The sequence below is a fragment of the Schistocerca americana genome, chromosome 8, assembly GCF_021461395.2.
Source record: "Schistocerca americana isolate TAMUIC-IGC-003095 chromosome 8, iqSchAmer2.1, whole genome shotgun sequence".
Classification (NCBI taxonomy): Eukaryota; Metazoa; Arthropoda; class Insecta; order Orthoptera; family Acrididae; genus Schistocerca; species Schistocerca americana.
Window position 1 is genome coordinate 170,601,978 of NC_060126.1, and position 144,179 is coordinate 170,746,156.

General features: G+C 43.0%; 1 protein-coding gene across 1 annotated transcript; it reads left to right on the forward strand.

Annotated features, from left to right (window-relative positions):
• Positions 1–14,429: 14,429 nt before the first annotated feature.
• On the forward strand, positions 14,430–117,883 carry LOC124545653 (putative ammonium transporter sll0108). Its single transcript, XM_047124599.1, has 8 exons — positions 14,430–14,459; positions 14,693–14,825; positions 22,378–22,613; positions 44,739–44,939; positions 52,692–52,791; positions 81,527–81,711; positions 105,394–105,594; positions 117,671–117,883. The coding sequence occupies exons 1-8, from the start codon at positions 14,430–14,432 to the stop codon at positions 117,881–117,883; spliced, it is 1,299 nt and encodes a 432-aa protein (XP_046980555.1).
• Positions 117,884–144,179: the final 26,296 nt, after the last annotated feature.

The following is a 144,179-nucleotide window of genomic DNA, read 5'->3' on the forward strand; positions in this document are numbered from 1 at the left end:
ACGCCTCTTGCACCATACCGTTCAAACGTCCTCAGCAGCAACAAATGATCAGTCACATCAAAATTTGAGCTTGTTTGGTCTCTGATAACCTTGACATCAGCGGAACATTAACAATAACGTAATGTAGTAAACACAGCAGTATTAGCACGCTCACAGTCACAGCTGCATCATTCTCAAGACAAAGAAGAAAAAAGTCTTGTCTACCCGTCGACGTCGAGAACATTAGGGACGTAATGCTAACTCGGACAGGACATGAGTGGGACAAGAAACAAGTTGCGTCAATTCTCGATTTATTATCTCAGCACTCGTCATTGTTCGATTTTGACGAAATGTGGAAATTATTTCTTAAACAATTTTCATATCTGTTAAAAATAGTAGTGACCTAACAACGTAGTCAATGGTGATTCCACTATTTCGCAAGTGAGAAGAAAAATTTTATGGCATTATATTTTGCAGACTACTGTAGTTGATATGACAAGTCCTCCATCCACACAGATGATTTTCTAAATTTGTAGTATTTGTGATTGAATCACGTTTATTAAATTTTGTTGTAGATTAAAATAAAAGTAAAAATCCAGTTACGTAAATCATTGGCCTGTACCCATATTTTCATTGAAAAAATGTATGTTTGTAAATATACTGTGTTCCACATCTTAGCGAATTTTCACAAATGTGATCAACGAAACACGCGTATAATTCACTAATTAACAAAAGAAATACGGTGTCTGGACTCTCCTCAGACTTTAAAATGTCTCTAGCCAAAGCATAGGGCCAAAGGGAAGTGGCCGTATTTAAGGTAAGCGATCTTCGTGGTCTCTGGCTAGCGTTGTTGTCGCGGAATTTGAGGGTCGTGTGGTCCAGTCCCATTTCGAGCATGTTTGTATTTTAGTATGTCCTGCAAATTCATTCGAATTTAATTCTCAGAATACATTGAACTCGAATTTAACGTGTACTAAGTATACGAATACCGTTCGACAATTACATTTATTTCGAGCTTCGGTTGTTGAAGCTCGACGTCTGTATGCGAAATAATTAAACAACAAATGAAAATATTTAAATATGTTATCATACCATTATTAGCACTTGTCTTCAGGCTACTCATTATTTGAATTTCAACTAGACTGTAAAGTGTCACTTGACACAAACTTTCGTAATAGTAAAAGGTCTGTCGTGTGTTGATAGCTCTACCTCATACATGAAAATTAACAATAATTGAAACTGACGTTTCGTCCTGTGTTCCACGAGGCTCCCTACATTAAAATTTATTAATAAGAAATTAAGTGGAAATACATTTATACACATAAACTTTTATATAAATATACTGAACTGCGGTAATAAGAATGATCAGTATGATTACGAAATTTTTATAATAAAAAGGCACCAATTTTTTATGATCGAAATTTTTCGTGTTCCCATTTAATTTTCTACCTATTACGCATTCTGTTTTTAGTTCCCCAGTCTATATGTAACCATACAGCAACTTTCAGAATACAGATAGGGAAGTATCCCGCAACTTTTTCTCAAATACAGCTGCAAACATTTTGAGCAAGCATCACTTTCATGTAAGTTAACAATAATTTAAGGGACATAAGCAATGTCCGGCTGGCATTACCCTTCCCACCCCTTAAATATTAACTCTGCATCAAAAAGTCTGTTTTCAGTTTAACATCTGATACGTCCTGCAACGCAGGTCTTTTATGAAGTCGACAATAGCTCGCTGTGGAGATCCCTTCCAGTATTTGCAAGCTGAATGTTGCCCAGCCGTACCCTTGTGTCTCGTTGCCCTCTGACCTTGAATCCCACAGCAGAGTGAGGTTCCACCTTTCATTTCAGTTCAATTTATTGCAATGAATTTTACACTTGTTATCTGGAATCTCTAAACAGATACTATACATTCAACACTCATCGTTCGCATCCATTGTTTTACGTTACAACTAGCTGAGTACCCAGCGTTGCCCAGTGTGTATTGATTTCAATCTTCTATTAGCCTATATCCTGTTTCCGCCTCTCTCTGTCCACCTCCTCCTTCCCCTTCTCTATAGCCATCTGTTCCTCTTTTCCTTCCTTGTCCATCTCCTCTCTTTGTCCACCTCCACCTCTTCCCTGTCACCGTCCATCTCCTCCTCCCAAGTGTAAGTGTCAATCTGCACCTTCCCCCTGTCTGTCTGCCCCGTCCTCTTACCCCCTTCTCCCTCTACGATATCATCCCTATCCGAACAGGAGATTGCAGGTTCCTACGCCCACAGTATTTCTTTCCAGATTGTAATTAATATGCGTACCAAGTTCAGTTGAAAGCGACCAAGGGGTCTAGGTACATGCAAGTCCCACATTTATTTCTCATATAATTAACATATTTAAAACGTATTTGTAGTTCACCTTCATTCCTAGGTAATTTCATCTCATAGTTTCGTTTTCACGCAGCTCAATGTTTATAATGTCATAAGTCCCAAACTTTACGTCGTACAGGAATATCATTTTTGTAGGTACATTCAGCGGAAGATATGGAAACTGTCTGCGAAATGTGTTGCGAATGGAGTTAGTGGAAAAGAACTAATCAATTTAAACATCGTACATGATGCGACAGTTTTTCACGCATATCAGTGTTTGTGAGTCGTACTTCCTGATATGTGTGTCATACAATGATATAATTTTGTAGGTACGTTTATTGGTATATGTGAATACTGTCTGAAAATGTATCGCGAATACAATTAGTAGAGAAGTAAAAAAACGTCACACCTGATGTAGTAGTTTTATTGCTGCATGAACAGCGAAATATAGTAAGCGATATACTGCCTTTCATTTTTTTACGGGGATTGTCAGTAAGAAAAGCTTCGTGAAGGTTTGAAATTATATGAAAAGTTTGTTTCAATTCACTAATTCCTTCCATTCTCAAATACTAGATGAATAAAGTCTGGGCATTCGCGTGGCATGGACTGTACTCCTTTCTCACCCCCACCTTCACCCCTTTTTTATAGACTGGCGGATATTAGCCCCACAGTGATTCTTTCCAGGCAATAAGTCATACGTGTACAAAGTTTTGTTGAAATCGGCCAATTGGTTTAGGAGAAGGTGTAGAACATACATACAAAGATGTTTATAATATGGATATATCTATAAATTGTGTTAATAGAAGTCATTGTTGATGTCAATACAGAAATAATAATGAGTATTGGAAATACAGTGCAGTCAAAGGGTAACAAAATAAAATTAAAGGAACTGGCCGAAGTTCCATGTGAAAAATTCCCAGTTCATATTACTAGATCTGTAACCTGCAGCCTGGAAAGAACTGCAGGTTTACCAGCTAACTACAACTATACGTACTCCTAGAACTATTGCTGCAACACTTTTATACGTTGCTCAAACTGGTACGTGAATTGTATTATAAAGTTTCTCTTAATTGTATTTCTTTGTACGCATCATACTCTATAATGGAGGAAACACTTCTTGTGCTTCTGGTGATATTTTGATGTTGTTTTGATATCTTATAGACTGAGAGTTGAGCAATTGCCTATTAGACATTCGATGTGTAATCATATTAATCGCAGTCCATAAGTTTTGCTCGCTTTCAGCTCGCAGTCTAATCTTCTGCATTCTTTCTCTACTTCGAAAAGGGAGCAACAGAACACGACGTAATCAGCGGAATCTTCCTCCCCACATTCACAGATTTCTGCGTTACTGCATCCCATTCGACACTAATTATTGCGATATGGACCATGAGGTGTTAGTAGGTGTACCATATCTCGAGTACGAGCAGAGTCGCGTTATTTGAGCCTATTCCTATTGCAGGGAGATTCACTGTATATCAGCCTTGTAGTGCTTCTTGTATCTCAGTCAGACTGCCATTCATCTAACTTGCATGCTCCTAAGTGTCTTTTATCAGTAAAATGAGCCCCCGTGATGTCGCACAGATGATAATACCACTCACACACCAACCTATACGACACTACCTTGTGACGTATCAAAATGTCAATCGGACATTTCGTGATAATCACCAGTAAACTCTCCTCAAATGCACTGCCAAAGGTGCCAGCCAGCCTCAGCAGAAAGCTCCGCTGAATTCGCGCAGTATTGTTTTATAGCTCTCCAGTCGAAGGCGATGCGCCCAGTCGCTGCCAGCGAAGCCCAAACAAGCGTTTACCATAGCTTCTTGATATGACCGCACCACATGCAACGGTAATTTACAGTCAGGAGTATCATCACCGGCAGTCTCACGCACCACTTTAGACGCCTTCTGAATAACAGTTTGATATGTTCTAGAAAGTTTCTATTCTCGCCTATAAGAGTGCTTCGATACCTGCCAACAGTGCTGCGTTTATAGAGACTCCGTCAAGATTCACAGACGCATTTGTGGCGAGAGAAATTTGTTCCTTCAGAAGTGTATAGGTGGTTTTAGGAACAGCTATAGGCAGTTTGTTGACTGTGCACTACCGCTGCCCCTTAACAAACACGTAATTCGTCTTTTCCACAAGCCTTGTCCTCGGGTACACCGACACTACTACATCAATGTGATTAGCGAATGCAACAACATCTTCAACAGCATCTGCCATATCTAACAGATGCTATAGGGGCTCAGTACTAAGATTTCAGAACAGTGGACCACTTATGGAGCCTCGAGCACAACCCAAACAGTAAAACTTACGACGGGTTGTAGTAATTTTTACTGCTTATCTTGTTCTGCCCCGCAAGCCACTGGACGTTACTTCCACTACAATTATCTTGGATAGACGCTGGGAGATTATCGAATGCGCCCGCTATGTTAATCATGTGTTTCACTGCATATTACGGAGTCGAATTTTCTATCACCTGAAGAGCTCTATTAACCGCATCATCTATAGACTGCTGCCACTATTAGACACTATGTAACAGTTTTACAGATCTCGCAAGCGAGCGGTCTCTCTCTCTCTCTCCCTCTCCCTCTCTCTCTCTATTTTTTTTTTTTTTTTTTTTTTTGTTTTTTACATCTCATTAGAGCTCATGCTCAAAGGTGTTTGTAAAAATCTAACACCGTTTGGTGCAGAGGTGGTAAAGATCCTGCTCCCTGTCCCCTGTCACTACCTCGTCTTCACTTCACGGAGCTAAATTCTGACAGCAATAAATTCGTGATCTTGAAATTAATTTTTAACTGACTGCTGTACGTGTTTAATTAGTTTTGCACTACGAAACGAAACTAAAACAATCCATATTCTATGTGAACTAGCTACAAATAGTATAAGCGAGTGGCAAGGAACATGCACTGTAGGCACAATAATCTCTACATATGAAAGCCAATGACTGTCTGACTGACTGACTAACTCACTCATCGCCCAGCCCAACCCAAACCGCTAAAGATAGAAACTTGAAGTACGAAAAAGGTGTACATCTTATGCTGTAGGAGTCGTTTAAGGAGGTATGTTTTGAAATTCCACCCTAAGGCTGTGAAATAGCGGATGAAGGTCTTTTTTTGCAAAAATGTCGCTATTAAGGCAATTTTGAATCTAGGCTTACGAAAACTGGTTCTAGTGCAGAAATAAAGAAACAAGTGTTTCAGCATTTTTGGAACTTTAATCCAATTGGGGTGAATTAGTGGGTGAAACCTTTCCTTGAAAATATATCATCATTAAAGAACTAGTAAAGTATTTTTAAAGCTACACCTATCAACATCGGTATTTGACTTTTTGGTTACATTACAAATGAAAAATATGTGTTTCAGTGTTTGTGGATATTGAACCCCTAAGGGGTTGAAATAGGAGTTGAGATTTTTATGAAAATATTTTATTATGAAAGCATCTTTAAAGCTAAATCTATGAAAATTTTAATTTGGCTTCTCAATTATAAATTGAAAACTATGTGTTTCGCTGTTTTTGGAAATTCAACCCCTATGGGGGTGAAACGGGGGATGGAAGTTTTTATGGAAATATTTCATTGTGCAAGTATTTTTGAAACTAAATCTGAAAATTTCTATTAGCTTCTCTATTATAAATAAAGCATGCGCATGTCACTGCTTTTGGAAATTCAATCTCTAAGTCTACATCTACATCTACAACCATACTCCGCAAGCCACCTGACGGTGTGTGGCGGAGGGTACCCTGAGTACCTCTATCGGTTCTCCCTTCTATTCCAGTCTCGTATTGTTCGTGGAAAGAAGGATTGTCGGTATGCTTCTGTGTGGGCTCTAATCTCTCTGATTTTATCCTCATGGTCTCTTCGCTAGATATACGTAGGAGGGAGCAATATACTGCTTGACTCTTTGGTGAAGGTATGTTCTCGAAACTTTAACAAAAGCCCGTACCGAGCTACTGAGCGTCTCTCCTGCGGAGTCTTCCACTGGAGTTTATCTATCATCTCCGTAACGCTTTTCCGATTACTAAATGATCCTGTAACGAAGCGCGCTGCGCTCCGTTGGATCTTCTCTCTCTCTTCTATCAACCCTATCTGGTACGAATCCCACACTGTTGAGCAGTATTCAAGCAGTGGGCGAACAAGCGTACTGTAACCTACTTCCTTTGTTTTCGGATCGCATTTCCTTAGGATTCTTCCAATGCATCTCAGTCTGGCATCTGCTTTACCGACGATCAACTTTATATGATCATTCCATTTTAAATCACTCCTAATGCGTACTCCCAGATAATTTATGGAATTAACTGCTTCCAGTTGCTGACCCGCTATTTTGTAGCTAAATGATAAGGGAACTATCTTTCTATGTATTTGCAGCACACTACACTTGTCTACATTGATATTCAATTGCCATTCCTTGCACCATGCGTCAATTCACTGCAGATCCTCCTGCATTTCAGTACAATTTTCCATTGTTACAACCTCTCGATACACCACAGCATCATCTGCAAAAAGCCTCAGTGAACTTCCGATGCCATCCACAAGGTCATTTATGTATATTGTGAACAGCAACGGTCCTATGACACTCCCCTGCGGCACACCTGAAATCACTCTTACTTCGGAAGACTGCTCTCCATTGAGAATGATATGCTGCGTTCCGTTATCTAGGAACTCTTCAATCCAATCACACAATTGGTCTGATAGTCCATATGCTCTTACTTTGTTCATTAAACGACTGTGGGGAACTGTATCGAACGCCTTGCGGAAGTCAAGAAACACGGCATCTACCTGTGAACCCGTGTCTATGGCTCTCTGAGTCTCGTGGACGAATAGCGCGAGCTGGGTTTCACACGACCGTCTTTTTCGAAACCCATGCTGATTCCTACAGAGTAGATTTCTAGTCTCTAGAAAAGTCATTATACTCGAACGTAATACGTGTTCCAAAATTCTACAACTGACGACGTTATAGATATAGGTCTATAGTTCTGCACATCTGTTCCCTTCTTGAAAACGGGGATGACCTGTGCCCTTTTCCAATCCTTTGGAACGCTACGCTCTTCTAGAGACCTACGGTACACCGCTGCAAGAAGGGGGGCAAGTTCCTTCGCGTACTCTGTGTAAAATCGAACTGGTATCCCATCAGGTCCAGCGGCCTTTCCTCTTTTGAGCGATTTTAATTGTTTCTCTATCCCTCTGTCGTCTATTTCGATATCTACCATTTTGTCATCTGTGCGACAATCTAGAGAAGGAACTACAGTGCAGTCTTCCTCTGTGAAACAGCTTTGGAAAAAGCCATTTAGTATTTCGGCCTTTAGTCTGTCATCCTCTGTTTCAGTACCATTTTGGTCACAGAGTGTCTGGACATTTTGTTTTGATCCACCTACTGCTTTGACATAAGACCAAAGTCCAGTAATGAACCACAGGCACTGAAACCAGATCTTTTTCTGTGACGTAGAAAAAACTCTGTCGAGTTCCACGAAGACGAGAGGCGATACTATTGTAGTCATCAATAAAAGTCAGAACACCTTTAGTTAATAAAAGCCAACTCTACACCAACGCAAAGACGAAGTTTTAAATTTCGGGCTTAAGAAATCTTTCACACAAGAGGATAGTACATACATACCGTCGTCTCACAGTCGCACAGACTCCCGTATGGAGCGTAAGTTAATAATCGTCCTTGGCGTAGAGAAGCAGCTGAAAGAGAACAAATAAGTCACCAGATCACGATGAAATCTCAATTCGGTTTTACTGCGAGTAGTCTGTGGCATTGGTCCTTTACTTAGCTTGCATTTATAGCGAATCTGTCGCCCAGAACAAAGTCCCAAGGGACTGGAGAAAAGCACAGCTGACTCCTGTATGCGAGAAGGATAAAAGAACGGACCCACTAAACTTCCAGACCAATATCCTTAAAAATCACTTTGCTTCAGAATTCTTGAACATGTTCTCAGTTCGAATATAACGATTTTCCTTGAAACGGAAGAGCGTAGCCGCGCGGGATTAGCCGAGCGGTCTAGGGCACTGCAGTCATGGACTGTGCGGCTGGTCCCGGCGGAGGTTCGAGTCGTCCCAAGGGCATGGGTGTGCTTGGGTGTGTGTGTTTGTCCGTAGGATGCTTTAGGTTAAGTAGTGTATAAGCTTAGGGACTGATGACCTTAGCAGTTAAGTCCCATAACATTTCACACACATTTCAACATTTTTTGGAAGAGCGTATGTCCACGAATCAGCACGGTTTTAGAAAGCATCGCTCGTGCGAAACTCAGCTTGCCCTTTTCTCATAAGATATCCTGCGAACCATGGATGAAGGATAACAGGCTGATTCCACACTCCTAGATTTCCGAAAGTATTTGATACGGTGCCCCAATGCAGACTGTTAACGAAGGTACGAGTATATGGAGTAGGTTACCAGATATGTGAGTTGTTCGAAGAGTTCCTAAGTAATAGAACCAGTAAATTGTCTTTGACGGCGATGGTTCATCAGACGCAAGAGTACAGTTAGAAGTGCCCCAGGGAAGTGTGAGAGAACCTCTCTCATTCTTCGTGTACATACCTGACGTGGCGGACAAAGTGAGCAGCAATCTGCGGTTGTTTGGAGATGATGCTGTGTAACACGACGAGGCGTCGTCGTTGAGTGACTGTAGGAGGATACAAGACACAATTTCTAGTTGGTATAATGACTGGCAGCTAGCTCTAAATCTCGTATAATTAAAGTTAACGCTAATGAGTTGGAAAAACGAACGCCTAATATTCGAATACTGCGTTAGTAATGTATTGCTTCTCACAGTCACGTCGATGAAATGTCCAGGCTTAACGTTGCAAAGCGATATGCATGTAACGAGCTCGTAAGGACAATAGTGGGGATGGTGAAATGGTCAACTTCGGTTTATTGTGAGAATCTTAGGACAGTGTGGTTCAACTGTAAAGGAGTCCGCGTAGAGAATACTAGTGCGAGCTATTCTTGAGTGCTGCATCAGTATTTGGGATCCGTACCAGGTCGTCGGATTAAAGGAAGACATCGAGGCAGTTCAGGGACGGGGTGCTAGATTTGTTACGGAAGGTTCGGTCAACATCCAACCACTACGGAGATCCTCTGGAAACTCAAGCGGGAATCCCTAGAGGGAATGCGACGTTCTTTTCCAGGAACACTTTGCAAAATTTTGGGAATCATCATTTGAAGCTGACTGCGAAACGATTCTTCTTCCGCCAACCTATATTTCGCTCAAGGATCACAGGGATAAGAGACATTAGAGCTTGTACATAGGCATAGCGACTATGGTTTTTCTCTCGCTATATTTGCGAGCGGAATAGGAAAAGAAACGGCTAGTAGCGGTTCAGGGTACTGTCCGCCACGCACCATACGGTAGCTTGAGAAGTGTGTACGTAGATGTAGGCACAATCACTAGTGATTTTATTCCTGCAAATTCAGGTACAAAAATATATTGTGTGGTTTGTATATTTATTGTGTTTATCCTGCTGAAAACTGACAGGCGTTTGCAACATTATTCCCGACACCTGTTGTCTGTTACCTTACATGTGTATCTCTAAACAGTTCACAACTCTGTAAATAATTTATTGCTCAGAGAATTACATTGTCACATTTACAATACTTTTTCTGTATGACAAAGAGTGACAGCAAAATTGGTGGTTGTGAGTGCAGGACTTTGGATACCAAGTACAGGGTGAGCACAAAGTCTTGGGGTGATTATAAAAATTTATAACAGAAAAATCGTTTGACATAATAAGTTACATTTTGTACAGTTACATAGGTTAGCGTTACCAGTTTTTTTAAGACCACTTACGTTAGTAAACCTCAATGTGTACTCCCTTGGTAACTCGGAGAATGTCGGGGTGGTATTCCAGTTCCCGCCAGGTGTTTCGTAACATGTGTTCTGTCACAGTACCCACAGCAGCCTGTAACCTAGCCTTCAGTTTGTCGACGTCAGGAACTGATGTGACGAAGACTCTGTCCTTGATATAGCCCCAGGAAAAAAGTCAAGGAGCGTAATGTCTGGAGAGCAGGGTGGCCAGGGTGTTGGACCGTTCCTTCCAATCCACCGATCCGGACATTACGCCCCTTGACGTTTCACCAGCGTGAGTATCTGGCATTGTCAAAACTTCACCCACCATTGCTGGTGATAGACTGGAGCCGATCTCGCGGCCACAGATTAAACGAGGCTTGGAACTTCAATAGTGGCAATTGTTTATTCACAATCAATACTAAAGAGTTACATGTTTGCATCTGTTACCGTCCTTCAAAGTGAATCACCAGCGTTGTGTAGAAACCGTTGCCAGCGATATGCAAGGTGTAGTATATCGTTAGCAGAGCCTGTTCTGTTGATGGTGCGAATGGAGCAGTCGAAAGTTGTGGTGATTCTCGTGTACGATTGTGATGGTGTTATCCTAATGCATTACGTTCCTCCACGACAGACCGTCAGTGCACAGTATTACTGTTCGTTTCTGCAGCATCACCTCCGATCAGCTTTGCAAAAGAAGTGGCGACACTTTCTGCGTAACCCACCCATACAACTGAATTGGTAGGGCTTCTGTGTTGCACAGGTTCTTTTGTATGTCCGCCGAGAGAGAAGAGGCCTTAATTTACCGATTCGTATTCCGCTGCGCCGGATCTGCGGTTAGTTTTTGGTGCGTTTTCGGATCTAATGGTCCCAGATCTTCAGCTCATAATCTTCGGTCTTCCTTTCGACGGTCGCATTTCCTTTCGGCAGGCAGTACCAATACACTCTTGCATGCGTTAAGACTCTTCTTTCTTCAGGTTCAATCAGGTGCTTTTGCTAGGCGCAGTATCCTGGCTGTTTCAGTGCTTATTTCCTCGGCTCTTTCACAAGGAAGGGTCCGAACGCCCGCTTCGGTTTAACAATGATGTCCTTTATAGGCATTGTTCTCGAGATGATAGCGAAATTCCCTGCTTTCTGAAGAACATACTGATCCTCTTTGGTCAACTGTCTTTCAATGAGATTGACCACTGCACGTGACAGGTCGGAAATCGCCTTGTGAATCTGCTTCCGGCGTCTTTCAAACTTTTTCTTTTGTCGCTCGGTGCAGCGCTTGAGTTCGTTCTGCGCGCTCCTGTGAATGATGATGTTGACCTTGTCCCAGTCATCTCGATGCATTCTGCTGCTTGCTTGATAGAAAATGTCCAAAAGTTCCTCATTCGTTCTTTCCAAATACCTCCGAGTTGCATGTATTCGCTCACGAAGAACAGCTCGTTCCATTTTGCCATAGATACGATATGCTTGGGCGGCGGATCATAGGCGTTATAGGCATCGCGACAGAAAGGTAAGAGAGGACATCAGTCAAGCTTTCTACTTCCGTCGTTGGTCAAGACATCAGTACAATCCGCAAATCTCCTCCCTAACGTCGACCGCAGAACCCGAGACAGAACCCAACAAACAGTTTTTCAACAAGTGACCACGAAAGTCTCGACAATCTTGCAATAGATAATAGTTAGGAAGTGAACTATCCGTGCATCAGTTATACGTCCATGCGCCCCACGGTTTCATTATAGACATTAAAAGTTTTTGCGTAACTATTTAAATCTCATAAACGCCAATTTTCAGAACTATCTGTATGGGGCTTAGCAATCGGGGCAAGGAGAAATCTTTTATACTTTTTAGTCTGATTTAAGAAAATGTTATATTAAAAATTTACTTCATTCAAATAGTTATTTTCCTCTTTTTAGTCCTGTGTGTGTGTGTGTGTGTGTGTGTGTGTGTGTGTGTGTGAAATTTCTCAATGGATTTTCAGCTGATCGTGTCTGCAATAGAATAGTGTTGTACTTGCCTACTAATAATATGTCAATCAGTTTACTTATTTTTTCCTATAGAACTGAAACAAAAAAAAAAAACAAGCAAAATTAATTTTATACGATTCTTAAAAAGTTTTTTTTTTATTTCAATATTAAAATAAATTAATTCCATGTCCGTCTTGATTATCAATTTGAAGTCTATTAGTCACTTATGATGTTAGAAGTTTCAATTGTCTTCATTGCATCTTCATTGCACTGTGTCCTGCCAGTGAGTTTTGGACAATTGAGGTGCTCTATTTGTAATCCATCCAGTGAAGTGACATGACTTAATGCGGCATGGGCTTGTCTTTTAGCATGTAATGCAGATCCGAGTTATGCAACGACATGGTACGTTGTGTGATATTTGTCGTCGTTGCCAACCCTCCCCATTCCACCGCTATGAGAGGTAAGTGGATCCGACAGATGAGTAAGCGACCTAATATTGCACTGCTATCCAGTTCTGAGTTACTTTTAAAAGTTAAAGTCTCTAACTGATCGGGAAGTTAATGTAAAGTCAATTGCAAAATTTGTAGTAAACCCACGGACAAAAAAGCGACCTAATAAAAACTGTTAAAAAGTAAAGAGTATCGCATGACCTCAGAAATTAGAGTTACAAGGGGGGAAGACTGGTCGTATAATGGAGATAGGCACTTTTCGCTTAACATACAATGATGACTCAAAACATTATGACCACCTACTTAAAAGTGTGTTGGACCACCTCTGAAACGCAATTCAGCAGTGATTCTGGGTGACATGGGTTCGACAAGTACTTGACAGGTTTCCAAGGGTTTGTGGCACCAGATGCCTACACACAGATCACACACTTCCCGTACTTTACGAGCGGTTGGTTTGTGGTCGCGGAGCTGGCGTCCGATAGCGTTTCAGTTGCGTCTCGTCGGATTCAGATAAGCCGAATTTGATAGCCAAGACATCAACGTGGGTTCACTGTCATGCTCCTCAAACCATTCCAGCACGATTCTGGCCTTGTGACACGGACAGTTGTCCTGCTGTAAGATGACATCGCTGTTGGGGAAGACATCAAGCTTAAGGGATTACAGGTGGCCACTGATAATGCTGACGTAGTCCACAGCTGTCATGATGCCTTCGATCACTACCGCAGGTCTCATGGAAGCCCAGATGAATATCCTCCATAAAATAATAATAGTCCCATCGGTCTGCGTCATGGCACGCTGCATGTTTCAAGCAGCGGTTCGCCTGGATGACGGCGTATCTGGACACTATCATCATCGACCTGGTTTAACAATAAAAGAGATTCATGCAGCCAGGCGACGTGATTCCATTGATCCGCCGTCCAATCTGAACGATCCCGTGTCCACTGTAACAACGATTGACTATGTTGTTGGGTCAACATGGTGGCACGTAGGGGTCCTCTGCTGCGGTACACGATGTTCAACACTGTACGCTGAATGGTGTTCTCCAAAAACTTGTGCCTGCGCCAGCACTGTGTCCTGTTGTCAGATCTGCCACTGATCGCCGCCTATTCTGCTTCAGAGAGCGGGCACGCCTCCGACACCTATGCTCTGCGATGAGGTGAGGACGCCCAACTTCTTGTCGTCTATTCGTGGTTTCAGTATTCTTCAAGCACTACCCACAGATCCTGACGACAGTAGCACGCGAAAAGCCGACCGTTTCCGAGATGCTCTCTCACAGGCACTGGGCCATAGCAATCTAGCTTGCGTCAAAGTCTCTGAAGTCGACGGATTTCCTCATTTGCGTCGCTTATCGTCTTTCGTCTTTCGTCCCTGCTCAGTTCATAAACTTCTCTTACGGCGTCACGTGCCCTCAGGGACACCATGGGGCATACAACCTCGCGGTGGCCGGTGGTCATAATAATTGGCTCATCAATGTACTCAGCTTGAATGATAAAATCATGAAATATCACCCGAAGTGAAGATCCCATACACAAAGGGTTAATGAGAGGCACTTTACAAGGTCAGTTTGTAAGTAGTGGGCTATATGATGACGATGACTATGATAATGTTTGGTTTGTGGGGCGCTCAACTGCGCGGTTATCAGCGCCCATACAAATTCCCAACCTTTCCTCAGTGCAATCTTGACACGTTCATGAGGACAACACAAACACCCAGTCATCTCGAGGCAGGTGAAAATTCCAGACCCCGCTGGGAATCGACCCTGGGACCCCGTGCTCGGGAAGCGAGAACGTGGTGGGCTAGATGCTCCTGTAGAATGCGTAGACTGGAGTCCAGGTCGGAAGGCCAGCAGTGAATGAATTTTGGAGTTTGAAATACTTTGGTAGGCCTAATGCCTGGCGCAGGTGATGCCGACGAGACACGAAATGTCTGCTGTCAGAGGGGCGACAGCCGTGGTAAGAGTAACGTGCCCAGTGCACGTGCGAAACACGTAGTGAGGTGCTAGTGGTGAACAACAGCCGCCTCATTATCAGCTCATCATGTGTGGCAATGTCGGCAGTTCAGGTCGGAGTGTCAGCGCCAGCTAACATACCTGCCTTGCAAGGTGGTGTCACTTCTTCTTGTGTATGCTGCTCTGGCAAAAGTCCAAACACAGTAACCGCCGACGCAGCGGTGCTTCTGTTCACAGGCGAGCTGGGTGCCTGCGCACGACGTGCAGCACCTGATGCTGCAGAACGCGGTGGACATGTCGGCTGCCATCGCCACCTTCTGCGTGCTGGGATATACCATTGCTTTCGGGAAGGACGTGCACCATGTAATAGGTATGAGCGTGTTGTTTACTACAGCTAATTCGTTTCTCAGGAGCTGTAGATAGATGCTATTCAGCTATTCGTAATCTAAGGTAAAAGATAAACCTGTCAGAAAGTTGAAGGCTGTTTGAACACCATGGTTCTATTGACACCCTTACCTTCTTCCGACTTTTGAACTTAGATATGCAGCCATTTGTACACCCCAACAAAGAAAATGTGAACCACCCAGGACAGGACGAGGAAAAGAACTGAAATTTCACAGTTTCGAGGGTATTTATTATTATTTCAGTGGTCAAATTTGCAATGAATTTGGCAGTATGATCACACTAACCATATGACGTTGCATCCTCTCTGGCCTCGTTCAAAATGGTTCAAATGGCTCTGAGCACTAAACTGCTGAGGTCATCAGATCCCTAGAATTTAGAACTACTTAAACCTAACTAACCTAAGAACATCACACACAACCATGCCCGAGGCAGGATTCGAACCCGCGACTGTAGCGGGCGTGCGGTTCCAGACTGTAACGCCTAGAACCGCTCGGCCACTACGGCCGGCTCTGGCCTGGATGCGAGTGGTTCCGAAGGATGTCATACAGCCATTGTATTCTCTCCTAAGTAGACACACAACTGTTCTAACGGTTCTTGATATCCTGCATATCGGCACTAAGATGGATTTGACGACCGAACACGTCGCACATACATTGTATTGGGAACTGGTCTGTGGATCTTGCTGGCCACGAGCATACCTCAGCATCATGCAAGCAGTTTATAGACGCACGTGACATGTGTCAACAAGCATTGTTCTGTTGAAAAATGGCATCCATGATACTGCCACACGAGAGGTATGGCAGGATGTGCATGGCATACCATTGTGCCGTCACAGTTCCCTCAACCATACCCGGCCTTGAGTTGAAGCTAAATATAATGGCACTATGACTCCAAGGAATATCACTGCTGTGCCTCACCAAAACACTGAAGGAATGAGACAATCCCCAGGTTGCCGCCATATTCACCGACGATGGTCATCCAGGCTAATGGAGAACTGCGATTAATCGTTGAACAGAATGCGACTACATTCACCAGCACTCCGTGCTTCCTGGCCACGAAAAACTCCAGACACAGCCGTTTATGTTGTAGCGTTAACGGCATGCTACGCATGCGATGGTAGTTTCCTAGTGCAGCTGCCGCTAGTCTCTGATGAATGGTGTAGGATGACAGAGATTTTTGTGTAAGGTCTATTACTTGTTTTCTGATGGCAGATGTAGCTGTGAACGGGTTACAACGCGCTCAGCTGCACCAGTATGGCGATCATCCTTACGGCGGTCAGACGGTATGCCTGCTTTCTGGTTCCCATTCAGTCCAACGTCGTAAGACTGTCACATTTGAATGCTCCACAAACATGACCCTTTCACTTTATAGTCTGGCCAATAAACCTTCCACCCTACACCACAGCATGATATGTACATAATCGCATTTTGCTCCGCACCCTGTCCGCCAGATCATTTATGTATATAGAAAAAAACAGTCCTATCATACTTCCCTAGGTCACTCCTGAAGGTACCCTTGTATCAGGTGAACACTCGCCATCGCGGAGAACGTACTGGCTTCTGTTATTTAAGAAGTCTTCGAGCCGCTCTCTTATCTAGGAACCAGTTGCGTTTACTCGTACCTTCGTCAACAGTTTGCAGTGGGTCGCCGTGACAAACGCTTTTCGGAAGTCTAGGAGTATCGGATCTGCCTGCTGGCCTTTATCCATGGTTCGTAGGATATCATGAAAGGAAAGGACAGGCTGAGTTTCGTACGAGTGATTCTCTCTAAATCCGTGCTGATTTGTGGAGAGAAGCTTTTCCGTCTCAAGGAAATTTATTATACTCAGACTGAGTAGCCTATTTGTTCCAGAATTCTGCAACAAACCGATGTTTAGGATATTATGCAGTATGTTTGCTGGTCCGTTTTCTTTTACCCATCTCACGTGCGCTTTTTTCCAGTCGCTTGCAACTTTGCGCTAGTCGAGAGATTCGCGATATATACAAGTTAAGTAAGGGCCCATTGCCGTAGAGAACTCTGTAAGACCGCACGGGCATTCTACTCGGACTTGGCGATCCTTTCATTAGATTCTCTGTGCCAGGGACGCCTGTTGCTATATGGTGCATACGGAAGTTTGTGCGATAGTCAAACGATGGTATGTTTCTACGATACCCATGTGTGAAAGTTTTCTTGCCTTTTCGTGTCTTCTATTGCCACACCAGATTGGTCAACGAGTGATTGGATAGAAGCATTTTGCCCGGTCAGCGATTTTACGTAGGACCAGAATTTTCTCGGGATCTTGGTTCTTTTTGCTAATGCATGATGGTGATAGTTTTTGTATGCTTCAAGCATCGATCTTTTTACGTACGCACGAATTTCTACTAACTTTTGTCTATCGCCTTTTGCGCATTATTTTTTTTAACCGAGAGTGCAACACTCTCTGCTTCCTCAGCTATTTCCGAATTTTGTTATAAAACTACGGTGGGCCCCTAAACCACCTTAATTCGGCACATATTTTTGATCGAAATTACTCTACGTCCATCATACTGGAACTGAATGATGCCCATTCATTTTCTAAGTGGCATGTTAACAACTCCTGGTCTACTCTCTAGTAAAAATACGCTGCTGGCCCTCTTAAAGGTATATTAACTTCAGTAACTATCGTCGCAATGAGGACATCATAATCATTAATCGTTCTCTCTGTATCGACACCGTCGAAAGATCGGGCCAGTTTGTAGCTACAAGATCTAAAATATTTCCACTGCATGTGGGCTGTCGAAGTAACTACTGAGGACAGTTGTCGGAAGTACTTCGCAAGACTGTCTGTCAGTACCACCTGAAATGAATTCATAGACGTCCCAGTCTATATTCGGTAGGTAGCCTCCAGGTAGTACTGAATGATCTGGGTATTTCCGTGCTACTGAGCATAGACTTTCTCTAAATGGTTGTAGAATTGTCAAAGCGTAATCGGATGGCCGGTAAAAAACACCCGGTAATTAGCTAGAGTTCACCTAGACATGTTGCATGCGTCCAGATAACTCAATTTTGACCTCGATAGTCACAATATTTTTGTCGAATGCAGAAAACACTACCTCTTCTGTCGCGACTAATCCGTCTTACTGATAACGGTTCCATGCCTTGCTAAATATTTAATAGCTTTCGACTTCTCCCGGTTCCGAGAATAATTTGACCACGACAACTATCCTGGTGTGTATTAAATTCAGGGGCTTTGTTACGAATGCTTCGACAACTTAAGATTAATTTTTATTTTACTCTTTACATTGTTCGGGATGTATGAGCGTACGTCAGAAGACCTCAAAGTACAACCCAACATAAAAAAAACACGTACGCTCCGCAAGTACTCTGCTACCTTGGTAGCTGCTTCCTTTGTGTGGTGCACCCCTGCCCTATCAAGGGGAGTCCTACAATTCTCCATCCCATAACGCATAATGTAATAACAGTCAGCTCAAAAACAGCAAATAAAATGATTTGCAGTGCTGGTGATCAACATCTATATCCACACAGTGCAAACCGCTATCAATATAGTGGTGGAGAGTTCTTCCTATCCGACCACATATGACGGTTACTTCCCGGTACATTCGCGCATCGAAAGCGGGCAGGATGACATTTCAATCTTGTTTCCTTTTTCCCCAATGGAGTGCTGTGAGATATATTAAAAATTTCCTTACTTAGTTCTGTTCCTGAAACTATGGTTGTAGGCTATCGATGGAAAGGTGACGTCAAGTTTCAAGCGTCTGCCCCACGTTTATAGTCGTTCCGTGACACCAAAAAAGCCTGCAACCATTTGTACTGCCGTTTTTTTATTCTTTATATACGTTCAATATCCCTTGTTAGTACTGTTTGATATATTTTTCACACACTTATGTAATATTCTAATATGGATCACAGATTTGTTGACAAGCAATCTTCTCTGTAGACTGATTACACTTTCCTGTAGCCTACCAACTAACCGAAATTTGCCAATTGATGTTGATATTGACCCACATGATCATTCCGTTTCATATCCCCACAGACTGTTGTATTCAAATATCAGTCCGAGTTAACTAACTCCATTTCTGACTTACTGATATTGTACTCAATGTATCATAATTTTCCGTGCTTTGTAAAGTTCCCAGATTTATGTTTCTGAATATTTGAAGCAAAGTGCTAATCTTTTCACTTCAAATTTTATAAAGACCTTGCTGGATATTTGTACAGTTTTTTTTATTGTAAGAGTTGGTGTAGCACTTTTTCGGAAGTCAAGGCATAATGTTTGCCTTCTTGGCTTTCCGAAAGCCATGGGAAGAAAGAGTAAGCTGTAAGGACACTGGAAGTCACGTTGCTTGACATAGAGAAAGTCATTCTGTTCGAGTTATTATTGAGTTTCTGCTCAGAATATGTTCTGAGATTCTAGAACACATTACTATCAATTATGCTGGACGGTAGTTTAGTGGACCACTTATCCTACCTTTCTTGTAGACCGACGTGACATGTGGTTTTCTTCAACCAACAAGGGTACAGCTGTTTTGTTCGAGGATACTATGGTGCATAATAGTAATGAGAAGGAGCTAACGTATCTGCAGACAGGGATTCCATCGGTCCAAAGGGCTTTGATCAAATTTATTGACTCCAGCTGCTTCTTAAAACTATTGATTCCATAAATCCCGGGTCTTCCTTGGTAAAAGCATTTATGAAAATGCATTTCATATTTTTATTGTTGATCTTTACATATTTGTCCTAAGTTTTATGTTGCCTTGGTTTCACAAAAATAGTAACCTGACGCTCCGCACCTAACTTTGCCTCTCACTGCTGACCTACAACCTTTCCATGACTGTTAGATGGCAGTAGATCTCTTCTTTTCTTTGTGTTTTTCGCCGTAGTGTATGCTATCTGTTGCATGCAGCCTTCATAGTGCTCTAACTTTAATGGTCAATAGTACAAATAACTTTTTTTCTAAATAAGTGTAAAAAATAATGTTATTGATAAATAACAATAATTAACGAAATGAAGCTCATTTAAATTCGAATAGCGAATTGTATTATTCCCCGAATTTTTGCAGGGTGTTTACGAAAAACAGACAGTTTTCAAATGAATAGTAGTATATTAATTTTAAGCAGAACTCTTTTATCTACACATAATCAAAGGTTAACATCTTCTACTCGATTGCGATGGCTACCTACGAAAGATTATGTCATCCAAGTGGTGGCTATTCTCTCGAATACAGTTTCAACACTCTGCCAGAGGTTACTCGTAACTCGGGACACTCTTCTTTAATAACAGCTTCAGCTTCATTTAAGTTTGGGGTTTGTTAACACAGACACATTCTTTCGAATACCCTCATAAAGAAAATCAAAAGCGGACATGTCTGGTGATTTTGGTGGTCGTGGTACGTCATCTAAATGTGAAATGAAGCGTCCACGAAAAATTTTCATCACACCGTCCATGGCTGATTTCAGAGTGTGTATAGTTGTACCTTCCTGCTGAAATTAAGTATACCTTGTATGGAGCAACGTTTTTAGCATGTGTGCGGAACGTTCGAAATTCATTGTGAAATGGATTCGGGATCCACATGTTCCTAATCTTGATTGATATCAGCTGTTTTGTGAAAAATGAAAGTTTTTGACAGACCACGACTTGAACCCGGATTTCTGGCTTATCGCGGGCGGTCGACTTAAAAATTTCGGCTACCCGAGCACTCCTTCAGGACCGACCTTAACTTCCATACGTCACGGAATTCACAACACTTACGCTAACACATTTCGTGATTACAGCGCAGGGAGATATAAATATTCCATCGTCAGCTTGTAAGTAGCCTGTTAATGTGTTTGTATGTTGGCAGCACTATATAGCGCCCTGCATTAATAACTCTGACAGCACTGTGCACACTCTGTAAGAGACTCTGTGGCTAGTCGGACTAGCAGTTTGAAGTTAACAGCCAGCAGTGATGGAAGTTGGAGGTGAACAGCCAGTAGTGATGGAGGCTGGGAGTGAGTAACCAGCGGTGATGGAGGTTAGAGGTTTGAAGTGTTAGCGGGAGCAGACGATCTGGACGTGCGTCCTTCATGGAAATGTAATTTGTCAATTAGCATATACATTTTGGAACTGGATGTCATGGACGATTGTATAATTTTTGAACTGGTTACCACATTATTTAGGTAAATACATTGTTTGCTCTGCAACAAAATTTTCCTTTTCTAACCACATGCCTACCAGTAGTTGCAGCCTTCAGTAGTTAGAATCTTTTATTTAGCTGGCAGTATTGGTGGCTGCGGCATTGCTGTAGTTCGTGTAATGAAGATTTTTGTGAGATAAGTGGCTTATGTTATGTATGGGTTATTATTAGGATTTCTTCTATTTCAGGACCATTCTTTTGTATTAATTATTTGAAGTCAGGTCATCATTTTTTTGAGCAGTCAGATCGTGTTGCGCTAGAATATTGAGAGTCAGTGTTGAAATGATAGAGAATAGCAAAGAGACAGTGCATTTTATTTCACTCAGCTATATAAGCAAAAAATATAAATAAAGAAGTTTCAATTTTAGCTCGTCGAGGTAAGGTCACAATTCTGATGGGTGCAATTTCCGTGTTTATAGAGTGTCTGTATCTTCGTATTACAATGTCCTTCAGACATGCATGTCTAACTACCAATGATGTTCGGAGTTCATTATCACTACTACGCCGTTTACCTCAAAAACAAAGTTAAAAAAATTTGTGGTTACGTTGTCAATCACGTGTTGCTAAGGAAAAGGTCTATCATAAACTATGCAACGTCTTCAAGGCCCAAAAACGATGTTTCTGTTTGTTAACTCACCTATTTATGTGAAAAAGTGCCTCAATGCTCATAAACACTATTGCATTTTGAACATCTTCAGAGATCACTTGCGTGCACACATGAAGTCTTCTCGTTGTTGGAAGTCCGCTCTTTGATCTGCTGAACCACCAGTATTTCATACGAATGGAATTTTAAATCCTAACGTACATTATCCTCACAGACCCCCCGTTCATTCTTAGACAGCGCTCATATTGACGCTCGGGCCATTTCGGATTCCTGATAGTTACCTCTCTTACAAAGTCGATGTTTTCAGGTGCTCTCGCATCTTTATCAGGATTGGCGGCTTTTCCCCTGAAATCTGTAACGAACTGTAGGGTCATGATGAAACTTGGAGCTGCACGATTAAAATGACGAAATATCCGCCGTGCATCAACGACAGACTCAGCATTTAGCATAAATACATGTCACGCGAACTGACATGGTACACAGTCCCGAAGAGAAAGACGTATGTACGTATGTCTGCCACTACTTGCAGTGATGTACTAGTCAATCTAAAAACGTCTGTTTTCCGTAGGCCAGCATCTGCTTAGGTCTGTCATCCGTCGCTAACGTGGTGAGATGTGAAATCAGACGGGCTGTTCCAGGCTGGGATCCCGCAGTGATGTACTAGTCAATCTAAAAACGTCTGTTTTCCGTAGGCCAGCATCTGCTTAGGTCTGTCATCCGTCGCTAACGTGGTGAGATGTGAAATCAGACGGGCTGTTCCAGGCTGGGATCCCGCAGTGGTGCTGGAGACGCAAGAAGTGGCTACGGCGCTGCGCGGCCTGGGGGCGGTGTTGATGGTGAGCGCCATCTTCACAGCGGGGTCGGCAGGCCGACTGCCGCTGGCGGGGGCGGCTCTGGGGGCGATGTTGCTGGCGGGCGTGCTGACACCGATGCTGCTCCACTGGGTCTGGGCCCCACAGGGCTGGCTCGCCACCCACACCTTCCACTTCGTGGACCAGGTAGGCCTCCCCAGCCTGCCACTCGATGCTTTAATGCTGGGCAGTCCAAGAACGGAGAACGGAAAAATTCTAGAGTCCGACGAGTTCTTGAGAACCTTTTTTTAACAAATAAACAGAGCCCTCCACTCTCGCACGTGCGTGGATACCATCATAGAAATTTCTACTGTCACCTCTGCAAGAGTATCAACTTCGTAACTTTTTTCCACAGGGTACGGGTCCACCATCTGAGTGTAATTACCGGTTAATAACGTGACACCTAAAACTAAAACTCCATCCGAACCTTCCTCGAAAGGCCCGACGGTACCGGCTGACCGCCACGTAACTGGATGTGGATATGGAGGGGCATGTGGTCAGCACATCACTCTCCCGGCAGCTATCATCTTTCAAATCTGCTCTCATCTGGCAGAGCCGAAATACCCCCAGACTTCGAGAAGAACATAATAATCCCAATATCAAAGAAGGCACGTGCTGATAGGTGTGAATATCGCCGAACTATCAAAAAAATGTTCAAATGTGTGTGAAATCTTATGGGACTTAACTGCTAAGGTCATCAGTCCCTAAGCTTACACACAACTTAAATTATCCTAAGGACAAACACACACAACCATGCCCGAGGGAGGACGCGGGAGGATCCCCCGTTTTGTGATGCTTGTGGTGTGCACATCTCTGTCCGGCACATTTTAACAGACTGCATTTTATACCGTGATGCAAGGGCAAAAGCATAAGTTGATGGGGATCTGCCTCGTGTTTTAGCAAACGATGAGACGTGTGTGTCTAGGGTTTTAAAGTTTTGTGATGTGTCTGGACTCTGGCCTAAACTTTTAGGCTGGAGGTTGTAATGTATTGCAGAGTGGCTGACTCCTCCCTTATTTCCTTGCGGTCTGCCAGCCACTTCCATCTGCTATACTGTTTTGGCTCCTTCTATCCTTTTCTTCTTGTGCTGTCCATGCTTTACTGCTGACGACGTGCTTCGTCCCACGCTTCGGTGTGGGTAGGAACACATTTTTCAAGGCTTGTTACCTGTGTTTTATGTTCTGTTTTCTCTTACTGTTCTGCGTCCTTTCTTGACATCCGCCTCACTATGTCCCTGAGCGGGCGCTGAAGACCTTGCTGTCGTGCGCCCAAAAACCCCTCTACTACTACTACTACTACTACGAACCTCCGCCGGGACCAGCCGCACAGTCCATGACTGCAGCGCCATTAGACCGCTCGGCTAATCCCGCGCGGCACCGAATTATCAGTTTAATAAATTGTGGTTACAGAATACTGTTGCAAATTATTAACAAGGGCACGAAAAACAGAAGGACGCTGATTTCGAGGAAGATTAGTTTGGATTGTGGATGAAAGAAGGGACACGCCAAGGAATATTGTGGCTATAACTGATCTTAGAAAATCGGTTAAATAAGGACAAATCTTCGTTTATAGCATTTCTAGATTTTGAGAAAGCGTTTGATGATGTTGACGGGAAATTCTGAAGGCTACAGGTTAGAATACACGGAACGAAAGGATATGTATAACATGTGTATAAGGGACAATCAAAAAGTTTCCGTCCGAAAGCCATATAGTACAGAGTCGGTATGCCGATCAGGCAAAACGGCCGGGAGCATTGAGGCAATTATCCCACCAACGCACTGGGTTGCGGTACCCGTCTGGTAAAACACAGTGTCCTGTTGTGTGCAGAATTCCGTAACTGCCTGTTGCACATCCTCGTCCGAGAGGCCGTTTTTAGTGGACCGAGGGCATGATAATCACATGGGGAGATCCGAGGATTACAGGGTGGGTGCTGGAGTGTCTCCCACTTGAGTTGGCATAACTTCTCCGTTACGACTTTTGCGATGTCAGGACGCTCGGTGTCATGAAGCAGCAGCATCGAGCACGGAATATGACTCACCCTTCCCCTGTGGTGGTTTTCGATAGATAGACTGCTCCATACACTTTCTTCATTCTCCAATGAATATCTATCGGTGTTTTTCCTTCGGTAACCAAGAAAAGAATAACATCACGTTGGGCTTGTTCGGACGGATTTGGTAATGATATTGATTTAGTTCACGTTTCCGCGTTTACCACATGCACTTCGGAAAGACATGAATATTACACTAGTCCCTTACCTACACGTCACTTCTTGTACTTTGAGGTGACAAAAGTCAAGAGATAGCGGTGGTGGTGGTGGTTAGTGTTTAACGTCCTGTCGACAACGAGGTCATTAGAGACGGAGCGCAAGCTCGTGTTAGGGAAGGATTGGAAAGGAAATCGGCCGTGCCCTTTCAAAGGTACCATCCCGGCATTTGCCTGAAACGATTTAGGGAAATCACGGAAAACCTAAATCAGGATGGTCGGAGACGGGATTGAACCGTCGTCCTCCCGAATGCGAGTCCAGTGTTCTAACCACTGCGCCACCTCGCTCGGTATAAGAGATAGCGATATGAACATATACAGATGGCAGTAGTATCGCGTACGCAAGTTATAAAAGGCCGGTGCATTGGCGAAGCTGTCATTTGTGATTCGCGTGAAAAGGTCTCCGACGTGATTATGAGCGCATGGCGGGAATCGACACTTTAAGCGCTGAACTTAGGGCTCGACGAGTGGGACATTTCATTTAAGAAATCGTTAGGAAATCCAATATTTCGAGATCCACAGTCTCAAGGTTGTGCCGAGAATACCGAATTTCAGGCATTGCCTCTCACCATGGACAAAGCAGTGGCGTACCGCCCGCACTTAACGACTGAGGGCGGCAGCATTTGCATAGAGTCGTCAGTGCTAACGGGCAAGCAACAGTCGCAGAAACCAATGCGGGATGCATGACAAACGTGTCCGTTAGCACAGTGTGGCGAAATCTGGCGTTAATCGGCTATGGTAGCAGACGACAGACGCGAATGTCTTTATTAACAGCACAACATCGCCTGCAGCGCCTATCCTGGGCTCGTGACCATATCGCTTGGACTGTAGGTAACTGGAAAACTGTGACGTGGTGAAATGAGTCTAAATTTCAATTAGCAAGGGATGATGGTCCCTACTGTGGGGCAGACTCCACGGAGCTATGGAACCAAATTGTGAACAAGGCACTGTGCAAGCTAGTGGTGGCTTCATTATGGTGTGTACTGTGTTTACATGGAGTTGACTGTTTTCTCTAGTCCATCTCAACAGATCATTGACTGGAAATGGTTATGTTCGACTACTTGGAGACCATTTGCAGCCATTCATTGACTCCATGCTCGCAAACAAAGATGAAATTTTTATGGATAACAATACGCCATGTCACAGGGCCACAACTGTTAGCAACTGGTTCCGAGAACCTCCTGGACAATTCGAGCGAATGATTTGGCCACACCGGCCGGGGTGGCCGAGTGGTTCTAGGCGCTACAGTCTGGAACCATGCGACCGCTACGGTCGCAGGTTCGAATCCTGCCTCGGGCATGGATGTGTGTGATGTCCTTAGGTTAGTTAGGTTTAAGTAGTTCTAAGTTCTAGGGACTGATGACCTCAGAAGTTAAGTCCCATAGTGCTCAGAGCCATTTTTGATTTGGCCACCCTAGCACTACCGAACATTTATGTGGCATAATCGAGAAGTCAATTCCTGCACAAAATCCTGCACTGGCAATACTTTCGCAATTGTGGACGGCTATGGAGGCATCACGACTTTTGAGTCCATGCCAAGTCTAGTTGCAGCACTACTCCAACCAAAAGAAGGTCTGACAGGATATTAGGAAGTATCTCATGACTTCTTTAACCTCACTGTATACCCGTACCGTAGTCACGCTACTTTGCATATACGCTGCAACAATGCCCTCAAAGGAAAACTTTTTGATACTCCCTTCTAGAAACCAGACGACATTAATAACAGACGAATGATGTGAAAACGAAACAGTAGTTAAGAAGATCGTGAACCAGGGTTGTACCCGATCACCTATATTTTTCAGTCTTTACACTGAGCAAGCAAAGAAAACCAGGCGGAAAGTTGAAAAGGGAATTAAAGTTCAAGGAGAACATGTAAAAACTCTGAGATTTGCCAGTGACATCGTAATATTGTAAGTGACGCAAAGGACCGGGAGAGCAGTTGGACGTAATGGATATGTATAAAATGCGTGTCTGACCATCAGCTGCTTTCATTTTAAACCCAAATATCGACCGATTTCAGTCAGATATCATCTTCATGGTTTAGGTTTAAAACAGTTTAAGCCACAACATCACAACTGTCGTAACTTAAATAATGGCCACGTCTCATACGTAGAGCATGTCATGTATTCCAGTGTTCAACACAGGACTTTTAGAAGCAAACATGCTAATAACAAGCGCAAATAGAGCATGACATGCGCTACACATGAGACGTGGCCATTATTTAAGTTATGACAAATGCGATATTGTGGCTTAAACTGTTTTCACTCCAATCCGTGAAGATGTTCTGTGAATGAAACCAGTCGATATTTGTATTTAAAATAAAAGCAGTTGATTGTCAAATATGCATTTTATACATAACTTAACAGCTTTTGATAGTCACCTTCCAAAAATGAATAAATATTGTCTTGAAAACGGGCTACAAAATGAACGTCAACAATAATAAAACAAGGATAATGGAGTGTAACCGAGTTAAATTAAGCAATGCTGGGGAAATTAGGTTACGAAATGATACACTAAAAGTAGTAGATGAGTTTTACTACTTGGGCAGCAAAACTATGATGATAGCAGCAGTAGTGCGGATAGAAAATATAGGCTGGCTCTAGCAAGAAAAGCATATCTGAAAAAAGAGAAATGTGTTAACATCGCATATAAATTTAAGTTTTAGAAAGTGTTTTCTGAATGTAATTGAACGAGTGTAGCGTTGTATGAAAGTGAAACGTGGACAGTTAGCAGTTCAGGCAAGGAGAGAATAGAAGGTTTTGAAATGTGGTGCTTCAGACAATTTCTGAAGATTAGATGGGTCGATCGAGTAGCTAATGAGGAGGTGCTGAATCGAATAGGGGAAGAAAGCAATTTATGGCACACATTAGTAAATGAAGGGCTCTATTGTTGATATACATTATGAAGCATCAAAGAATTATCAGTTTTGCAATGGAAGGACCTGCGGGAGTTAAAAACTTAGAGGGAGACCAAGATTGGAATACAGTAAGCAGGGTCAAATGGATGTAGGTTGCAGTAGTTATGCAGAGATGAAGAAGCTTACTCAGAATGCACTGCCGTGGAGAGCTGCATCAGACTAGCCTCCAGATTTAATACCGCAACAAGAAATGAGAGAGTAGACAGAGGCTTTTGGTAGGTAGCGGCATCGAGCAGAAGGTAAAAAGTGCCTCCGTAAGGCGTGGAAAAAGGTCTGTGCCAAAGTCTATACGCGTGATATGGCTTCTAGACCAGTCCAGCGGTCTCGGTCTTGTAACATGATCAAAGTTGTCATCAGAGACGTCAGTTTAGTTATAAAATTGGCCTCTTGAGACCATGTTGTAGAATAGGTTTTGTTTGTGCTCTGCGTGTTGTCAACACTGCCGTGGCAGCCTGATCTTGGGCTGTATGAATGTAGCTGGCAGAGATAGCCAGTTTTGTTGGAATACAGGGACTCGCCAATGTCATGCTGTCTGTGGCTCAAATGGCTCTGAGCACTATGGGACTTAACATCTGTGGTCATCAGTCCCCTAGAACTTAGAACTACTTAAACCTAACTAACCGAAGGACATCACACACATCCATGCCCGAGGCAGGATTCGAACCTGCGACCGTAGCAGTCGCGCGGTTTCGGACTGAGCGCCTAGAACCGCTAGACAACCGCGGCCGGCTGCTGTCTGTGTTACATAGTCAGTTTTCCTTATGATAGACTGTTTTAGGTCTGTTGTATTTCCACCTGTGGTTGTTACTTAAGGAAATGTCTATTTCAGTCTTATAATTAAAAAGATATTTTGACCATAAAGCTTCATCTCCTTAAGAATTCATGCACTTTTTCAGATGATTCTCTTTTATATCTTTTTTTTTTTTTTTGCTGGATTATTTTGCCAGTAATTTTTTCTTTTTTAGAAACATGTATGTTTGACGATCATAATGCTCATCTTGTTTGTAATGGCTGTCAGTAGTTAAATTCATTTAAAGTCGTGTTAAATTTCGCCATTTACTTAAAGGTCTTTAAAAATGCAATTATATCATTGTAGTTATTTTCCAGTGGTCAGCTACATCTCTGTTGCTAAAATACAAGGAAAAGTTTTTCAATAATATTTAATTTCATTGTTTGCTATCACATGAGTCTTACTTGAAGATATCAGCACTGTCCCATCCGCTACATGTTAGATGAGCCCATATTCCACAAAAAGAACACCAAACCCAAAGCATTTCATACATTCCAAACTGTCTCTAGTAAAAACGGACGTCTTCCTTTTCTGCTAAGTCTTCTTTTTCACATTCCTTGTGAAAGATTAGTTCTCTCAAGTCTTGAACACGGCAACAGTCAGCAACTGTAGAATTATGGATACAATGGGAATCATGCAGCCAACCACTTACATGACGAAAGTCTGTTCAAGCCTTTACCTTGATTTCATCAGATACTGACCCTGTCTTCCTCTGAGGAGGTAATAACACTTGTTATATGTAGTGTGAAGAGAGATACGAAGTCATAAGGCTTAGTCAACAGCAAAAATAATCCGTGTATAATTGAAGGAAGACGTGCATCATACATATATAAATGGTTTGTGTTTTTCGTAGGCATGTGGCTTATTTTTACCGTTGGCTGAGCCTTATCTACATCTACATCCATACTCCGCAAGCCACCTGACGGTGTGTGGCGGAGGGTACGTTAAGTACCTCTATCGGTTCTGCCTTCTATTCCAGTCTCGTATTGTTCGTGGAAAGGAAGATTGTCGGCATGCCTCTGTGTGGGCTCTAATCTCTCTGATTTTATTCTCATGGTCTCTTCGCGAGATATACGTAAGAGGGAGCAATATACTGCTTGACTCCTCGGTGAAGGTATGTTCTCGAAACTTCAACAAAAGCCCGTACCGAGCTACTCAGCGTCTCTCTTGCAGGGTGTTCTACTGGAGTTTATCTATCATCTCCGTAACGCTTTCGCGATTACTAAATGATCCTGTAACGAAGCGCTCTGCTCTCCGTTGTGTCTTCTCTCTCTCTTCTATCAACCCTACCTGGTAGGATCCCACACCGGTGAGCAGCATTCAAGCAGTGGGCGAATGCCATAACATTTATACGAATCAATATGTAACACTTCTTCTGAAGATGACAGGTTTATATCTGTCGACACCAGGAAAAGATTTGAATAAACTTTTGACGTGCAACTGGATGGCCATATGATTCCGATTGTATCCATTCTAGTTCTCTTTCATTGGAATCGTTAGAATCTTAGTCAGACAGTTTCTTTGTCTTCTCTTTTCGGTTTTGTTACTGATTCCACTACTTTACGATTGTCTGCTTTCTTTGAATTAGCTTCTGGTTTTCCATGTTTTCTTTTTCTTTTCTTTGCTGTTTGTCAATTTTGTTTTTTCATTAGTGTCGATACTAACAGCTGTGAGTACTGCTTAGTCCTTGGCCCTTCGGAAGTTTCTTTATCTGCCCAAGTGCAGAAATCAGGTAACAGTGAAACTGCTTCTATTGGTACTGCATACGGGTGCTAAAACGATGAACTATTGCGTTAGAATGTTAACTGAGACTGCGAATTAGGTAACGTGAAAATGGTCAAGATTTGAAACAGTTGTTAATGTTTTATTACCAAGCCTATATGGGGCGTTAACAGAATCATCAGTGGTGACTGGTAGGTGTGTTGACTATTGGAACATCGTCTGCACCAAGTAATCATCGTCAGTAATTTTTTGTGGGTTGATGGGTTGGATCTCGTTCAAAACCCTAGGTACGATACACTTACAAATGATAGTGACTGTTCAGTAAACCTTGTAAAAATTTGTACTGTAACTGCCTTCATTTCCTCTTAGTTTTATCAGTAGTCCTAATGCAGTTTCTAGGAATCTGGAAAAATAGAGAAGAGATTTGTCACGTAATGGTGGCTGGAGAGAAATGTGACTGCCATTGCTCCCCCGGTTAAATGGCCACTAGTACCCACAACTACTGACATTTTCGAACATTAACACAAAGTAACGGAATAATCTACATTGGAAACAAATATAGTAGTGGAGAGGAAACATGAAAGTCCCTCCGGTTTGGCCAATCTGGACCGACCGACTGCCGTTTCATCTGTCAGCCAATGAAGTTATTTCGATGCGACATGGAGAGGCGTCGGTTCAACACACAGTTCTCCCTGCCCTTGTGGATTTTGTAGATCTTAAAGCTGCTGCTCCTCATTCACACACCTCCTCAGGTGGCATCACGAGGTTGAGTGGCCCAGTCCTACCAGCAAGTAAAAATCCCTGGCCGTGCTGGGAATTGAACATGGGTCTTGCACAAGACAGTCAGACACGTAAGCCACTCAGCTACGGAGACGTACATACTACTTGGTAATGGGAATTATCATCTCATTAAAATATAAGGACTTATGTTGTATTAAAGAAATCATAACTCATTTAAATCACACAGAAGCCTATAGAGTTCTACAAATTTTATAAATACACTACTGTTTCTAAAAAGCTAAGCACTCGGAAGCAGTGGTCTGCAACACTCCGCAATAAGAGAACATGTAGGACAGTGAAACCATAGCAGTTGATTTAAATGACACAGAGATGGTGTGCTCGGAGGCCCTCTTTTGGGTGAGTGAACGGGTCAGAGTTACGCAACGCTCAGTCGGCACGCAACCGTCATACGCGTAACCAAGGGCCGCTGTGCCTTGCCGACATCATAGGTTGTTATATCGGCATGTGAGTGTGTTTGAACGGGGTTGAATGATTGGTCTCCTGGAGGCGGGTCTCTCGTTCTGTGACACTGCGGTTCGTACAGGGTCGGCCGCTGTGGCCGAGCGGTTCTAGGCGCTTCAGTCCGGAACAAAGCGCCTGCTACGGTCGCAGGTTTGAATCCTGCCTCGTGCAAGGATGTTTGTGATGTCCTTAAGTTAGTTAGGTTTAAGTAGTTCTAAGTCTAGGGGCCTGATGACCTCAGATGTTAAGTCCCATAGTGCTCGGAGCCATTCAAACAATTGTTTTGTTCGTACAGGACACGCTGCTTCAACAGTGATCCGTATGTGGAACCAGTGCAGAGGAGAGGGTCATAAACAGTGCTGACAGAGTACTAGACAACACAATGTGACCACAGCGAGAGATGACTGCCATCATTTTCACCTGGTCTTAATGGAAAGAGCAGCATAGTTCGTGCGGCGTTCGAGCACTGCAGTGGGCGAGGGCATGTCGACGGCGACAGTCCGACGACCTCTTTTGCTGGTGGCACGCGTGCCATTGCATCGGGTTCCATTGACCAGAAAACACCAGCGCCATAGATTGCAATGGGCATATGAACACCGGTACTGGCGTACTGAGAGGCAACATTTAGTGTGCGCGTACCGATCGGTAATCCTAATCATTTGTTGGGTGTCATATTCCTAATCAGTGGAATAAATTTTGTTGTGATCACATCTCACGGTCTTGTCGCTTCACTTTTTCCATACAGCAGTGTACATTATCTTTACTGTATACGTTGCGATATAAATTGCTTCATAGTCAATCCAGTGCACGCAGTTCATAAAGATCTAGTATTACCTCAACATCTAAATGTTTCACAAGCTGCGACATAGTCGTGGATTAAACCAGTGACCCAGGAAGGGTAGAAAAAATTTCTTTTATTTCCATCAATGATCATATCAGTTTTTGATGCTTAAACCACCAGTTTTCGGTCAACTATGACCATTTTCAGATCTCCAGCAAAACATAGGAAAACAAATGAAACTAGTGGACAGTTTGCATCTTAAATAGTAAAATATGCAGAATGAAAAGTATAACTTTCATAGATGTGAAAACGTGTGCTTAAAATATGAAGTGGCATACCTATTTTATAACATGTTCTATGAGTAAAGTAATGAAGCCACACTGACATCTCCATAAATACCACATAATCAGATTAGATTCGTAGCGCATATTTAAAATGCTCTACTGGCCATTAAAATTGCTACACCAAGAAGAAATTCAGATGATAAACGGGTATTCATTGGACAAATATATTATACTAGAACTGACATGTGATTACATTTTCACGCAATTTGGGTGCATAGATCCTGAGAAATCAGTACCCAGAACAACCACCTCTGGCCGTAATAACGGTCCTAGATACGCCTGGGCATTGAGTCAAACACAGCTTGGATGGCGTGTACAGGTACAGATGCCCATGCAGCTTCAACACGATACCACTGTTCATCAAGAGTAGTGACTGGCGCATTGCGACGAGCCAGTTGCTAAGCCACCATTGACCAGACGTTTTCAATTGGTGAGAGATCTAGAGAATGTGCTGGCCAGGGCAGCAGTCGAACATTTTCTGTATCCAGAAAGGCCCGTGCATGACCTGCAACACGCGGTCGTGCATTATCCTGCTGAAATATAGGGTTTCGCAGGGATGGAATGAAGGGTAGAGCCACGGGTCGTAACACATCTGAAATATAACGTCCACTGTTCAAAGTGCCGTCAATACGAACAAGAGGTGACCGAGACGTGTAACCAATGGCACCCCATACCACCACGCCGGGTGATACGCCAGTATGGCGATGACGAATACACGCTTCCAATGTGCGTTCACCGCAGTGTGGCCAAACACCAATGCGACCACCATGATGCTGTAAACAGAACCTGGATTCATCCGAAAAAATGTTTTGCCATTCGTGCACCCAGGTTCGTCGTTGAGTACACCATCGCAGACGCTCCTGTCTGTGGTGCAGCGTCAAGGGTAACCTCATCCATGGTCTCCGAGCTGATAGTCCATGCTGCTGCAAACATCGTCGAACTGTTCGTGCAGATGGTTGTTGCCTTGCAAACGTCCCCATCTGTTGACTCAGGGATCGAGACATGGTTGCACGATCCGTTACAGCCATGCGGATAAGGTGCTTGTCATCTCGACTGCTAGTGATACGAGGCCGTTGGGATCCAGCACGGCGTTCCGTATTACCCTCCTGAACCCACCGATTCCATGTTCTCCTAACAGTCATTGGATCCCGACCAACTCGAACAGAAATGTCACGATACGATAAATCGCAATCGCCGTAGGCTACAATCCGACCTTTAAGGATCATCCTGTTAACAGAGCTCCTGTTCAAAATAAATCGAGGTACAGTAGTCGCACAACATGTTTGTGGCATAGGCACATTAGATGTCGCTACTGGCTGCTGACTCATATACGCTTATGAATGTACAAAATGCAGTCAAATCCAATAGATAAATCTATGGTTGGCTCATAAGGTGCATAAGTTATTATAGTTCTCTTCTATTTTATCATATTCTTATCTAAAATCAACGAAAAAGTATATCAGAAGCACATACTGTCTCTCTTTCTTTTCAATAATTTCAAAATTTAACATTAATCGCGTTCAAATTTTATCACTGTAATAACATACACTTCTTCTGAGCTCATTATAGATGTTTTCCGTTGTATATCTCATTATTTTTGCATTTTGTACACCCCTAAAATTAGCGACATCTAAATTGCCTGTGCCACAAACATATTTTATGGTTACTGTACTTCAGTTTATTTTGTTAAGAGCATGACTCTGCTGGCACTGTGACCTTTTGTACACCATATTTTCAATATATGTTTGTCAGCTAAGCTAATTTTCTGTGTATTTCTTGTCAAGAAATACACTGTGGCTTTATTATATTACACATAGTACATTTATAGAACAGGTATGTCTCTCCATATTTTAAGGGCATGTTGCGACATCTATGGAAGTTGTACTTTTCATTCTGGGGTTTTTATTATTTTAAGAAGGAAACTGTCCACTAGTCGTATTTGTTTTCACATGTTTTGCTGCTGATCTGAATATGGTCTTCGTTGACCGAAACCGGTATTCTAAGGACCAAAACATTTGTGATCATTGATGGATATAAAAGAAATCTATCCTACATCCAAACTTTCCACACCTTGCGCTATACGAAAATGTTAATTAAATAAGACAGTCTTTAGCTGGAAAGTAGGTTGGAATAACACAATAGTTTTTTCTAGGTTTGGTTCATACTGAAACTGATACGTTTGGATACAACTATCATTCCACAGATTCTTAGTAGAGTGATCGCAAGGGAAGTGAAATAAGTAAAAAATGCTTAAACATTTTCATTTAGAAATTAATTAAATCATTTCATAAACATTTAGGTTATAGATAAGAAAATGACAAAAATATGGTCTCCAAACATAAAAGTAAATAGTTTACGAAGTTATTATATGTGATCATAATTAATACTTTTCCGGGCATAGAACTCAAAAGTATTATCACCAATATTATATGAAAATATTAATAACGTGCCAGATGTCAGAATTAAAAGTTATAGGATGTCGTTCCTCTGGTCTTTCTAAAGGTATTTCCAATTTTTTCTTGTTTTGTGTTTGTGGCGAGTAAATGGAGTAATCCATGATAGAAAGTGCTCCTGAGACGTTCCGTACTACGTCCAACAACAATGAGAAACTTTGCTTTAGTTCACAGTACAAACAGACAAAATGTTTTCTAAATTGTAGTTTTATTTCCGCAATCAATAGAGATTTTTCAACTTGAATTGAAAGATATATATTTATGGTAACAATAGAATGCAAAGAATAATCAATGTTTTCAGGAACGATTGAGTATGTGTGCTGTGCCACCCAAACAATTACATTCGCAAACAGCTGTAGCAAATCATTGCTTCGTGTTTCTCTTGCACAGTCAGTACATATCCTCGCACCAGGCCAACCTGGTATTGTTCCATTGACTGGGCATCAAGAATTATTCTTTATACTACATTTTATTTCCAATGAGGACAAAGAAACATTTTCCATTTTATGAAGAATCTTATTAGCAGTACGTTTTGGGATGGCTCCATCTACACATCACAAAAATAAAACTGAAAGTATCTTCAGAAACATCAGATAAAAGACATCTGATTAACCATCGGACGAACACCAGATACGCTGTGTGATCAAAAGTACCCGGATACCCCCAAAATCATGCGTTTTTCATATTAGGTGCATTGTGCTACCACCTACTGCCAGTACATATCAGCGACCTCAGTAGTCATTAGACATCGTGAGAGAGCAGAATGGGGCGCTCCGCGGAACTCACGGACTTAGAACGTGATCAGGTGATTTTGTGTCTCTTGTGTCATACGTCTGTAAGCGAGATTTCCACAATCCCAATCCACTGTTTCCGATGTGATAGTGAAGTGGAAACGTGAAGGGACACGTACAACGGAAAAGCGTACAGGCGACATCGTCTGTTGACTGACAGAGACCGAGACAGTTGAAGAGGGACGTATTGTGCAATAGGCAGACATCTAACCAGTTAGGCGGGAGGTGAGAAAGCTTGGTCAAGCGGCTGCTCGTAAGTCACACATCACGGCGGTAAAAGCCAAACGACGCCTTGCTTGGTGTAAGGAGCGTAAACATTGGACGATTGAACAGTGAGAAAACGTTGTGTGAAGGGACTAATCACGATACACAATGTGGCGATCCGGTGAATTCTCGGTGAAAGTCATCTGCCAGCGTGTGTAGTGCCAAAAGCAAAATTCGGAGGAGGTGGTGTTATGGTGTGGTCGTGTTTTTCATGGAGTGGGCTTGCATCCGTTGTTGTTTTGCGTGACACTATCACAGCACAGGCCTACATTGCTGTTTTAAGCACCTTCTTGCTTCCCACTGCTGAAGAGCAATTGGGGGATGGCGATTGCATCTTTCAACACGATCGATCACCTGTTCATAATGCAAGGCCTGTGACGGAGTGGTTACACGACAATAACATCCCTGTAATGGACTGGCCTGCACAGAGTCCTGACCTGAATCCTATAGAAGACCTTTAGGATATTTTGGAACGCCGACTTCGTGCCATGCGTCACCGACCGACATCGATACCTCTCCTCAGTGCAGCACTCCGTGAACAATGGGCTGCCATTCCCCAAGGAACCTTCCAGCACCTGATTGAACGTATGCCTGTGAGAGTGGAGGCTGTAATCAAGGCTAAGGGTGGGCCAACACCGTATTGAATTCCAGAATTACCGATGGAGGGAGCCACGAACTTGTAAGTCCTTTTCAGCCAGGAGTCCGGATACTTTTGATGACACAGTGTACGTGCAGCGTATAATACAGCCAACAATTTCGTCGATTTGGTAGTTGTAGTTGGCGTTTACTAAAACCCTCAGGCTTCCCTTAAACTGTAGTTTCTTAATAGCTAAACTGTTTAAAGGTTGCTCCCCAATTATTTATATTTTGTGTTCCTCAGTAATTAACTCCTTTTTGAATCAAAGTAAGCGCTCCCTCTAAATTTTTGTTATAGTGTTCTTATCGAATAGTAGGGAGCGAAGAGTGGGACTAGAAGCGCCAGGCGACTAACTAAACATCATTCACGTAAGACTGAAAAATTGCACTTACTTAGGACTGCGCTGATTTATTGAACAACCAAATAACACAGATTACTCAAAAATATACAACAGCACAAAGGTGGTGAAAGAACCAGCCAGCTCCTTTAAAATAACCAAGAAGCCGGCGCCAGTTTCAGTACTGGAAATGGCTCTCTACATAACTTCCGTCTAAATTCACGCAGCCACTGATCATAATACAACGTCTAGAAAGGCGCTCATTAGATTAGATTTTTCGTGAGAACCAGACCTGTTTTAAGAAAATAATAATCGCCAGAAACACTAGAGGAACTTTACAATATAACAATTAAACCAGTAAAAAGAAGGAATTGAGCTTAAATCAGGTTAAGAAAAAGAAATAGAACAGGGTTGGAGGGATCAGATAGTGGTACCGAAAGTACCCTCCTCCACACACCATTAGGTGGATTGCGGAGTATGATGTAAATGTAGATATAGATGTAGATGCAGATGTAGATGTTATCTCCTGTTTAAAAAGGTCAACTTGTTGCATGTAATGATCTAAGAACTTGGTGAAAGCCATAAAGAAGTTTAAGTTAAAGTAATTGGCTAGCAAAGATCCTCAGATCTCAGAACTTCAACAACACAATCTTAAAATCTTGGGTAGGGATCTGGCAATGTTAGTCAATAGAATTCTCGACGTAAGTCAGAAAAATTAAATGGTTTTTAAGCATAAAAATAAACTATTTCACCCGTGAAACCTTAACTAGCTCCTTACATCGGCAACAGTTAAACAAGGTGGGCCCTGCATCCTTCCACAGCCAGTACACAGTACATTCAATGACTGCTAGCGACCGATCGTGTCACTTAGCCCACTCCGTATGGAAAAACTTCAGCCAGCACGTGCACTTGCTGTCACAGTACGTTACGATCGACCAGTTGAGGCTTCCAGATGCTCCAAATATACGTACAATGTACAAAAACATGTCATTTTTAATGATATATGTTAAGTGGCGGAAACTGAACGAATATCAACTAGGAATGTAACCTCCGACCTAGAAGTGTCGTCGCAGTCTAATATAAAACGCAGTCAAGTGAAAACAGAACAGATGGAAAAAAGTAAACTGTTTATCACTTGAAAATTATTCCCCTTAACAGTTGATGTATTTATCCCCAGGGATACATAACAGTCAATACCTTCATGGAAAAATGTTTGCAGTTGCCTATGGAACCATGATTCTACCCACGCATCCATTTCTTCGTTCAAAGCAAACCAACGGTCACGAATGTTTCTTCGGAGCTCCACGATATGCCAAGAACACTTCAACTACTCACCCACCATATCGTCAGATCTCTTCCGATGCGATCTTAGTAGGAGAGCAAAATTTTAGCTGTTTGATTAGCCACGAAACCAAACTTCCCGTTCATCCACTACCTTAAAAACAATTTGGTGGTACATTTTTGTCTATAACGTTTGTGTTGATATGACATATGTAATTTATGACATTGTCGACAAGTTTCTCCTGCTTTATAACATATAACAACATAAACATTCATCACAGTATCTACGTCGCTCTTATTGTGAGACTCTGGTGTTACTTCCTTCGTTTTAACATATGATTTTATGCCATTAAAGGCATAATCTCATTCTCGTCTTGACACGTGCTTCAAGTCACTGACAATCACAGAATGAAATGGATTCTGTATTTTTCTACGCACATCAAAAGAAGTTTTGCATCACCCCGGTGTCCAAAACTCATGAAGGTAGATGTTGACTGTGGATATCGTATTACAGACACAGTCCCTTTGACTGTTCAGAGATGTTACTAACCCACTGTAAGGTGTAAACAACCATGCATGAGCAGCACATATTAGACGGAGGGGGTCCGACAGCCGATCAGTTCCAGTCATTCCACCAGGAAGGAGGTACATTGCTCGTTATGTCTGTAGTTCAACCATGCCTAGACGGTCAATACTGCGTTTCGGTCACGTCCGCATTGTTACTTTGTGCCAGGAAGGGCTCCCAACAAGGGAAGTGTCCAGACGTCTTGTAGTGAACCAATGCAATGTTGTTCGTACATACACAGCAGATACTGAGAGACAGGAACTGTCGATGACATGCCTCGCTTAAGCCGCCCAAGGCCTACAACTGCAGTGGATGACCGCTACCTACGGGTTATGGCTCGGAGGAACCCTGACAGCAAAGCCACCATGTTCAGTAATGCTGTTTGTGCAGGCACAGGACGTCGTGTTACGACTCAAACTGTGCGCAATAGCCTGCATGATGCGCAACTTCAGTCCCGATTGGCCCAACAACATGACGAGCTCAGGATTGGCATCACGTTCTCTCCACCGATGAGTGTCGCATATGCCTTCAACCAGAAAATCTTCGGAGACGTGTTTGGAGGCAACCCGTTCGGGATGAACGCCTTATACACACTGTCAAGCGAGTGCAGCAAGGTGGAGGTTTCCTGCTGTTTTGGGGTGGCATTATGTGGGGCCATCGTCAAGGAAGGCGCTGCAACAGCTGTACGATACGTGAATGCCATCCTTCGACCGATAGAGCAACCATATCGGCAGCACATTGGCGAGGCATTCGTCTTCACAGACTACAATTCTCGCCCCCATCGTGGACTTATGAATGACTTCCTTCAGGATAATGACATCGCTCGAGTAGAGTGGCCAGCATGTTCTCCAGACATTAACCCTGAACCCTGTCGAACATGCCTGGGACAGATTGAAAAGGACGACGTTTATGGACGACGTGACCCTCCAAGCACTCTGAGGGCACTGCGCCGAATCGCCGTTGAGGAGTGGGACATTCTGGACCAACAGTGCCCTGATGAACTTGTGGATAGTATACCACGACGAATACAGGCATGCATCAATTCAAGAGGACGTGCTACTGGGTATTAGATGTACCGGTGTGTAGAGCGATCTGGACCACCACCGCTGAAGGTCTCACTTTATAGTGGTACAACATGCAATATGTGGTTTTCATGAGCAATAAAAATGGCGAAAATGATGTTGATGTTGAGCTCTATTCGATTTTTCTGTAGAGGTTCCGAAACTCTCGGAACCGAGGTGATGCAAAACTTCTTTTGATGTGTGTAGCTGAATTCCACTACTTTGGCAAGTGTACTGTTTTATGTCATTCTCACTTTACCGCTCACAACTTTTATAATGACGTTTGTCTTTCTACACACACAATTTCTTTGTCATTGTAATTTCCTTTTTTACAAATCTCTTTATCGTAATTTTACGAATGGACACAGTTATTGTATTAGACTTGCTGAACGTGATTTGGTTCAACAATTTTATCTTATGATATCTTGTTTTTACAGAGATCATTGCATTTACGTCTACTGCAATGTAATCACCCTAATATAATGAACCTTCCAACACATTTGTGCTATTAACTGGAACTACCTCATATGTCATGGAACGATAATAAAGTTGTATTTTCCACAATCAGTGTCGGAGTAGTTTACTATTAGATTCAGCTTCACAAGTATTTCTTTCTTAATGAGAATGTGACTTACGTCATTTGATTCATGACTTTTAGCTTCACCTATGGTTAATTTGTTATCATTCATGTCTTTTAATACTAGATCAATACTTTGTAGCCGTAAATATTACGACTTTTTTGTAAATAGCAAAGAAAAATTATGAAAAACATTTTCTGGTTCGTATGAGATTTTAATATGTGGTCTGCTTTCTCACTGCTTGGAGTTCTAGCGTTGCTTCAGCTATCAAATGGTAGAGTTCGCACAAAATAACTTCGGTCGTGCTGTACACACAGGATGGTAGGGAAAGGGACTGCGGTAGTGGCGTGGGCTTCGTTGTCAACGCAACGGCCACTGTGGGGTAGAGGAGCTGCAGCTCGACAGCTGAAGCCTACAGAGATACACACACCTTGCATAGTTAAAGAGTCTATAAACGATGGCATTAATAATTTATGACAGTATGGCCAATAATTTGGTAAAAATACGCGTGGAAAGTGAGTAGTTTCTCAAACTATCGAAAAGAATAGTCGTATAAACACAGGATCCACAAAGCAAAACACGCCCAATCACGTGCTGCGAGTAAGAAATCTCATTGAACAAAACAAATAAAAGGGTAAAAAGTGTAGTATTGTGAACGACTTTACTCAGTGCGATACTGGCAACGTAAAATAGGGGAAGTGTATTAAGTGGAAGTAGTACCAGTCCCCTGACAACCTGTTTGTCAATATTAGTTAAATATGAAATTTTTACCCTTTCAGTTTCTTAAGGTAGTGAAACTCATGGGAAGTACTTATAACTATCAGGGCGTGATGAAAAGCAACACCGAACATTTTATGTCAAAAATCTTAATACTTTTTAAATATAACAAATGTTATAAAAATTTGTTCTTCATGTCCACATATTTCTTCCTCAACATATAGCCGCCCTGACGACGAACACATTTCTCTCTACGAAAGATCAGTTTGTTGAAACAGTCAGTGGTTGCCTTTCTTGACAGAACCACAATCTCAGCTTTGCTTGCACCGTTTCATCAATATCATGGTGAATCCCTCAAAGCTGTTCTTTAAATTTTGGAAACAGACCAAAATCGGATGGGACCAAGTTACAACTGCATGGACGAAGATGTATGACGGTGAACCCAAGACATCGAATTGTTCCAGACACCGCGGCGTTCATGTGTGGTCTGGCAATGTCATGCTGAACGGGACCGTGTTCCATGTGTGGACGAACTCTTTGAATTCGAAACTCAACTACAGCACTCTGTTCCACAGGTACCGACATAGATACGTTTTACAATGCCACATTACACACTACAACTCGGAGCCCTCTAGCGGCAGAGCACTGCAAGTATACAAAAATGAAAAATAAAGATGTAGAATGTTAGCAACGTTTGTTTTATTTAAAGAGTCTTAAGAGTTCTCAGAGGAAAAATTCGGAGGCATTATTTTCCAACACGATCTCGTATGATTCCTTACTCTTTTATTCTCTTTATTTACCGATTGTTACAGCTAGCGGTTTCTCCTAGCCTCTCAAGGATATTTTCCAATAAGATATTTGCTTCCTGGTTTTACTTATTCTGACATAATACTAATGCCACCGTATGCAATGAAATTTGCCTGTTGTAAACAACTTCCGTTGCAAGTACGGTACACGAAGACTGCAGTGGCGTGCTACAGAGGAAAGAGATAGCAACGAGAACGCTCGAAGCGCGCAGTTCGCCTAACAGCAGTGAACTTGAGGCATCCGTGCACGAACCCTGCTTTCTGACGCTAACGTAGAGCGTGGAGAGTTTAACGCGCAGCTGAATGCTTAGAAGCGATGCGACCTGTGCATACGGTATGTGAACGCGAACCTCGTATGCGCGGTCGCAGCGAGCACCAGCGGCAGTTGTCGTCTCTTTCTGGCTCGCATATCACACTGTTTACAAAATGAACGGGCGTAAAATTCATTCGATAGCTCTATTAAAACGAACATTTCCTTTCTTGTCCATGTGCTACTCATGTTGTTGTGTCTATACTACACATAAATATCTACTTTAACATTCATGGACGTATTATAAGCCAAAAAGGAAGTTCCATCAGAATGAGATTTTCACTCTGCAGCGGAGTGTGCGCTGATATGAAACTTCCTGGCAGATTAAAACTGTGTGCCCGACCGAGACTCGAACTCGGGATCTTTGCCTTTCGCGGGCAAGTGCTCTACCAACTGAGCTACCCAAGCACGACTCACGCCCGGTACTCACAGCTTTAATTCTGCCAGTACCTCGTCTCCTACCTTCCAAACTTTACAGAAGCTCTCCTGCGAACCTTGCAGAACTAGCACTCCTGAAAGAAAGGCAAAGATCCCGAGTTCGAGTCTCGGGGGGGCACACAGTTTTAATCTGCCAGGAAGTTTCAGGAAGTGCCATATACGTTCAATAAGGACATTGGCTTATAAAGGTTCCGTTATAGACAGTGGGATACAAATTTACAGTAGTTCTCCAACGTAAGATAAAAATTATTTCATCATTCTCAGTTTTTAGTAAAATCCTAAGGTCATTCTTACCTCATCACTGTTCCTATTCAGCAGCAAAATCCTTACAACATGTGAAATAGGGACTGATGACCATAGATTTTAAGTCCCATAGTGCTCAGAGCCATTTGAACCACATGTGAAATACTAAACTTTGAACAAGAAATTTCAAAACATTTTACTGCGAGTAGTGCAAACTGTCTTGTAGATTAAGGCAATCAAGCAAACACACCTCAGAAAGAGCGCACTTATACTTACACAACATCGAATGTTATAGGAGACACTTCTATTAAGTTAATTAGCAAGCGTCACAATCATTTAGAAAATGAGATGGTTAAAAAAACTTGTTTGGACCCAGTAATGCATCACCTGTTACCTTGCAGTTCCGCATCTTTAGTCATTACACTACACCGATCGTGATTAAGTTACAACCACGCTTTGCACCTTAGCATTTACTGAAAGCTATAACGGGTAGATGTGTTATCGACTTACGCTTAATTATAACGAGTTTTACCAACAAAAAAGCGTTTTTGATGCCTCGAAACAGCATACTTCTTATAATACTCAAGTTACTGTAATACTTTAGCCATCAATATCACGTTTTCTCTCATTTTATTACAAAAAATCATTCTAATATGGGCGTGTTTTCGAGAGATCCTCAATTTGCTGGTGCTTAGAGACGGCATTTACACACGATGGGGCAAATAAAAGTAGCCGGAGGTCAGAGTTCTAGGGTACAAAGAAACACGACAGAGGAAAGAAAATCAGATGGAAATGAGCGTACGGCATTGTGGGCCGGGAGTCCCCCATTCGGGGAAGTTCGGCCGCCGAGGGCAAGTCTTATTGCATTCGACGCCACATTGGGCGACTTGCGCGCCGACGACGGGGATGAAATGAAGATGAGTACAACACAACACCCAGTCCCTGAGCGGAGAAAATCTCCGGCTCTAGCCGGGAATCGAACCCGGGCCCCTTGGCGTGGAATTCCGCCGCGCTGACCACTCAGCTAACGGGGGCGGACAGTACTATTCTGATTATAGCAGACGTTAAAAGTGACCACCATTCATCTCTTGGAACTTTTTGCCCTTGCCAGCAAGTTACTGAAGGCAGATCGAAGCTGGACTGCAGTCTTATCCGCAATGTTTTGCTTTAGTTCTTGAAGACTGTGAGGGTTGTTACGATACACATTAGACTTGAGGGCTCCCCGCACAAAGTACTCGCACACTGACAGATCAGCTAACCTGGGTGCCCCGCTAATGCCGCGACCAGACTGACCTCTGCTGAGAATTCTGTCAGGCGAGAAGATTGTGTAAATGTGCTCCAAGGTTCGGTCGGCTGTATGGGCAGCTGCTCGACCCTGCTGGAAATAACTGTCGGTTTTTTCCGCCTCCGCTAATGCTGCCAAAAATTCACGTCCAAGAGGTAGAGTACGCAACGTGCTTTATCCACTCTATGACGACAGAAACTCGGTTCGCTCAACGCTCGTCGTTCGAATGCACGGTCCGTGTGCCGACGGCTTTAGGCAGCCCTCCTTTCTGAACAAAGGAATGAACTTTCCCGGCACTGTGGACGAAAATGCGTTTCTGTTCACGGCTCAAGTTTTTTGCGACACCTCTAGCACTTTTCATAGCAGTGAGAGTTACGATTTTATGCGTTAAAGGTGAGGTGTTGTTCGAATAGGTGTGTTGGTGAGGGTGGTGACACGACGTTTGCAGGGCGGCAGCTGCGTGGTGCACGCGGTGGGCGCCGTGGCCGCCTTCGCGATCCTGCTGGTGCTGGGGCGGCGGGTGATGAAGCTGAAGGAGCTGGATCCCAGGTCCGTGATCGCGGGAGACCCCGCCGCCGCCGCCGCCGGGCTCGTGCTGATCGCCATAGGGGCCGCCGCCCTCTGCTGTCACGCGCGCCCGCACCGATACGTAAGGCAGCCCAACAAGCCAGGGGCGTCTGATTCACGTAGCACAAGTAGTAGGGGAATATACAGTGAAACAAAAATTATGTTCATTAATTAAAACTTCCGGGTTGAATTGCCGTGGTCCATATATAAAACTTCTCCCTCCTGACGTTTCGTTGCCTACTGCGGGCAACATCTTCTGAGGTGAGTCGGCAACTGGCTGCTAGGAGCTGGAGGTCACGCTTATATAGAGCACTTAGATGGCGCCATCACTCATCACGTGCTTTCGACTTTAAAACTATATCTGGCTAGTGCCATCTCTCTCGATTACAGGTAATCGATTGTGGACTTCGTTGGTACAAAGTCGACCGCCATATCTTCTCTAGTTTTAATCCTCCTTCTTTTTTATTGAAATTATTTTCGTGCTTGTAGATCTCTATAGCTTCTCTATACACGCGGATATAATAATATGAGGTCCTAGCTATCACGTTTGTGTCACTAAATTTTATTTCGTGATCACCGTCTTTGAAAACGTGTTCCGCTACAGCTGATTTGTCAATTTGTCCCAACAGTTCCTGTTGTGTTCCGTTAGGCGGGTATTAACACTCCTTTTAGTTGTTCCAATATAAACCATGCCACAGTTACACGGAATTTCATACACACCTCGGGTAGCTAAGGGGTGTCGTGCGTCTTTCACCGATCTTAAACTTTCACTTATTTTCTCGATAGGTCGAAAGATTGTCTCCACGTGAAACTTAGCCAAAACTTTCCCAATACGGTCCGCGATCTAATGAATAAATTGAAGAAAAACTATTCCAGCCGACTGTTGTTGTTGTGTATTTTCGGACGCTTTTCTTCTAGGGTGGAGTGCTCGATATATTTCGTTGTCAGTGTACCCATTTCCCTCTTTTACCATTGAGATCTAGAGTGATATTTGTGTCTTGAAATAAACTTTGTATCTGGTAAATGCGATAAAAAGTTTATATCAAGACGCAAATATCACTCTAGATCTCAATGGTAAAACAACTAAAGGGATACTAACTAATAAAGGGGTACGACAAGGCTGCTGCATCTCTTCAACTTTGTTCAACATCTACGTTAATGAAATAATACATATATGGAAATCAGAATTTCACATAAGCATTTACCTAGACAGGAACATTCTTTTAAATGATTTACTAAATGCTGATGATGCAGTGATCCTAGCAGATAAAGAAGTTGACCTTCAGAAAGGAATCTACTTGCTAAAACAAATAAGTGCACAATTTAACATGGAAATTTCAAAAGAAAAAGCTAAGACAATGGTCTTCATGGGGAAAGAACGAATCAGAACCAAAATAGTGATAGATCAAAAGATTTTAGAGCAAGTAAACCATTTCAATTACCCCGGACGTGAAGTGACATATGGCTACAGCAGAAATATTGAAATTAAGCTTCGTAAATTCAGTGTATATGTGGAACAATTAACAGGAACCTAAAAAACAAAACCTAAAAAACAAAACTCAAATTAAATTTTACAAAACTGTTGCAGTTCCACATTGGTCTATGGAAGTGAAACCTGGGTGATTACCAAGAAGCAGGACAGCCGGATTCAGGCACAAGAAATGTAATTCCTTAGAGGTTTTAAAGGTTGCACAAGAGAAGACAGGCTAAGAAATCAAGATATTAGAGAAGAACTGACATCTTTAGCCTCAATGATAAAATTCGAGATTACAGAAAAAAATGGAACGAACAAATGGCTCTGAGTACTATGGGACTCAACTGCTGTGGTCAGAAGTCCCCTAGAACTTAGAACTACTTAAACCTAACTAACCTAAGGACATCACACAACACCCAGCCATCACGAGGCAGAGAAAATCCCTGACCCCGCCGGGAATCGAACCCGTGAACCCGGGCGTGGGAAGCGAGAACGCTACCGCACGACCACGAGATGCGGGCAATGGAACGAACATCTACAAAGAATGGAGAGTGGGAGACTTCCCTTGAAGGCAAGAAATTATAAGTGCCATGGAAGAAGAGACAGAGGAAGACCCCGACAGAGATGAGTACCGTAACAGGCAGGGGATATAAACAATTAGCAGTTTAGTATTGAAAATAATAATACTGTTCAGGACTGTGCACCATTTTCAAACCACTGCAAATAAAATATCATTGAGTGCAACTGTATTTTCGAATCTTTAAACACTACAACACTCCAATTTTGCTTCATTAAACTTCTTTTTAGGTATTCCAGTTCGGCTCGAGAGCTTTATTTCTATGTTCTCTTCCGTTGTGATCTGCTGTTCATTAGTGCGTAACAATATTCCTGACAGATTGTTTGCTTCCTAATTCACCTCAAACTTATTTGTTTATAAAGCCCCGCACCAAACGATGTAAACTACTAACGTAAACAGTCGGACAACCAAAAAACCTCCCAATATTTACCTACTTGTTAGAACTGTGGTTAATGATACCCTACTTCACTCACTGATGATTTTTCTTATCCAGTATATTTGCCTACCGCGTTTCAAAGCATATCTGTAAAGTAATGTTGTTTGTATTAATGTTTGAAACAGTCAGATACACCAGTCTCGCACCAAAGACCTCTCTGTAGGTTTCTCGCTTTATCCTCTAAGCGTGACGTATAAGGTGCACTCACGTAAAACTCGGAAATAAACTGTTTATTATTTCAAAAGAATTTCCTGTAACTGTTAACACATTTATCCCACTCTAAGACTGTCAATGCCTCATGAAAAAATGTTCGCGTTTGCTTACGGAATCATAATGCTACCCAGATATGTACCTCTTCATCCGAAGCAAATAGATGGCCTAGAATTTGTTTCTTCAGGACTCCGAAAATATGGAAATCGCCTGAAAGACACGAGGACTGTACTGAGGACGTTTAAGGGTTTCCCAATGAAACATCTACTGCGTGGTCGAATTAACAGGCATACCAGCTCCGGAAAAGTCATGAGCACCTTTTTCTTTGACTGCAAGGATCCGCTGCTCTTTGACTTTCTGGAACACGATGCCACAATCAACGCACAGTGGTAAGTGGACATTTTCCAAAAAGTGAAGCACGCCATCAAGTCCAAACGACCGGGAATGTTGACGGACGGTATAATCCTGTTGGACAATGCCCGTCCACATGTTGCCGAGGCTCTTTCGAACAGGCTGAAGAAGTTTCGCTGGGAAACCCTTACACATTTTCGGTACAGTTATGGTCTCTCCCGATGCGATTTCCATATCTTTGGAACCCTGAAAAAGACATTCACGGCTGTCGATTTGCATCGGATGAAGAAGTGCACGCCTGGGTAGAATCATGGTTTCGTAGGTAGTCACAGATATTATTTCACGTAGGTATTGACCGTTTTGACTCACAGTGGGATCAATGTATTAACACTTATGATGATTACTTGCCGGCCAGGCTGGCAGAGCGGTTCTAGGCACTACAGTCAGGAACCGCGCGACCACTACGGTCGCAAGTTCGAATTCTGCCTCGGGCATGGATGTGTGTGATGTCCTTAGGTTAGTTAGGTTTAAGTACTTCCAAGTTCTAGGGGACTGATGACCTCAGAAGTTAAGTCCCATAATGCTCAGAGCCATTTTTGATGATTACTTTTGAAGTAATTAACAGTTTACCATCTGTTTCCTTTTCATTTAAATGCTGCTAATCGATTACATTTCCCCAACCGGTGTGACATGATGTTTTGCTGTTAAGCATACATCTATAGGTTGTGACGCCAAAGGTCTTTCGATCCAGTAGGTCTCAAAGTCTATAAGTCCATAAGTAAGTAAAGTTAATCGTTATGACCCAAGACGGGCCAATTCGGCCCGACCGACAGCCATGTCATCCTCTGCCAATAGCGTAATTGGATGCGGTATAGAGGGGCATATGGTCAGCACATTATTCTTGCGACCATTGTCGCGTTTCTCGTTGTTTCAACCACTACTAATTGATAGCTCCTCAGTTAACTTCATGAGGCTGAGTGCAGCCCATACGGGTCCCCCTACCAAGGGAAAAACACCTACCTGTACTGGTAATCTAACCTGAGCACTCCAAATGGCAGTCAGCTGCACCGAACAATCAGCTATACATGCGAACTTTATAAGACCTCATGAGTGTACCGAGGAGCAGTCCTCCTACAAAGGAGGACTGACCCTGCCTGTACTGGAAATCGAATACAGGCACTCCAAATGGCAGTGTGATGCTCTGACAACTCAGCTATGAGGCGGACGTTTTAAAGCCTAATGAGCCTGTGCGGACTGTGTACCAGTCCTCCTTTCAAGAAAAAAGTCCCTACCTGCACTGGGAATCGAAAATGGACATTCCAAACGGCAGTCAGCTGCACTGGCCAATCAGCTATACAGACAGACTTCATAAGGTCTCATGAGGCTGAGTGCACCGTGTACCAGTCCTTCTACCAAGGAAAATCTAACCTGGGCTGGAAATCTGACCTGGGCCCTCCACATGGCAGCCAGCTGTACTCAGCTACGAAGGCAGACATTTTAAGGCTGTAATAAGATGCATTTAACTTTAATTGTAAGCTTTAATAATTTCTAACAAATTACGAGCATGAAAAATGTGATATTACTCGCGTTTGAAGTTGGTGAAAGCATTCCGTATCCACCCAATACATGTTTTCAAGAATGGTCGTCGAACAGACGCACAAAACTATAGGCCTATATGCTGACGTCTATTTGTTGTATGATACTGGAACACGTTTTATGCTTGCGTTTCATGACATTATGGAGAGACAAAATCTGTAGGAGACAGCAAGGGTTCCGCAAACAACAATCATGTTAAACTCAGGTCACACTTTATATACAAAGAGAACCAGAAAACAGTTGCCCAGGTAGATGTTATGTCCTTGAATTTCCGGACGGCATTCGGCACAATTCCGCATTGCCGCCTAATGACCAAAATACGAGCGTACGTAATATCATACCAGACTGTGAATGGATTAAAGAGTTTCACCAAAGAGAATACAGAATGTCATTCACAACGTAGAGAAATCTTGAAATTTAGAAGTTACTTCGGACTCACTGAAAGGGTGCGTTATACGACCATTATAATTCACAATATACGGATAGCGTCGTAAGTACCATGGGGCTTTTCGCAGATGATGCTGTTCTATACAAAGAAGTTGCAAGGCTTGAAAATGGTAGCAAAATGCAGCAATACTTGCAAAGGGTCGACGCTTGGCGCAGAACTTGGCAACTGACTGTCAATATAAACAAATGTGATGTACCACGCATAAATAAACAAAAATACCGATTATTGCACGATTATATGATTGCAGAACATTCCCTGAAAGCAGTCACAGCCATAAAATACCTAGCAGTATGCGTATGATGGATTTAAAGTGTAACGACCACAAAATCAAAATATCCTCGTTCAACCAGTACTTGAATATTACTCGTCAGTCTGGGAACTGTTCCAGACAGGATTGATATAAAAATAGAGAAGATACAAAGGAGAGAAGTGTGTTTCATTAAAGGTTCAATTAAAGTGCGTTAAGGAGACGTTCAGCCAACTCTAGTACCAGATGCTGCAAGAGGGGCGTTCTGCTTTGCTGTGTGGTTTACTGTTAAAGTTAGCACAGCGTACATTCCTAGGAGAATAAGCCGATATACACACATCAAAAACAGTTTTGCATCGTCGCACTTCCCAGAACTCCTGAAGACAGATGTGGATATTGTATCACAGACACAGTCCCTTTGACTGTTCAGTGATGTTACTAAACCGACCAAAGATGTAAACAACCATGCATGAGCAGCGACTATGAGACGGAGGGGGTCCGACAGTCGATCAGTTCTAGTTATTCCACCAGGAAGGAGGTTTTCTGTAGTTCAACCATGCCTAGACGGTCAATACCGCGGTTCGACTGCTTCCAAATGGCTCTGAGCACTATTGGACTTAACATCTGTGGTCATCAGTCCCCTAGAACTTAGAACTACTTAAACCTAACTAACCGAAGGACATCACACACATGCATGCCCGAGGCAGGATTCGAACCTGCGACCGTAGCAGTCGCGCGGTTCCGGACTGCGCGCCTAGAACCGCGAGACCACCGCGGCCGGCCCGACTGCTTCCGTATTGTTACTTTGTGCCAGGAAGGGCTCTCAACAAGGGAAGGGTCCAGGCGTCTCTGAGTGAACCAAAGCGATGTTTTCAGGCATGGAGACAGAGAGACAGGAACTATCGATGACATGCCTCGCTCAGGCCGAATGCACCTCTCAGAATTGGCATCACGTTCTCTTCACTGATGAGTGTCGCGTATGCCTTCAACCAGACAATCGTCGGAGACAACTCGACACACTGTCCAGCGAGTGTAGCAAGGTGGAGGTTCGCTGCTGTTTTGGAGTGGTATTATGTGGGGCCTACGTATGCCGCGGGTGGTCATGGAAGGCTCTGTAACGGCTGTACGATACGTGAATGCCACCCTCCGACCGATAGTGCAATCGTGTCGGCAGCACATTGGCGAGGCTTTCGTCTTCATGGACGACAATTCGCGCCCCCATCGTGCACACCTTGTGAATGACTTCCATCAGCATAACGACATCGCTCGACTAGAGTGACCAGCATGTTCTCCAGACATGAATCCTATTGAACATGCCTTGGATAGATTGAAAAGGGCTGTTTAGGGACGACGTGACCCACCAACCACTCTAAGTGACCTACGCCGAACCGCTGTTGAAGAGTGGGACAATCTGGACCAACAGTGCCTTGATGGACTTGTGCATAGTATGCCATGACGAATACAGGCATGTATCAATGCAAGAGGACGTGCTACTGGGTATTAGAGGCACCGGTGTGTAGAGTAATCTGGGCCACCACCTCTGAAGTTCTCGCTGTATTGTGGTACAACATGCAATATGTGGTTTTCATGAGCAATAAAAAGGGCTGAAATGATGTTCATGTTGATCTCTATTCCAATTTTCAGTACAGGTTCCTCAACTTTCGCAACTGAGGCAATGCAAAACTATTTTTGATGTGTATATTACTTCCTCTTACGTAGTACATCTTCTGAAAAGGCCATGAATGTAAAATTAGAGAGATTCGAATTCCTGCTTCAGGCTGGCTGACTCTGAAGGTCACGTCCATGACGTCATTGGCGTCCCTGTTTTCTTGGTAGCGTAGAGCTCTGACGGCCCTTTGGCTCCGCATGAGGAGGGCATGCATGGTGTTTATGATACAGGGTTGCCGCAGAGGCAAGTCCGTAGGTAATAAGGCCTGTGAACGTGGTCAGTGGTTTGGATGGTGGCAGTTGTCATGGACAACAGCACTGCCCTTTTGAGTAGGGAGCTAAAACACTGTGCAGACAGGACATTCCCTGTTGCCTGGTGTGTTCTCATGCGTGCTTCCAGTCACTGAAACCTACACTATCAAATATCTTTTTATCCCCACCTTCAAGTGGTCGAGCCTCCTTGGAACTCATTTCTGGTCATGGCCGTATGATCATGTTTGCTCCTTTTTCTCTTAGAAGTCATTCCCTGTAGTTTGTCCTTATTTTGCAGACTAACCCTGTAGATAGTCATTTTTCCTTCGCTCGATTTGGGAACTAGCTGTGGTCAAGGTACCTTCTGTCATGCACTGTATGGTGGCTTCCACAGTATATATTTAGATATAGACGGAGAAGTAAACTTTCGTTATTTACATCCTTTCTGGTTTTGCAGTTTTAGTGCCCAGCGGTATGTGCTTACGCTGGCGAGTCTAGTCGTTACGCTGCTGACAGGGATTTGCTGTGCTGACTGAGGCGGTTTCCCTCGCTGATGGCGCCGACGCTGTTCCCAGGAGGACGTCAGCACCCGGAAGTCGCAGGCGGCGGTCAACTGCTTGGCTGCGTACGCCGGAGGAGTGCTCGCCTGCTGCCTCGTCTCCAGACTCTTCTCAGGTGCGACAGCCCTCACACCACTATCACCACAACAACACACACACACGGTCCTACTGAAGGCTTCCTAAACTAGACGACGACCAAAGATTCTTGTATTTCGTTTCTTGCCTAAATGTGAGGGGCTATCATAAGGTTTTAATAATCAACCTAAAAAAAATCAAACTCGACTATGAAACTTGCTGATGATGTTAGTCCTCCGCTACATAAGAGCACTGCATACACCTAAAAATACTGACGAGGGAAACGTAGCACGAGCCATAATCCCATTTCGTAGGAACTTCGCTAAGTAGCAGAGGGGTCAAAACAACTGAACAAATGTCTCGATTGAGCAGTAGATATTCGACTATTTCTGATAAAACGACGGTCAAAGTTTTACAGGTAATTTATGAGTCCTTTATCGACAGCAGTCCAACTGAAGCACCGCCATAGTGTCTACCATCATGGCTTCACGCTTTTGTGCCCCGTGTTCTAAATCCGATTATTATTTTTACTTTCGTTATTCACTTATCTATCCATGTCCGCAGAAGACTACTGACCTAATATTTTCCTATGTGTATTGAAATAAAGTTGTCCTTATTGGTCTATTAATTGTGTGTCTGGTGGAAGAATTTGAAAAAAAACAAAGAAAAAGAAACATAAATGAATGGAAAGATTATTTGAAATTACTTTGCCGACCGGAGTGGCCGAGCGGTTCTAGGCGCTACAGACTGGAACTGCGCGACCGCTACGGTCGCAGGTTCGAATCCTGCCTCGGGCATGGATGTGTGTGATGTCCTTAGGTTAGTTAGGTTTAAGTAGTTCTAAGTTCTAGGGGACTGATGACCTCAAAAGTTAAGTCCCATAGTGCTCAGAGCCATTTGAACCATTTGAAATTACTTTCAGTGAAATCCATGTAGTGTGTCTTGATTCATAATCAACTGTGAGGGACAGTTTCCGGAAAAATTATGTCTTATGTGTGGTTTGCCGTGAAATTATTTCCAACGCGTGAAATCTTCAGGAGTGTTGACGACTTTTCTTTCCTGAGCGAGAATCACACAAAGAAACATCGCTGTGACAAACCCTCCTTCACACAATGCTCGTGAAGTTCGGAATTTCTATGTTTCGAATGTCTCTACGATTGATGTTATCTAAGGGAATGCACCATATTTTACTGAATAATAAACAAGAATATAATATAAAAAATAAGAATTGATGTAAGAATGAAATACAAGAAATGAGAATTTAAAAGTATTGTTACCCTTGAAAATACCGTACACACATATTATTTAATAAATGTATGGCAGTCATTGTCAAACCCAGTTATAATTTTACAGTTAATATAGCGCCCTATAACTTGATAAGAAACATTCGCTTAGTAACTTTCTCTGGACATGGGCAAATAAATGAAAAGATTAAAACAAGATAAATAAAAGTAGTACTCGGCTTTCGAGCATGGGACACAAAAGTGAGACGACGTTAATCACCAGCTGGGTTGAGCGTGTCGCGGTCGCACATTCAAGGCATCTTTGATGAAAGCTTGGTGGTCATTTTCTCAGAAACCGTCGCGTATCTACTGATAAGTCGAGACACGTGTTCGCTTATTTTTGCTCCTCTTTCACTGAGAGAGCTTTCTGGGACATCGGGTTATGGCACTTCCCGGATTCTCCTCGTGAGTGAGCGGAAGTCCTTCCTTATTACTCGCTAACCACGCGATTCGCTCTCATTCGCTTTTAAGGGACGAGCACCCGTCAAGTGTGGCCTAACAGCCACGTGGCCCTTTCCTTCCCCTCGCCAGAGAAGACATTCCAGTGGCCGATATCACATACCTTCCATCTACCAGAGGCATGGCCGTCGCCGTCATGGGGACGCGTATCGTCAACATTTACGCTCCGTCAGGCTCCACCCGCAGACGCGACAGGGCACTCTTCTATTCGGAAGAAATCGCTCCTTTGTTTCTTGGACGCTGCTTGGGGGTGATTTTAATTGTGTCTTGCACCCGAAAGATCAAGTGCCCCACTACAACACCTGTCAAGAGCTGCGTCTTGTCGTCTGAGATCTGTTGCTCCGCGACACTTGGGAAGTTCAGCACGGCGACGCGCCTGGACATACTTAACAGACGAGTCACTCCGCGAGCCGCCTTGATAGAATTTACGTCTCTCGGGAACTCACACCTGCAGTCCAAGGTGCAGAACTTTGGCCCCTGGCCTTTTCGGACCACTGTGCCTACATCTGCAACATTCTCTTCCCCAATCAAGTGGTCTGGCGTAGTCGTGCACCGTGGAAACTAAACACCTCCCATCTTCATGATCCCGAATGTCTTCAACGTGTTACCGAGACATGGGCCATCTGTGAACGTCGCTTACCTAAATACTGCACGACCTTGACCTGGCGGCTGGAATGTGCCAAACCTGCCATTCGATGTACTTTGATTCAGTATGGAAAGGAAGTTGCTACGTGACGCCGGCACACTACCGACTATTTCTACGCCGTTCTCCGCGACCTGGACGCCCAACCGCCCACCCCCGACACCCAGAGGGAACGCAGCAGGATTAAGGCACAAATTGTAACGTTAACACGCTGTAGACTGCAGGGGGCTATGGTGCGACCCCGATGTCAAGATTCGGCGGAACAAGAACATCCGACCATGCATCATATCGCCTCCGATAGGAAACATCGACGACAACAACTCATCACCGAGATCACCACCTGTCGCAGCCAGCACGTCACTTGCCAGGCCGAAATCGTCAGTGCCTTTGTCGACCACTACCGCACAAGGTACCAGGAGGAGACTACCAACAACCACGCTGAGGAGTCTGTGTTACCACACGTAACTCGCACCCTCACCAGCGACGAAGCGGAAGAGCTGATGGAGCCAATTACGCGTGACGAAATCCACGATGCAATCAAAAAAGGTGCTCTGAATAAGTCACCTGGTGTCGACGGATTGCCGACAGAATTTTATCGCGCTTTCTTCACACTAATGGCGTCACGGTGGACAACGATGTTTCATGAACTGCTGACGATGAGGAACGCCGTACCGCCGTCCTTCGTCACGGGAATTATTATACCCATCCACAAACCGACACCAGGTGTGACGACAGCACATTACCGTCCCCTGACTCTCCTTAACGCAGACTGTAAAATTTTTACACGCCTACTGGCAACGCGATGCCGCAAGGTCCTGCCTAGCATTCCATCCCCGGAACAGATAACTCTGGGCGGCTCAGTTAATATACAAACGGTCACAGGAGAATGTCGCGATTTAATTGCACTGGCAGCGCCGTGCAGACTCCGCGCCGCAGTGGTTGCCATTGATTTTGACAGCGCATTCGACAAAGTGCGGCATCTTTTTCTGTTCTCAGTGATGAACCGCATGGGTTTTCCACCAGCCTTTATCGACGTCATCCGGCGCCTGTACGGCACCGTCGAATCGCTATTTCAGGTTATTGGCCGTGTGGCGAGACCAGTGGCGATCCGGCGTTCCGTACGGCAAGGCTGCCCACTTTCGACCCTACTCTATGCCATCAGCCTGGAGCCACTCATCGGGAGTCTGACGAGCCACCTTTCTGGTCTCACTTTGCGACAGCACAGTTTTCGATGTCGTGCATATGCGGACGACCTCCTCCTCTTGATCCGTTCACGGAGTGAAACAAACAAGGTACTTGATTTGATATCAACGTACGGCACTGCAGCGGGCAGTAACATGAATGTGGCTAAATCCGCGGCGTTGCCTATTGGACGCGGCCTCTCACACGACGACTTAGCACATCTGCCGTGTGTACAAAAACTACGATACCTTGGTATCATTTTCACCTCCACCGTGCGCCGCTCCGCTGCCATCAATTTTCGGCGTGCACTCCAAACTATCCGCACGACTGTGCGACAAAATCTTCTCCGACGACTCGATTCTTTACAACGTATCCAATACCTCAATCAACATGTGGTGTCCAGAATGGTCCACATTGCACAGGTCCTTCCGCTGCCATCAACTATTGGACGCAGCCTCCAGGCTGCCTTCGGATATTTCCTTACGGCCGGTACCCTCTTTAAGGTCCGCTACGACACGCTCATCCTTCCCCCGCGAGCGGGGGGCCTCGGCCTTGTCAATGTGCGACTCCGCGCGGCGTCCTTGTACATGTCCACCATGCACAAGCAGTGGCACGGGGGCACCTCCCTTACGCGCAGCTTGCTGGAAATTCTTGTGCCCGTGACCATAACACCACCAGTACCAGTCGGACACATCAAGCACCATCTGACGCACATTTCTGATTTCATCGTCGACTTCAGTTATGCTCACACACACTTGCCGACCACGCGTTCTCCTCGACCTAAAGATTATTACACCCCACTCCTTCGTTCCATATCCAGCAACAATATCGAACTGAGACATCCGTCCACACGGTGGCCCACCGTTTGGCGTCATATCCACCAGCCTTTTCTTCCCTCCAACGTCCGGGCAACATGATACCAAGTCGCAAATGAAAAATTCGCCACAAATCATCGTCTTCACGCCATCGGACTAACGGACTCTCCACTTTGTTCCATTTGCCACCTCGTGGATGACGATGTCCATCAACTGACTTGTGCTGCCACCAGTGACGTCTGGAATCTTGCCCGACAGTTCGTTGCCTGTTACCTCCGCGTTCCGCCGGACTCGATTGACCCATGAACTTTTATCCATCCTGAGAATACTTATTTCCCCGCCACCAAAAATCATGCGATTGTATGGGTCAAGGGATGGACGATCACCTACATGTATAATGATGGCGACAAATCACGCCTTGATTTCTGGCAGTACTTACAAACCGCCCACAGTGAAGTCGAACACCGACCGCGCTACCGTGCCTTCTTCGCCAATTACCTACATGCGATCTGTACGTCACCCCCGCTTAGTTGGATGGTGCCACATGCCGACAGCACTCCCGCCCCCGCCCCCCCCCCCCCCCTTGCTGATATCTAAGACTCCCCGCGCTACTTTATACATTGTAACCCACAGTGGAGTAGGCGCATGGAAACGCGCCTCCTTTCTTTTATGCACTATACCAGAAAACACTGGTTTTTCCCTCACTCCACTGTATATTGCTTCACACCTCTTAGCTTACATCAGTATTATTATTTTTTTTCCCTAACCCTTGTTCATAAAAAAAAAATTGCTCGCGTTGTACGAGTATAATGCCTTGTGTTATTTTCGCCAGAAGGATGGCATTTGTGTTGTATTTAAGTTTGTACCAATAAAGATCTTTTGTTCATTTACCCTGTTCCTGGTAAAAAAAAAATAACAAAAATAATAAAATAAAAATAAATCAAAAAGCTACTTTGAGGGAGTGATTCAGGGACGGGAGGGGGGATACATCGCGGCCAGGCCTCGGGTTCCGACCCCTGCCCGCCTTGTCTCCACCTACTCATAACTGAACACTCTTATTTTAAAAAAAAAAAAAAAAAAAAAAAGCTGCGGAGTGAGAGGTCCTTGGTTCGGGTTTACTTACTTTATTTTTGCAAAAAAAATGAAATAAAATAAAATAAATAAAAAAGAAAGAGAAAGCAAAAAAAAAGCAGGAGGCCTGGGTTCGCATCCCTGTCCGGCAGAAATTTTCAACTTTCCCCACTGATTTCAATAAATGTCCGCTTGCAGCCGATATCTGTAATTCATTTGTGCCATAAAAAAAATTTAAAAAAAAGAATGCATAGAGACACAAAGTAGCAGTGTGCTGTGTGATATATAGCGGGTAAGCATCTCGCCGAATTCAAATATTTTTGTACTCATCTTCACGTTTTCTAATACGTTCTGAGACTTCCTTATTAATTCAATAGAGGTATATGCTGTAATATTAGATGTTATGTAAATGTAAATGCGCTCTCTCTGAGGAGTCAGTTTGTTCTATTGGCTTCATCTATAAGAAAGATTGCACTGTTTGCAGTAAGATATTTTGCACATAGTTTGAAGTTTTGTATTTCACATAGTGCAAAGATTCTGCTCATGAACAGAAGCAGTGATGACGTAAAAATGATTAAATAAATGATTAAATAAGTAATTGATAATAAATGATTAAATAATTGATAATAAATTAAATAATTGATAATAAATTAAATAATTGATAATAAATGATTAAATAAATTTTATCTTATGTGGAAGACTATTGTAAATTTTTGTCGCATTATTCGTAATGGAACTTTTACAAGCTGAGGTTGTAATATACCTAATATACAAAGACTTAACGAAAACGTCGATTACCTGACATCGTGTAGTACAATACCTCACTTTAAAATGATTGGTATTGTGGTGATTCGTGAATTTCATAAAAATGGCACTAAATTGGAGACTAATTAGCAGACAGTATTACAAAATAAAACAAATGACCATGTATTTTAACAAACTGTGGCATTCATTATAGTAATTGGAAAGACTTGAATTAGTGAAAATGGTAGGAATAAAATATACGGTATTAACCACCAACTGTAATTATTCAAATAATTGGACTTTTAAAAATGTAGTTTACTCATTCAAGAAGTTATTCTGTCGCTTGCAAATGAAGGCACATATTGTAAAACGTAAATTTAAGATGAAAGCTGTAAAGAACATTCTGTCTTAATGACTTTATTAATTAAACTCGTGTTGTTTTAACCAGATATACGTCTAATTTTAAAAGTCTAGGCATCTGTTACAAATTCTTTCAATCAAAACCTGTTTCGTTTTACCCTCTTAGTTTCAATTATTGTTAGGAATGTGAGTCGTTGTGTAATTAGCGTGTATTAATTGATTTGTGAAGTTCATTATTGTACTCATATTTAGATGGAATTTTCACATTTAAAAACATTTTTACATTATAAATTTCGCATATTATTCAATTTTGTAATTTAGACGTATTATTCTGTGTAATCATAACATCTTAGCTTTGGAACTTTTAATTGGAAATACGATTAAATATATATTGTCATCATTAAGTAATAATGGTCCAAGTGAGCATCCATTATTTAGAATATATAAATAGAGAAGAAGCGAGACTGCTGGGACGGGCAGTTTGAGCTGATATCTCGAAGTGTAGCCTGTGTTAGTTACTTGAATATTATTTCACTAAGAATTAAAGTTGTGAAAATGTATGTTTCTTGATTTGTGAACCAGTCAGTTGTTTTACGAAGACATACTGTACAACTCGGCCTCTTTGCGATGTGTCATGATGGATTTGATCAGCTGTTACGAACGGAAGAATAAATGTTTAAAAACTGGAACCGATCACTTTCACTGTAAACCACACACTTCATGAAGATCCAGGCAATCTACGAATATTTAAGTTATGTGGAGAAAACTTTCGTTTTAACCTTCTACTTATGATTCTAGATAACATCAGGCGACATGCACTTTTGATAAGTCAGTTCATCTGTCTTCGAAGTTTTGAGGATTACATTCCCGACGAGTAGATAATAATTAAGTAGAAGCGTTAAAAAGTCCTTACGGACCAGACATGGAGCATTCCTGTTAACCTTATAACATGTTCACAGAGATTGAAGCTTTTATTTGTTTATACTACAGACAGGGCAACATGACTAGCCTATGGACAAGGGAGTAAATGTGCACTTTAATAGGGCTAAGGTTCTGATTTTACACTTGCCCATATTGTAAACAAACTGTGTGATTTGCGAGCGAGATACAGCTTACAGCCACGCGCTTCAATAGTGTGTGACCCGCTGAAGCACACGTACCGTACGGACAAGCCTAGTCGTTTCTGAGCGTGCAGCAGCACGATGGAGATCAAGTCAGCGCGTTGCATGTTGAATACCACGACACGTGTAACGGCAGCTTAAGGATATGTGATGTTGAGCTACATGACAACACAGCACGATGTCTACGGAACAGGGAAGCTTGCAGTCACGACAATTCTGAGGCCTATGCGCATGTTCATTCTATCGCGTGCCTACGCAAGCGGCTGTAATGGCCCGTGTAACAGCTGCTTAAGGATACGTGATGATTAGATACATGACAACACAGCGCGATGTCTAGATACATGACAACACAGCGCGATGTCTATGGGACAGGGGAGCCTGCGCTCAACGTAATTCTGTGGCCTATACGCATGTTCATTCTACCGCATGGCTACGCAAGCGGCTGTCATCAGACATGGCCGCGTGCTAAGTTTATTCGCTTTCCCTCTCGCACAGCATGTGCTTACAGTGCTCCACTCTGCACGACCCTTTTCATTGTGGAACATTTTCTCGAAGGCTGGATGAGTTGTCAGAGTCTTGAGTGCAGACATCTGCAATTTATACTGTTCAGAAAATGTTTCATCTCGAAAATCACCACGTCGTCGTTCCGGAAATGCCGAACATGCAATGGGTTCTTCGTCAGAGAACAGAGGACGAACTAGCTTGGCGCTGTCTCTGGATAATATGGGGAGATGATAGGAAAATTTATAGCCCAAAGAAGCGTCACGTGCGACTGTGTCCTGTATGTGGAGCGCTGTCATGCGGAAGAAACATTTCCCATGACAGCTTCCCGCAACGCTGCTTCTCGACAGACTTTATCACGAGATTTTGGTAGTATTTCCCTTACGAGCATAATCTGTTAACACCACACCATGGCAGTCCCAAAAAGCACTCGCATCTCAGCATCACCTTGCCCAATGTGAGGTGATCGAGACGTGTAACCAATGCCCTTGTTCCTTCGGCTCTCGAGATCCACATCGTTTTGCTACTTACATTGCTCATGTGTCTTGGGGTCTATTGGTAAAGCCATAAATCGCCCATAGCGATCATGTGGCTAAAGAAGTCATGTGTATTGCCCTGACACAGCTGAACATTTCGTCTGCTGCTTTAGTTGGGCCAGGTTTTTGAACAGGTGTAAGCAGTCGCGTGCTAGAACATGCTCCTGAAAACGAAACATTGCAACACTTGACAGTTCCAAAAGCTCTCCATGGACGTCAGTACGAGAATCGTCCACAAAGCAAAGCCCCAATTTTTTTTTCTTCGCTGACAACAAAGCTGTGAATGCAAAACGTGAGATATGAATCTTTGAAGTTTCAAATGGTTCAAATGGCTCTGAGCACTATGGGACTTAACATCTGAGATCATCAGTCCCCTAGAACCTAGAACTACTTAAACCTAACTAACCTAAGGACATCACACACACCCATGCCCGAGGCAGGATTCGAACCTGCGACCGTAGCGGTCGCGCGGTTCCGGACTTTGAAGTTTCCTGAGTGTGTGAAGTTAAGCCCTGTCGGTCTTGACTGGGTCTTGCATGATCTTGCCAGTTGAGGAGCTACTTCATTGAGAAGTAGCTGCTCCGGTCATGAAAACTTGATAACGGCACGGAGACCGATGTACTGACTACATGCCCCCCCATGTCCTCATTCAGTTACGCTTATCGGCCGAGGTCTGTCAGTACCGTTGGGTCTTCGATGACTTGTTCGGACGCAGTTTAGAGTTCCTGAGCGTGCGAGCAAAATTCTCTTTACATTCTTGTAATACTTGTCCATAGCTTCTATAATTTTTTTTAAAAATTGTGTCGTATTGCTTTTATCTGTTACTGTTTGTATTTTAGAACTGCAATTTCGGAATTTGCGACATTTTCAAGTAGAAGATTTTTGACACTTATGCTTGAAAACGGCACAAATGCCGAAATTGCAGCAATAAAATAAAAACAGTAATACCTAAAAACAATATGACATCATTTTAAAAAATTCTGTTCCTCCCACAGATAGTCTACTCGCAACTGTGCTCCAAACTGGCGCCTGTAAGCGATGTACGTTACAAGGGACGTGGCGTCGTTGAATTTCCCACTACAGGGAAAGGAGCTGCAGGGAATATTGACAAACGTTCTGAGTGAAATGTACGGAGCATCTACACTTGACGTATGTACCACTATTTGCTGGGTACAGAGGGTGAGGCCACCAAATGTCGGGTCGGCGGAGCTCCACGATTTGCAGCGAACGACACACATCAAGAAATTTCATTTGAGGAGGCATTTTTTTATACAAGTGGTTAAGTAAACAAAGTATAATATAACTATTTTGTAAACAGTTTTTAAGAATGGAAGCAAATACTCAAAACGCATTTCTATAAACAACATACTTTTATTGATTATTAATGAAGCAGCATAAATAATCAAAGATAATGGTAGCTGACTTTAACATTTAAGTTAGAATCTTTCCTTTCTAACTTTTTCTGCTGCAAATTCCGAAACAGCCTCAACGGGATCCACAGCTGCAGCTACACAGTCTTCGAATGGAAAAACTGCCAAACTGGAGAGGCGTGCTTGACTCATAGTGGATCTGTGATAATTCTTAATTCATTGCAGTTAACAAAAAACTCGCCCTCAAGTTGAAGTTGGAAACAGATTCCGAAAATTTATATTCAGCCACGAACTGTAAGTAGCTTAAAGATTTCCAACCAAGAGACTGTTCATTTGGAATTTTCGAGTCTTGCAGAAATTTCTGCGAATATACCATCACCAGAAATCTCATCACACTTTTCAACTGAACATCACTTGGGGAAGTTCCGTTTCTGAGGTTTTAATCAGATTGCTGGTCTCCGATATAACAAAACGATCTGATGTACGTTCAATCTTTTTGTAATGCGTATAGCTAGTCTTGTAAAAAACTGTCGATACGGTCTAGCATTGACCTTTTCACTTCGTGCTGCAAAGTCAGCGTCTCGTCTGCAGCCTTCTCTCCATGCATCATTCTCTTCTTCCTTATAGTTTTATTTTTTTCCGTAGGGATATCCATCTCGTCACATATATCCTCCGCAAATGGAAGTACTTCGTCAATTAGATTATTTGTCTTCTCTTTCAAAAAGAGCTTTAGATTTCTTATCTTAGTTAAACACATTTCAAAGCCGACTCCAAGAATCTGCAAATACATTTTAATGAAAAAAAAAACCGACGCACCACGGAGAATTTATCCGAATGGGACGGAAACTAGTAGATGTGATGCACACGTACAGAAAAATAAATCATTACACTATCAAAAAATGAATGATTTATTCAAGAGAAAGAGCTTCACAAATTGATCAAGTCAATAATGCATTGGTCCACATCTGGCCCTCATGCACGCGGTTATTCGCCGCGCAGGATTAGCCGAGCGGTCTAGGGGCTGCAGTCATGGACTGTGCGGCTGGTCCCGGCGGAGGTTCGAGTCCTCCCTCGGGCATGGGTGTGTGTGTGTTTGTCCTTAGGATAATTTAGGTTAAGTAGTGTGTACGCTTAGGGACTGATGATGACCTTAGCAGTTAAGTCTGATAAGATTTCACACACATTTGAACTTTTTTTTTTTTTTGAACACGCGTTTATTCGGCTTGTCATTGATTGATATAGTTGTTGAGTGTCCTACTGAGGGATGTCGTGCCGATTTCTGTCCAGTTGGTGCGTCAGATTGCCAGAAGCCGGGTGTGCTATGAACACGACCTCTTGCTCATCAGACGCTCCTTCGGTATGCTATCAGCCTATATCATATGAAATGAAAGATTACTCCCTGAAGCTAATAGGCTACTTGAAAACTCCCCTACCGCACAAGGACACGAATTACACTTTAAACTGTAATTCCTAAACCATAAATGACACAAAAAAGGTGTCAATTCGAACAGAGATCGCAACATATCAGTGAATATAGGATGAAACACAAAGAAACATTACCATACGGATGAGCCCCAATGACTTAACTCGATTAAAGAACAAAACTTGAGCAGTTTGGAATACAAAATCTTCTTTGAAGCGAAAATTAGATTGTTGAAAAGCCCGAATACCTTGGCGTGCAGTGCGTGGAACAAGAAAATTAAGAAGTAAGAAACCTAGGATGAACTCCTCTTCCCTTAATGTATCGTGATTTGCAAAGTCGCATTGCAAAAGCGTTCTTACTGTTACAGCCGCTGAGGTGGTTGCAACAAACCGGGGTACGCCGAACTGCGGCCGCGGCTGTTGCTGGGCTGAGCCGCTGCGATCTGATTGCAAATCTCAGATCTCATTAACTTCGCGATTAAACGTCGCGGATGCTCGTAAATTCAAAGTGAAACTTCAGACACTTGGCAGGGAACCGGAGACAAAAAAATCATGTATGAGTGTGGAGTGCATACTAGTACCACCAAGTGTAAATTCGAACTACAATATGCGTACAAAAACGAATGCCCGACTCAATTTTGGTAGCCTTCCTTCAGACATCGGAAAGGCACACAGGACAATATTTTCTAGCTCATCTCATAAAGGGCCCAAGTGTTCCTCCAATCAGGGATCTGGGAGTCTGTTCCCCAGCTCCCTCCATAAAGATATGATGTATCCGCCAATGAGATACGTTTATATGGAAAAAGGAGTGTCGCCCTGTTCCCACGTTGTTTGTTGGAAATTCTGTGAATTTGGCACTCCATTCGCAAGGGGAATGGCGAATTTTGGAAATCTGCAGACACGGAAGTGGCTATATACACTACTGGTCATTAAAATTGCTACACAAAGAAGTAATGCAGATGATAAACGGATATTCATGGGACAAATGTATTATGGTAGAACTGACATGTGATTGCATTTTCACGCAGTTTGGGTGCATAAATCCTGAGAAATCAGTACCCAGAACAACCACCTCCAGCCGTAATAACGGCCTTGATACGCCTGGGCATTGAGTCAAACAGAGCCTGGATGGCGTGTACAGGTACAGCTGCCCATGCAGCTTCAACACGATGCCACAGTTCATCAAGAGTAGTGACAGGAGTATTGTGTCGAGCCAGTTTCTCGGCCACCAGTGATCAGACGTTTTCAATTGGTGAGAGATCTCGAGATCGTACTGGCCAGGGCAGCAGTCGAACATTTTCTGTCTCCAGAAAGGCCCGTACAGGACTTGCAATACGCGGTCGTGCATTATCCTGGTGAAATGTAGGGTTATGCAGCGATCGAATGAAGGGTAGAGCCACGGATCGTAACACATCTGAAATGTAACGTCCACTGTTCAAAGTGCCGTCAATGCGAACAAGAGGTGACCGAGACGTGTAACCAATGGCACCCCATACCATCACGCCGGGTGATACGCCAGTATGGCAATGACGAATACACGCTTCCAATGTGCGTTCACCGCGATGTCGCCAAACACGGAAGCGACCATCATGATGCTGTAAAATATCGTTTTGCCATTCGTGCACCCAGGTTCGTCGTTGAGTACATCATCGCAGCCGCTCCTGTCTGTGATGCAGCGTCAAGGGTAACCGCAGCCATGGTCTCTCAGCTGATTGTCCATGCTGCTACAAACGTCGTCGAGCTGTTCGTGCGGATGGTTCTTGTCTTGCAAACGTCGCCATCTGCTGACTCAGGGATCGAGAAGTGGCTGCACGATCCGTTACAGCCATGCGGATAAGATGCCTGTCATCTCGACTGCTAGTGATACGAGGCCATTGGGATCCAGCACGGTGTACCGTATTAACCTCCTGAACCCACCGATTCCATATTCTACTAACAGTCATTGGATCTCGACCAACGCGAGCAGCGATGTCGCGATACGATAAACCTAACTCGCGATAGGCTACAATCCGATCTTTTTCAAAGTGGGAAACGTGGTGGTACGCGTTTCTCTTACTTACACGAGGCATCACAACAACGTTTCACCAGGCAACGCCGGTCTACTGCTGTTTGTGTATGAGAAATCGGTTGGAAACTTCACAGCGATGTCGCCAAACACGGAAGCGACCATCATGATGCTGTAAAATATCGTTTTGCCATTCGTGCACTCAGGTTCGTCGTTGAGTACATCATCGCAGCCGCTCCTGTCTGTGATGCAGCGTCAAGGGTAACCGCAAGCCATGGTCTCTCAGCTGATAGTTCTTACAGAACTTTTTCAAAGTGGGAAACGTGGTGGTACGCGTTTCTCTTCCTTACACGAGGCATCACAACAACGTTTCACCAGGCAACGCCGGTCTACTGCTGTTTGTGTATGAGAAATCGGTTGGAAACTTCCTCATGTCAGCACGCTGTAGGTGTCGCCACTGGCGCCAACCTTGTGTGAATGCTCTGAAAAGCTACTTATTTGCATACCACAGCATCTACTTCCTGTCGGTTAAATTTCGCGACTGCATCACGTCATCTTCGTGGTGTAGCAATTTTAATGGCCAGTAGTGTACTTTTATAGCTATTCAGATAGAATCACTTTATTTTTGTTTACGTGTCAGCAACTGGGGTATGAAAGGTACTGAGAAGATATTTTTTTTACTACTAGAGGTCACTAAGACTAATTTAGAAATCACAAAACAATTACTCTGCAGTATAACAGAAATTGGACAGCTCAGGACTCCGCCTGAAGTTCACCCCATTCTGCTACTGAGATCTGACCCCATTCTGCTACTGAGGACACCAATCCTTCGTTCTGCCATTCATTGTCGGCGGAAACTGAGCCACGAGAATAATCCCTGCAAAGGCGCCACCGACTGTTCATGCGATCCACAAGAGTGAGACCCTGCACTAAGTGACTGGTATTTCTTACAGAACGTATGAAAGTTCCACCTGTATTCGCCCCAGCGAAAAGGAGTTCCCCAATCAAGATCAGTTGCATTTAATGGAAAAACTACTACAAGAATGAAATATTAAAGGGGTGGGTTACGTATATTGCTACACGCCACCATGCAGCCATTCCTGCAATCAACAGAGAATACAGGTGGAAAGTCGACATATAAAATCGAATCGGACAGTAAAGGATGCAAGAGCGTCTCGTATGCAAATTCAGTACGCAAATAGAATTAAAATGTGAGGAGAAATGCCTGGAACAGGCCACTGTCTTACAAGATCGTCAAAATCCCGAGCTGGTTGAAGGGCCAGGCCCATAATCCCCCAAACATACCCAACTGTGGAGAGAGCAGACGACCTAGCTGGCCAACAAAGGGTTGGCAGGCGCAAAACTAATACGACTACTAGAACTGGTATCCCACTGCTGTCTACGCCATTCAGTGAGACTCCAGACTGTTGATGTCTCTGGTGACGCCACAGACAGCAATGTGATACGAAGTCTATCAATCAAGGCCTAACAACTGCTTGCATAAGGGCCAGAGGCGGACCAATGCGTTATTGACTTTCTCAGTTTGTGAGGCACTTTCTCTTGAATAAATCATCCATTTCTCCTGAAACTGTAATCATTTGTTTGTCTGTACATGTACATGACATTTACAGATTTCTGCTCCATTCAGATAGCTCCTTCATCTTGTGTCGCTTTTTCCTGTCTCAGATTGCACTTTTGTGCATGGTCGAATTCTTCTAGGACAATATTACTTAAACACAAACAACAGAATACCGAGAAATCACACAATGCAGGCAACAGAGAATTACCAGATCTTCTGATTTTAGCAGAGCAAGACAGTTCTTCAGTGACATATTGTAGCACGCAACAGTAGTAGGGCAATAGCGGTACTGGTGCACTTTTGATATCAAATTGATATGCAAATTAATTAAATTGTGACAGCTGACTGATTAATGACCTTAAAATATTAAGCATCATGTGGGACAGTTTTTTAAGGCTTAAGAAACATTTTAAGAGAGTTAAACTATGTTTGTTTTCCCTTCACTCAGCAATCACTCAACTGCACTATTACTAGAATATCATTCTAGTGGACTGAAACCCTTTCGGTATGGACCTATTCAATTAAAGTGTGAAGTGAGCAGAAGAGAAGGTGCTGTGAGGATGAGTCGACAAATCAGTCAGGGGAATACTAGAGGCAGATGATTTATGAGTGTTCTAAAAGGCAGATGTCTCTGTCACAAAGAAGGAAATATAGCCCCTTACTGGAAAGTAATGTCCTGCCTTCGAAATGTGGACTGTCAGCCAGAGTAAGGGGTATTCTGAACTCATAATTTTTGTCCAACTCCCACAGTCTCCTACACCAGATGCAGTTCATTTACTTGTAATCGACTGTCATTATGTATGTGATAAAAAAAGGAAAGGACTCAGACCATTGGGCCTCTAATGATTTCCCCTCATGGTAAGGATATGTTTTAGCTGTGTAGTAATTCACGTTATACATGTAGAAAGTATTGATTGTCAGCTGCCTTAAATGACTGTTGAATGGGAAGAAATAGTTGATGTGTGTCTTGCATAAATTCAAAGGAAGTGGCCTCATTATTTTGGATCCTCAGGCACTTTTTTCTGTTTTTTCAGTAAACTATTTTAAGTGTTGTTATTGGCATACACAAAAAGACCTATGTTGCAGGCATATAATGTGAAATTACAGACTGGCACCCTTTGATTTCCTCACACTCACAGCATTTGAATCTCAGTCTCCAGAAATCGGTTTCCTATATAATTGTAAGAGGCAATTTAAAAAAAAATCGATTTTGAAGACCAGGAGATTTCTGAGTTATGTTATAGAATTTGTAGCTAATTATCGAAATAGCCAGTACCGCATGAAATTTTTATACTAAGAAAGAAAAATGTATTATGTGACAAGTGTTGCAGTGCTACTGTTTAATTTCTGTTATTTACATATGAAAGCAGATCAAACAGTTTTTCAGCATAGCATAGACAAAAGTTCTGTAAGAATTTGAATCAATTAAAGTTGTTTAAAAATATTCTAGCAGTTATAAAATGTATTCTGGTTTTATCCTTTTCTTTATCATCAGTTACTTGAATCAACATACATACAGCATTATGATTCCTTGTATAACAGCACAATGAGTGATGGATAGTTATAAACAAAAGAACCTAGCATGAGGGTGTTGTGATCACAAATATACTGTTTCGAAATTTTTTTTGTTACTACTGTTTAAATCCCCCCATGAACCATGGACCTTGCCATTGGTGGGGAGGCTTGCATGCCTCAGTGATACAGATAGCCGTACCGTAGGTGCAACCACAACGGAGGGGTATCTGTTGAGAGGCCAGACAAACGTGTGGTTCCTGAAGAGGGGCAGCAGCCTTTTCAGTAGTTGCAATGGCAATAGTCTGAATGATTGACTGATCTGGCCTTGTAACAATAGTCAAAACGGCCTTGCTGTGCTGGTTCTGTGAACGGCTGAAAGCAAGGGGAAACTACAGCCGTAATTTTACCCGAGGGCATGTAGCTTTACTGTATGATTAAATGATGATGGCGTCCTCTTGGGTAAAATATTCCGGAGGTAAAATAGTCCCTCATTCGGATCTCCGTGCAGGGACTACTCAGGAGGATGTCGTTATCAGGAGAAAGAAAACTGGCGTTCTACAGATCGGAGCGTGGAATGTCAGATCCCTTAATCGGGCAGGTAGGTTAGAAAATTTAAAAAGGGAAATGGATAGGTTGAAGTTATATATAGTGGGAATTGGTGAAGTTCGGTGGTAGGAGGAACAAGACTTCTGGTCGGGTGACTACAGGGTTATAAACACAAAATCAAATAGGGGTAATGCAGGAGTAGGTTTAATCACGAATAGGAAAATAGGAATGCAGGTAAGCTACTACAAACAGCGTAGTGAACGCATTATTGTGGCCAAGATAGATACAAACCCCACACCTACTACAGTAGTACAAGTTTATATGCCAACTAGCTCTGCAGATGACGAAGAAATTGAAGAAATGTATGATGAAATAAAAAAATTATTCAGATAGTGAAGGGAGACGAAAATTTAATAGTCATAGGTGACTGGAACTCTAGTGTAGGAAAAGGGAGAGAAGGAAACATAGTCGGTGAATATGGATTGGGGCTAAGAAATGAAAGAGGAAGCCGCCTGGTAGAATTTTGCACAGAGCACAACATAATCATAGCTAACACTTGGTTTAAGAATCATGAAAGAAGGTTGTATAAGAAAGGTTGTATACATGGAAGAACCCTGGAGATACTAAAAGGTATCAGATATATTATATAATGGTAAGACAGAGATATAGGAACCAGGTTTTAAATTGTAAGACATTTCCAGGGGCAGATGTGGACTCTGACCACAATCTATTGGTTATGACCTGTAGATTAAAACTGAAGAAACTGCAAAAAGGTGGGAATTTAAGGAGTTGGGACCTGGATAAACTGAAAGAACCAGATGTTGTACAGAGTTTCAGGGAGAGCATAAGGGAGCAATTGACAGGAATGGGGGAAAGAAATACAGTAGAAGAAGAATGGGTAGCTTTGAGGGATGAAGTAGTGAAGGCAGCAGAGGATCAAGTAGGTAAAAAGACGAGGGCTAGTAGAAATCCTTGGGTAACAGAAGAAATACTGAATTTAATTGATGAAAGGAGAAAATATAAAAATGCAGTAAATGAAGCAGGCAAAAAGGAATACAAACATCTCAAAAATGAGATCGACAGGAAGTGCAAAATGGCTAAGCAGGGATGGCTAGAGGACAAATGTAAGGATGTAGAGGTTTATCTCACTAGGGGTAGGATAGATACTGCCTACAGGAAAATTAAGGAGACCTTTGGAGAAAAGAGAACCACTTGTATGAATATCAAGAGCTCAGATGGAAACCCAGTTCTAAGCAAAGAAGGGAAAGCAGAAAGGTTGAAGGAGTATATAGAGGGCCTATACAAAGGCGATGTGCTTGAGGACAATATTATGGAAATGGAAGAGGATGTAGATGAAGATAAAATGGGAGATACGATACTGCGTGAAGAGTTTGACAGAGCACTGAAAGACCTGAGTCGAAACAAGGCCCCTGGAGTAGACAACATTCCATTGGAACTACTGACGGTCTTGGGAGAGCCAGTCCTGACAAAACTCTACCATCTGGTGAGCAAGATGTATGAAACAGGCGAAATACACTCAGACTTCAAGAAGAATATAATAATTCCAATCCCAAAGACAGCAGGTGTTGACAGATGTGAAAATTACCGAACTATCAGTTTAATAAGTCACAGCTGCAAAATACTAACACGAATTCTTTACAGACGAATGGAAAAACTAGTAGAAGCCTATGTCGGGGAAGATCAGTTTGGATTCCGTAGAAACACTGGAACGCGTGAGGCAATACTGACCTTACGACTTATCTTAGAAGAAAGATTAAGGAAAGGCAAACCTACGTTTCTAGCATTTGTAGACTTAGAGAAAGCTTTTGACAATGTTGACTGGAATACTCTCTTTCAAATTCTAAAGGTGGCAGGGGTAAAATACTGGGAGCGAAAGGCTATTTACAATTTGTACAGAAACCAGATGGCAGTTATAAGAGTGGAGGGACATGAAAGGGAAGCAGTGGTTGGGAAGGGAGTAAGACAGGGTTGTAGCCTCTCCCCGATGTTGTTCAATCTGTATATTGAGCAAGCAGTAAAGGAAACAAAAGAAAAATTCGGAGTAGGTATTAAAATCCATGGAGAAGAAATAAAAACTTTGAGGTTCGCCGATGACATTGTAATTCTGTCAGAGACAGCAAAGGACTTGGAAGAGCAGTTGCATGGAATGGACAGTGTCTTGAAAGGAGGATATAAGATGTACATCAACAAAAGCAAAACAAGGATAATGGAATGTAGTCAAATTAAGTCGGGTGATGCTGAGGGAATTGGATTAGGAAATGAGACACTTTGGGGAGCAAAATAACTGATGATGGTCGAAGTAGAGAGGATATAAAATGTAGACTGGCAATGGCAAGGAAAGCTTTTCTGAAGAAGAGAAATTTGTTAACATCGAGTATAGATTTAAGTGTCAGGAAGTCATTTCTGAAAGTATTTGTATGGAGTGTAGCCATGTATGGAAGTGAAACATGGACGATAAATAGTTTGGACAAGAAGAGAATAGAAGCATTCGAAATGTGGTGCTACAGAAGAATGCTGATGATTAGATGGGTAGATCACATAACTAATGAGGAAGTATTGAACAGGATTGGGGAGAAGAGAAGTTTGTGGCACAACTTGACCAGAAGACGGGATCGGTTGGTAGGACATGTTCTGAGGCATCAAGGGATCACCAATTTAGTATTGGAGGGCAGCGTGGAGGGTAAAAATCGTAGAGGGAGACCAAGAGATGAATAAACTAAGCAGATTCAGAAGGATGTAGATTGCAGTAGGTACTGGGAGATGAAGAAGCTTGCACAGGATAGAGTAGCATGGAGAGCTGCATCAAACCAGTCTCAGGACTGAAGACCACAACAACAACAAACTGTTTAAATTCTAAATATATTATCAACTGGTAGCATTACTTATCAAACATTAAAACTTACTTCATTAATAAAAGTAACATTCTTTTTAGCTTTAATTATTGGTTGAATGGAAACAGATTAAAATGTGATGCAGATACGCAATATTCCTTATTATTAGATGAAAAAATTGTACATGTTAGTAATACTAATCAGTCTCTATTTCATTTTCCACAAAGTATTTCATTTTCCACCTCGTGGTTTTTCATTTTGTACCAGGTTTTGATGCACTGTGAATTCTTGCATTTTCATATAAGAAGCAATCAAAACAAATAGTTGTTTTTTATTAAAAATAAAGATTCAGTGTTTGTTAATTACCATTTTTGTTTGTTGTCAGATATTGAATTTAAGTAAAAGAAAAATTTAAAATTTTTAAAAAAGTGATCAAACGTTTGTGAAAAGATTTGCCTAAAAGTAGGAAATAAAACAGATTAGATAAACATTTGATGCAATTTAGAATGACACTCAATATCATGTACAGCTAATGACACATGTCACATGTCTCTCCACTCTATTTTATTTCTTATTCACATAATAGTTAACAAGCTTTTGTCAAATTGTTCTTTATTTTCTTATTTTGTTTAGAAAGTTGAAATATAAAAAATTGAAATATCAGTGACTATTCTATTATTATTACTAGCGAAAATACACACAGTGTGCAGATACATAACAAACATAAATGCAAATACAAGCTGATTTACAGTACTACTCTAATCCTAGTTTTATTATTCACATTGTTCTTTTTATGCAGGTTTTTGCACGATATCTTTTACAGAGATTATTAAACAGTTCGCTCATGCAGTCTTCATTCGACAGGTCGGGTTTCTTATTTTGACAGAACTTGTGAAAATCATGTGTTGCATATCATGTTACAACATTTCAGAGTTTGTAGTTTATCTGTTTCCATTTCTCTGCCATTATGGTGCAAGTTGAGTAGGGATCATTCCAGATAGAGTTGTGTTTTTCTATAAATATTTTTCATGTACTTTTGGAGGCCTTGGCGTTTAGCAACAGAATCTGCAGTCAGATCTTCTATGAAGGCGGTTTCTTACATTAACATGTAAACCAGTCTTGGAGGCACTGTCTTCCCAATGCCCAGGATTCGTTCAATATGGTGGGGTTTAACTTTCTCTAATGTCACATGGTCACTGGCTTTTAGTTTGTCCTACTTTATGTGGATACTGTAAGTTGCTGTTGGTGCTGCAACCATGTTAAATAGTGACACTGCAGTTTTTGTTGAGAGTTATTTTATGCTGCTAAACTTTGTAAATTGCATTTATTGCTGCTTTTGTTCTTCCTTTCACATGAGTGTTGATGAGGTCAGTGTTGTTTGTAAAGTAACTCAGAGATATTTGTATTTTGGTACCACATCTAGTGATTTATTTTGAAGATCTAGAGTGTCTTTTTGTGTGAGTTTACCATTTTTTCTGAAAATTGTCTGTATAATTTTGCTGTAGATTATGTATTACTATTAAAAGAATGTAGAGTAAGAGAAAGCAGAGAAGCTTCAGTTTATTTGATACAGACATGAAAATTCCTTGTTGTAAAATGAAAAAAAGTATATATAAGTGGGAAATTGTATTATCCTACTGCCTTTTGAATTCTTTCACATTGTATCTAGCGGTTGTATGTGACCAGTTCAAGTGACTATTGATACTTTTGCTGTGCAGTGGTTCAAATTTATTAAATACTATGAGGAAGTAAATATTAATTCATGAAGATAAGCATTTATACACTTTCTGATATGTAAATTCTATTTATAATTTACATAACATATAAATTATACTTCTTCAGTGATAATTTAGGACAGGAATATTTAAAGTCACCCTAGCCTCCGTACAACAAAAATTAAGTTTAAATTGTATGGTGTCACCCTATAAATTGCACCACCACTTTTCTTATAAATTTACTGGTACATTTTAGAGTAATGTTCACTACACATGACTTAAAAATACTAATTTGATCTAATAAGTTATCTTTATATGTTGCCTGATGTAACTATAGCTAGAGATAATGGTGTTTTAATGGTTTGCCTGCCTCCACACACCACATAGGCTACAGCCATTAGACATCACATTTTTAAAACCACTCGCAGCTTGTTACAGCCAAGCAACAGACGAATAGCTTCTCAGAAACCCTAACAGCAATATTAGTCAGACAAGGACTGTTCTGCTCTTATGAGAGTCATACAACAGGGCAACGACCATACAAAACTCTATCAATTGGTTCTCAAATGCTGAATTCTGGCAATTGGATCACACATTATTCCTGATTCGGGCTTTGTCGTTACTAAATCCAGTCAATATTTAGAGTCTAGAAATGAGGAAAAATAAATGAGTGAAGAGACAACAACTCCCAAGAAAAGCAAGACACACCAAACGAAATTGTGCGCTCCTCAATTTTTCAGCTCCCACAAAACAGACCTGTAGCAAATGAGTGTCAGTAGGTCCACAAAATATCTGCTCAATACCAACTTCAAAAAAAATAATAAGAAGCAGAATATCATCATCTGCTGTTGAGATCAGTAGTCCTCAAAGGAGGACTAGGCCTAACAAAAATTGGCAATCGCCCTGAAGCCATTGTTGACCAGAAGGAATAAATGATTCAGTTCTTCAAATTTTGTGCATCGTTACATACCTGATGTACAAAAGTAAGGGGAAGGAAAAAAGTATTTTATTAAAACAGCTGCAAAGGTGAATGAGTGGCTGATGTTGCAATTGTCCAGTGTGAGTTAAAAGCAACAGTTGAGATAATGAATATATATTAAGGGTTCAAATTCGTTTACTGATATCTTAAAATAAAAATAAATAATGGTCATATGAGAATTCTATATTTCTAGTTAAAATGAGAAAGATCTTTGTACTGCTGTTAATAGTACAAGGGGTACAATTCAGAAGACCTACTTGTAAACAGTACCACTTTGCATCTCACCACCTATCACAATACATCTTTTAGATCGTAGAAAATTTATTTTTGAAACTTTCAGTACATGCATCTGAGAGAATGGACCATGCATTATTTACATTACACTTAAATAAATAATTTATCAGACTTTGCACAATACCAGTAACACCACTCAGTCTCTTATATCAAAGAGTATTTCATTTTTCACTTTGCATTTTGCATTGTTATACTACACTTAATTCATTATGAATACTGACATTTTTATTGTGGTAAACAATAAAAATAAAAAATTGTATCTTCATTTTAAAAAATGAAGATTCAGTGTTTGTTAATCTACATTTACATCTGTTAACAAACAATAGATTCAAATAAAAGAAAATAAAAAATTGAAATATCGTTTACATGTTTTGTGAAATGATTTGCTTAAAAGTAAGAGAGGAAACAGATTAGAGAAACATTTGATCCATATTAGAATGATGATTGAGATAAATGGTTTTACAAATTCATTTTTATTTTTACTTTTTGTTTATGAACCAGTAAATATAATATTTTGAAATATTGATCACTATTCAGTATTTATTAAGAGTATATATGTCACGAGAAAGCAAATGAGTTCCAACTAATGCTGTAACTTGACTTTTTTTTTTCAATGTGAAAAACATTGACAATGTAGCAGCTGTTCATGTTGTTAGACCTCACAGTGGTCAGTTTGACGCTGCGTTTGTCCATTTCACACTCTTCATTTGCCTACGAAAATTCGGACAAAACAGTTTTCTATTAAATCTGTAATTAAATTTTTCTTATAAACCTTGATTACTTTCAAGTAATTAAACCTTTTTTGTAAAACTACACAGCTGTCTCCCAGTGACATGGAGTGCAGTCATCTATAAAAATTTCAGCGTTGTTTGTGAAAATGAAGTCCATGAATGGCTGCAGATGGTCTCCAAGTACCCGAACATAATCGTTTCCAGTCAATGATAAGTTCAATTTGATCAGAGGACCTAGTCTATTCAACTTAAACACAACCCACACCATAATGGAGACACCACCACCTTGCACAATGCCTTGTTGACAACTATGGACCACGGTTTTATGGGATCAGCACCACACTGGGACACTTCCATCAGCTCTTACCAACCGAAATTGGGACTCATCTGATCAGTTATCTAGGGTCCACCAGTATGGTGACAAGCGAAGGAGAAGCACTGCAGACGATATCATGCTGTTAGCAAAGCCACTTGCATCGATCGTCTGCTGCCATAGCTCATAAACGCCAAATTTCGCCCCACTGTCCTAATCGTCGCACGTCTCACATTAATTTCTGCAGTTATTTCACGCAGAGTGGCTTGTCTGATAGCACTGACAACTTACGCCATTGCTCTCGGCCGTTAAGTGTATGTGCATATCACTATCCAAAGACTTTTTGTCATCTCAAAGTAATTCGATAAATCAGGTGGCTAGTACTAAAACCAGCTGTCACAGAAGGCATATATTTCATTATTTTTGAAAAACCACCAGAGACAAAACAATGATAGTCAAACTGAATGTTGCAAATTATATAGTTGCTCTCAATGTACTTTGTACCACAGCACTATAGTCTTCACACAACCACATGTGCAGAATAAGTTCTTCGTAAGTAGCTACATATGATTGTATGCAATAATATTAAATTTATATCAGAAGAGGCAAATGAGGAAGCAGGAGCTCTTCAAAAACAGTGCTTGAGATGACTGTAGAAACCGCTAACTATCATAAACGCACAATAAAGAGAATGAAGAAGGATGCAGAAAACATAGCTACAAGTACTTCTCAAAGCTACATGGCTTCAGAAAGACTTGGTGAAGGAGCGTCTTTTTTTTTTTTTTTTTTTTTTTTTGTAATATTTTCGAACAGGTTCTCAGGGGAAAGAGACAAATTTTCATATGACCTTTCACTATAAGTCTACACCCAACTGCAGTGTAAGGCTGGGGTGAGCTACTAGTACAGAGATATAACTATAAAAGGATGTAACTATAAAAGAAAAGCGTTTGTGACTATCATTGTTTTGTGTCTGGTGGTTTTTCCAAATGATAAATGTGTGTGAAATCTTATGGGACTTAAGCTTACACACTACTTAACCTAAATTATCCTAAGGACAAACACACACACACATGCCTGACGGAGGACTTGACCTCCGCCGGGATCAGCCGCACAGTCCATGACTGCAGCGCCTTAGACCGATCGGCTAATCCCGCGCGGCGGTTTTTCCAAAATAATGAAATACATGCCTTGTGTGACAGCCGGTTTTAGTGCTCATTTATCGAATTACCTTGAGATGACGAAAGTCTTTGGACAGCGATATGCACGTACACTTAATGACCGAGAGCATTGGCGTGAGTTAGTGCTAACAGATAAGCAACGTTGCATGAAATAACTGCAGAAATCAATGTGGGACGTGCGACGAACTTATCAGTTAAGACAGTGGGGCAAAATTTGGCGTTAATGAGCTATGGCAGCAGACGACCGACGCAAGTGGCTTTGCTAACAGCATGATATCGCCTGCAGCGCTTCTCCTTGGCTTGTCACCATACTGGTTGGACCCTAGATGACTGATCAGATGAGTCCCGATTTCCGTTGGTAAGAGCTGATGGTAGTGTACCAGTATGGTGCAGGTCCCACGAAACCATATGTTGTGTCTAGACAAGACAGCCTAGACACAATGAGAGGAAGCCGAAAGGTACGCGCTTAAACTCACGCAGGCTGGCGTGAGGTCTGAAACAGGATACGTAATGAATGCTATAAAGAAAAGTACGTAGCTGCTGGAATACTTAACTTTAATCCACAATTGGTGAACATTGGTCTTGTTGATACAGTATTATCATCTCAATATAACTTGGTGATGGCGCCTTGCTAGGTCGTAGCAATTGACTTAGCTGAAGGCTATGCTAACTATCGTCTCGGCAAATGAGAGCGTATTTGTCAGTGAACCATTGCTATGAACGTCGGTTGTACAACTGGGGCGAGTGCTAGTACGTCTCTCTAGACTTGCCGTTTGGTGGCGCTCGGTCTGCGATCACTGACAGTGGCGACACGCGGGTCCGTCGTATACTAGCGGACCGCGGGCGATTTAAAGGCTACCACCTAGCAAGTGTGGTGTCTGTCGGTGACACCACACCATATTTGTCAACAAGGCATTGTGCAGGGTGGTGGCGGTTCCAATATGGTGTGGGTTGTGTTTAAGTGGAATATACTGAATCCTCTGATCAAATTGAACCCATCATTGACTGGAAACGGTTATGTTCGGCTACTTGGATACCATCTGCAGCCATTCATGGACTTCATTTTCACAAACAATGCTGAAATTTTTATAGATGACTGTGCTCCATGTCACTGGGAGACAGCTGTTCACAACTGGTTTTAACAACATTCTGCACAATCCGAGCGAATGATTTGGTCACCCAGATCGCCCTACGTGAATCCCATCGAAGATCTATGTGACATAATCGAGAGATCAGTTCCTGCAAAAAATACTTCACCAGCAACACTTTCGAAATTATGGACAGCTACAGGGGCAGTATAGCTCAATATTTCAGCAGGAGACTTTCAACGACATGTTGAGTCCACGCTACGTCGAGTTCCTGCACTATGCTGGGCAAAAGGAGGTTGGTTGATTGATTCAGGGGAGGGGACCAAACATCGAAGTCATCGGTTCCACTAATTGGGGAAGGATGAGGAAGAAAGTTGGCAGTGCCCTTTCAAAGGAACCATCTCAGCATTTCCCTGAAGCGATTTAGGAAAATCACGGAAAAGCCAAATCAGAATGGCCAAACGCAGGTTTGAACAGCCGTCCTCCCGAATGTCAGTACATTCATTGATGGTGAGAAAAGTTATTCATAATATTGGTTTTTTGGGGTAACCGCTGCCACAACTCGCTCGATACAAAACGAGGTCTGACAAAGTAGTAGGAGATATACCACGACTTCAGTCCCCTTAATTTAGTGGTCTTACTGACATTAACTGTTAACACGGTGAAACGTCACTAGTTTACGCTTCATTTAACTGACTGATTAATTTCTACATGTTTAATAATTCATTTTACGCCGAGAGCGTCCTTTCAATGTTTCGTCTAGCTAATTAACATCTGGATTCAAGAATGCTTCCGTGTATATTTTTTCTTCTGTTCGTGTCACACCTCCTCTCTCATCCTTTGCTCCCATGATGTATGTGGATGGATAAACGTAATTATGTATGGAATATATAATAATCTGGGTTAGTCAAAGATGGTAGCAGTAGGGTAGTTTAGCACCAGCATAAAAACGTGAGCAGATTCGGCAGAGAGTTCGTGATTCCAAAGATAGTGGGGATGAGCAGGGCAGAGTTTGTGAGGTTGGTTCTCACTGAGGTCCTACCCCCACCACCTGTTTTTTTGAACGGTTCGCGGTTGGTACTGGAATGCGCCATGTTAGGACACTCTGGCGCCGCCGATTGAACGAGACGGACGCAGGGGTGCGGCGTACGTCATTGATGGTGAGAAAAGTTATTCATAATATAGGTTTTTTGGGGTAACATTGATTATTAAGCATGTTCGGGTGTGAATTAATACATGGGAAACGTTCAGCGATATTTTATTTGTAGAAATTTTTCAGATTAACGTGTTTCAACTAGCGGACTTAGGCGCGAGGTGATTGAGGGCGTGAACCAACGGTTCTTGTTCTTAGGTCCATAGCGGGTAGGTTCATTAATCACAAGGATTATTTTATATTGTTGCATAGTTTTGTTCTGGATATAAGCAATACAAATTTTTCATGATTCAGCGGTTTATTTTACTCGTTTCTTTGTTGTCGAACTTGGCCACGTGTTGCCAGCATTCTTAACAGCAGTCACTGGATTTGCCGTTCGTTAATAATAGTATGAATAGTGTGGAGTCATGAAGCCTGGGCTGGTTTGCTCACGTTGCATTGCGGTTGCATAATACGCGGTTTCAACATGAACTTATCCACGTGGTACTGCATGTGTAGTAAGACAAGTAATGTTTGAGAGAGTGAAAGGTAATATCCTTCCCTACTCCGCGCGTTAAATAGGTGTGACAATAACTAAATGGTGTTAACAGGCCACCATTCAGTAACATTCATTTTCACCCGTTTTAATCATTAGTAGATGTAACTGGCGACGAAGTGTTGTCTATGTTTCCGGTATGACGAGATGCAAGAGATAGTGAATAGATTTCAAGTATGTTTTGTCACAAGGAGTAATAGTTTCCTTAAATGTTTTGTCACAGAGAGTAACAGTTTTCTTAAATATTATCGAAATAAATCAGAATGATAACTGACATTCTCTCTTAGCGTTAGTATTCTTCATCCATACCACTGAGATAATGACTATATTCTATGAATTTTCAAACCAGGCATATCCATTGCATGCATTATGCACTTCATGCGGCTAACTGAATTCGTAGTATCAGAAAAAGAAAGTCTTACCGTCCCCAATGTGCTCGTATTGTTCCGTGGCCATTCACCGATGTTGCGTTATCCATTGCTTCATTTTTAAATTAGAATACTATCTTTTCTAGCGGGTTTGATTAGCCATATCTCAATTTATCGGGCCTAATTGAAAGAATTAGACACACAGCGGTAGAAATGGGAAGCATGGAGCACTGTGTCCGCTTATATTAAAGGGAGATACTTCTTACATGAAAATTAATCAGCTTGACAAACAAGCGGTAGACTTTCAACGGTTGTTAAGATACGGCTTCAGCTGTCAAACTGCACCTTTCCTACCACAAGGTGACCGTTCAGCATTTTATGCGCGCTTTACAATGCCTGACTGTTGTGCTGCCGCAGGCCACAACCGCAGCAGGGACGTGCTGATGCTGCACGCGGGCCAGGGCGGCGTGGCCGGAGTGGTGTCCATGGCGGCCGCCCCTCACGACTACTCACCACCCCTGGCGGTGGCTGCCGGTGCCTCGGCGGGTGCGCTGCTCGGGTTCGTCTGTCGCCCCTGGGACCGCACTGCCATCGAGGACACGGTCAGTCTCTCACAGTACTCCGACTTAGGTGGCGCATTCCTGCAAGTGTACCAAGAGTACCGGTACTCATAAAGTATGGCCGGCCGGAGTGGCCGAGCGGTTAAAGGCGCTACAGTCTGGAACCGCAAGACCGCTACGGTCGCAGGTTCGAATCCTGCCTCGGGCATGGATGTGTGTGATGTCCTTAGGTTAGTTGGGTTTAAGTAGTTCTAAGTTCTAGGGGACTTATGACCACAGCAGTTGAGTCCCATAGTGCTCAGAGCCACTCAAGCCATACTCATAAAGTACAATGAAATTTCAAGCTACGACTATGATTCCTGACGATACTTATTAATCTTCAAAGCAACACACTTTACCCAACAGTGGGAGACTTGTAGACCACTTCGATTGTAGAAGTGTACGTTTATACTTTTCCAAAATAGCCTTGTCATCATTATGCAGGTACCTGCCACACACTGGTTTCTTCGTCCAAAGATAGAGGAAGCCATCACCGGATGCCGTGTCAGTAGTATGCGGTGGGTGAGACAATATTTGACAGGACAAAGAAGCGGCATGTGTGGTTTTACACTGAGCAGACTGAGTTGGGGCATTGTTATAGAGTGAAAACACCGCATTGAACAGCTTCTTGTGATACTTCTTGCAGAAAGCCTCTCCTCTCATCAGGAGATTTCGGTAGTATGCTCCTGTGACAGTTCGTGCCTTAGAGAAACACAGTTCAGTCACATTAATGTGACCACTGCCTATGTTCGATGTCAACGTGCAGTAACCACTCACAGACGGCAGGCGGCAGTACCAGCAGTGAAGGATATATCAATCTTGTTGAGGGGGAAGGGGGGGGGGTTGCAGAATACAGTGATGTTTCTATCATAATGTGAAAACTGAGAAATTTATCTTAGGTCCTAAAGCACATATTCATAGGCTTTCGGGTCAAGACTGGAAGCATTTGCGAAAAGGCTAAATCTCTAAACTGTTCATGCGCCGCCGTGGTTAAAGTATATCATGCATGGCGAAATGGCACTATCCGAAACTGGCGCCGACAAGAAGAGAATGGAAGCTTTCGAAAAGTGGTGCTACCGAAGAATGCTGAAGATTAGATGGGTAGATCACATAACTAATGAGGAGGTATTGAATACAATTGGGGAGAAGAGGAGCTTGTGGCACAACTTGACCAGAAGAAGGGATCGGTTGGTAGGACATGTTCTGAGGCATCAAGGGATCAGCAATTTAGTATTGGAGGGCAGCGTGGAGGGTAAAAATCGTAGAGGGAGACCAAGAGATGAATACACTAAGCAGATTCAGAAGGATGTAGGCTGCAGTAGGTACTGGGAGATGAAGAAGCTTGCACTGGATAGAGTAGCATGGAGAGCTGCATCAAACCAGTCTCAGGACTGAAGACCACAACAACAACAACCGCAACTGGGCATCCACTGAGCGGCAGCAGTTGGTCTTTTCAGATGATCGCGTACTAAGCTCCATCAGACACGTGACCGTCAGCGTGCACAGTCCTGCGACAGTCGTCAGAAGGGTCCAAGCTGGAGGACGCAGCATTATGGTCTAGAGAATGTTTTCGTGGCATTCCCTGGGTGATCTTGTCATTCTGCAAGACACAGTGTATCAACAGAAGTATTTCCCTATCCTCTGAGACAATGTCCAACCCTACATGCAGTTTGTTTCTTCCTAGGCACAATGGTTAAAAAAATGGTTCAAATGGCTCTGAGCACTATGGGACTTAACTTCTGAGGTCGTCTAAGTTCTAGGGAACATAGAACTACACAAACCTAACTAACCTAAGGACATCACACACATCCATGCCCGAGGCAGGATTCGAACGTGGGACCGTAGCGGTCGCGCAGTTCCAGACTGTAGCGCCTAGAACCGCTTGGCCACCCCGGCGGGCTCGGCACAATGGCATCTACTACCAGGACAATACAATGTGTCACACAGTTACGGTGTGCATGCAGCGTGGGAAGGGCACCTGCGTGAGTTTAACATACCCACCTGGCCACCAGACTCCCCTAGATTTAAACCCACTTGAGAATCTGTGCGATCACTCCGATCGGGCTGTTCGCGCCATGAATCCTCAGTCGAGAAACCTAGCGCCGCTGACCACAGCCATAGAGTCAGAAAGGCTCCATATCACTGTCGGTAACTTCGAGAACGTCACTGACTCTCTTCCTGCACGTCCATGTTGCAAACGGTGGTTGTCCAGGCTTCTGACCAGTGGTCACATTAGTGGAACTGGACCATGTATAATATGTTAGAACCACAGTCCAAAAACACTCAGCATAGTCTTCCCCAGTTATGGAATTATTTTAGCCTTTTTCGACGGTCGTTAATCCACATGCTTTCACTGACTGCTTTGCTGCTTTGACTCGGGTTACAGTGACACATTCAGCATTTGTCCATATTGGCGGCTAATAAATCGTCTGAAATGACCTTACACAGTTCCATTGTTTCCACTGATACCTCGGGTCGGAAAGCTTTTTGAATGTATTGCAAGACTCCCTCATACACAAAATTTCCATATATGTTTCTCAGATTAGCCACGAGCCCGTAGAAGGTCACATAGGAGATGTACAGCAAAAAAAAATGCTTCAGATGGGTCTGAGCACTATGGGACTCAACATCTGTGGTCATCAGTCCCCTAGAACTTAGAACTACTTAAACCTAACTAACCTAAGGACATCACACACATCCATGCCCTGTACAGCAAAACTGATTTTTCCTTTTAACCCAAGATTAAAACCGAAAAAGTAAACCGCGTTTGGATTATCTCCTGTTCTGCGCAGTGTTCTCGTCAGTACCGCCGCTCATAGCAGATGTTATAAAGCATTGGTAAAGTTTGGAACAGTAAAACCTCTGATTAGGTGGCTATTATTAGACGTGCGGATAGAAAATGTACATTAAATAATAGTCCGAGTCGCCATTACAATGCGCTTATTTATAAACACCTTGAACTAATACAAAATTACTGAAACTGACATATTTAATTTCATAGAATAATCACAACCAAAACGGAAACGAAACTTATTCTACGCTTGCATAATCAGTGCAGATCATTTTAGGAGATTGCTAAAGTAGTCGGGAGACATAGATCAACGCTTCAGTCGATCACAGATTGTTTCTGCTTAATCAAAACGGTGAGAAACCAGCCGCGTACCACCCTCGCTCATTGACCTATGGAGACTTTTGGTTTATCGAGAGGAAAATAAAGAATAATGCTAAAATCGATGCTCCTAAGTTGGGTGGGGAATTAGGGTCGAGGAACAAAACCCTATGTGCCAACATAGTCAGTAATACTTGCTAGAAGTTCGGATATATTGGCTGGCAAGAAATTTTGAGTTAGTGCACAGAATTGGAAGAAACGTCTTCATTTTGCTCAGGAGCACGCTTTCAAGACGGAAGACAACATGAATAGCTTTAAATTTCCTGATTAAAGTAAATATTCAGGTCGGATGGCAGGTGAATGGTGTGGCATAAACAACGTGCACATGACGCGGCAGAACCTTTGCCCGTGGTAAAACGCAGTAAGGGTTCCCTGATGTGTGCTATACGAGTGATGCAGGTGTTGGAAAACTACATTTTAGAGAGTGTACAATGGATCATGAAATATACAGCGTGTAAATTTTAAGTTGACAAACCTGAGTAACTCGAAAAATAATCTTCACAGGAAAAAAATGTGTAGAATCCAAAATTGATTATTTTCGAGGGGGGCATCTGCTAGTGCTAAAATTAGCACACCACCCCAGCACCCTGGGGGTGGGGCCGGAGGCAACTTTAAAATTTCAAATTGGAACCCCAATTTTTTATTGCAGAATCAGATTCTTCATAAACTACGTAAATTTTGTCTTAAACATTTGTTTTGATTCTTGGTAGTTGGCGCTGTAATTCAAGAAAATCTATGTTCTCATTTTTGCATGGAAAATGGTTACTGATAAATAAAAAATACTTATTTACTTCGTAAATTTTGATTCGCTAAAGCTAAAACTCTCCCTCTCGCCCCACAGGGTGGGGTTTGAGAGAGAGGAATTAAAAGTTTTACAAATGTTGGCCCAAATATTAATCTTGTCTGCAGATTCGAATAAGTTTTGTTTGTTTCGTGGTCAGCATCTGTAAAACTCTAATTCCTCTCTCTCAAACCCCACCCTATGGGGAGAGAGGGAGAGTTTTAGTTTTAGCGAATCAGAATTTATGAAGTAAATAAGAATTTTTTATTCATCCATAACCATTTCCCATGCAAAGTTGAGAACATGGATTTTCTTGAATTACAGCGCCAACTACCAGGAATCAAAACAAATGTTTAAGACAAAATGTAAATAGTTTTTTTGTGTAGAATCTGATTCTGCAATAAAAAATGGGGGTTCCCATTTCAAATTTTAAAGTTACCTCCCGCCCCACCCCCAGGGGGCTGGGGTGGCCGGCTAATTTTAGCACCAGCAGATGTCCCCCTCGAAAATAATCAACTTTGGATTATACATATTTTCTCGTGTGAAGCTTATTTTTCGAGTTATTCTGGTTTGTCAACTTAAAATTTACACCCTGCATATCAACATCTCAAAGAAAATTCTGAAAGCTAACGCCGAAAAATTAGGTCTCTGGTGAAATTACATCTGACCAACTGGAAATACGACAATCTGCCTCCTGTGCAAAACACCGAAACTACTCAACTCCCCTCCTTATATATTAATCCCATTAACACCCATGGAAAGTGGTGACAGGGTAACAGCTGGTCTTAAAACAAACTCTTTAAGATGAATGGGACAAAATTCCAACCTCTACGGCAACGAACTTAAAAGGACCAAGCAGTAATAAGTCCAGAGGGACCATTAAATATTATTTTTTTTTAAATTTAAACAATGTCTTCATGCCTTAAAAGTCAAAAACCATGAGTGGACGAATACTTTGTGAAGTAGCTTTTGTATGACATTTTCTGTTTTGTTAACCTTGTTATCGCTATGGATGTATTTTGTTCCTTACTTTAAAAAAAAAAAAGTGTGAAATCCTATGGGACTTAACTATTGAGGTCATCAGTCCCTAGGCTTACACACTACTTAATCTAAATTATCCTAAGGACAAACACACACACCCATGCCCGAGGGAGGACTCGAACCTCCGACGGGACCAGCCGCCCAGTTCATGACTGCAGCGCTGAGACCGCTCGGCTAATCCCGTGCGGCTTTTTTGTTTTCAATAAAAATTATTTACTGAGGAACTTAACAGACAGTTGGCTCTTCGGATTTTGTGTTCGCTCCTTCTCACGTGCCCCAGACTTACTTTTTTTAAGAAATATACAACTACCTTAATATTTTGTGCTCTCGCTGAACAGAGACATATGGCGTGTGCAGCGTCGCTGTCTGCTTGCTACCCGTGGGAATTCCCCCCACGCACCCACCCCTCGCCTCCAACCCCCGATGCATCGCTGTACCGTGTTGCATCATTGCTCACGACAGCAACTTATTCAGTTTACATGTTGCGTCAAATATACTTTGAAAAATGGTAAATAAAACGTGTCTGGAACAAGAGGAACCCCGCAGGGTGTGTGAAGTCACAGAACACAGCGGGCGGCGATGTGCAAGATTCTGGAAACTCAACCGTGAGTGATTTTCACTTTTGCCACCAGCACCTCGATTGTGACACGATGGTATTCGAGAAGTAGGGTTTTCACTTCTCTTGTGATTCCTAGTACTTGACAGAGACAGGGTCCGACACTTTTTTCTTCATCATTGTGCCTTGACTGGCCACAGTGAAAAATTTGCATCACTTAACCACTCTGTCACATGATGGTGGATTGTTGTCGTACATGTCCACAATCTTAGAATGGACTGTGCAGCGTTGTTCCCCCTGCAATTCAGAAAATTAATGACAGCAAGATTTTCAATCAGCCGCGCCATTTCGTTTTTACTTCCTCTATACAGCCCCGTTGTGGTACTGAGGCGCGGGGATTCCGGTATGTACCAGATTGGAAACATGTACCTGCAAACAAACAATACATTAATTACACGTAATTGATTGATATATAGTACAACAGGTGCTATTTGAGATTTTCCCGTCATAGTAACTGCTTTATTAGTTCACGGGCGTTGCGTCGTATAATGTTGTGGAAGTTGTACAATATTTCAATATTTCAACAAGACAGCTGCTCATCTTCAGGTGCTTACTGACGTGTCGCTGTAGTGGCTCGCTAATGTATGCGCTGACTGGCTAGAAACGCGCAGGCGCCAAGGGGTGGGGCTATAACGTCATCGTAGACGTACCATAGAGCGCGGTGACATGAAGTGCCCCCTGCCTGAGAACGGGGCCACCACTTCATATTCCACATTAATGGCGCGGGAATAGCGGGGCCACAATAGCAGCCCAGGGCGCGCGCGGGCAGCGTGTTGGCTGCCAGTGTTAAGTGTGTGGACTTTATTCTCTATCTGGATTGAGTCGGACTCGTTCGTCTGCGGCCGACGATGTCTTAGTACCGCCAATGGTGGTTCCCATGTCTTGCTGAGTTGAAATCCCATGTCTCTATTGATCAGTTCGTTACTTCTAAGTACACTCCTGGAAATGGAAAAAAGAACACATTGACACCGGTGTGTCAGACCCACCATACTTGCTCCGGACACTGCGAGAGGGCTGTACAAGCAATGATCACACGCACGGCACAGCGGACACACCAGGAACCGCGGTGTTGGCCGTCGAATGGCGCTAGCTGCGCAGCATTTGTGCACCGCCGCCGTCAGTGTCAGCCAGTTTGCCGTGGCATACGGAGCTCCATCGCAGTCTTTAACACTGGTAGCATGCCGCGACAGCGTGGACGTGAACCGTATGTGCAATTGACGGACTTTGAGCGAGGGCGTATAGTGGGCATGCGGGAGGCCGGGTGGACGTACCGCCGAATTGCTCAACACGTGGGTCGTGAGGTCTCCACAGTACATCGATGTTGTCGCCAGTGGTCGGCGGAAGGTGCACGTGCCCGTCGACCTGGGACCGGACCGCAGCGACGCACGGATGCACGCCAAGACCGTAGGATCCTACGCAGTGCCGTAGGGGACCGCACCGCCACTTCCCAGCAAATTAGGGACACTGTTGCTCCTGGGGTATCGGCGAGGACCATTCGCAACCGTCTCCATGAAGGTGGGCCACGGTCCCGCACACCGTTAGGCCGTCTTGCGCTCACGCCCCAACATCGTGCAGCCCGCCTCCAGTGGTGTCGCGACAGGCGTGAATGGAGGGACGAATGGAGACGTGTCGTCTTCAGCGATGAGAGTCGCTTCTGCCTTGGTGCCAATGATGGTCGTATGCGTGTTTGGCGCCGTGCAGGTGAGCGCCACAATCAGGACTGCATACGACCGAGGCACACAGGGCCAACACCCGGCATCATGGTGTGGGGAGCGATCTCCTACACTGGCCGTACACCACTGGTGATCGTCGAGGGGACACTGAATAGTGCACGGTACATCCAAACCGTCATCGAACCCATCGTTCTACCATTCCTAGACCGGCAAGGGAACTTGCTGTTCCAACAGGACAATGCACGTCCGCATGTATCCCGTGCCACCCAACGTGCTCTAGAAGGTGTAAGTCAACTACCCTGGCCAGCAAGATATCCGGATCTGTCCCCCATTGAGCATGTTTGGGACTGGATGAAGCGTCGTCTCACGCGGTCTGCACGTCCAGCACGAACGCTGGTCCAACTGAGGCGCCAGGTGGAAATGGCATGGCAAGCCGTTCCGCAGGACTACATCCAGCATCTCTACGATCGTCTCCATGGGAGAATAGCAGCCTGCATTGCTGCGAAAGGTGGATATACACTGTACTAGTGCCGACATTGTGCATGCTCTGTTGCCTGTGTCTATGTGCCTGTGGTTCTGTCAGTGTGATCATGTGATGTATCTGACCCCAGGAATGTGTCAATAAAGTTTCCCCTTCCTGGGACAATGAATTCACGGTGTTCTTATTTCAATTTCCAGGAGTGTATTTCGACTGCTTCCGCACACTTAATAAATTTTACTGCCTTTGGGTAGTATTTCGTTTTTCGCCATTTCAACGCTCCAGCTTTCTTCGTTAGTACATTATACTTTTCTGTTATTTATATCTGTATAGTTTTGTTTTGTTTTGTTTTTCTTCTGTCAAGAAAAATGCATACTTCAGTAACTGGTGAGCCATTGGCCGCTAGAATTGTATCATATGCCTACGCGACATTTTCAGATCGCAAGAAGGGACAGAGGGTAATGAATAAGGAAGCAAGGAATATTATAAAATCATGTGCTTAAGAAGCAAGGCAGGAAAGTAAAATAAGATTATCTTCTCGCTGCCTAATATGCTGTCGTATCTGTACGATCTGTTACAAAAATTTAGAAAGGAATAATCTCCACAGGTGTGATCCCTTTGTGCTCCTGGTAAAAAGCGTCCAAGATCTGAAGTGTTTTAGTCTCACTGTGATTACTTGGATATGGATGTAATAATGTAATACGACACGCTGTACTACATGCATGTTAATATCACATTTCCACTGCAAGCTAGAACCAGTCGAAAAGCAGTCACAAATAACAATGTTTTAATTGGTTCGCCGTCATAAAAAGCATTTCAATTGTTGCATGCACATTATCAGCATTAATAAACTAATTACACAACAGGCTACACAAATGAAGAAAATGGTCGGTATTATTACGAAAGTAGGAATATCCTAAAAGAGTGTCATGATTAGATATATTCAATTTGATGAAATGTACTGCTGACAAAGGCAGATCTACTTTCATTACAATGTTTTTCGAACTCCAGCTCACAAGGCACACAAGGCTAGCTCGTGCATTCTTGTCGCGCACATTATCCTCCGCTGCTGACAATACACTGGCCATGGTGTTGTGCGACAGATCAATTGTTTATTTTTGTCAATAACAACCATTTTATTCGCGATCACACATTGTCAGTATGGCAAGCCGTAGATGAGTAACCAGTATCTGGTATGTGCCTGTCATTCCGCCTGAAGGAACGCTCGTCATTATTTTAATACTGCTCAGATCAAGAGAAGAAATAACATCCTTTCGTAAGTTTCCATTCCAGTCGCTCAGTGTTAAAAATACGATGGGTTACGGGGGTTCCACCAAAATCCCAACAGAACTGGCAATCGATTTTTGTGTGAGTTGCTAACCTTTTCTCATTCGAATAAGCATCACCGTTTGTGAGTAACGGCCACATTTCTCTTGGTGTCTGGTTTAATTGTACTTCCTTTGTCACAGTGTAATTTGCCAAACTCATCTCACAGCAGCTGTTGCGACAGAATTCCGTAACGGAGTGCCTCATTAAACAAGTAATTTCCAATCACAGAGCTCAATAGCTTACGAAAATCATCATAGTGTCGGTTTGCAGTAACATAAAAGAAGAAATTTCATGTTTATTTTCATACTAGGAAGCTCTTGTATCGCTAGCTGTCGACAACTCTTAAAAAATTAGTCACTGGAGTGAAATAAATAAAAAGGGAAGTATAAGTACTAATATATCGCCATAGATAAGAAAGTTCCGTGTGTTTAAGAATTGGCAAAACACTCTCCTCCTTGTGTGCTATCATTCGCCAAACTTTCGTTTCGATGTCTCGAGCGTCTTAGGAGATATGAGAGATGTTGCGAGTATTTCATTCTCGCGGGCGTGAGATCGGAAGGGAGCGCGCTACATAGGATCCATTTTCTCAAGATCGGAGGCAGGTAGAAACCTCCTCCCAAGTCTAAACAAAAATTCAACATGTTAGCTAAATTGTAATTAGCTATAGTGTAATACGCACCAAATGCAAAATCATAGCGACCCCTAATTTTCGTTGCAAACTATTTGAGTTTTGCGTAGTGTCTTACTAAAATGTGTACATTACAATAAGAATGGTCATTAGCGAGATGTGGGCAATTCGCCACGAAGCTTACATATAACGCTACAAGTAAGCCAAAAATAAAATATTTTCAGTGAATAGTTTCTATAAAATCGATTGAGATAACAAGTTGCGCGTGCTTCGGTTCTGTCAGCGCAGAGCGTCGCCAGTCGGCGCGTGCGAAGTAGGGTGTTCGCGTCGCAATATGCGCTGGACCCGCGCGGCTTATGCGGCACGTGCGTGTCGAGCTGTAGTGTCGTGTCACGTCATACGTGCTATACGCGTCTCAATTTACGCCTAGCCTGACATTTTGGTATAATTCCCACTCTGTTTTGCGTGGTATCCTCATCCCAGTAGTCAGCCATCCATGCTGCTTTTTTACTGCTAGTACCCTGTTTTGAACATTTAAAGGAAAGTAACTTTCAAAGAGCGTGTGAAATGTGTTAAGGGAAGCCTTATATTTGTCTGCTATGTCATAAGCGCTAAAACATCCTACCACTCTTGTTCCTTAACGAGGTTTAAAAAACTCCTTGTCCATTGGATTAGCTTTCCTTCATAGTTCGTAATTATATATAACATTTGTTTGAGTACAAAAACCTTTTAATGTTAAAATTTGTGCATCATGGTCTGAAAGGCCAATCGCGCTTTTACTAACAGAACTGTTATCTAGTAAAGAAGAATGAAGAACAATATTATTTATAGTTGTGCTACTTTTCCCCTGCACCCTGGTTAGAAAAAATTCAGTCTGCATCAGATCAGATGAATTTAGAAGATCTTCCAACATATTTTTCCTGGCAAAATCATATACAAAATTCGTATTAAAGTCACCACATGAAACTAACTTCTGGCACTTCCTACAAAATGAACCAAGAACCCTCTCTAACTTGAACAGAAATGCTCTGAAGTCAAAGCTATGGACCTATAAAAAACTATAATTAAAAGATTAGTTTCACGAAAGTCAACAGCCCCTGCACAACATTCAAATACCTGTTTAGTGCAGTGCTTTGATACATCTACCGACTCAAACGTAATACTGCTTTTTATGTACCTGGCCACTTCCCCACTCCAAAAATATCTCCTTGAAAAACAGCCAGCTAAACTGTAGCCTGGTGAAGGAAGCGTCGGAACTGTCGTATTATTTAAGTGGTGCTCTGATATAGCTATTATTATTATTATTATTATTATTTAAATTTAATGGTCTTAATTGGACCACTCTAGACAACTTTATACAAAGAATTTTCAGTTTCCTGTCAGCCCATTAGTTCTTCATTCTCTAGGATCTCATCCTTCTTTCTTCATCGGAAATCATCCATCCTATTGTATGTTCGTTGATTCTCATTTGCAGTCTGGTTTGTTTGTCTATGAGTTTCCTAATTTTGTCAGTTTTGTGTCTTAGGTCTTCCACTGTAATCTGTAGCTCATCCATATCGTCCTTGATTTCTGTAATCCACTTAATGTTGCCCAGTATTCCACAGTTTTTCTATTATTCTCCTGATGATCCTTTTCTCTTGAGTCCTCATTATATGTCCGAAAAATGAAATGCGTTTCTTTCTGTTGTACTCATTACCGGTTCTATTTCCTTGTAGACTGTTTCATTAGTAGCTACTCTCTAGTGTCCATCTTTCTGGTATGATTAGTTGTGAAACGTCCCCTTTGAACAATTGTACAGGGCAGTCCTTAAACTGACACACAATATTTTTTAGCGCAACGCAATCTGACTTTCAAAAATCCCTACAAAAGAATGGCCCTGACTAACATTAACCTATACGTTTCACAAATCACTTACCTCACAAAAATCTTGGTTACTCGAACTACTGCAATACAGCGAGCACCACTACTGCCAGCTAAATAAAAGATTCAAACTACAGAAGGCACTAACTACTGATAGGGATAGTTAGCAAATGAAAGATATTAATAGAGAACAAACAATGTATTTACCTTAATAGTCATAATATATATAGCAGTTCATTACAAATTTCAAAACTCCGCCATCTCTCTCCCCACATCCACCACTGCTGGCGGCTCACCTCCAACTGCGCAACGCTACGCGCTGTTCACAGCCAGCTGCCTAACACTACAATGGCAGACAACAATGCAAACTAGCCACAGACTGCACACAGCACAGCCAGTGATTTTTATACGAAGGTGGCGTTACCAATAAAAAAAACCTAAACAGCCTACTTACATAGCCCCCATGCTCCCCACAAAAAATTTTACAAATTGTTTTGGGCAGTGGCCAATAATGATTTGATAAAATTTTTCATAATTAAAATAACAAAGATATCAAATGCACACGCTTATTGATACAATGTTGGTCAAAAGCTAAAATTTTCTCACAGTCTATAAAGACAGTCCTGATTCATCACAGTAAAATTACAGTGCTTTTCTTTTTTTTTTTTCAAAGTCTGAACAGTAAAAGAGAATGCACCCAGAAGTAGTGGATTTCCATGCAGTCTTGAAGAAGTAGTGTCCTTCCAACGGAAAGAAAGTGCTGACTCTTGACATGCAGACAAGTAATGGGCCACAACAGAGCAAACCCACAGCAGAGTCATTTGACGTTTTGAAGAATATTGGTAGGTAGGTCATCACAGAGTAGACCCACTGTAGTCCTGGTAGAGAGTATGGTATTGGTGGGCCACCAAAGGTGCAGATCCACTGCAGTCCTTGTAGAAATAATGGTACTGGTGAGTCAGCAAAGGGGTAGACCCACAGTAGTCCTTGTAGAAATGGCCAGCAGCCATCTGTTGTGACTGTGCAGGTGCACAATCACCATCGAAGATTCTTGCGGAGAATATAGCAAGTCGATAACCACCACTTGTGCACTCACAAAGTTTTTGGAATTGTCCTTAGAACCAGCAATGCTGTTATCCAGTCCCTTGCTGAATCATTAACACAGGTGCAAACACTAACAGTCCCTACTTCTCACATATTGTCCATATACTATGACCAACAGAAACGTGTGCAGTGAAATGTAACTTACAAGTTACTTAATTTGATGAACTGGTGTCAATTACAATTGTATAACATAAAAATACAATAACAAAGGTACAAAATACATCATTAAAGAACATAACAATACAGATAACATTTGTGGTACAGGCTTTACAAAAGAATTGAACTAACATATACATCAGTGTTACAGGAATTATGACATAAGTAAATACATAAAAGATCAGAATAACTTTTGAAACATCAACTTTACACATAAGCATTAAAACAAAACAGAATAAATAATGTCTAAACATCTTTACAAAGAAAATAACATAGTATTTGAAAAATTCTACAACATAAATCTTATTAGATAAACATATAAATACAGGAAAAAGACAAATACACAAGGGTACACAAACATATAGAGGGATGACACAAAAGGAAAGGACAGGGTATGTTTTACTGCAGTATTTTGCATGGAGATCTCCCTTTGTTCATCATTGTTCCCAAAAGTACTATCCAAGCCGGCGTTCTGTATTCTGTTCACATCCTCTTTCAAAATAGTTTTTCTCCACTGTGCACTACTTTTTTTTTTTGGCCAAACCATTTTCTTATATCTTCTCAATGCATTTCTTCCAATTCATCATAGTTAGTTTCTTATATAGTCTACCCCCTCTTAAGCTAACTTAAATCTACTGAGCTCAGATGCTAAACTAAGGGACGAGGCAATGCAGCAGCACAAAACAATTAACACAAACAGCAATGATAAAAAATACAAAAGGCAAAGCAAGCAGTATAAATTACAAGTAATATAAGGCAATGAGCAGCAAACAAGAAAAATAAATGCGTAGTAAAACTGGCTTAACAGCGTAATGTATAATGAAATTTAGTAGCACTATGCCTGGCAGACAATAGCAGAAAATGAAATAACTTATACCTAAACATGACATAGCTCAAGCAGAAAAAATAGTACACTAAAGACAACAATGCAGATAAGGGAAATGTCTATTCACATCTTAATATCTATGTAATTAAAGTGATGCACCACAAAAACTAATTCTACAAAAAATTACTAAGTACTAGAAAAGAAAATTATGAATGCAGTTCCTGTGAAGGTAAATGTCTTTTTGTGCTCCCTCATTTTTTTGAAAAAATTATTATTTACTCAGTCTGTAGACAGAAAATATTTATATTAGTACATTCTATAAAATTTTATTTTAACCAATACTGCAGTGCAGCTAGAAACTAGATATTAAACGAAATAGGCAAAGCAAGGCATCAAACGTCATTCACTAGCCATATGGCATTTCATAATGCAGTAAACAATCTTTCAACTAACAAGACAATAGACATAAAATGTTTCTCATCATTTCATTTCAGTAAATATCATAAATTAGGAACTCTACAGTGTAATCATGTTTTCAAGTTTGAGGGTGTCGTATTTACGATGCTTTCTACAAAGGAATGTCGATAGCGAGGATAATGGCCTCCCCTTTTTTTTTACCACCTAATGGCTTTTTCTCAAGGTGGCTGGCACACCTGGCCGCTCACGACGCATTACGTGCAGGTGGTCACTTAATTATCTTACCGAAATATTTACGACACCAGTTTCCACTACAGTGACAGTCTCATATAAAAATATTTCACAGGTCAAGCATTTGTGCTACAAATGTGTAGAAACAAAATCCTGTAAATATAACAGCGTCCAAAAAATTTTCGCCAGCATTGTGATACATTCACGCATTTACACACATTTCATAACTCTTAAAGTACGATTCTTGGTTTCCAACATCCTTTTCCACAAATCAGAGTCCCTAAACACTACTCATTATTCCTTACCTTATTACAAATATACATATTCGTCGACACTTCTTCAATATTTCATCATAATAAATACGTAGCATAATCGAATTCCTCATATAGCATCAGCTTACTGATCATAAACATACCGCAACAGCATAATACACATAGTCATCGTAATAATAAGATCATAACACCTCAGTCAACTCTCAAAATCGTCGTAGCTTCCTCCAATAATTTCAAAACCTAAAAAAATTCTCTGCTCATGTCAAAAGTGTCATCTGCCTCAAACGTACTTTAAAAATCGTGATCCCATACCAAATACATCATTCAAAGCTCTCATAGTATCACAATGGTTCCGAAAAAATATGAACAGTTCACAAAGTACAGACAAAATACAATTTCCTAAGTGTGAAGTTATCCAACTGTGAAATTGCGTAAACATGTGTCACTGATGTAGTAAAAAAAAAAAAGTTTATCTCTCAGTTAAATGATCAGATAGGTGTGTAATTTGTGTGTTAGAGAAATATGGTACCGATGTGTAAAGTTGTATAAGCAAATACCATATTAGCTAGGGCTCCTTGTGCTTGCCAAACACATGGTACACAAAGTAGGCGTGTACCCCCCTGATGATAATGTAATTATACCCTCAGGTGTTACAGATTACACCAATGGAATGAAATGTATCACGGAAAACTTTCTTTGTAATTCAAAAATCTTTAAAAATAAATGTTTTAAGTATAAAATTAATCACTCAAATACGTGTACTGTAGCGCTAAACTGTGCGTCTTGTAACATAATCTCTGTGGAAGTGTCGTAGTTATCGTCCTCCGAAAGCTAAGTTCTGCAGAAGTCAATGTACTTACCTCATGATAAACAAAAGTGAAATGCTTTGCGTATAGATATCGTAGTTATTATGCTTATTGGCGTGATGAAGAAAGTACTGTACAGTAACATATTGTTGTGCCACGAAAAAGGCTGTCTCATTGTTGCTATACCACAAAAGTTACTACTATGTAAGTAGGCTGTTTAGGTTTTTTTATTGGTAACGCCACCTTCGTACAAAAATCACTGGCTGTGCTGTGTGCAGTCTGTGGCTAGTTTGCATTGTTGTCTGCCATTGTAGTGTTAGGCAGCTGGCTGTGAACAGCGCGTAGCGTTGCGCAGTTGGAGGTGAGCCACCAGCAGTGGTGGATGTGGGGAGAGAGATAGCGGAGTTTTGTAATTTGTAATGAACTGCTATATATATTATGACTATTAAGGTAAATACATTTTTTGTTCTCTATTAATATCTTTCATTTGCTAACCATCCCTATCAGTAGTTAGTGCCTTCCGTAGTTTTAATCTTTTATTTAGCTGGCAGTAGTGGTGCTCACTGTATTGCAGTAGTTCGAGTAACCAAGATTTTTGTGAGGTAAGTGATTTGTGAAACGTATAGGTTAATGTTAGTCAGGGCCATTCTTTTGTAGGGATTTTTGAAAGTCAGATTGCGTTGCGCTAAAAAATATTGTGTGTCAGTTTAAGGACAGTCCTATGGCAATTTTGTTTATGAGTGGTGGGTCAGTTAACAAAAAAAAAATGGTTCAAATGGCTCTGAGCACTATGAGACTTAACATCTGTGGTCATCAGTCCCCCAGAACTTAGAACTACTTAAACCTAACTAACCTAAGGACATCACATATATCCATGCTCGAGGCAGGATTCTAATCTGCGACCGTAGCGGTCGCGCGGTTCCAGACAGAAGCGCCTAAATCCACTCGGCCACTCCGGCCGGCGGTCAGTTAACATGATGACTGTTGTTTCAAAGGATATTCCAAGACCAATTTTCTGTGATATTTCCTGTAGTGATATAACTTGTCGTTTAGTTTCGTAAATACTGTTTGACAAGAGAGCAAGGTCATCAGCAAATCCTAGACAATTTAAACTTATGTTGTCGTTGGGTCTTCCAATTTGGATGTTCTTTGGGTTAGTCTTGTACCATTCCCTCATTATGTATTCTAAAGCACAGCTGAACAACAGGGGTGCCAAGCAATCTGATATGCCTATAATATAGAGTCAACATCTATAAGTAGTTCACAAACTTTATCTAATACTTCTTATGTTTTGATGAAATGTGCTAATTCTTTCACTTCTTGGATAGGAGACCTTCTTTGAAGGTGGTTCCTTTGTTAGAAAGACCTCTTTTAAACAGAAATATCTATCAGCTGACTTCAATCTAAAAAAGGTGCAGCTCTAACACCAGAGTAGCTATCTTTTCCAGATTACCACCTACACCATACTCACCATCCCTACCAAGCCTATTCTCAGCTCCACCCAAATTCACCTCTTTCGTAAAATTCCTGCATAATTCCCCTAAGTTGACAGTCACTCGACCCAACCCTGCACTAGGCTTCACAATGCTGGTGACCTGGCACTTGCTCCCCAACACTTTCTGCAACTTCTGGTCTATACCTCTGCCATGTAAACTACACAATAGCAGAACCTTCTTCAATTGGAAACTGCAACTGTCTTAGGGCTCTAAACTACTAAGGTCTGCTGTATGTTTCCTACACCTGCAGCTACAAGAGGCTCCTCTCAATAAACTCCGACAACTGGTCAAATATATCGGTAATAAGCAAAGTATAACTGTCTGAAAATCTTCTCCTCCTAGCAGCCTTCTTATCAGTGGCCAGTTCCCATTCCCCAGCGCCCTTCTCTCTCCTCTCCCATCTAATTCCATCTCTACGTTTTGTAACTGCACCTGAAGTGCACATAAATTACGTTCCTGCTCCCTTATTACCTTATTTCTGCTAAAAATTCTAGGATGCCCACTGTCTTCCCCACTGCTTTCCCACCAATGAAGATACTTTGAACACATCTCACACCGTAACCCACTACTCACAAACCTACAATAAAGCCCACACTTCTCACTCAATGTAAAATGTTGACAATTACTGAAAAAACTAAACATTTACGTCAGGTTTTAGTTACTACTGTAGAACGACTTAAAGAACTAACAATAGTGATCTCGAATTTCGCACAAACAAAATTGACACTCGGTGCCACAGCTGAGTGTCAACTTTGTGCGAATATTACTGCTATTAAGACTACTAAAACAACATCTAGTACCGATACCACAAAAACTTCACACTATTACTTGTCTAAGCAAAAAAATTCAAGAGTCCACTGGAACACTCAACGAAACTAATCCCAGAGAGCAAAAGTTTTTACTGGAACACTTCACTAAATCAATACTTCATAGCAAACTGGGGGAATTAGTAGTCCACCGATGCTGTGAAAACGATGCCATTGCCATCTAGCGGTGAACAGCAGAACTTCTTGGATTCATAGTTCTGTCCAGCATGACTTCCTTTCATATACCGACAATAGGCAGAACGTTTTCGGCGCAGCGCGCTCAGTGAACCTGTGCATCTGCGTATTCAGATATTTTGTGTTTGGACACATTCACATTTGAGTCTGGTAAATGAGTCTTCAGTGGCAAGAAAGAGATTTAGGGCCTTTAAAGCTCATCAAGATTTGGGTACAATGTTCTCGAATGAGATTCAGAAATAACAATTTGTCCATTTTATTTGGACTGTTCAGAAATCTTTTGCGGGGGAATACAGAAGATTTCGCAATGCTTCTATAGGTGGATGAGGAACTAATTTAGCAATAGGATGGCAGTTGTAGATTGCTAATTTCTTCTTCCCTCGGATTAGAAGTTGCAATTCGCATTCGTAATTCACTGTAGATTTTTCAAACAATAGGCTGTGAATTACTCAACTTTGATGGCCAATAATGAAAATATAACCACCTTATCATCAGGCTGTGATGTGAGACTTACAATCTGAAAAAAAATCATATATTTTAACTAATTTCTTCCCTGCGATCGTTGGAGAACAGTTGCACAGCGATAAAAAAGCGAATCCAAAATATCTGTTTTATTTTCTGCAAGTTAGACATTTTCCGAAAAACTGCTTCAGCAACTTAACCAACTTTGCTTTGTTGTCATACAGTAAATTCTTTCAGCAGCTCAGCAGGTGACTCAACTTTCAGCTTTCTATTTTACTTCGATCAAACCTAGATGTAGTCACTGTTCTTTAAATGGCACAGCAAAGCGGTGTGTCATAAAGAGTCCACAACAAAGAATTGTGACAAAGAGTCTCAACAATGCATCACTGTGTGTGTTAAATTTCACATGAGGAGTCCTGTAACATGACCTAAACATGTAGATCATTTATGTTCTTACTCTTTTTTTTCCCTTTGTGACGTATTAGCCAGCCTTCGGTACATACCGAATCACTCACACATACATGCCCCACGATTCTCATACAATACGTTATAAACATATTGCGGTTGTAAAGATATTACTTACATCATAATGTGCTCCTGTCATTGCCATGAGACGTCACTCCAATTCAATATGAGACACATAAGATTCACACCTCCAAAAAACACTCCTGGCGTCTGCTGCTTGCATAGCTTAGATATACACTCCTGGAAATTGAAATAAGAACACCGTGAATTCATTGTCCCAGGAAGGGGAAACTTTATTGACACATTCCTGGGGTCAGATACATCACATGATCACACTGACAGAACCACAGGCACATAGACACAGGCAGCAGAGCATGCACAATGTCGGCACTAGTACAGTGTATATCCACCTTTCGCAGCAATGCAGGCTGCTATTCTCCCATGGAGACGATCGTAGAGGTGCTGGATGTAGTCCTGTGGAACGGCTTGCCATGCCATTTCCACCTGGCGCCTCAGTTGGACCAGCGTTCGTGCTGGACGTGCAGACCGCGTGAGACGACGCTTCATCCAGTCCCAAACATGCTCAATGGGGGACAGATCCGGAGATCTTGCTGGCCAGGGTAGTTGACTTACACCTTCTAGAGCACGTTGGGTGGCACGGGATACATGCGGACGTGCATTGTCCTGTTGGAACAGCAAGTTCTCTTGCCGGTCTAGGAATGGTAGAACGATGGGTTCGATGACGGTTTGGATGTACCGTGCACTATTCAGTGTCCCCTCGACGATCACCAGTGGTGTACGGCCAGTGTAGGAGATCGCTCCCCTCACCATGATGCCGGGTGTTGGCCCTGTGTGCCTCGGTCGTATGCAGTCCTGATTGTGGCGCTCACCTGCACGGCGCCAAACACGCATACGACCATCATTGGCACCAAGGCAGAAGCGACTCTCATCGCTGAAGACGACACGTCTCCATTCGTCCCTCCATTCACGCCTGTCGCGACACCACTGGAGGCAGGCTGCACGATGTTGGGGCGTGAGCGGAAGACGGCCTAACGGTGTGCGGGACCGTAGCCCAGCTTCATGGAGACGGTTGCGAATGGTCCTCGCCGATACCCCAGGAGCAACAGTGTCCCTAATTTGCTGGGAAGTGGCGGTGCGGTCCCCTACGGCACTGCGTAGGATCCTACGGTCTTGGCGTGCATCCGTGCGTCGCTGCGGTCCGGTCCCAGGTCGACGGGCACGTGCACCTTCCGCCGACCACTGGCGACAACATCGATGTACTGTGGAGACCTCACGCCCCACGTGTTGAGCAATTCGGCGGGAGTCCACCCGGCCTCCCGCATGCCTACTATACGCCCTCGCTCAAAGTCCGTCAACTGCACGTACGGTTCACGTCCACGCTGTCGCGGCATGCTACCAGTGTTAAAGACTGCGATGGAGCTCCGTATGCCACGGCAAACTGGCTGACACTGACGGTGGCGGTGCACAAATGCTGCACAGCTAGCGCCATTCGACGGCCAACACCGCGGTTCCTGGTGTGTCCGCTGTGCCGTGCGTGTGATCATTGCTTGTACAGGCCTCTCGCAGTGTCCGGAGCAAGTATGGTGGGTCTGACACACCGGTGTCAATGTGTTCTTTTTTCCATTTCCAGGAGTGTATAACAGTGGCGATGTTCAGTTACTTGACGTTGTTCTCTGGATTTCATTCATAACTCTACACAATGGCCCGCAAATAAAGTATATACTATATGGTACACATGCAAATTTGGGTCATGTCGCTAGTACAGCTGCAGAGAGAGACATAACTGATTTGTGAAGACATATAATGGCTGATTTGTATGAAAGCAGAATTACTATACCTTAATCGGTTTGGGAAATACCGAAGGTGAACAGCTGTGCTGTCACCCCATACACACCATCTGATCGAAACTATGCAGACACCTGTTAGTGGACATTAGTATGACATGTGTCTACTCTTCACCTTTATGACGGCTTAAACTCTGCCTTAGATACTTTCAGTTAAGTGTCTGAATGTCCGTGGAGGAAAGGCAACTCATCCTTCCTCAAAAGTCGAAACCAGAGAAGGTAGTTATGTTAGACGCTAGGGTCCGGAGTTAAGTCGACTTTCTAACTCGTCCCAAAGTGATCCACTGGGTTCAGGTCGAGACTCGGTGCAGGCCAGTCCACTTCAAGAATGTTACTGTCCACGAACCATTGGTTACTCATGCTGCTACATGACGGTGTGCATTGCCATACTAATACAAACAATAATCGTCCTGAAACTGTTACTCTGCTGCACAGAGTACACAAAGCTGCAGAATTTTAACAAATCCTTCCGCATTTAATGTTTCCTTAAGTGCAATAACGGGTCAATACCCCAACCAAGTAAAACATCCCCATATCATAACACCAGATCCTCCATACTTCAAAGCTGACACTACACGTGATGGTAGGCGACATTCTCTAGACATGCGTCAAACCTAAACCCTTCCATTAGATGGCCACAAGATATAGATTAGTTCAACATTCCAAATCACTCGTCTCCAGTCATCCACCGCCCAGTGACGTCGCCCTTTCGACCATCTCAACTGTCGCTTAACAAAGACTACAGAGATACACTTTGCAATCAGAAGTATCCGCACACCTGGCTGAAAATGACTTACAAGTTCTTGGCGCCCTCCATCGGTAATACTGGAATTCACTATGGTGTTGGACCACCTTTAGCCCTGATGACACCTTCCACTCTCGCAGGCGTACGTTCAGTCAGGTGCTGGAAGGTTCCTTGGGGAATGGCAGCCCATTCTTCACGGAATGCTGCACTGAGGAGAGGTATCGATGTCGGTCGGTGAAGCATGGCACGAAGTCGGCGTTCCAAAATATCCCAAAGGTCTTCTATAGGATTCAGGTCAGGACTCTGTGCAGGCCAGTCCATTACAGGAAAGTTATTATCGTGTAACCACTCCGCCATAGGCCGTGCATTATGAACAGATTCTCGATTGTGTTGAAAGATGCAATCGCCATCCCTGAATTGCTCTTCACCAGTGGGAAACAAGCAAGTGCTTCAAACATCAATGTAAGCCTGTGCTGTGATACTGCCACACAAAAAATCAAGGGGTGCAAGCTCCCTCCATGAAAAAGACGACCACATCATTGCACCACCTCTTCCGAATTTTACTTTTGGCACTACACACGTTAGCCGACGATGCTCACCGAGGATTCGCCATATTCACACACTTCCATCGGATCGCAGCATTGTGTACCGTGATTCGTCACTCCACACAACGTTTTTTCACTGTCCAATCGTTCAATGTTTACGCTCCTTACACGAAGCGAGGCCTCTTTTGGCATTTACCGGCTTGATGTGTGGCTTATGAGCAGCCACTCGACCGAGAAACCCAAGTTTTCTCACCTCCCGCCTAAGTGTAATAGTACTTTCAGTGGATCCTGATGCAGTTTGGAATTCCTGTGTGATGGTCTGGATAGATGTCTGTCTATTACACATTGCGACCCTCATCAACTGTCAGTCAACAGACGAGGTCAGCCTGTACGCTTTTGTGCTGTACGTGTCCCTTCACGTTTCCACTTCAGTATCACATCGGAAACAGGGGACCTAGGGATGATTAGGTGTGAAGAAATCTCGCGTACAGATGTATGACACTAGTGACACCCAATCACCTGATCACGTTCCAAGTCCGTGCGCTCCGCAGAGCGCCCCATTCTGCTCTCCCACGATGTCTAAAGACTACTGAGGTCACTGATATGGAGTACGTGGCAGTGGTTGTCAGCACAATGCACTTAATATGAAAAGCGGGGGTGTCCGGATACTTTTGATCACATAGTGTGTCTGGCTTATTAGAAATTACTCGTCCATTGAATCCCATTCTTCTTAACTCCGTATGCAGAGTCGTTGTGCTAGCTGGACTGCTCGTAGTACTTTGGAACTGACGAGTTATTCCTCCCACTGATTTCATTAGAATTTTTACAACCACCACCTGCACTACTCGACGATCTTTGTCCCTCAGTACATGAAGTCTGTCTGGTTTTGCTTTAGCTGTGGGTGTATATTTGCTTTCCCACTCAACAGACTCATCAGAAGCAGGCAAATTGGGCGGCTTTAGAAGGATTAAAATGTCCCTGATGGATGACAAAAAAAATGGTTCAAATGGCTGGAACTTAACATCTGCGGTCATCAGTCCCCTAGAACTACTTAAACCTAACTAACCTAAGGACATCACACACATCCATGCCCGAGGCAGGATTCGAACCTGCGACCGTAGCGGTCACGCGGTTCCAGACTGAAGCGCCTAGAACCGCACGGCCACACCGCCCGGCGATGGATGACAAGCTCACGTTCAAAGTTACTGAGCTCTGCTGAGCGACTGATTTTCTGGTTACAGCTTCGGTTCCGACAACACAATATTCCCCGTCTTCCTTTATGCTGGTGGGTCACCTGTCATGACAACTAGTGAACAATTCCACAGTACGTAAGGGTATGCGACATACTTTGGAAGCCGGGCGGAGTGGCCGAGCGGTTCTAGGCGCTTCAGTATGGAACCGCGCGACTGCTACGGTCGCAGGTTCGAATCCTGCCTCGGGTATGGATGTGTGTGATGTCCTTAGGTTAGTTAGGTTTAAGTAGTTCTAAGTTCTAGGGGACTGATGATCACAGCAGTTAAGTCCCATAGTGCTCAGAGCCATTTTGAGCCATACTTTGGATCAGATGTTGTCTGGAGAACAGGAGTGGACTCCTGTGGGTCTCTTATTGTGATTTACTCCATTGCTTGAATAGTTCAGCACCACTCATTGCACTCTGTACTAGATGCCGTTGTCTTGTCCGACCACTGCGGGTGAGCCGCCTCGCCGTGTGCTTTGCAGACGTGCAGCCTGCCGGCGCACCTGGTGGGCGGCGTGCTTGGCCCGGTGTTGGTGCCGCTGCTGGTGCCAGACGCTGCCGTCCGCCGCCAGCTGCATGGCGCCCTGCCAGTGCTGCGCGGGATGGGCGCCCAGATCGGTGGAGTGCTCGTCCTCACCGCCGCCGCCTTCTTCGGGGCGCTCGTCATCTGCGTCCTCATAAAGGTAGCGCTAGCAAGCGGGCGGCGTTTCCACATCTCCATCTACAGCAGGGGTGTCAAATGCTTCAAATGGCTCTGAGCACTATGGGACTTAACTTCTGAGGTCATCAGTCCCCTGAAACTTAGAACTACTTAAACCTAACTAACCTAAGGACATCACACACATCCATGCCCGAGGCAGGATTCGAACCTGCGACCGTAGCGGTCACGCGGTTCCAGACTGTAGTGCCTAGAACCGCTCGGCCACTTCGGCCGGCGCAGGGGTGTCCAACCTGCGGCCTGTGGGCTGCATGCGGCCTAAAGCAAGTATCAATATGGCCCAAGAAATGTATGTTTCTCTCAGCGATTATTGTTAGTGTTAAGAACATTATGTGCGGCCCTCAAATGCTCCTCTTCTTCTATTGTGGCTCATGTAAGCTAAATGGTTGGACACCCCTGATCTACAGGCAACCTATCCCTGTCACTTACACAGTAATGTACGGGGGAGGGGGGTGGCGTTCAGTAAGTAACACACTTTTTTTCTCGGCCAATTTCGGTTGAAAAAATGCGAAACTGTTGTGGGATATGGAGCAATATTGCCACTTCGGCCGGTACAGTTTCATAAGGTTCAGGTGGGCGGCGGCCCTATTTGTGGTCTTCAAAATGGCGACTGCAACGGAGGTGCACTCTGTGGTGGTCAGTCCACCCTAATCAGCCAATTGCTGTTGAGCGGGAGGGCCGGACCACATAAGCAACATCCACAGTTTATAACAACAAAACTTTATTAAACTTTTCTTTGGCAAAATAAAATTTTATCTTTAAAATTTTTGTGATAACGTAAGTTAGCAAAAATCCTTACAAGCACGGGCAACTGCCCTATTCAGACATTAATCTTTAAACAAGCATTAAGTGACTCGCAAGTTAATTAAATCCAAAAGGAGATTACAGTAATGAGACAAACCTTAACCAATAATGGATATCACAAAAAATTTTAACACAAAATAAAATACAAACAGATACACCCCTTCGTGACACGTTTTCAAAACAGGTGATGTTGTTTAAACGGTGCTTGAGAATTTAAATAACTACTGGAATGATTGTTATATATTGTACTGTAAATGACTTAGTCGACAGTTAGGGAACCTAGGGTTGAATGTAAAAGATGTGGGGAATCCCGCAGATACGGAAGAAGCCTGACGGATTGGTAAAGGTGTGGTTGGCGTGCAAAAGTTGTCCTTTGTGACGGATAAGGAGTCTGGATTGAGCACTGTTGTCGTTAATATTTCGCTAGCAGCAGCGTATGATTGTGGCTCATATTCTTGGAGTTTTGAGGCCAGGAGAGCTTAAGAGTAGTATAATATGGGCCACGGAAGCTGTATTTGGTGATAATATTGTCATAGCATGATTTTTAGCCATATAAAAATATAATTCCGACGCCAAGATCAGTAATAGGACGAGGCCAACAGTACTGCCATGTCTGTATCGGGGCCAAGTTAACAGCCACTGAAGATTACGTCACCAGTACCACCAGTCTTCCACTCAATTGTTTGTATTTGGTACGGGCTAATTCAAGTAGCAGAAGGGGGGCCACAGCAAGTGGGCGAGCTGGACAGGGTGCCTCACACAGTACGCTATAACATACTGAAAAAAATGTCTTAGGGCCTGTGTTCCTATACAATTTCAGAGAAAGGGGGGGGGGGACGAGAAAACGCCAAACATTAATTCCTCGAACGTAAGATAACTACGATGTATAAAATGATAGCCTATTTCACGAACATTGAAATTAAATGGTCAAGGGTGAATCAATAACTAATGCCCTTGACGTAACCTTAAAGGACGAGGGCGAATAGCATAATACCAAGTCAGCTTAGAAATTTAAACCACACTAGTAGGTTAATATATTCTCACTGAAACTGGGGAGCACATTTAAATTACCCCTTAACAGGATACTGATAAACTTAAATAGTCAAGTAAGGCTACCATTTCACTGTTTACGAGTGAACAAGTAATGCCATTAGATAACACAGAACGTACAGATTCAATGTTAAGCCCGTGCTTTGAACCAACTGTAACAACGTCCACACAGCTCACTGTACCAGGAAAAATATTACAGCTTCACCATACTGGCTTATACCGTCCGTCACTCCGAACAGCAATAGTACCAATTAATACTTCTCGCTTACTCGGATTGTATCACATCACAAAATCCAGATAGACCTTAAACGAAACACTATAACATGTGTTTACTTAAACAGCACTAAGTAGAGGGGACCTTTTGGTTGGCAAGACAACAGTTTCCGGTCATGGTACCGATACTTGGGAAGCAAGGATCAGTATAATATGCACACCAAAACCATGACAAGCAATTCTCACCAAATATTTTATGATATCCTTTACAGATCCAAATCAGGGCCGCACGACTCGATTCGGGTAATGTGGCCGAGTCCAGTTTCCACACTACAAGCCAAGTGCGGTCTTGCAAACGTGTCGAACACACCACAGCCTCTGCGTCGTGCCCCGGCCTGCTCAACCACGCTCGCCTTCTATTCTCACGCGCCGCGTGGCTCTCCGGCTGTCCCTCTCTAGCGCCGAACGCCCGTCGAGGCCAAAAGCCACGTCAAACGGCCGAGCCCCAAAGATCACACCATGCCGACCCAATCGATCAATCGATACGAGCCGGCACGGCTCACACTCCAAGCAGAGATGTCACTGAGGTCCTTTTGGCGGAAAACTGCAGTATCACAAACATTCAGAGTCACTTGCAGAATGTCTATGGGGAAATATCAGTGAACAAAAGCGTGGTGAGTCGTCGGGCGAGGCGTCTCTCGTCATCGCAACAAGGTCGCTCAAGCCTGTCCGATCTTCCGTGTGCCGGCCGGCCGCACACATCTGTGGTTCCTGCAATGTTGAAACGTGTGGACACTCTCATTCGAGGTGATCAACGGATCACAATCAAAGACCTCGCTCCTCAAGTGGACATCTCTATTGACACTGCTGACATATTCGTCCATCAGTCGGGGTGCTCAAAAGTGTGTGCCCGCTTGGTTCCTCGCCGCTTAACAGAAGATCGTAAAGAGCAACGATGCCCCACCTGTATGGAATTGGTTGTGTGTTACAAGGTCGATCGTGGTAAAGTCGTGTCCAACATCGTCACATTCGATGAAATATGGGTCCATCACTTCAACAAAATGGCAATACATAGAGTGACGCCACACGATCATTCCTCAGAAGGAAAAGTTCAAAGACACCCTCTCGGCAGCTAAAATCATTGCGACAGTCTTCTGGGACTCTGAAGGGTTGTTTGATGTCCTGCCTCATGGTGCAACTCTGAAGTGATACCCTCAGTAAATTAAAGAAAGAACTTCAGCGTGTTCGTCGGCATTAAAATGCAGACGAACTTCTCTTTCTCCAAGACAACACATGACCTCACACAAATCTGCATATCCGAGTGGCCCTGACGAAACTTCATTGGACTGTTCATCCTCATCTACCCTAGAGCCCAGAACTCGCACCTACCCACTTCTGTTTGTTCGCTTGTAACGGTAACACCGCTTATCTTAAACAACAATCGATGGCAACGTTAACCTCTGTGAGGAACTTTTATAAAAAAGTTGACCGTGAGATAACCTATTGGAAACAGAACAATCAAACTGGAATTCGTTTCCAAAACACTCCAGCAGAGTATCATAACAGTAAAGACGCGGGTCAGGAATAGACATTCTCCCAGCACAAAAGCAAATTGTAGCATTACATATTAATATCAGTCGCCAGCCTAATTGGGCATTCTTTCGTCGACCAACATAATAAAGCATAAGGCAGTGCTGGGGATAACCTAGCCTTCCTTGACAAACACACTAAACTCTTTCTTTATACCCATTCACACTACAACACAGTAACCTAACCTTGCAGATAAATGTACTACTGACTTGAAAATCAGACAAACAAATGGCCAATGAGATAGCAAACAGTAACAGATCTCTCTCAACAACACGCACCTGAAATGATCTAGATGCAACAGTTTATGGAACCAGTCATCAACGCACACGAAGCTATTAGCAATACTGAACAGCGTAAAGCTGAAATGATTCTGATTTAAATCAGGGGGGTCTGTCATAATCTATAACATCATTGCCCAGTACAGGGTCTCTATGCCCGTGCATTAACCAACTTGCATTAGAGTAGGTAATACAGTAAATATTACTTTCTTGAAATCGGTTAGAAGCATTTAAACAGAATTCAAATCTCCCTACACTGGCTCTGAAGGAGCCTTTGCATTGCTTCATTAACGGACTAGCCTAGTACATGAGGACCCTTAAACTCTCATGGTTTGGAGGACGATGCTCATTAACAAAACTACACTAGTATGTATGAGAAATGGTGAGTATTCTTTATCATTAATTATTAATTAAGTAAATCAAAACAACTATAACTCTTTAAATTACAAATGTGGTTTGATAAGCAGTCTTTTAGCCTACTCAAAGAATAGTTGGCTGTGCAAATGCCAACACAACATTAAATTCAAGTTCAAACACTTACTCATGAAATGATAAAACTTCGTAATTCTGATCAAAGTGCATAAGTGCAGCAATTAGTAATCTTTTTCATTTCATATTAACTTTATTATTTTCAGGCAGCTTTTCAAATAATGCAAATTGTTTGAGAAAGTAACTACAAATTGATTTAAAATTGCACTGGAAGTGGTGTATTTCTCAAACTATAAAACTGAACTTTAAACACACATTAAGAAGCAATGACAATTATTTTTACTGCTGCCAGGTAAATCTTTCAATACTAAACTAGGACATTCGGAATTAAATTCACTAGGACAGTATTCCTGTCCAGGTTTGCGATTTGGGATAATTACTAGTGTAAGATAGAGTTTTTAGCAACACCACGATTGTTATTACAACCAACTGTTGTTGTTGTTGTGGTCTTCAGTCCTGAGACTGGTTTGATGCAGCGCTCCATGCTACTCTATCCTGTGCAAGCTTCATCATCTCCCAGTACCTACTGCAACCTACATCCTTCTGAATCTGCTTAGTGTATTCATCTCTTGGTCTCCCTCTACGATTTTTACCCTCCACGCTGCCCTCCAATACTAAACTGGTGTTCCCTTGATGCCTCAGAACATGTCCTACCAACCGATCCCTTCTTCTAGTCAAGTTGTGCCACAAACTTCTCTTCTCCCCAATCCTATTCAATACTTCCTCATTAGTTATGTGATCTACCCATCTAATCTTCAGCATTCTTCTGTAGCACCACATTTCTAAAGCTTCTATTCTCTTCTTCTCCAAACTACTTATCGTCCATGTTTCACTTCCATACATGGCTACACTAGTGTAGTTTAAATTTCTAAGCTGACTTGGTATTATGCTTTTCGCCCTCGTCATTTAAGGTTACGTCAAGGGCATTACTTATTGATTCACCCTTGACCATTTAATTTCAATGTTCGTGAAATAGGCTATCATTTTATACATCGTAGTTATTTTACGTTTGAGGAATTAATGTTTGGCGTTTTCTCCTCCCCCCCCCCCTTTCTCTGACATTGTATAGGAACACAGGCCCTAAGACATTTTTTTCAGGGTGTTATAGTGTACTGTGTGAGGCACCCTGTCCAGCTCGCCCACTTGCTGTGGGTTCTGGTCTAGCCGCCTCTGGTCTGGGTCCAGATGGCCCCCCTTCTGCTACTTGAATTAGCCCGTACCAAATACAAACAATTGAGTGGAAGACTGGTGGTACTGGTGGCGTAATCTTCAGTGGCTGTTAACTTGGCCCCGATACAGACATGGCAGTACTGTTGGCCTCGTCCTATTACCGATCTTGGAGTCGGAATTATATTTTTATAGGGCTAAAAATCATGCTATGACAATATTATCACCAAATACAGCTTCCGAGGCCCATAAATACTACTCTTAAGCTCTTCTGGCCTCAAAACTCCAAGAATATGAGCCATAATGAGACGCTGCTGCTAGCGAGATGTTAATCACAGCACTGCTCAGACCAGACTCCTTACCCGCCGCAAAGGACGAGTTGCCACTTGCGCGCCAACCACACCTTTTCCACTCCGTCAGGCTACTTCCGTAGCTGTGGGGTTCCCCACATTTTTTACATTCAACCCTACGTTGCCTAACTATCGACTAAGTCATTTACAGTATATTATATAACAATCATTCCAGTAGTTATTTAAATTCATAAGCACCGTTTAAACAACATCATTCAAAGCTTCACATAACTGAAATATGTATATGTAGTCATAGAATTTCCACGATAGATACAACACTCTGCATAAGCAACACCACAAATTGAGATAGAAATATCGATATAGATACAAAATAAGTCGAAAATAGGTGTTACACGTCTCAATGAAGGATGAACTCCGGGGCTGGTGAGGATGCTATTGAAGCTGCAAGACGTTGGCTGTGACGCTGACCAGTATAGTAAAACTGTAAAACCATGCAGGCACACAGGACCCCCGCCCCAGTAAGGTGGAGTAAGACTGTCGCATCGAATGGAGATTATGTTGAAAAATAGGATTGATATCCTGCACAATGATGAGCAATCCAGGTAACTACTGGAGTGGAATCTAACTGGAAAAACGCCCTTGGCCACTGAGCGACATGCAAATATTACTACCAATCCAGGTACTATGCTGCGCCACTAGTCTATATCCCATCTTCCATTCACTTTCATACATCGTCCATACTCGTCTACTGAAACTTCAACCAAATCCCACTGTCTAACCATGAAATCCGTCCCAAGACATATACTTCTTACCAGTACTTGTCACAACGCTCCACCTCAAATCATCCCTGTTGTCTCCCTTGTTCTCCATCCCAACGACTTTTCGTCGACACTTGTAGATGCCCAAGACCTCATAGTCACTCTCATCATTCCACTTTCATCATTATCATGAACATTTTCAAGCACCACCCTGGTCATCATCATACCATAATAGCGTTTTAGTTTTAGCTTTGACTATATTTCATTGTAATATAAAGTCATGTAAGAAGTTTTAACAAACGTAAAAATTATACGCCAACATGTTTCTCAAAACAAATCTGTTAGAGTGCTAGACTCAGGCATAGCAGGACCAGTGTTCAGTCCCAGACTGGAAATTTTCCTCGTTCCAGGCCCTCCAGGGCGGCCCAGCTCCCTCAGCCTGCTATCAAATAGAGTATGAGGATTTTTCTCGGCAGTAAAAGGCCTCCGTCAGCTCGCAAATCCTAGTGCTCCCGCGAACGAGAGGCTGTACTCAGTGAGGAACTTAAATCACAATAAAGAAAACAAAGGCGAGCGTCCCCGAGCAACAACCTCGTTATCGTGAAATGGTGATGACTTAGACATAGCGCCAATAATAACCTGTAAACAGCTCATCTGATTGGGCAACGCGGAGCTCGCGCGCATTTAGTATGGAAACAGTTATTATTCCTGTCTGTACCACTAAATACAGCTGCAAATATATATATATATATATGAGCAGCGCTAGGAAAATAACCAAAAGTATACAGCTGCAGGAAGCGGTAAACTTGAAAAAGAACGCACAGTCTCTGTTGCAGTGCTAACAATAGTATACTTTTATAGCTATTCAGATAGAATCACTTTATTTTTGTCTGTGTGTCACCAACGTGGGTATGAAAGGTACTGAGAAGATAATTTTTTTCACTAAGACTGATTTAGAAATCACAAAATAATTCTTGTAGGTTTCCAAAGACTGAAGAAATTTTTTGATGCAATACAATTAAAAAGGAAGTTTATTTAAAGCCTTAACTATTAAACGCAAGAACTGGAAGGGTAAAGGAGAAAGGACTAAAATGTGGTTGTAATAAGTTCATGGTACATTATTTGTTGAGCTTGCCAATTATACAGGGTGGTCAGAACCACTCTGAAGAACTTTTAAGGATGCTGCAGGGTAGGTTGTGCTGGGAAATAATTGTAAAGAAAAAAATTCGATGGATTGCGCCGTTTATGAGTTAACTGTCATTGAAGTTAGCCAACAGGCCAATGCGCACAAACTCAAGCGGCCCGCTACAGACGGTGTCGCCAAACGTGTTCTTCGTTTGTTTTTATGAAACTGAACAAAATAGTGATACAAAAATTGGACAGGTGACGGTAGTAAGAATCGAACCCTAGTTGAGCAGTCTCGAGTCCCGTCATCTGCGCTATGAAAAGAACTGACGCTAATTTTGTCTGGCGCACGGCTTGAATTTTTCCCGCGTAATGGCCTGATTGGCTAACTTGAAAGCTAATTATCTCGGGAACGACGCAACATATCGAATTTTTTTCTTAACAATTATTTCTCAGCACAATCAACCCTGCAACATGCTTTTCACATTGTTTTTCATCACCCTCTGTATACTCATGGATATCTACGAACAATTTTGACATTATCTGTTTGTATGGAAAGGCTGAAATTTTTTTATCAGCTTCTCTCGCATTATCACGCCGTGAAGCTGCAGTACTGTTCGATCACTACCATGTACACACTGACCCACACACATACTAGTGCAGAAGGTGCCGTGAGTTAATAAACCCATCCCGGCGGTCCGTACAATGTTGTCATATCACAAGCTTTCCTCTTTTGCTGGTTTCTGAAAGTTGGATGGTGTAGAAGCGTGCGCAATGAGCAGCAACACGAAACTTAGTTGTAGTCGAAACACAAAATGTAAATAAAGCTGCTATGCTCTGCCACATGAACGAAACGGACATCACTTAGCTTTCTGCTCTCATTGACGGTGCGTTTGCTGAACATTTCACTGAATAAGTGCACACCAAAGTAAAAAAAAAAAAAAATGTCGCCCGCCATACTTGCCAACAACTTTTCGTTCTGTGCATTTCAATCGGTTCTACATTCGACAGTTAGGCTCCGATGTGCAAATATTAAAGTTTTATTTCAAACACAATTCTTTAAATTTTTTAAATTACAAAAAGGCAGGATAATCTGTTATTCAATGAACGTTAAATTATCATGTAACTTCTAAAAATGAAGTTACAATGTAGTATGAGACATTAATGGCTGTGTAATGAAACTATGCATCTCTTTAAAAAACAGAGGTTAAAATAATTATGGAAATGAAATAGAAATGAGCGTTTGGCGTCATTGGCCGGGAGGCCCCTTGCGGTGCAGGTAAGGCCGCCATGGTGCAGGACTTATTACATTCGACGCCACATTGCGCGACCATCGAGCCGGATGGAGATGAAATGATGATGAAGACAACTCAACACCAGGTCCCTGAGCGGAGAAAATCTCCGACCCTGCCGGGAATCGAGCCCGGACCCGTAGGACGGAAATCCGTCACGCTGACCACTCAGCTATCGGGGCGGACAATTATGAAAACCCCTTTCTAATTTGGTGGAATCGTAATAACATCGGAAGTCAGGATATTTTATTGACACGTCAGCAACGTAACTGTTTCCGACGGATCGAAGAATTGGTCATTTCTATCGATAGCAGATATATTTTAAGAGAAAAATACAAGTTGAATGGGACGGCGGTCGATTGGAATAGGGCCTGTCTATTTTCAGCTCACAAAAGATTAAATTCTTCTCTCTTGATTTGTCTGTGTCCCTACTCGTATGGTGTCGGCAGGGTTATTACACGATTTGGCCGTGTTAGTGTTAGGGGGTCGCCAGATGCCCTTCCTGATGACATTTCCTTACCCCCCGCCCCCTCCTCCCCCTCTCTCTCTCCTCCTGGGACGGTATATGTCCACGCAGCTGTCCCTGTGTATTGTTATCCGTAAGTGAGAGTGTGCGAACGTTTTCTAACGTGTAACTGAGGCGGGACGAAGGTACCAGATTATTATTCACCTAGTGCCAATCGGTTTCACAGATTTGGTTGGGAACCACTGCAACATCCTTCATGTAGAGGCCTGCCTTTCACCATGTGATTTTCATTCACTACTGGCCATTAAAATTGCTACACCACGAAGATGATGTGCTACAGACGCGAAATTTAAGCGACAGGAAGAAGATGCTGTGATATACAAATGAGTAGCTTTTCAGAGAGTTCACACAAGACTGGCAAAGTACTGACATGAGTAAAGTTTCCAACCGATTTCTCATACACAAACAACAGTTGACCTGCGTTGCCTGGTGAAACGCTGTTGTGATGCCTCGTGTAAGGAGGAGAAATGCGTACCATCACGTTTCCGGCTTTGATAAAGGTCGGATTGTAGCCTATCGCGATTGCGGTTTATCGTATCGCGACATTGCTGCTCGCGTTGGTCGAGATCCAATGACTGTTAGCAGAATATGGAATCGATGGGTTCAGGAGGGTAATACGGAACGCCGTGCTGGATCCCAACGGCCTCGTATCACTAGCAGTCGAGATGACAGCCCTCTTATCCGCATGGCTGTAAAGGATCGTGCAGCCACGTCTCGATCCCTGAGTGAACGAACACTTCGACGACGTTTGCAGCAGCATGGACTATCAGCTCGGAGACCATGGCTGCGGTTACCCTCGACGCTGCATCACAGACAGAAGCGCCTGCGATGGTGTACTCAACGACGAACCTGGGTGCACGAATGGTAAAACGTCATTGTTTCGGATGAATCCAGGTTCTGTTTACAGCATCATGATGGTCGCATCCATGTTTGGCGACATCGCGGAGAACGCACATTGGAAGCGTATATTCGTCATTGCCATACTGGCGTATCACCCGGCGTGATGGTATGGGGTGCCATTGCTTACACGTCTCGGTCAGCCCCTTGTTCTCATTGACGGCACTTTGAACAGTGGACGTTATATTTCAGATGTTGTACGACCCGTGGCGCTACCCTTCATTCGATCCCTGCGAAACCCTACATTTCAGCAGGATAATGCACGACCACATGTTGCATGTCCTGTGCGGGCCTTTCTGGATACAGAAAATGTTCGACTGCTGCCCTGGCCAGCACGTTCTCCAGATCACTCACCAATTGAAAACGTCAGGTCAATGGTGGCCGAGCAACTGGCTCGTCACAATACGCCAGTCACTACTCTTGATGAACTGTGGTATCGTGTTGAAGCTGCATGGGCAGCTGTACCTGTACACACCATCCAATCTCTGTTTGACTCAATGACCAGGGGCATCAAGGCCGTTATTACGGCCAGAGGTGGTTGTTCTGGGTACTGATTTCTCAGGATCTATGGACCCAAACTGCGTGAAAATGTAATCACATGTCAGTTCTAATATAATATATTTGTCCAGTGAATACCCGATTATCATCTGCATTTCTTCTTGGTGTAGCAATTTTAATGGCCAGTAGTGTATCTTTGGTGACATGAATAATAACGTGTGTGGACGTCGGTTTCAGTTTGACGAGTAAGTGCAAGAGTCGGTGCGGAAGTGGATCTGTCAGCGTTGTACGAAACCGGGATTGATTGTCTCGTCTTCCAGTGGGACAGATGTCTTAACGCGTATGGTGACTACTTTTGAGTGTAACCATTCCACGGTCCAGCTGCAACCGGTGTTTGGTTTTCATTTGCCTGCCCGTTATGCTTTGGAAAATATAGAGCTTACGAAACGAATGAATGTTTCCAGAATGAGATTTTCACTCTGCAGCGGAGTGTGCGCTGATATGAAACTTCCTGGCAGATTAAAACTGTGTGCCCGACCGAGACTCGAACTCGGGACCTTTGCCTTTCGCGGGCAAGTGCTCTACCAACTGAGCCACCGAAGCACGACTCACGCCTGGTAGTCACAGCTTTACTTCTGCCAGTACCTCGTCTCCTACCTTCCAAACTTTACAGAAGCTCTCCTGCGAACCTTGCAGAACTAGCACTCCTGAAAGAAAGGATATTGCGGAGACATGGCTTAGCCGCAGCCTGGGGGATGTTTCCAGAATGAGATTTTCACTCTGCAGCGGAGTGTGCGCTGATATGAAACTTCCTGGCAGATTAAAACTGTGTGCCCGACCGAGACTCGAACCCGCGAAAGGCAAAGGTCCCGAGTTCGAGTCTCGGTCGGGCACACAGTTTTAATCTGCCAGGAAGTTTCGAATGAATGTTTGTAGTAACCCTGTGCTTATTGACCCACCCTTGAACAACAAAAATGAGTGATTGTCCGTCGCAGAAAGTGTCATTAGGGAACCTCGAGTCTCAGTAATTGCAATGCGCACAGGTGCTGGGGCTGCTGAGGACCTCGTGGGAGGAGGCGGACCACAGACGAGCGAAAACACTGTTGATGCGGCTAGAGGAGATAAGCCGGCGGTCGATTTCTCCGTTCTGCTCGCGGCTGCTGCCGATGGAGGAGGGCACCGAGCTGAGGCCTGGTCTCCCACCGCCCAGGGACCGAGGCGAACCTGTCCAAGAGCCGAACACCGCAGCTCAGTAGCAATGTCGCATGTCATTTGGTCTCCTCTGTGTAGATGTCTCTGAACCTAAGCATTCAGCAGTTGTTCCTTGAGCAGTATACTGTCAGAATGTGGAATTCCTAAAGATAGGACTGCAGCGTTATTTTTGGTCACTGTAAAAGTGATACACATTGAACGCCATTTATGTAGATAATTGATTAAAATGTGAACTATATTATAGCACATGTCATTAGATACGCCAGCTGCAAGTAATGGGAATGTACATGTGTCAGAACCAATTTTTGTTGCCATATTTGTTATGTCGTTTCCAACTCGTGACTAAATAAATGTACAAAGTACAAGACCTTTGAGAACATTACAAGAAAATGAAATAGCATTTAAAGTGAATTAACGTGTGTTAGAGTCATAAAAGGGGCGATCAAAAATTTCCAGTTCGCAGGCTGTACAGTCCAGAATCCGTATGCCAGGCGGGTAAAATCACTTTGAGCACTCCGTCTGCAGGCCACAAGTGGCCCATCTGGGCCATCCGACCGCCGTGTCATCCTCAGATGAGGATGCGGATAGGAGGGGCGTGTGGTCAGCACACCGCTCTCCCGGTCGTTATGATGGTTTTCTTTGACCGGAGCCGCTACTATTCGGTCGAGTAGCTCCTCAGTTGGCATCACGAGGCTGAGTGCACCCCGAAAAATGGCAGCACCTCATGGTGACACGGATGGTCACCCATCCAAGTGCCAGTCACGCCCGACAGCGCTTTTCGGTGGTCTGACGGGAACTGGTGTATCCACGGAGGCAAGGCCGTTGCCAAAATCACCTTGAGCATTCAGGCAATTATCCCATTGGAGTCACGGGTTGAAGATAACTAAAAAATGGTGCAAATGGCTCTGAGCACTATGTGACTTAACTTAGAACTAATTAAACCTAACTAACCTAAGGACATCCCACACATCCATGCCCGAGGCAGGACTCGAACCTGCGACCGTAGCGGCCCCTCGGCTCCAGACTGTAGCGCCTAGAACCGCGCGGCCACTTCTGCCGGCTGAAAATAACTGTTTGGTAAAACAGCATGTCCTGATGCGTGGAGAAGTTCGTAACTGCCTGCCGTGCATCCTCGTCCAACGTGATCCGTCGAGCCTTCGAGGCCCTTTTTAGGGACTGAATGCCTGCTAATAGTATGGGAGAGAGATCAGGGCTATAGGGCGGATGCTCGAGTGGCTCCCACTTGAGTTGGTATCCAGGAAAACTGCGACAAGGGGTTATGTTGCTTCATGATGACGTATGTCCCCGTAACGCAGAAGTTACGCTACCTCAAGTGGGAGACATTCGAGCACCCTATATACAATCTTGCTCTATCCACAGACGATTAACACGCCTTTGGTCTTTCGAAATAGGCCTTGAAGCATGGACGATTCCTCTCGGAAGAGAATGTGCAGCAAGCAGTTACCGACTTCTTCAGGCAGCAGGACATTGTTTTTTACCAAACAAGTATCTTCAACTTGAGCCCGCCCGGTTGGCCGTGTGGCCTAACGCACGACTTTCCAGGCGGGAAGGAGCGCCTGGTCCCTGGCACGAATCCGCCCGGCGGATTTGTGTCAGGTTCGGTGAGCCGGCCAGTCTGTGGATGGTTTTTAGGCGGTTTTCCATCTGCCTCGGCGAATGCGGGCTGGTTCCCCTTATTCCACCTCAGCTACACTATGTCGGCGATTGCTGCGCAAACAAGTTCTCCACGTACCCGTACACCACCATTACTCTACCACGCGAACATAGGGGTTACACTCGTCTGGTGTGAGACGTTCCCTGGGGGGCTCCACCAGGACCCGAACCACACACTAACCCTGGGTTCGGTGTGGGGAGGCGGAGGGGTGAAGTGGACTGCGGTAGTCGTCGTGGGGTTGTAGACCACTGCGGCTGTTGCGGGGACGGAGCCTCTTCGTCGTTTCTAGGTCCCTGTTTAACATAACATAAAATCTTCAACCTGATGCGTCCCTCAGATGATTGCGTCAACGTTCGAGGTGAGTTTGTCTGATTGACTGTACAGCCTTCGAACGGAAACTTTTTGATCGCCGGCTATACTTTCTCTCGTCGTTGCTGATCACCGAACCATTTTCACACCTACGATAAGATACCATTTTCGATCTGCTAAAAAACTGTATTCATTGATTACATATTCTGGTTGTTTTATCACCGGAATTGGGTGTGTTGCTGGCAGAGTGCCAGTGGATAGACTATGCGCTGGACAAGTTCCCCAGTACGAAAAATGGAGAAACAGTGGCCTTGCTACAGTCTTCGTATGGCTGGTGGAAAGAGGTTGGAGATAAAGTACACATGCTCCTTCATCAGGATACACACGCATACACAGATGCGAGAGTAAGTGCGCACCATGACAAACACATGCACAATTTTAATTTTTTTCTGGGATTGTGGGCAATATTAACAGAAACAAATAAAAATTATTCGTAGTTCCTTACTTCTGGCCAGAATTTTTGGAAGGCTTCCCTTGGTTAACAGGTAAGTTCCAGAGCTGGAAATCTCTCTCCTAAATACTTTCGCGTCATAACCACACTCAACTGCAAGTCCGAAAGCGATATCCTCAGTGAAATACAACACTTACCACTGAAAGCACGTTCATTAAGAACACAATGTATAGCCAGAACAAAACTGAGCTGTTGGACTGAGAGCTATTTGTACAAACATTGAATAATCCAGAATGCTGCTATTTTATACAAACATCGAATATTCTAAAATACACAAAGATTACAAATATATTTCCAGAACATTCCGGAAATGGTAAATACTAAAAAACAAACAATTGATGGTGGTCAGGTTTGAACTAATAATCCACAGCACACTAATCGGCGATACTAATTCCTACTCGTAACTACATGCACCAGCGCTAGCAGCATTGCTCCCTCTCAAAAAGCGATAGAAGTTCTCATTCCAGACGAGTATGGCACCCTACATGTACAGGGTGGCGCACGAAATGTGTTACCATTTTGTTTTTGAAGATAAACTTTATTGTCAATACAATCTGAAAGGAACATATACTACAATGAAGAGCCGTCCATGGAGATTTGTTCTAACTCAGCACATGTTCAATATGTCCACCATCTCATTTCCTAACTTCCTTCAAACGAACACTGAAGTTAGTGATTACCATACGGCACATGTCTTCCGTAATTTCACTGCAAGCTTGAAGAATAAGTATTCTGAGCTCCATTAAATCACGTGGACGTTTCGGGAAAATTTTTTCCTTTAGGTACCCCCAAAGAAAAAAGTCACATGCATTGAGGTCTGGACTATTGGGGAGCCAATTTTGCCCGTCATTCAAGCGACATGGAAACCTGAGTGAAATGATCCGCATGTCGAAACGCTCGTGTAAAAACTCCAACACAGTGCTTGCAGTATGTGGCCTTGCTCCATCTTGCATGAACCACTGCGTGTTGAAGGGCAAGGCAGTAGCAAGAAGCTGTGGAATGAAGCTATTGCGACGCATGCTCAAATAACGCTCGCTGTTCACAGTTTCTTCAAAGAAAAAGGGTCCAATAAGTCCGTGACTGGAAACTGCTGCCCAAGCTGTAATCCTCGGAGCATAATGCCGTCGTTCATGAAGCACTTGTGGGTTTTCAGTGGCCCAAAAGCGTACATTTTGTTTATTAGCCGCACCGTCTAAATGAAAATGCGCCTCGTTTGAAAACCAAACGTTGTTGAGAGTTTGTTCCCTATCCTCCGCCCACTGAGCAAACAGTAGTCTCTGCTGCTTGTGTTCTTCAGTGAGCTTCTGTGCACAGGTCATCTTGTATGGGTACATATGGAGGTCACTTTTAAGAATGCGTTGAACGGAGCGTCTGGATATTCCCGGTTGCACTGCTGCCTTTCTACACGATTTCCCGGGACTTCTCTGTACAGCAACTCGTACCGTTTCAATATTCTCCGGCGAACAAACAGGCTTAGGCTGAGGTCGCTTCGCTTCCAATACTGTTCCTTCCTGTACAAGTTTATCGTACAACCTGTGGATGGTCTCCTTGCAAGGGACTCATCGTGTGTTAAACTGTTGTCAAAAACGCCTCTGAGTCACAACAAGGCTTTTCGTTTCATGAAAAAGTAACACAATTACCGCTCGTTGCTGTGTCGTCAGTCTTCCATTGTCAGCCATTGCTGCTTACTTGTCTCCTAGCGGCAGTATCGTGAATTACACGTCATTTCGTAGCTCATTTGTTTTTCCAAGCTCTGCTGGTACTGCTGTAGAGCTCCCAGCGGGATATCTACTGTGCGTCGTAAATAGTGAAAGAAACAATTGGTAACACATTTCGTGCGCCACCCCTGGCGGTTACACATGTTCTGTTGTTACCTTCTATTCACTATGTTGAAGGTAGTCTGGCTTGTCGAAGTTTCACTATCATCAAGTGGGCCCTCTGTTTCCTTGCCCCCTTGTCACTCTGCCCCTGTGAACTGTAGCAGGACTTCATACGGAGGACATGGAAGACATCTCTGCGAATTTATATTCATGATAAAGGGTCGTAATCCTCGACGTCATATGTGAGCTCTGACAAGCGACGAAGGATATGGTACAGCTCGAAGTAGCTCTTTAGTAAATCTTCCGGCAGTCTCACTTTCCAAACAGGCGTAAAAATTCATTGAGAGTCTCATGGGATGTATCTCACTGGCCAGTGCTTTGCGATATAGTGCTCCCGGTCTCTCTCCTGGGGGTCCAGAGTCCGGAGCCAGCCAGCTGCCTTGCTTCTTCGGCCCTGGTGATGAAGTGTTTATCGTAATCGTGCTGACAAGGGAACCTCCCCATCGCACCCCCCTCAGATTTAGTTATAAGTTGGCACAGTGGATAGGCCTTGAAAAACTGAACACAGATCAATCGAAAAACCAGGAAGAAGTTGTGTGGAACTATGAAAAAAAATAAGCAAAATATACAAACTGAGCAGTCCATGCGCAAGATAGGCAACATCAAGTTTGGCGTGAGCTCAGGAGCGCCGTGGTCCCGTGGTTAGCGTGAGCAGCTGTGGAAGGAGAGATCCTTTGTTCAGGTCTTCGCTCGAGTGAAAAGTTTACTTTCTTCATTTTCGCAAAGTTATGATCTGTCCGTTCGTTCATTGACGTCTCTGTTCACTGTGTTTTGCGACCGCACCGCAAAACCGTGCGATTAGTAGACGAAAGGACGTGCCTCTCCAATGGGAACCGAAAACATTTGATCGCAAGGTCATAGGTCAACCGATTCCTCCACAGGGAAACACGTCTGATATTTTCTATCCGACACTGGTGACGGCATGTGAGTCACATGACTGTTGTCGACCCACCTAACTTGGCAACTTGGCGAATGGGTAAAAAGATTCTTCTACCTTGCCCGATTTAGGTTTTCTTGTGGGTGTGATAATCACTCCCAAAAAAGTGATGAAAACGTAAGAGTTTGTCACATAAACTGCAACAAATGAACAGTTTCACAGTCGCACAGTTTTCCCTGTGCTCTGTCAAAACATATGTCTTTAACGTTTTCAAATTTTTCCGTGTGTAGACCGTCAAATCCTGCGTATGTCCAAGCAAATCGTGTGTTTCGATGTTTGTTTAGGTGTAGTGTCCCCATACTACGGCGCAGTTACCTCGCATCGGACGGACGGACGGACAGATAACTGTCTGAAAATAAAAAATAAAACTCTTCGCTCGAAGGAAGATTTAAACTAAGAACCTCTCGTTCCGAAGCCACTCACGCTGACCACGGGACCATGGCGCTCCTGAGCTCACACTCTCCTTGATGTTGCCTATCTTGCACGTGGACTACTCAGTTTGCATATTTTGCTTATTTTTTTCATAGTTCCACACAACTTCTTCCTGTTTTCTCGATTTATCTGTGTTCAGTTTTTCAGGGCCTATCCACTGTGCCAACTTATAACTAAATCTGAGGGGGGGTGCGATGGGGAGGTTCCCTTGTGAGTATCGTCCAGTTAAAGCGGGACCGGTGTATCCATTGTAGGTCTGTAGATAAACTATCGATACGTTTCCCAAATGTATCGATATACATCGGCGATATTATTTTCGCTTTATGTAAGCGTAGGCTTCCGCGGCCGTTGTCTTCTTCAATAAAATTATTTTCGCTTTAGTTATTAAGCGGGAGCAATGCCGCGAGCTCTGGTGAATGTAGTCAGGTGTAGGGATTCGCTTCGCCGATTAGTGTGCTGCGGGTCATTAGTTCAAACCGGACCACCATCAATGTCAGTAAAACATAATTTTACTTTCACTGGTGAAGGAGTTGTACTACTTTTTGAGCTTTCATCATGCCCTGTTTTCCTCTTTGATTGTTTGAAGCAAGTATAGGTGGCACTAAAGAAGAAGTCTTATTGCGCTGGGAGGGGGCTGTGGATGGAATAACGAGATCTCCGCTGTGAAGAACACAACAGTTGGGTTAAAAAAATTATAACGCAACTAGTGTGCTACCGCTTTACATCGGCGTTCTTCAAAAACAGTTGCTGAAAACGATGGACAAAAATCTAAATGACAAGACTGGACTTTGCGGTGGGCGGAGGCGTGTGAGGGGAAATGCTGACGTAATCGGCGCTCGGCGTTACCAACAGAAATTGCAAAGTTTACCTTCACCACACAATTTTCACACTACAACTGCTACATCGCTGGCATTGGCAGAAATGAAAAAGAGGGAAAGTCAACATGAATCGTTCCAGACAAATCCGATACGTGACGAAATAGAGCGACAGATCCATCTTACACCTTTTATTGTGTCACTTACATGCAGTCACCTTTGTTAGCAAAGTGGTTGTCGCCAAGCGTGAACGTGCGTAGTTTTTCTTTCAATTATTGCTCTCAGGGGATAGGCAAGCTGCTAGATTGTTGACGTACAGAATCTCTAATAATAAATCAATACTGTAATATACGTCTCTAAAACCGACAAGATATTTACAGTATGTAGTCGAAATTTTTATACGCATCTACATCGATAAAAAAAAATGGTTCAAATGGCTCTGAACACCTTGCGACTTAACTTCTGAGGTCATCAGTCGCCTAGAACTTAGAACTAATTAGACCTAACTAACCTAAGGACATCACACACATCCATGCCCGAGGCAGGATTCGAACCTGCGACCGTAGCGGTCACGTGGTTCCAGACTGAAGCGCCTTTAACCGCACGGCCACGCCGGCCGGCCTCTACATCGATAGTTCTTCGGTCAATATATCTACTTCTTCTCGATATATCAATGGACGACATGATTTTTTTAAAAAAAATGTCGGTATATCGGATTCCCGATATTTTTTAAAATGTCAACAGTCCTAATGCAGTTTCTCTTCTGCCCTGAGACCGCGGAGCAAAAGAATGCTGCGAACGCTGTAGTTTCTTGTTTCGCTCTGTTGTGAACGTCACGATGGGCGGTATTGTATCCCAGGCTCACTGTTCGACATTAATGTTGACAAAGAGCAAATCTGTCAACGTCTTATTAGAGCGTTCTGTGAGGTCATTCGTCAGTGGGTGGTAGACAGTTGTCTTCCAATGCTGAAGTTGCTATGTGAAATTATCTCTACTACCAATCTCACCTGGCAACGGCCTTGCCACAGTGGATACACCATTACCCGTGAGATCACCGAAGTTAAGCGCTGTTGGGCGTGGCCGGTGCTTGGATGGGTGACCATCTAGCCGCCATGCGCTGTTGCCGTTCTTCGGGGTGCACTCAGCCTCGTGATGCCAATTGAGGGGCTACTAGACCGAATAGTATCGGCTTTGGTCAAGAATATCATCTTACGACCGGGAGAGTGGTGTGCTGACCCCTATCCGCATCCTCCCCTGAGGATGACACGGCGGTCGGATGGTCCCGGTAGGCTACTCGTGGCCAGAAGATGGAGTTTTTTTTTTTTTTTTTTTTTTTTTTTTTTTTTTTTTTTTTTTACTTATCTCGCCTGGTAAATTTTACAGTCAGAGATCATCCCACAGGGTACTCCGTGCTGTTGTCTTCTACAAGGAACTTGGCAATTACCGAAGCTTCGTTAGTCGACACAGCTTTAGTGACAGTCTAGTGGACGGGGGTCTTTTTTTTAAAAAAAAATTTCATTCCCCACCCCACGCAGTGGAGTGGGCTGTTCTATATCTGGCCTATTAAAGAATCACGGTCCTATTCATCCAAATACCACATACGATGATAGTGGGGCAGATTGGGATTCCCAACTAGTAATGAATGGGAAGCACCTACCAACTCCAGCATTTGCCTTACAACCAAGGGAAACCTCTCAAAAACATTCTACGAGATTGTGGAATTGGAACCATGTTAATTTATTTCTGGGACATCATCCTTCATTGAGACCGTTGAACCAATCAGAAATCAAAATGTTGTGTGTGCATGACGTGGACATATGATGTATATATGTGTGTGTGTGCAAAGTGTATGTACTTTGTATGAGTGTGTACTGTATGTGTTACTGAGCACAGTGGAGAGTTGTCATGTGCAGATGAGGTAGTCACTGCAGAGTATTATCCATCGATTCCAGTTTGTCAACTGCAGGAAGCTCTTTTTATTTATTTATTTATTTATTTATTGTTCCGTGGGACCACATTAAGGAGAAGTCTCCATGGTCATGGAACGAGTCAATACATGAAATCATAACACGATTGTAGAAACAGATAAAATGAAATATAAGAAACATATTCAGTTGTAGAGTGTAAAAACAGATAAAATGAAATATAAGAAACATATTCAAGCGACTTGTCGTTAGTTTAAATAAAGAAAATCAAGAATGTAACACTGGAATTTGCTTAATTTTTTAGCTCTTCCAGGAGCTCCTCGACAGAATAGAAGGAGTGAGCCATGAGGAAACTTAGACTTAAAAGCGTTTGGGCTACTGCTAAGATTTTTGAGTTCTTGTGGTAGCTTATTGAAAATGGATGCAGCAGAATACTGCACTCCTTTCTGCACAAGAGTCAAGGAAGTGCATTCCACATGCAGATTTGATTTCCGCCTAGTATTAACTGAGTGAAAGCTGCTAACTCTTGGGAATGAGCTAATATTGCTAACAACAAACGACATTAAGGAAAATATATACTGTGAGGGCAATGTCAAAATTCCCAGACTATTGAATAGGGGTCGACAAGAGGTTTTCGAACTTACACCACACATAGCTCGAACAGCCCGTTTTTGAGCCAAAAATACCCTTTTTGAATCAGAAGAATTACCCCAAAAAATAATACCATACGACATAAGCGTATGAAAATATGCGAAGTAGACTACTTTCCGTGTTGAAATGTCACTTATTTCAGATACTGTTCTAATGGTAAATAAAGCGGCATTTAGTTTCTGAACAAGATCCTAAACATGGGCTTTCCACAACAGCTTACTATCTATCCGTACGCCTAGGAACTTGAACTGTTCCGTCTCGCTTATAACATGCCCATTCTGTCTGATTAAAATATCAGTTCTTGTTGAATTGTGAGTTAGAAACTGTAAAAACTGAGTCTTACTGTGATTTAGCATCAAATTATTTTCCACAAGCCACAAACTTATTTCATGAACTACATTATTTGATAATGTTTCAATATTACACACAAGATCCTTCACTACCAAGCTGTTGTCATCAGTAAACAGAAATATTTTTGAATCACCTGTAATACTAGAAGGCATATCATTTATATAAATAAGAAACAGCAGTGGCCCCAGCACCAATCCTTGGGGAAGGATCATAAGGTAGATCAGAGTGAAGGGTTATCGTGTGGAGATTAGATAGTCTCTGCAGACTATTATCCATCGATTCCTGTTTGTCAACTGTGGGAACCTCTCCAAGAGGTCGATTTCTATTCGACAGAATGGAGCTACTACAGACGTAATTGGTACCAGACGCCCCAGGGGTAACTGTGGTATAAGCTTCCCTCTTCGGCATTCCTTGCAGTACATAATATGAAAGAAATCTGAACGATTTAATATCAGAGATGATAAATAGTCTGTATTAAACTGAGTGAATGTCCAAATCCGCAATAGCTGTTCATTGTGTTTTCACTGCATTACGACCGGTTTCATACCCTGGAGGTATGTCTTCAGGTCATGTAGGACTAATACTTCACTATGCGGTTTGAGGCGCCATGTCACGGTTTGCGCGGACCCTCCCGCCGGAGGTTCGAGTCCTCCCTCAGGCATTGGTGTGTGTTGTCATTAGCATAAGTTAGTTTAAGCAGTGTGTAAGGCTAGGGACCGATGACCTCTGCAATTTGGTCCCTTAGGAATTTACATACATTTGAACATTTTGAACTAATACTTCCTGTGCCACAACTCCCAGGGTGTAAAGGTGCTTAAAAACATCTCACTCCTTGGTAAAACTTTCGGCGTAACGTGTAGTTCTATTTGACGCCTGGCAATACATAGTAGTATGTTGACGATTCCCAAGGATTGTGTGTCTTTTAATTCTTTATTTCCCCCGTGTGTTTTGACGATGGTTCTGTCCTATCATTGTCATATGCTGTCCAGGCTCGTGTTATGACAGTGTTCATGAAATGTATTACTCATCAGTCATAGTTTGCATCGGATGCCTATCTGCCCGTTCAAGGTTTACCCAGGAGTGACATGGTTTTATGCGCACTTGCACCTTGGAAGTCGTGGCACATGAAGTATTAGTTTTATACGACCTGAAAGTATACCTCCTGGGTATGAAATCATTCGTCATACAGTGAAAACTCAATAAGCAGCTATTGAAAAATTTGGAGAGGCACTCAGTTTATAAAGACTGTTTTACCATCTCTGATTTTAAATTGTCTGGTTGTCCTTCACATTACGTACAAATTTTTTTGCTGTTGTTGCCCGATCTATAAGGTTATTAGTATTCCTTCCAGTGCCTCACATAGTGTCTAACAGACTGGTACAGTTCTGCCCAGTGGTACCTGCATCTGATTTTGACTAGGCTCTTACAAATCCATGGTGGTCAGACGTTGGATCATCGTGGGAATACTTCACGATAGCTGCTATAGATGATCTGGGATGGCAAGCAACCATTTTCGTACCAGTGGATCATAGTCCTTTTATACTATACTTCGTTAATTAACTGGACTTTTTCTCTGGTCGGTGTCTCCTCCATCAAGGCTTCTACGATTTTCAGCAGCACTGTATCCTCCCTCTGTTCTGTAGCGGTGACATTTGATGTAGCGATAATTGACGTTTCATCCACATTGCTGAGTTCCAAAACAGGCTTCCTTGAAAGGCCGTCGGCATCGTTAGGTTTGTGTCAGCTTTTTTACATCACTGTGAAACTGTAATCCTGAGACCTCAGCAGCCATCTTAGCAGTTGACTTCATGGATTCTTCCAGCTACTCAGCCAGCAAAGAGAATGGTGGTCCATCATAATAGAGAATAGTCTGCCAAATAAGTGCGACTGATGACCCAAACGACTACACAGCACTCTTTCCCAGCAGTAGTTCGTGCAAGTGTCGTGCCTTGGTATAGAAATCCTTTATGAATCGACAGTAGTGCGACCATGTGCTGAGAAAACCTTTCGCATCAAAAATATGCCGACGAGTGAGAAAATCTGTGACTGCTCTTATTTTCTCTGGATTGAGACGGAGTCCATCGTCTCTTACAAGATGCCACAAGATTTTTATTTCTTTGTCAGCAAGGAGGCACTTATTAGGATTTCACAGGAAGCCTACAGTCTGAACACATTTCAGTGCTGTTGTCAGTAATTAGATGTTCTCCAAATGTCTTTGAAAAAAGGATGATTTCATCCAGTACCAAAGACACATCGTCCATTTAAGATGTCGAAACACGTTTGAGAGGTTCCATGCCCTCCTTCGCATGTCACCTCTCATTTTCATCAATTTTATTAATGTTTTATGTCATTGCACATTGGTAACAGGCCAAATAAGGTTATTGTAATGAGAGTTTTATACTGAGAGCTCAAAATACTTTTCACTGTGCGAGGCGAGTGCCGGAGGATGCGGCAAACTGAGTTTCCGGTTGGGGACTGCACTTCTGCGAATGCTGAGAGGGTCATACTTCAAAGGGCTTAAGTATTGGCGGAACGACTGACGTTGGTCGAGTTTCACCTATTGTATGCAGAGCGAAACGACCTGCAAGACATCTGAGTGACGCCACAGTTTGTGTTTATGTGTTTACCGTTCCGGCGCGTCCGGAACGAAGACTGTTGGCACCGACTGACTGCATTGTCCTCATGATTCTGAGAATACTTGTGGACCGTGCCCTGCTCGGCGTGACTGTCTGGCGCCGGATGGCCGGTAGTCTAGGCATGTTTTCGTAGCCAGTCAATCGGCGAGATCAGTGCTCTCAGCTGAATAGCACAGGCATGATTGGTCAACTTAAACTGAGGCTAGTTGACATCATAAAGCCCTGCTCGAAATTGAATGGTCGCTATTGGTGCGAATGACGTTCTGAGACAGTGTGGGGGAGTTTGGAATCAGCACTGAATGCTGATTTGCAGATTTCGAGGATAATAGGGAGTTGAGCAATGTTGGCTTTGCTCTTGCATTGCACGGGCGCAGGGATTCAGGCTCTGATCTTCATCGAAGTTGGACGCTCTTGCGACTTAGTCGCACTTTTTCGGCAGAACTTTGAATTCTGAGACAGCCTTCAAGGCCAGTGGTTGAAACAGAGTTGTTGCACAGCAGAAGTCGGCGCCTACATCATCAGAACGCTGCGTACCGACGACGTGGTGCAGCTTTCAGGCCTGGTACAGTATTTTGCGGCTTCAGCATTGTAGGACCTATCAATTTATACTGAAGTCCTCAACAGCATGTGCACTGACTTTGCTGCAAGTCCAGCTTGCCTGTTTCTCCATGTGATCCCATTTGAGTTCTCACTACTAATCGCTATACTGCAATATAGTCAAGAGAGTAATAGTTGATTCATTAGGACCTCCAGTCATTATCATCAATCTATTGAGCCCCTTGTTCTCCAGCCAACTCTTATTCTCATAATAGTTCAGTATACCCTAGTAGTAGAGCTACAGGGTTGTGGCCCCACTCTCCATTGTTGCCATATGTATCCAACATGGCAGTGATGACATAATCCAAGATGGCGGTCTGTAGACTTGGCAACAGTGCATGACATCATCCAAGATAGTGGCCATGACGTCATCCAAGATTTGCGGATTTTGGCAGGAAGGTAGGTCAATTGGGCTACCTCCACTAACCTAATCCCCTCTCCCTTCCCCTCCACCAGAAAATGGTGGGAAGTTCAAATTCCATCAGGACCTCCATTAACTTAAGTCATAAGACTGCCACCTCTTCCTAGGGACTGTAAGGAAATCTGAATTTTGGTAGTAAAGAATGGTCACTTGGGCTATCTATACTAACCTATAAAATAGTGAGAAAGGATGGGCAGTTGGGCTATCTCCACTAACCTATATCATCCAACCGCCACCTCTTCCTAGGGACTGGCGGGAAGAGGAGTCGACACGTGCTGTACGTAAGATTTTGCGTACACTATTTATTTTAACAATTAGAGGTAGTACCACCATTAAATGTAGTCGCCATGGGGTCCTGAGTCCAACTGACGTAATACACAGTACTGCCACCAGAGGGCACTGTCATCCATTCCATGACGTAATCCAAGATGGCGGGGGAAATGGTGGGAAACAGTGTGTTCGCCATGAGGTCCAGAGTCCAATTGACCTAGTACACAGTACCACCACCAGAGGGCGTTGTCATCCATTCCGTGACGTAATCCAAGATCGCGGCCGTGATGTCAGCTGATGATGCAACTACCGTTATCCAAGATGGTGGATTTTGGCGGGAAGCAGTGTATGCACCCTGAGGTCTGGACCTAGTACACAGTTCTGCCACGAGAGAGTGCTGTCGTTCATTCCATGACATAACCCAAGACGGTAGGGAAAAATGGCGCGAAATAGTAGGGTTGCCATGAGGTGTGGACCTAGTACACAGTACTGTCACCAGAGGGCACTGTTGTCCGTTGCATGACATAACCCAAAATGGCTGCCTGGAGGGGAAAATGACTCAGCCTATGCTGGGCTGATGGGGAGAGGAAGGAGAGTACTTTATTTATTTTTGAACAATTTATTTAGGGATGGGTTGTAGACAGTATATTTATGACACTGATACAAAACACATGCTCTCACATGCTTGGGGTTGTGCCACACAGTGCACAGACCTGTAAACTATTCCTAAATAATGCTCTGCAGACACACAAACAACCCCTAAATTACCGAAATAATTTCAGTAAAGATACGCAAACTCCTCCTAAATAATGCAGTACACTGATGTGCAAACACGAAATCAATTTGTAAACTGTCCAAATAACGCATAGCACAGTCTACAGACCTGCTCGCAAAATAATACAACAGACACGCAAACAACGTGCACAGCACGGGCACCGCCCACCACCCCCTGTCCACTAGACCGCACAGGAGACTACAGCACACTCTCCCAGAAATATGTGATCACCTAGGCACCAGTGCTGACGCGACCGGATGGGAGCAAAGATCTATTTGCAGAGTGCAGACGCTCCAAGGGCGCGCGCGCGTCGACGCCACAGCCGGACGCAAGCCAGCGCGAGCCATCGCTCTCATGCTTCTGCTGCCTACAGCAAGCGGATGAAAGTTGGCTCTATTTTTGGGGTATACAGTTAGAGTTCTTCGAGTGTTATACTGACATCACATAACTCCAAAGTGGGCTCACGCCAGTCCCATATGCGAGACGCCTCTGGGCAGCATGTGTGTTTACCGTTGCTGATGCAATACCTATGGATACTGACGCCACAGAATAACACAGGGAGCATTGTTCCTAACGATCCTAACTGAGAATGGGAGCTGCATCTAGCCGTGAATGCATACCCAGTGTGCCTGACGCATCATGCGAAATGTTTGTCCTGCTATCAATATACGTCTCAGAAACGCTAAATTTTCTCATCGCTAAAATCCTTTTCACGCTCGCGAAAACACCGTTAATCATAAAAGCCTTCTTGTTGTTTGGAAAGAGAGCACTCTCTAAGAACAGGTTGGGGGGAAATCAGAACTATTACACAAACAGAAATCGAAGCACTGTCTTACAGAAGAGAAAAATATGGCCAGAATTTTCGCTATCCTACAACTACAGGTCTGAAGTTGTCCTAGGGCCACAGTAGTGAATGAGTGACGGCATCCCGCAAGAGATGGATGATCTGCTTCAACTTGTCTTTGAACACTTGCTTTCTCAGAACTTTCCATACATACCTTGCCTCCATCTTGAACGAATCAGTTTGTAGACTCTCATATGTCCCAGCACAAAGGATGTCTTGTGAATGAATAGAGCATTATTATTGTATTTTGTACAGATCACCATATTGCAGTGACAATTAAACCCTGTAAAGTGACCTACAGATCGTCAAATATGGAAAGACTCTTACTCAATTACACTGCTCTCTCACTGAGGACAGGGTCTTGAAAATTAGAGCGGGAAACAGATCTCCAACCCAGCAATATATCACCGCATACTGTGTCGATGTAGTAAACATACAACTCGTATCCTGCACCATACAAAAAGCAGCCGTTTTACATCATTTGCACATATACCACAAAGACAGACAGCACTGTATACACTCCTCGCAGCACTAGATATTTCCCTGCGAGATCGCCGGACATCCATCCCCTATGGGTGACCAGAGCACCCTCAGCAGACTAAAGTCACTCTCAGAATTGTTCTACAAATTCGGGATCATTCTCCCTAGGGAATGCATCACTGTTTGTGGTCCAGACCTGCTTGCTTGTTTGCTTTTCTACACCCATCTACAGGCTCTGGGATTACAAGATGTATTTTCTCATGGTTTGTGATAATATTATACCATTTTCGCGGTATTTCTAGACAACAAGCACACAGCAATATCCTACCGATTGCGTGCACAGCATAATACCGAAGATATAGACTGGAAATTATTTCTCTGCACATCCAAAACTTAAGCTAGGTGGATCGTGCTGTAAACCACTGACTAACTAGAAACTTGTCACGCCTGTGAAGACATTTACGAGAAAATTCGAAAAACAATAGAGAAAACTGATATTTCCACTCGCAAATACCAATGTCAGTGTTGTAGCAGACTCCAAATCATCCATATAATTTACAAGGTCAACTAAGGTCTTTCTCATGTCTAGAGAACCATCAAACGTGTCTTCCACATGCTAGATGCACACACCACAATCGATCATCTCTCAACTAAATAAAGGCGTGAAATGTGCAGAAGCAGTCAACGGAACAATTTACATGTGAGGGAATAACAGTCCAGTGCAAACACACCTCCATATTCAATCTTTTCAAATTTCCACAGATCACGAAAGCTATCCAACACACACCAAGTATTAGTTCGCTATTCGCTCGTCTAGAGGACAATAGTGTAAGTCATCTACATTCCTACACTCCAACAGGCCTCTCCATTCTGACAGGTCCTACAGTTAACGGGAAACGTGAATCATCCTTGCACAGGTCACCGGCGCTGCACGCCAAGTGCACACAGGTAGAATCGTCGTCCTAAGAAATCGGTCACATATATATTTTATCCCTTTACTAACAACTAAATGTTACAATCATGGTCTCAGTTGAACGACATTCAACAATGACTGAAGTATCGGAAATACACACAGTTGACGGTTGTGGCTCTGGAAATAGAAATATCAGTACCATTCTTATGACTTGACATACTCCTCCCTTTGCTATCATAGTATTCCACGTCAAATCCATACTTTCCATTGCACATGCCTGAACACAAACACATACTTTGTAAGCCTGATGCTCAAGGCGAACCTATCACGCACCCGCACTACTTAAGTATAATACTTTGTCAATAACTGATGGCTGGCGATACGAAATAATACTGACCGAAAATCAACGATGGGTGGACATGTCTCATAAGTTTTTCTTGCGAGTGCTAGCACCGTGTCTTAGAAAGACGGGTCTAATTGTCTTACAAACCACCAGATGTTAAAAAACCCAACAACTACTGTAAGTTACTGTTACAAGCGGTCTTGGTTCTACATGTGCACCCAAGTACCCATGTTAAAAGCTATACCAGCTTTATAAATCCACGTATGGCGTTACCTACGAATCGCATGTTTTTTCCAGACAAATACCGAGACAGTGATCATAGGAGTGTATATTATCAGAGCAGCAATCCAACTACACGCAGCACACGATGCAACTTCGTCATAAAATCGATGAATTTTGAAAGTGATTCGGCTAAGGAACGTGGTATGAAACCGCTATTTGCAACCCCCTCACACCGCCACCACTAGATATTTCTCCAGTATTTGTAACGTATTCTGCCTCGATACCATGTCAGGGGTTCTGCGATATATCCACTGGGTTATAGGCGATGACTGATTGAGAAGGATCACAAACAGTAGCAGATGGTGTGCTGATTGAGGTCATAAGAAATGTACACTAGCTTTTCAGATCTCTAGTGTAACGCTATCTGCTAGAAATGATGTCTATGATTTTGAATCAAGTTTATCCATTCAACCACATACCTGCGTTGGATCCTATGGAGAAGTCCTCTAATGATTACAGTCACTAAAGAGTCATATTACTGGCACTCTCATATCTCGAAACGAGCCACCTTTCTCGATCCTATCTGCTACAGTAAAATTCCATCATGGTTTTAGTTAGCCCATATGCATTTTGCAACTACCCCTCAGACTCTGCGCTACCATCCCTGCAGCTTTGCGCATGTGATTGTTCCAGTGTAAGTCAGAACTGAGTAGAAGTCGGAGAAAACTATATCTACCACCTTCTGCAACCCACGTAGAAATAGGCAAAGCTGAGTTACTGCGACAGAACTGTGTTTTGACTGTTCAATGGAAACAAAGCCTGCTCCTGCAACACAAGGTAGTATAAAAGACAGTACGGAAACTGGGGGAAGGACATGGATTCTGCTACTGTATAGTGGTGCTTCTCTAAACTACAAGCAGGTACTACAGATCCACATCCCTCAGGGCCCGTTCACATCTATCACCCGAACATTATATCATCATTGTTCTGTTCCATCCAGCAGAGAAAAATTACGAACTATAAAAGCTCCACTAACTTCATCCGATAGAGAACTCAATAAGATTTTTACTGAATCTCTCTCCTCCCATATATTTAAAACAAGTACCGCATGTGTGCCGGCTTAGAGCACATGTGACGATCCTGTTAAATATACAGGTATTGATCCACTGCACAGACCCATTTAAAGCTTCGGCACCTATACTGCAGGATGACCGTATCCCACAGGCTATACTGTAAGTCGCAAGAGACGCTCCCTATGACCCTTTGTCGCTGTTTGAGACATTGTTTTTTTCTGCTGTAACACACTTTGTTAACTACCATACATTTTGTTTTTCCGCCATGACTTCAAGGTCTTTGTCATGTTCTAAACTGACATTAACACGTTCTGATCCATTGTCTCTTTCAGAAAACTAGATGTCACACGGTGTAAATTATGTTGTTACTGCGCCTACCACAACATGCCACACACACACTGGATCGTTTTAAATAAAAGACAGTTACAACATAAGGAAACTGAAAGAGTTTGGCGGCGTTGTGGAAAGGTTCCAAACTGCTGTCCGAAAGTGATTGACGACCTCTACATTAAACTCATCTGTCACAGTGACAGAACAGCTGATGGCTCCGTGTTCCATTTCGACTGATTCCTCATATCCCAGTCACATACACGATCGCTGTTTCGGTGGTATCTGTCGCCAGAAGGTGTTGTCCCTCCACCAAAACTCTTCCTCCAACTCAAACAAGCGATGTCAGTCAATCATTATGTGGTAACCAACAGCATACCAGTGGACTGATGGGGTGGAAAAGACACCCCCAATGTACTGAAATAATAAGCATTACAGTTGATTACTGAAATAATAAGCATTACAGTTGATTGTGTGAACAATTTTACCAATTTTACAATAACTTCAACACTGACCAATGATGTGAGAGCATGTTTCCCCAATTTCAGTGTCATAGCTAAACCACCCCCTCCTCTCTCCCCCCCCCCCACACACACACATACACACACTTTGCAAGTATCATTGCGAATTTGGATAGATGAGTGTGCAGTACGTCCATGGATTGTTAATTCTCGAATGCATCCATCGTCAAAGTATATCAGACAGCACTCTACGTATTTCTAACACTTCGAGCATAGTGCTTAATTTACGATCTGTCTCTATGCTGATAGGAGTCACAGAGCATTCTCGCAGTCTTAGGGTAAAATTTAGATAGTGAAAGACCCCCTCACACTGCCATTGACCAACCCACCCTGCAGCACCGTTACCGATGTAATCTGCCATCGACCAGAAGTAGACCGCTACATTCCATATCCATAAATGAATGGAGCTTGCCAAGTCCTCGCCCATCCAAGTGCGCAAGATTTCTCGAGATGCGCCCACGTCGAGGAGGTTAGCATTCCTTATCAATGTATAGTAACAGATTTGAAAGTGTTGTGATGTAATAGCAGATGGTGAAGAAGAACAAGAAATGGGTAATTTTTATGCACGAGGAGTTCCAGACGAATGGAGTTCGAAGCATTTTTACGTAAATCAACCAAGCTATCAATTTTAAAGTATTTTCCAGAGTCTGGGATCAGTACCTTGAAAGTATTGGTAAGAGAGAACATGAACACATGCACTCCTAAGGCTACAACGTTCCGCACTTAAAATGAGCTATAATGTTAGATCGATTGCGTTTCCGACCTATCAGTCATATGGAATGTGGCGCTGTTAATATTCCAATGTAAGAAACATATTTCAAGCACATGACATACATCCTCCTTCCCGGTTTCTTACAATAAACTATTTATCGAACCGTAAAACGAAAAAACTACTTCCTTAAAACATTGACTCTGTGATACGAGCACAATATACACTCCTGGAAATTGAAATAAGAACACCGTGAATTCATTGTCCCAGGTAGGGGAAACTTTATTGACACATTCCTGGGGTCAGATGCATCACATGATCACACTGACAGAACCACAGGCACATAGACACAGGCAACAGAGCATGCACAATGTCGGCACTAGTACAGTGTATATCCACCTTTCGCAGCAATGCAGGCAGCTATTCTCCCATGGAGACGATCGTAGAGATGCTGGATGTAGTCCTGTGGAACGGCTTGCCATGCCATTTCCACCTGGCGCCTCAGTTGGACCAGCGTTCGTGCTGGACGTGCAGACCGCGTGAGACGACGCTTCATCCAGTCCCAAACATGCTCAATGGGGGACAGATCCGGAGATCTTGCTGGCCAGAGTAGTTGACTTACACCATCTAGAGCACGTTGGGTGGCACGGGATACATGCGGACGTGCATTGTCCTGTTGGAACAGCAAGTTCCCTTGCCGGTCTAGGAATGGTAGAACGATGGGTTCGATGACGGTTTGGATGTACCGTGCACTATTCAGTGCCCCCTCGACGATCACCAGTGGTGTACGGCCAGTGTAGGAGATCGCTCCCCACACCATGATGCCGGGTGTTGGCCCTGTGTGCCTCGGTCGTATGCAGTCCCGATTGTGGCGCTCACCTGCACGCCGCCAAACACGCATACGACCATCATTGGCACCAAGGCAGAAGCGACTCTCATCGCTGAAGACGACACGTCTCCATTCGTCCCTCCATTCACGCCTGTCGCGACACCACTGGAGGCGGGCTGCACGATGTTGGGGCGTGAGCGGAAGACGGCCTAACGTTGTGCGGGACCGTAGCCCAGCTTCATGGAGACGGTTGCGAATGGCCCTCGCCGATACCCCAGGAGCAACAGTGTCCCTAATTTGCTGGGAAGTGGCGGTGCGGTCCCCTACGGCACTGCGTGGGATCCTACGGTCTTGGCGTGCATCCGTGCGTCGCTGCGGTCCGGTCCCAGGTCGACGGGCACGTGCACCTTCCGCCGACCACTGGCGACAACATCGATGTACTGTGGAGACCTCACGCCCCACGTGTTGAGCAATTCGGCGGTACGTCCACCCGGCCTCCCGCATGCCCACTATACGCCCTCGCTCAAAGTCCGTCAACTGCACATACGGTTCACGTCCACGTTGTCGCGGCATGCTACCAGTGTTAAAGACTGCGATGGAGCTCCGTATGCCACGGCAAACTGGCTGACACTGACGGCGGCGGTGCACAAATGCTGCGCAGCTAGCGCCATTCGACGGCCAACACCGCGGTTCCTGGTGTGTCCGCTGTGCCGTGCGTGTGATCATTGCTTGTACAGCCCTCTCGCAGTGTCCGGAGCAAGTATGGTGGGTCTGACACACTGGTGTCAATGTGTTCTTTTTTCCATTTCCAGGAGTGTAGCTTTCCAGAGATATATAGCACCCACTGTTCACATCTGATCACGCTTCAGAAATTATATTAAGCCTACATCAGTGCTATATAAAATTATGGTTAGCAACGGGGAATACCTCTTACAAGGAAACATAAACGCATAGCAGCAGCGTCTGACATGTGAAAATTACAAGTCATTCTGCCACTAACTCTGTAAACAGCACATCTGTCAAGTAGATGTATACACAGGGGATTGCAGTGTCTCACAAACACCTACCGCTAACTTAGTTATGAAACTGAAGTATCGATTTTACACTTAATATGCGACAGAGAAATGGAGTACATCGAATGAACCATAGTTCTTTTAGAGGAATGTGTCACGTTTCATCACACATGAGATGGAAGTCCTCTGATGCTCGACAGGTTTACTGTTAATGATCGTAAGTAGACAGTGATTTAAAGCATATACAGAACACGTGACTATACGAGTCGAACGCAGGCTATGTCATGGAACTGATGCATTCTGACAGAACAGTGGAAAAATTGACCTGCAGCAACTTCCCCTTCTCTAGAATGCATCATCAGTCTACCATTAAATCATACCTCATTACAGCTCCATCTCAATCGATCACCCCATCCACTCTCTCTCATCCTTTAAGGGGCTCCGGAAACGGTCAAAATCATGAAAAGTTCAATTTTTACTTTTTTGCGTTTTCTGAATCTGCAGACTATTACCTTTTAATAGATATATAATTTATTCAATTCCGAAGACTATAACTATTTTTAAATTTTTTTTGAAATGTGTTCTACATGGTCGTGACCCACTGTGGCGCTGTTAAACTGCTGTCAAATGGTGTTATTATTAACGTCCGTGTTCATCAAGTACATTTTAGTGATGTGAGATAAAGTATGTGTTGTGGCTAACCTGTGATGGTTCAATATATATCGCTGGTGTGATTGTCGATTGTTTCATGTTTATTTACTCTGTCGTTATCTCGAAAATATTCGTAATTAATTCTGTTTCTTGAGTCTCTGTTTTGCTGAAGTATAATAATGAGTAAAAGTAAAGTTATTAGAAATCCTCTGACGGCTTTTAAGAACAGGAGAAATGTAGGAAAGCCAAAGGTATGTGTTATTACTGTAAACAATAAAGACGATAACCAAGTGAGTGAACATAACCTCTCAAGTACACCTGCCCATAGCAGTCAAAGTGGGAAAGAAAATACTTCACAGAAGAAGCTTGGTTCAATGAGTGAAAACTATGAATGTTTTATGGGCGAATCGGATGTGAATGAAATATTTGATATGTCGGTTCTCAAAGGAATTTTTTCAAACTGTGTAAGATGTATTCATTGTAGTGAAGTTGGTCTGAAACTCTCCATAATAAAGCACGTAGGACTTGCTAGTGAAATACAACTGAAATGTGATAAGTGTTCATAGATGACCACCTTTTGGAACAGTGTTGCAGTAACTGCAACTGAAGAAAATGGTAGCAAAATCTACGAACACAACAACGAGCGATGCTTGCTTTAGACAAGGAACGCCTTCGGGCTGCAGACAGGGCTGTAAAGAGTCTAGAAATACAAGCAAGAGTAAACAGGAGGAGGAACAAGAGGAAGCTGGAGGAGGAGTTTGCAGAGGATGAAGATAATCCATCCTATGGACCTGGAATGCACTAAAAAGTTAATCCAATCTTTGTCGCTCGATTCCCAAAACTTTTATTTTGTCATATTAATTACATGTTTTCTAAGGATCTTTCAAACATATTTGTCTCAAACTTTCAGTAAATGTTACACAGTACCTTCTGCATAATTTAACACAGCCTTTTTCCAAAAAACTGTATATTTTTGAATATATAAATAAAAAATTGCAAAAAAATGTTGTGAATTTTCATTACAATTGAAAAAAAATCATCTTTAATAACTGAACTAAAATATTGTAAAATCCCTGTGTTAAGTTGTATTCCATATTCCAATAAATAATCTGTAAAAAGTTCAACTTCCTACCTCAAATACTTTGTGAGGAAAGATGTAATTTATAAGCGTTATTTTAACATTGCAAGTATAGGGCGTTCCGGAGCCCCTTAACGCAGATGCATGTAAGTTTAGAGGCAGATGGTTCTCTGTCTTCCTGCAAAGCGTAAAATACAGTAGTCAACTCGCGTGTATCACTGGTACCTCAATAGACATACAGTATAATGCTGCCTCAATGGGAAAAAATGACTGCTTCCCTGATTCCCTTCGCTTCCATGTCGACGTTTTCTCGGATTCTTCTTGGTGCCACATACTTGTTCCCATGTACAAATTGCTCTGCTCAAACCAAAAGATACGCATTTCAGTGTATATTCGGTCAATTAAACCTATCCCCCTGTCATTTTTCGCAATTCCTTCGATTTTATATGTCAGTTCCATCCATGCCATCATGACATAACCTCTCATTCTGTGTTCTAGAAGTGCTTGTAAATGTAGTGCATCTGCCAACACCTAGCCCAAATGCATCGATCGGGAGGCGTAGTATAACACTATACTCGATTGTATCCAGTCACCTCCACATTTGGAGAGCATTTGCTCTGTTTTCTGTATGTCTGTGTATATCCATGTGTCGAAGAATGCTCCCAGGACTATGTCTCCCCGCTGGTGGACCAAACTTCGAACATAGAGCACGTGTTCAGACGTAATGCATGATTGGTCCACCTGCAAGCCCTATCCCAGATGTTAATATCGAAAATAAATAACAATCTAAAAATCTTGATGAAAAATTAATACTAATATTTTTGCTGTCTTTCAGTCACATTTTGAAATACAATACGAAACAATTATAAAATTAGGTATTAGTTTTTACGTGGAATAGTTTATAAAGTACATTATTCCTTTGCAAAATTCACAAAATTTAATATTAATGTTTCAGATGATATAGTTTCTAAACTTGACATGTGTTTTCTCAAATATCTTGATATACCTGCAAAGAAATGCAGAAAAATTACAAACTATCTACACACATTTTACATATTTTCATGGAGCTCTGTAAGCAGTTGGGTTTATCACATTTCACACACTTGTATGCCATCATTCTGTTCAATGTGTAGGGACAATAACGTCATTTTTTATCTCTTTTCTAACTTGTCACTTATTTTTCTTTTTGTTGGATTCCCATCTCTTTGCTTTTGAGACAAAATACCTGAAATAATTTTCCTGAGGTCATCTGGTAAGTTTGGAATCTGGAGCCTTCCTTGCATATGACATCTGATTAACTTCATTCCTATGCTCTTCATGAACTCAGATCTTGACATTGTACGTTTATAAAGATACATAACATAGACATTCGCGCAACTCACAGATATTAGAAAGTAAAATACTGCCAGTGGCCCTCTCCTTGTTCTCCGGTTAGGTGAGTAGTTGCTGCACTTCATGTCTAGAGCGTCTACACCAGAATATATAATTTCTGGTTTGTTGCTACTTTCATCAGTATACCCAGTGTGGTGCAATGAAGAAAGCGCTAAAACTGCCTTAGATCTTTTTGGAACAAATGAGAATAGTGCATGAACCATAAACACTCAGCCCACTTCTTTCTTTGGGTTGGGAAGAAACTCTTTTGGAACTTCTCTTCTGTTGGGTTCTAGAGTTCCAACATATGTCCACCTGTTTTTCAGCAGGTCCTTACACATTGTCTGCTGTGCTGTTCCTGTTTGTCCCGTATATACTTTTGGAAAGACGAATCAGAGACTGTGTTGGCTTTTGGAACTTTTTGCCTTCCTCAGTTAGTGTTGCTCCGTCACTATCTTTCCCCACTTAACTGTAAGCATTATACAGATAGAAAGAATGTGCATCTGTGAGGCACATGGCTTTTACGCCATATTTAACAGGTTTCTTGGGCATGTCTATTTTGAATCGGAATCTGTCTCTAAAGAGGATTAGACTCTCATCAACACATTCATGAGTCCCAATGTTGAAAATATTGGACATAGCTGCTGCAGGATCATCTCTTATCCTTTGTTCAAGAGTAGGTGCATCTTCAAATCTGAGAGCCACCAGTAAAACTTCACATCGTTTTAGAGACATGGTTGCACGAAAAATGCGACGTCCAGTACCGTCATTTATGAAAGATGATGCCAAGTTTTCACGTCCAGACTTGAAAATCGAACACAGAACGATCAAACCAATCACTGCCTCAATGTCAGTTTTATCTGTATCTTTATAACTCGGAGACGAAGGATTTTCTAATATATTCCTTATCACTTGTAGTTTTCAGTTGGTATGTACTACTATCTCGTTCAATATCTCAGTGTTAAAAAATAAACGCCATATTTCTTCTGGGTCTTGATCGTTACCTAACCGATTGGCAGGGCCTAACCACGATGACAATCTAATTTTTCTTACATTTTTGTTTAGTGTTTTAGTACCACAATTGGGCGCTTCAGAATTCCGACTGAAGCAATTCATCTTGCCATCATAAACTGTGTCAGTTTCGGTGTCATCATCTTCCCTATTCTGAAGAGAGGCAACACCACCTTGTTCATTCTCGGATGTACAGAGTATATCATTCACATCTATTTCATAATCACTGCCATTATCTGAATTTGATACGTGATCTTTCTCAGGAACATAAGAATCATCTGAATGACAATCATCATCGCTTTCTTCGAACTGCTCTAAAGCCATCTGCACCATTCTTTTGCTTCTTTGTGACACACAATGTATCCATCCGCTAGTAGCCATCCACAAGTAATGAGATATTTGAAAAGTAAAGAGTATAACAAAAAAAACTTACTCGATTAGAGTAATATCCATCTGTCAGACGGAGTAAAAATCCTCCATAGTAATATCCATCTGTGAGACGATGTAACTGACGTCCGTACCCAAGTAAAACAATACTATCGGGGAAATGAAATAATAACGTCCACGCAGTAGCAAGTTCAACTCATGAATGAATCATAGCTGAAATATCAGATCCAAGTAGCAATGCACTTCTGTCAACAATACATTGCGAGCTTTTATACTCACCTAAGAGACGGATGTTACCAGTGATCTCCATACTAACTGGATGTACATCTTCTGTCTTTGACCATAGCACTTATCCGTGCCGTCACAGGAGTGTTAGTTTATAT

Bases quoted from the DNA above. Each gene is read 5' to 3' on its own strand.
- LOC124545653 (XM_047124599.1), top strand. From the start codon at position 14,430: ATGTCTGCTGTCAGAGGGGCGACAGCCGTG. The intron at 22,614-44,738 runs GTAGGCCTCCCC...CGACGTTTGCAG, and splicing joins CCTTCCACTTCGTGGACCAG to GGCGGCAGCTGCGTGGTGCA. The intron at 81,712-105,393 runs GTCAGTCTCTCA...TGTGCTTTGCAG, and splicing joins GCACTGCCATCGAGGACACG to ACGTGCAGCCTGCCGGCGCA.